Source organism: Drosophila grimshawi, unplaced genomic scaffold, assembly GCF_018153295.1.
Source record: "Drosophila grimshawi isolate 15287-2541.00 unplaced genomic scaffold, ASM1815329v1 contig_311, whole genome shotgun sequence".
Taxonomy (NCBI): Eukaryota; Metazoa; Arthropoda; class Insecta; order Diptera; family Drosophilidae; genus Drosophila; species Drosophila grimshawi.
The window spans coordinates 12529568-12672414 of NW_025063098.1; the positions used below are offsets into that span (position 1 = coordinate 12529568).

General features: G+C 39.7%; 13 protein-coding genes across 18 annotated transcripts; 8 read left to right on the plus strand and 5 right to left on the minus strand.

Moving 5' to 3' along the window:
* The first annotated feature begins 7962 nt into the window (after positions 1–7962).
* On the plus strand, positions 7963–11944 carry LOC6564023 (serine proteinase stubble). The gene is made up of 8 exons (XM_032737232.1): positions 7963–8514; positions 8896–9074; positions 9135–9463; positions 10119–10500; positions 10614–10803; positions 11234–11531; positions 11599–11748; positions 11810–11944. The coding sequence occupies exons 1-8, from the start codon at positions 7976–7978 to the stop codon at positions 11942–11944; spliced, it is 2202 nt and encodes a 733-aa protein (XP_032593123.1). The 5' UTR covers positions 7963–7975.
* A 1386-nt stretch (positions 11945–13330) lies between these two features.
* Positions 13331–14397, minus strand: LOC6564022 (MICOS complex subunit MIC27). Its single transcript, XM_001989467.2, has 3 exons — positions 14340–14397; positions 14102–14276; positions 13331–14044 (listed from the first exon to the last, which is right to left on the minus strand). Exons 2-3 carry the CDS (start codon positions 14230–14232, stop codon positions 13498–13500), a joined length of 678 nt encoding a protein of 225 aa, XP_001989503.1. The 5' UTR covers positions 14233–14276; positions 14340–14397; the 3' UTR covers positions 13331–13497.
* Positions 14398–14906: 509 nt separating this feature from the next.
* Positions 14907–17822, plus strand: LOC6563443 (growth hormone-regulated TBC protein 1). Of its 2 annotated transcripts, none has more exons than XM_043215073.1 (6): positions 14907–15032; positions 15141–15376; positions 15441–15663; positions 15824–16455; positions 16512–16624; positions 16686–17822. In XM_043215073.1, exons 3-6 carry the CDS (start codon positions 15635–15637, stop codon positions 16902–16904), a joined length of 993 nt encoding a protein of 330 aa, XP_043071008.1. In that variant the 5' UTR covers positions 14907–15032; positions 15141–15376; positions 15441–15634; the 3' UTR covers positions 16905–17822. The 2 variants fall into 2 exon arrangements, with proteins under 2 accessions (XP_043071008.1, XP_032593355.1); XM_032737464.2 differs by having other exon boundaries at positions 15188–15376; positions 16686–17816.
* Positions 17823–18107: 285 nt separating this feature from the next.
* On the minus strand, positions 18108–19900 carry LOC6563442 (helix-loop-helix protein 13). Of its 2 annotated transcripts, none has more exons than XM_032737405.1 (4): positions 19834–19900; positions 19471–19655; positions 18785–19049; positions 18108–18660 (listed from the first exon to the last, which is right to left on the minus strand). In XM_032737405.1, exons 1-4 carry the CDS (start codon positions 19878–19880, stop codon positions 18321–18323), a joined length of 837 nt encoding a protein of 278 aa, XP_032593296.1. In that variant the 5' UTR covers positions 19881–19900; the 3' UTR covers positions 18108–18320. The 2 variants fall into 2 exon arrangements, with proteins under 2 accessions (XP_032593296.1, XP_043070968.1); XM_043215033.1 differs by having other exon boundaries at positions 18770–19049.
* Positions 19901–24792: 4892 nt separating this feature from the next.
* Positions 24793–43235, plus strand: LOC6563441 (organic cation transporter protein). Of its 3 annotated transcripts, none has more exons than XM_032737399.2 (8): positions 28325–28509; positions 29131–29593; positions 38356–38750; positions 38840–39107; positions 39794–40061; positions 40403–40691; positions 41844–42170; positions 42242–43235. In XM_032737399.2, exons 3-8 carry the CDS (start codon positions 38370–38372, stop codon positions 42386–42388), a joined length of 1680 nt encoding a protein of 559 aa, XP_032593290.1. In that variant the 5' UTR covers positions 28325–28509; positions 29131–29593; positions 38356–38369; the 3' UTR covers positions 42389–43235. The 3 variants fall into 3 exon arrangements, with proteins under 3 accessions (XP_001989500.2, XP_032593290.1, XP_032593289.1); XM_032737398.2 differs by having other exon boundaries at positions 28325–28505; XM_001989464.2 differs by lacking the exons at positions 28325–28509; positions 29131–29593 and adding an exon at positions 24793–25287.
* A 1253-nt stretch (positions 43236–44488) lies between these two features.
* Positions 44489–54330, plus strand: LOC6563440 (organic cation transporter protein). 2 transcript variants are annotated; one of them, XM_032737530.2, is made up of 7 exons: positions 44489–45049; positions 47247–47451; positions 50882–51281; positions 51658–51925; positions 53343–53908; positions 53980–54125; positions 54190–54330. In XM_032737530.2, the coding sequence occupies exons 1-7, from the start codon at positions 44700–44702 to the stop codon at positions 54280–54282; spliced, it is 2028 nt and encodes a 675-aa protein (XP_032593421.1). In that variant the 5' UTR covers positions 44489–44699; the 3' UTR covers positions 54283–54330. The 2 variants fall into 2 exon arrangements, with proteins under 2 accessions (XP_032593421.1, XP_001989499.1); XM_001989463.3 differs by lacking the exon at positions 47247–47451 and having other exon boundaries at positions 44493–45056.
* A 977-nt stretch (positions 54331–55307) lies between these two features.
* Positions 55308–60811, plus strand: LOC6563439. The gene is made up of 3 exons (XM_001989462.3): positions 55308–55490; positions 59488–60338; positions 60586–60811. The coding sequence occupies exons 1-3, from the start codon at positions 55470–55472 to the stop codon at positions 60809–60811; spliced, it is 1098 nt and encodes a 365-aa protein (XP_001989498.1). The 5' UTR covers positions 55308–55469.
* Positions 60812–60865: 54 nt separating this feature from the next.
* Positions 60866–61601, minus strand: LOC6563438 (histone deacetylase complex subunit SAP18). Its single transcript, XM_001989461.2, has 2 exons — positions 61444–61601; positions 60866–61371 (listed from the first exon to the last, which is right to left on the minus strand). Exons 1-2 carry the CDS (start codon positions 61507–61509, stop codon positions 60988–60990), a joined length of 450 nt encoding a protein of 149 aa, XP_001989497.1. The 5' UTR covers positions 61510–61601; the 3' UTR covers positions 60866–60987.
* A 395-nt stretch (positions 61602–61996) lies between these two features.
* On the plus strand, positions 61997–74738 carry LOC6563437 (protein sarah). The gene is made up of 2 exons (XM_001989460.2): positions 61997–62262; positions 72924–74738. The coding sequence occupies exon 2, from the start codon at positions 72931–72933 to the stop codon at positions 73783–73785; it is 855 nt and encodes a 284-aa protein (XP_001989496.1). The 5' UTR covers positions 61997–62262; positions 72924–72930; the 3' UTR covers positions 73786–74738.
* Positions 74739–75418: 680 nt separating this feature from the next.
* Positions 75419–81638, minus strand: LOC6563160 (organic cation transporter protein). The gene is made up of 3 exons (XM_001989459.3): positions 81281–81638; positions 76661–77295; positions 75419–76604 (listed from the first exon to the last, which is right to left on the minus strand). The coding sequence occupies exons 1-3, from the start codon at positions 81321–81323 to the stop codon at positions 75612–75614; spliced, it is 1671 nt and encodes a 556-aa protein (XP_001989495.1). The 5' UTR covers positions 81324–81638; the 3' UTR covers positions 75419–75611.
* A 618-nt stretch (positions 81639–82256) lies between these two features.
* Positions 82257–83067, plus strand: LOC6563159. The gene is made up of 3 exons (XM_001989458.3): positions 82257–82430; positions 82486–82785; positions 82837–83067. The coding sequence occupies exons 1-3, from the start codon at positions 82272–82274 to the stop codon at positions 83065–83067; spliced, it is 690 nt and encodes a 229-aa protein (XP_001989494.1). The 5' UTR covers positions 82257–82271.
* LOC6563158 (single-stranded DNA-binding protein, mitochondrial) lies at positions 83039–83891 on the minus strand. The gene is made up of 4 exons (XM_001989457.2): positions 83808–83891; positions 83650–83737; positions 83465–83573; positions 83039–83397 (listed from the first exon to the last, which is right to left on the minus strand). The coding sequence occupies exons 1-4, from the start codon at positions 83829–83831 to the stop codon at positions 83178–83180; spliced, it is 441 nt and encodes a 146-aa protein (XP_001989493.1). The 5' UTR covers positions 83832–83891; the 3' UTR covers positions 83039–83177.
* Positions 83892–122949: 39058 nt separating this feature from the next.
* Positions 122950–141750, plus strand: LOC6563156 (AF4/FMR2 family member lilli). The gene is made up of 3 exons (XM_032737136.2): positions 122950–123073; positions 138175–138978; positions 139015–141750. The coding sequence occupies exons 1-3, from the start codon at positions 123062–123064 to the stop codon at positions 140950–140952; spliced, it is 2754 nt and encodes a 917-aa protein (XP_032593027.1). The 5' UTR covers positions 122950–123061; the 3' UTR covers positions 140953–141750.
* Positions 141751–142847: the final 1097 nt, after the last annotated feature.

A 142847-nucleotide genomic window follows, 5' to 3' on the forward strand; every position in this document is an offset into this window, starting at 1 on the left:
ATAATTAACGAAAATTGTGGAGAGTGGCACAGAAGAGTGCGAGTGCGTGTAAACAATGTCAGTGACCAAAATGGCAGCCAGAGAAAATCAAATTTAATAAGCTAAAACAACAGGCCTTTGTTCTTTTCAACAAGTGAAAACCAGATTGTATTAAAGCAGCTAAAAGGTCTTCATAGACATTCAACTGTAATTCTGTGCAACGATCCAATTACAGACATTTATGGCTGGCAGTTCTACACTTAATTGAGAGTCTAGTAAGTACAAATAAAATTTGCATTTTTTCTTATTCATATCAAAGAACTAAGTAAGATATTAATGCATTTTATAAAACTATGATTGCAACTGTTATTAGGAGTTTATTGTGAAAATGGCAGTTATATCGTTATATTATGTGGGTACAAGTTGAAGTGAAGAAAACAATTTTTTAATTAAATTAGCATCGAATTAAAAAAAAAAAAAAAAACTTATTTATAACCGAGACGAAAATCAACAAAAAGTTGACAGAGTTTGAATTCGAATTCATTGTCAATAATTTGTATAACATAATTTTGTAAGGCATTCTTCTAGTTATGCAAAGCATAAATCTTAATAAGCTGATTATAAAAATTAATGTATCTGAAAAGCAATAAATACTTCATAATTTCTTAGGATTACACCATAATTTCTTTAGATTGCTTGAATTTAAGCGCTTGCAATGCTAAGCGTAATTTATTGTATAAATATAATTTTATTACTGGCTGCGTATACGCAATGTGGTATTCTAATTCGCAAATAACTTTGTATAAGCGTACGACGACCGAATCAATGTTTTGCAATAAAATTGTTTATAAACTATTACACATACATCAGCATAAGCGTACGTGCAACCCGAGAGCAAAACTTACACATGTAGTATGTGCATATATGTGTGCAGCGATTATCTGGGTATTACGGTAATAAAACCTGAAGCCATCTGCGGCGTTGTGTCAGTGCCATTTACCAGATGCATGTAGGCTGCCTTCTGTCACTCAATGTTTGTGTGTGTCTCTCCCGCCCTGTCTCTCTCTCTCTCTCTCTCGCTCTTTGTCTGTCTGTCTGTCGTTTTATTAGCGAAAGTCATCGAGCAGAATAATTGTTGCAATGTGGCTCCCGCAACTCAGCCCCTTCCCATTACGATTACCGTTCTCCCCCACGACGATTGCAATCAAGGCGCGCGCTCGTAAAACACAATTCCAATTCACTTGCGCGTAAAACGAAATGTTTTAGTCTTATTCAGACAGTAAATGAGCGCATGTGTAAGTGTGTGCGCATGTGTGTACGTGTGTGTGTGTGCGTTGTTTACTTTTGGCGAATCTTATTGCAGCTCAGCCAACAACTGTGACCATCTTTGGCTTATTATATAATTTCTGAACCCATTATTCCATTTACCAAAATTTGTTTGCCATACCCTTAACTGCAAATTTTTTTAAATTCGTCAACATTTTCGTTAAGAAAATTATGAAATTACTCAAGTCGATGCGAAAGACCTTGGATATAACTATGCACTGTTATATCATGAAAGTGTTGGTGTGTTTTCGTTAGGAACAGGTGTGAGCAACTAAGAATGAGTGTGTACCGAAAGCCCAACTGAATTAATATGCAAAATAATGTAAATAGCTGCGGGGCAGCCTTTTTTGCTATATTCATTAGAATTTTTGAAAGTAATAAAACTAATAAGATGCATAGCCAGTGATAGTTCTGAAAAGTAGATAAACAATAGGGTGCTGTTACATTTTGGTAACTTTTTATGACCTATGCGTGTTGAGAAATAACCTTTAAGAAAGGGACGTAACACTTTTTGTAAGCTGAACAAAATATGCAATACCAAAATCTTCATATATAATATTATAAATGAAAATAAAAAGTAAATGAACCAAAATACTCTGTTATATATAAAAGATTAATAATGGGTTCAGCGTAACATAATATTTAATTGAATATCAACTAAAGTCTAAAAACAAGGTTTCGGTGTGTGATATAAATCCAAGATATAAATCCAGGCTGTAATATATAAGTTGTATTGAAATTCATGTGTTTGCAGGTCAGTCGCATAATAACACAAAAGCAATTTAAGGAGTGTGCAGCTCTGAGAATTATAAGCAAGTACATTAATAACAACTTTCTTCTATTTTTGTTGTTTTGTTTTGTTGTTGCTGTGTCATCTTTAAGGCCAGGCCATTGACATACAATGACATCACATTTGTACTCGCAGTCGGCCGTATAACTACAAACTATAATTAATATGACCGCACAGAAAAGCTACGATTACCTGTTTTCTTAAATGAATGAATGAATGAATACTCGTATATCCACAAACGATTTTTTAACTGTCTCTATGTTATTATCAATGGCAAACATTTAGCAGCAAGCTAATAATTATTTGCATTAATTTGCCGGCTTGTTTATTATGACGGCTTCGACTCGATGTGACATAGTCCAAATACCCATTTACAGTATAATCGTTTAATCGTTTCGAATGCATTTAACTGAAATGTTTTTACTCCCATGCCATAGAGCCCATAAAAAATCAGTTGCTGGTCAAGTTTGGCAGAAGGTTCGTAGAGTGTTTTGGATGTGGCTCTCTTAGCTCTGGGCCCCATCCAATTGACGGACTAACTGACTGAAATGAGACAAGTGAATGCTGATTGACCCACTAAAATTGGAACTGGGTAATGGGTAACCGAATGCTTGGAGCGTGCTTGAGATTCAAGCTTGGAGCTGTGAGCACCACAGCAAGCAACGTGCATTTCATGCAAATTAACAACAATACCCTCACCCAGGTCGAACTGTTCATTACAAGCATTTAAAGACGTTTATTTTGAAGATTTTCACTTTCAATCTGTCAAATTGTCACACTCACGAATGGAGCTAGAGACTCATTGTTCGATTTTTTTTTGGAGCATTCAATAATGAAAAGTGATTGCCGCACGATTTTTATTTTACTTAGCGCACAGCTTTTTAACTGCCAAGTGGCCGGCATGTCAGATCTGAGCAACGGTTACGATGACGATGGAGACATTTGCTGGGATCCGTTTATATTGTTTTTTTTCTGTTTTTTTTTTCTTTTTATTCGTTTTGTGAATGATTTGGTCGCACGTGTTGGCCGTTTCCGCAGTTAAAGATCATGATTGATTTTAAACTCGATTTATATTTTCCCATTGAAATGAGGCCCTTTCATTTGGGGGACTTTAATATTCACTTCATTGAAAGAGATGCGACCGTTATGATATTGAAAATGAAGTTACTTATTTAGAATACATCGCCATGAATATATAGCTCTGATAGGCCAATCAAGCTGGGACCGCTGCATGCCCAAGAACAAGCAAACAACGAAACAACCGGACAGGCAGACAACTAAATCCATATTAATTATATTGCCTTCGGTTTGAGGGCAAAATGAAATTATAAGAAGCCGCAGAACTCGACCTTAAAACCAGCAGCGTCATGCTGCTCTGCACAGTGCATAGAAAAAAGCAAATATTTGGACAATGGGAACAAGGCAAAAGGTTCCGCCGGGGTCGCTCTAAATGAGGAAAAACGCTGAAAACCATACATAAACAAACAGACAGACAAACAAAAGAAGAACTAGCCACAACAACAATAACAACAAACAGCAAATAGATATAGCAACTCCCTGGGTCTTGCTCTGGGCTTTGCCCATTTGGGTATGATGTCTGAGAGTGGTGCAGTCAAAAGTTCAAGTGCAGCGATGCCGTCAGCTTGCATAGCACGGGCCCGGCCATTAGTCGAGGCAGGTTAATAAACCAGAGACACTCACTCGCCAGACAAGTGATTTATGTTTGTGGCCCAAACTATGACACCTAACAGCTAGAAAACGTGTTGCTTTTATTTTGGTTCGCCCTTCAAGTCGAAAGTGCATGCAAAGCGATATCCAGCGCTGAGGCATCGTTTGACTCTGTTCCCTTATGGGCTCACATTGCGTATGTGTGATCCCCGTTGATGTTGACGCATATAATTGATAATATGCCGCCTTAAAACACACAGGCGCCAGTTGATGACTGAACAGTGATAGTCACAACAAAATGGACACGTTTGAAAATAGGAAAAATAGGTTAGGATTCGGAAGAGAGATTTAATAGGATAAGTGACTAATTTAATTTTTAAAGCATCAATAAATTTTAATGTTTTTCATCTGTTTACAATATTTTTCGGCAATAATAAATTGTATCCCCATAATCAGACAAACTTTTTTAATATACCTTCATCCATAAAAATACAAAATACTGATTATATTTGCATCAAACTTAGTTGACGTGTTATTAAAATCATATCGGTTATATTGAACACACAAAAATTCTTATTTTATAAAATGAATTCATATTAATTGTTAAGTGTTCAGGCAGATATAGTCTATCTTTTATTTATTTACAACCCGAATGAAATCAGCCGACATCAACAAATGCAAATTACAAAACATAAAATCTTTTAATTTAAAAGCATGAGCATCGTTTACATTCAAATGTATTCATATAAGAAATTATTTAAATACAAACTTACTGAATTTTGTCGCAAACAATAATATTGAATTTTATAATAAATTGCGAGTTAGTCATTTTTTTGTATAGACATATATTTTAATTTTCGGATGCATTACGGTTGGCATTGACAACAATACAGTAATAATGTAATATTTATAATAGTATTTTAGTCTTGACTTCGTTAGTTTGAATTTTTAGTAAGATAATATATCTAGTTTAAATTGCCAATATTTATTGAACTATCATCACTACAGCTTCCTAGAAATATCGGTATTGATTAATGGGTACAATGACTTCTATTGCTCACTGTTCTGGTCAGTTGTGGTCGTCTTCTGGCCTATAGCAATGTGTTTTTCACATGGAGAAGCCGCTCAAAAATTGTGTTTACGTTACGCGCTGTGATTATAACGAGAGAGTGGCTCTAAAGATGCCGATGCCGACGTCGACTTGTAGATGGACATGTGCTATCTAACGTATGCGATAGAAGCCCCAACATCACTTGAGGCCAATCTGTGTTTTTTTTTTCCTTTTATACTGCAGTTGTTGCTGTTCTTGTTGACGTAGTGGTTGTGTGATCCAGTTGTTTATCTTTTTCATTAGCCTGGGCGGCCTGTCATCTGTACCGTCGCCTGTCGATCGTCTGTCGTTTGACAAAACGCCTACCGGGCAGAAGAGACCGTCAGGTTGGCAGCCCACCATTTACCAAACGGGCTGTGACTTTTCCACACTTTACCATGCACATCAGACCCAATCGAACCTGTAACTGCAACTGAAACTGCAGCCGGCAGTTGGCAGCCTTCGCCTTAGCCTTAGCCTTAGCCTTTGGAGTTAAGTGACTGACGCAAATTGCGCAATTCTTATTACAATTACTTTGCAACTAGCTGAGGCTGTTGCCTGATGCTGCAACTGCAGCATAGTCTGTGATCCATACGCAGTATATACTTCAATCGGTGCTCTTTTCCGCGTTCACAAGTTTACCTCTTGGTGCATTTTTCTAATACTTTGTTAAAAAAAAAAAAAAAACAATTTTTATTGAAATTATTTGGCCTTTGGCTGTACTTGCACCAGGGTTGGGGTCTGGAACTGTCGGATCGTTTGTCAGTCTGTGGCTACCAGTCTTTTTTTTTGTTGGATTCTCTAAAAGATAGTCATTAGCACAAAAGATTGCTTTTGCCACGGCTGCTGCTTCTGCTTCTCAGTCCGCTTAAACGGGGTAATTACCTTTCGGGTCTGTCTTATATAAAAAAAAAACAGAAAAAACACATGATACCAAAAAACAACCAAAACAATAGCAACCAAACTGATCGTTTTGTCGAGGAAATGAAAACGTAACAAAATTAATTTGCAACGGTTCAGGCGCTCAATGGCTCATAACTGGCGTGTGGCAGGCAAACCCCAGTTCCCATTGTCGAGCGACAGACCGACAGACATTGGTCTTCATTTCGAAGTGAAATAAAGTTATTAGAGTGAAATTTGGTTTTGCTATTTTGCGGTTAAATTTGTAATCCATTGAGCAGTTGTAATGGCATCAGGAAGCCATTGACAGCCAATCGCTAAATAGATTCGAAGAGAGATGAAATACTGAAATTAAAGTCATTCGTTCTGAATTTCAATTTCAATCTTCAGTTGTTTCCATCTGTTTACAGATGACGTGCATAAAAATTATGGTTTCACCTTATAGATCTATAATTTTCATCAACTTAAATGCCAGGCATAAAGTTGATGGGAACCGACCGATAAACGAGTATTCAGACATATTTGCGATAAGCGTTGCCATCAATTCAGACACTTCCACTGTGAAAATAGTTCACAATAATTGTTAATAATCACACATATTTCAACACCAATGTTTTCGATATAAGCTATTGTAATAAGCTGCAATTTTAATTAATTTAAACAAGATTATTATCATTATGGCGCAAATCACAATTTTTTATAATTTTTATTAGCTGCATGTGTACAAATATACATATTTTCTTATATTATCGGAATTTTATTCAATATTCAATGTTAATATGTAAACTAGTTCGGTTCCTTCAAACGAATTCTTCATTATACATCATAGATCATTCTTTAAAGACTTGTCCCAGTAAATAAAGTATTGAGAGATCATCCATTCAAGTTTTTTTTTTTCTTTTCGGTAACGGCTTTTTTATATTTGTTTTTGTTACTTTCCAAGGGGCAAGATGATCTATTGTAGACAATAACAAGGTAATATAAATAACTTTTGTCATTTAGTTTATTGACGTATTTAAAAAACGTTATGTGTATACATAAATCAAATCCATCGAGTTAAGTCTAATTTGCAGTATTTTCAATGCATTCCTCTGCGATCAATTTTACCACAATATTCTGTCTACAAAGATTTGTAATTGAGTGCGTCGCTTTCTTTAGATTAGTATTGGTGGGTTTGCGCGGCCAATGGCCGAGGGCCAAGAGCATGCATTACTGGTCATATAGAAGTATGTACCTATAGTTATCTAATAATTATACCTCTGCAAGATTCCACTCAACATACTCGAGTAAAAAAACTAACAATAAATTTTTTGCTTTTTCTCTACTCTACTCCAGACATGTGCCCGGCACGTTACCGATGAAGCAAGCAACTTTAATCAGACTCAGACACAGGTAAGTTGTCAACCGGGGGGCTGGGTGGGATGGTAAACAACGTATGATGTTACCAGCTCGGGCTATAGTATGAGTGTGGGTGGCTTGTGGTGTTTGGTGCATCAGGCGAAACGCAAACATCTAATTTGATGGCGTGTGCTCTATGCGGTGGAATTGAGTAAACTTTAATTAAATTTCAAAATGATTCCGCTTTGATGAGCTCTTGGCCCATCTTGGGATGCAAGTCTCTGACGTCTGACTACGGGTGCTTTGTCTTGCCACATGTGATTATTAATTGTAGCATGTGTCGTCGTCGTCTAGCTGTAAAACATATTCGTGCGATCACAATAAATTTTTTCTATCACTATTTTTTTTTTTTTCGCGTTGCGCCAAAACAAAAACTGATTATGAGGCAAAAGTGAAAAGTTGTAATTAAACCAGTCACTGGCTGGCTGCAGTACAGCGAAAAAAAACTATATGTATACTATATATATATATATATATAAATAAAAACTTCAACTACAACTGTAACTGCAACGACAACAGCAACCACATCTGGTAATCATAAAGAGTAGAAATCGTCGAGGCGACGTGCCCGTTTTTTAGTTGTAGTTGTGGTTGTTGCTGTTGCTGTTGTTTGGAGTGCCCAACATGCGACAAGTGCACCTAATTAGTAGGGAGCATAAGGCAAAGGGGATCTGGGATGATTTTGGGGGTATGGTCGGCTACTGCCACATGTCCAGCTCTCATGCAGTTCCGGCAGCTTACATGTCTAATGCTAAATTGCCATGTGTTTTTTTTTTAATTTTTGTGTGTCTGTTTTTTTTTTTTGCAGATCCACAGCATCGAAGATGTGGCCCAAACAGCGTTGGCTAGTCAACAGAGCAACTGCAGCGATATCGGCGAGGAGCAGCAGACACCAAATAGTAGAAGTATTAGTAGGCTTAATCTTAGTCAATTGCCTTGCCTCAGCGACAGCGGCGCTTATCACACCACCGGACAGTAGCAGCAGCAACAGTTTTGACTACGAGTCCACAAATGATGATGAGGGCAGAACGTCCCAGTTGCCTAGTTTCTATCGCAGTCCACATCGCCTTGATGGCTACTATACGCCAGTGGATCTGCAGCGCAGCCACAACTTTAAGATAAGCCCAAAACCGTGTTCCTTTGGACGCATCGAGGGCACCTGCATGTTCGTCTGGGAGTGTATCAAGTCCGAGGGGCAGCACGTGGGTATGTGCGTTGACTCGTTCATGTTTGGCTCGTGCTGTGCTCACAACTACACCGAAAATATTGTGTTGCCACACACAGCCTTCTCCTATACGCGACCCACCAAGCCCCTCTCACTGAGGCCGCGACCACCGCCGCAGCCGCACAAGCCGCTAATCAGGTGAGTAAACAAACAAAGGCGGCTCAAATGCGTTTTCATTTGAAGCTTAAATACATTACGCTGCTGAGTTTTCCAAATTAATTTCTCTACAAACATAAAATTTTAATGTTTACACTATGACCAAAACATATACACGACGAGAAAGCTTAAAGTAAATTAAATTACATCGAAGTATTGCCACAACAGTTACAGAATTTTCAAAATATAAACTAGAACACTAATGAATTAGAGAAATATGACATATGAGATTAAAGCGAATTGAAAACGATTGTTTAATTTATAGAGATATGATAGGAAAGGTATTCAAACGCTGCCAAATGATTTCCACAATTAGTCATCTATATATTCCTAATAAACACTACGTTCCTTTTCTATATTTAGTGGTATGACAACAATAGAGCGTCCGCATGGCGCTGGAACATTGGTAATTCGTCCTTCCGGGCCGGTGCATCAGGGCACATTGTCCAGGCCGCATCCGAAACCGACGTTATTGCCTGATTTGCAGAGTGCGTCTAGCCAGGCTACAGCCAGTTCAAGTGAGTATAGAATGGCGCCTTATTGCATTGTTGTGAAGGACTTATGGACTCACAACGAATAACAAACAACAATTACACCAACAGATAGTATTTGGCATACATCAACGCAACAGCAGTCGCTGTCGCAGTCGCAGTCGCTGCATCAGCAGCTACACTGGCACATGACCACCGAGCCAAGCTTTATTACCAAGCCGCGACCCACCGGCTGGACCAAGCCCGGCATCATCAATTTACCATCGCCCATGCGTCCCTCCAAGCCGCCAAGGCCCACAAAGAAGCCGATTGTCTACGAGCGGCCACCGCTAACGCCGCTGCCGACGACGTCGTCGTCAACGCCAACCACAATGATGCTGTCGGCGCAGACGAGACCGAAGCCTAAGCCCAAACCCAAACCCACACCGACCAGACCTCAGGTATGTAAATACGCGACTCCCATCACAGTTGCCAGTGCTTGCCACAATTCTTCATTCTGTGCCGGTCTCTCTGTCTCTCTCTCTCTCTCTCTCTCATTCGATCCGAGTGTGTCTGTGTGATGCATTGATGTCGAAAGCGAAACAAACAAGCGACGAGGTCATTTACTCCTCGATCAACTCATGCTCACTGATGCTCCGATGCTCTGACTGCGGCCAGAGCCTTGGGGGACATTTTATTGTTTCCACAAAGCCAGAGCCAAAGCTGATGTAAGATTTGTCTTGTTGCCCCTGGCGGCAACGATGCTGACGAACTCAATAAGTTCATTTGTGAGGTGTGTGGTTATGTGCCTTGTTAGATGGGGTAAATGTATCAAAAGAATGTCCAATAATTTGTATAAGCATATTGCATTTTAGCAAGCTAAGCATGCATGCAATCTATGCCATATTTTTTCAAATCCATATTTAGTTCTTTGAAGTTTATTTGTGTTTTTATCTTGGTCAGGGTACTTCAACGTCGACTTGCGTAATATACAATTGTTTTCACCTCCTTCGAGACTTCGCAATGGAATGAAAAATTGATTCTTTGCATGTGAAATATTTTAAGCTCCTTGGGTAACTATTAGCATAATGTTTACCACTTTTGGCTTCCCTGCAGCTGTCGCCGGCCACATCATTAGCCACGTCGTCCTCATCAGCATCCACAATAACCACAACAACGACAAAGGGTACAACAACAACAACAACAACTACGAGGAAACCCACAAGGCCCTATCAGCGACCCACCACAGCAGCAGCAGGAACGACGACAACAACATCAACAACTACAACAGGAGGAACAACAGCAGCCGCATCAACTACTAGACCGCGTCCGAGTCCAAGCAGCGATCGTCCAATGGCGCAGCAGCCCACACGCCATCCCATAATACAACAGCCGGCCACGATGGGCATTGAATCCAATGAGATAACGGACTCCTCCACACATGATGCCGGCACAGCGATGCTGGGCCATGTGAAGACCATTTCGGCTGCACGCAGCGGTAAGTATTAAGCACAGCCACGCCCACTGCATTTGACACAATCCAATTTGTTGTGTGTACATACATATACATATATACTTCTATATCTACATACATACATTATGTATATGCAGAGTGTGGAGTGCCGATGCTGACGCGTCCAGAGACGCGCATTGTGGGCGGCAAGAGCGCAGCCTTCGGTCGTTGGCCCTGGCAGGTGTCTGTGCGACGCACCTCGTTCTTTGGCTTCTCCAGTACCCATCGCTGCGGTGGCGCTTTGATCAACGAGAACTGGATAGCAACGGCGGGGCACTGTGTAGACGAGTAAGTACACTAAAAAAAAAAAAAAAAAATTAAAATAAAATATATACACTTAGTAAAAAATCCGAAGTCAAATAGTTCTTAAGTGGTGTGATAATTTCAAATGTTCTCAAATCCAGTGTAAAATATGACATACAACTGCAATTTAACTAAAAAATCAATTCAAATTCCTAGCCTTTGATCTACCACATAGCTGCTCCAGTTTGAGTTAAGTGAAGGAAAAACTTTTTGATTTCAATTTATTGTCAGCTAAGGAAAAAGTCGGTGTATTTCGAGAACAACTTCTAACTTTAGCTGAATCATTTTCTTTAGCGATTTTATTTTCTGTGTATGACTGCAGCCGTATCTAGAAAACACAACTGACTGCAATTTCCGCTGCAACTACTACACACGCTCACTGTCTCTACCACTCTCTCTCTCTCTCTCTTTGCAGTCTGCTCATCTCACAGATACGCATACGCGTGGGCGAATACGATTTCTCGCATGTGCAGGAGCAGCTGCCTTACATTGAGCGCGGCGTGGCCAAGAAGGTGGTACATCCCAAATACAATTTCTTCACGTACGAGTATGATTTGGCGCTGGTGAAGCTGGAGCAACCGCTCGAATTTGCGCCGCATGTCAGTCCCATTTGTCTGCCCGAAACGGAGAGCCTACTGATTGGCATGAATGCCACCGTCACCGGCTGGGGTCGTCTCAGTGAGGGCGGTACGCTGCCGTCGGTGCTGCAGGAGGTAAGTGCATGCGACTGGTCTCAATTTTGCCAGTCCCGCTCACATTTGCATTTGCATTTTATCACAGGTGTCGGTGCCTATTGTGAGTAATGACAATTGCAAGTCCATGTTTCTGCGCGCCGGTCGCCAGGAATTCATACCAGACATTTTTCTATGCGCTGGCTATGAAACGGGTGGCCAGGACTCGTGTCAAGGTGACTCCGGTGGGCCCTTGCAGGTAAGCTAGCCATATATACATCAAGATTTATGCTTTGCTTGAGCGCTGATTTCATTTGCAGGCCAAATCACAGGATGGTCGCTTCTTTCTGGCTGGGATCATTTCCTGGGGCATTGGTTGTGCCGAGGCCAATTTGCCTGGCGTCTGCACTCGCATCTCGAAATTTGTGCCCTGGATACTGGAGCATGTGAGATGATGATGATCAGCATGGTCATGATCAACTATGCTCAACTCTTGTTATTGTTTTAATTTATTACTTGTATCTTTAAGTTTGTGTGATTTTAATTTAAACGAATCTTAAGCTTAGTTAGCTTCAATTTAACAATTTGCATTGACCGAACTTGTGCGTATCTTTTGCCCTCCCGAACTCTTAGTCAAGCCCACTAAGTTAGTCTAGCGAAATTTGTTTGTAGGCTGATCTTAAGTTGTCTAACATAATTTGAATCGTACTTAATGAGATAATGGCATCGATATCTGTATATAGCCGTAACAAAAATATACAAAAAGTCATTTTCATTGTGCAGTTGTTGGTATTTTAGTCTAGGAATATTTAACAATTAAATAAATCTATGTAATTTATAACAAAAAATCGCATACAAACATCATTATGTTGTATCTTGCCCAAAGAACAAGTTTATTTATAAAGATGAGCTCAAATAAATCGATTGAAAATATTGTAAAAGTGATAACAAAGAACTTTGAATTAACAAAGATGTTTCTTTTTATATTAAAAAAAGTTTTAGGTATGTAAAAATTTAACCGCAAAATTTTATTTTCCCCAAACCAAGTTGAAAACTCAGCGGAAATGAATACAGAGCTGTCCACAAATTTGTATCGTAATTTTTAGTTGCTATAAAACGATTCTTTGCTTTAAAGGTTTTGGAGAGAAGATATTACTAAATGTTAAATATAAAATATTTGTATCATTTTTTTTTTAATTTTTGAAATAAAACTCCAACTTCCGGCAATTACAATTCTCAAAAAAAAAATTATAAACACCACTGTGATTATTTCTTAAATTTGCTTTAAGGCTACAAGAAATCAGTACAATTAAATAGATAGAATATAAAAGAAAAACTTACTATTTGATTCCCATCGCTTTAAAGCTGGTTTACTTTACACTATAGTAATTGAAAGCTGTCTAGACTGTCTCTCAATTGATGCTCATTATTGATCGATGTACCCTCGCAGCGACAATTACATTGATACATATACAGCACACCGCAATTATGCATTATCATTATTACAATCTTCAATACAAACGCTTCAATTTGATTCGCAGTTGTCTTCAACTCCCGTGAGTCAAGTGCGTAAATGATGTACACAACAATTGCAGTTAACGGCAACGTCAATTTCAATTCATTCATTAACTTTTCAGTCAGCACCGATGTATAGCTTGAGGGCAATGGAATGATTGGCACAATCGATAGGTACGTAAAAATCACATGTTGGCTGTTCTGTGATTTTCACTTTTCAGAAGTGACTTTTGATACCAGTTGAATAATTCGTGAATAACGAACAAAATTATAAAGTTAAAGCGAAATTGGTGCAAGAATCTGGTCGGAAAAATATTATAAATTGGTTTTCACTTTTGATAAGCAACATGATTTTATTGCAGGCAGCACAAACATGCAAACATAATAGTTATACAGAGAACTGTAATAATGATCGCAAATATATATACTATCATGTATACATTCCTATAGACAAAAACGGACCTCAATTCGTTCGCTTGCAAGTGCATATCACTTATTTTTCCTTCTTCTTGGGTAGGAGCGCTTCCTTTGCCTCATCGAACAGATCTAAGGCCAGAAATTGTAATTCCTTCAGCGTTGTGGGAAACTTCTGAATTGGCTCGATTGGCACCTCCTCGCCGGGCTTTACGCCTTTGATGAAGTTGTATGCAACGGCAAAGATTTTACGTCCCTCGTACAGCACAATGCGCACATTGTCCTCCGCTTGGTGTGGATAACAGAGGGATGCAACGGTGCCAGCACCAATGGTCGTGTACAAGATCTTCTTGAAAAAACCGCCACGTGCCGCGAATATGAATCCAGCAAGACCACCCACCACAATGGCGCCACTGCGATGTATAGAATTCTGCGGCTCATTGAGGAAATCGATGGAACGCTGCGTATGCTCCCTTGCTGTATTATAATAATCGCTCACAATCGCAGTCCTATCCCCCACTACTTTGTATCCATTCTGAATCTCAGTGCGCACGGTGCGCACGCCTTCCTCTACCGATTTATGAAGCGACGACTCCCTTCTTGTGTGTTCCTGGACCCTTTGGGGACTGCAAATGGCGATGAAGTTTGAATTATACAATTTAGATTATACTCTATACACTTACGCTGGCGTCCGCAAGGAACCGTAAATCGGTAAGTCGCTAGGCTTGCAAACCATAGAGTCGTTCGTTTGTGGCTTTACTGTGGCCGCGCCAACAGCGACGGCTGCAGTCAGCATCGATGCTTTTCGCAGCATTTCTTTTATTTGTAGTTAGCCTAAGGTTGAGCTTATAAAAGAGACTGCAAATTGAACGAATAAGCTGACCGGAATTTTTAGTTTGATCGAAATGTAACTTTTATTACCTCAGTTTGTTTGATACATTGCATAATGTGTCAACGAGACGGTACGACTGCTTGATCACACACACAGCTGATTGACATTTGAGCCCATCTGGCAACGCTGCGGCAATAAAATGTATTTAAAGTTAGTAACTAGCTGATTTAGTTTATTTCAAATTAGCAAGGGAGAAAATCTTTAAAGTTTTAAAACAGTACACAGCTCGTTAAATAAAATAAATGTACGGAAAAGTAATGATTTTTATATTCGATTTCTTAATGCATCTGCGATACGGTTCGACAAAGATGTGTACAGTTTGAATTACGATGGCAACGCTATAGCTCGCACTTTCTTTTAAAATCAACTACCAAGTCGCACCATGAAACTATGTTAATAAACATAATAAATCTAATTTTGCACCGAAGTTTATCAAAGCAACCGTTTGATTAAAAAGAATGTGTATAACGGCTGCTCATGTACAATTCAATTACGCGCACAGTTAAAGCAGTGTTTAACAGCAAATGTTAATATATTACTTTACATCGCTGTTATTATTGGGGTTACCATAGGCGGGTGAAAGAAGAAGACACTGTTGTGCTGTTAGTTGAGTCTCGCGACTCGCGAGAAAAGCAAAGTTGAATAATAATGAAATAATAAAATCCTACTTTGCTTTTAAAATGAAACAAAAGCTTTGAACGTACTTAATGTGATGGCAGCAGGTCAGTGGCAACACCTATAAGCGATAATTTTGTTGTTTTAATCTTTAGTACACCTACAATTTGTATAACATAACATTAACATTTGTGTTTGCTTCAAATATAAAATAGTGCAAAGATAAAAATAGTAATAAATAAACCAATTGAATGTATCCAAGGAACGCAATAACAAGAAACCCTGTAGCCGCAGCGCATTCAAAGTGAAAGTCGAAGCGAAGTGATTATAATTTCACAACACCTGACACCCACTGCTGTTATCAGTGCCCGAAGCGCGCTAAAAACGCCTACAACAATAGCAGAGTGCTTAGCGCACGTAATAGCAAATTCTCAAGGACACACGAAGTAAAGTAGGTGACTTAGGCATTTATAAATAAATGAAGTCAAACTAACTAACAGTATTTATTAATGCAGTTAAACGCAACAGCGGCAGCAGCAACAGACAGCGGAAGCGGTGAACGTGCGCACAATTCTAAGAAGCAATTAATGGGGGCCATGAACCAAAAATAACAACTGAGCAACAGCAACAACTTCAACTGACTTACGGATCAAAAAGCCGTCAAACATTTACAAGTTTAACTGAGCAATAATACTAGTCATAATTTCATATGGATGCGATAGCAGGCTCTAAATTTAGGTAAGAGGTTAAAAGCGATGCCCCATAATATGACCCTGAGTTGTAAAGTAATTTTTAACTTATTAATTTTATATATATTTTTTTGTCATTGTTGATAATGATTTAATTATGAATTTGTTTTATAACTAATTAATAATTTAATGTCTTCACTGTCGTATAGCGATGTGGACGAGTATGGCTTCAAGCGGGGCGATAAGTTCGACTACAAGGCCTATGGAAAGTTCATGGATAGTTACTTAAAAACACTGACGCGGCGACGCATCAAATGGGACGCTTTATTGAAACAGAATCCAGATCTCAGCCTGCTCAGTCCGACGCTAAAGCGATATATTCGCAAGGGTATACCGGGGCCATATCGAACCAATGTTTGGATGGCAATTACTGGAGCCGATGTGCAAATGAAAAAACAGCCCAATCTATATAGTAGTTTATTAAATATTCAGCATTTTAATAAGGAAATAAGCGATTCCATATCAATCGATCTACCTCGTACTTTTCCCGACAATATCAACTTCGATTTAGAAAAGGAGCGTCTCTTCAACATACTTTGCGCCTATGCACACCATAATCGTGAGATTGGCTACTGCCAGGGTCTTAATTATATAGCCGGACTACTGCTCATTGTCACCAAAGATGAGGAGAAGTCCTTTTGGCTGCTTAAGTATATAGTTGAGCAAATTACACCACAATATCATTCACATAATATGGCCAATCTTTTGCGTGATTTGGCTGTATTTAGAGAGCTGGTGATTAGGCGTATACCGGAAGTAAATCGGCATCTGGAAGACTTGGGTGAGTTTTGGACACTCTATTATATGGAACCATATAAATACTATTTTTAATTACAGGCTTGCCCTATGCGGTGATAGCCAGTAAGTGGTTCATCTGCATATTCGCAGAGGTTCTCCCCGTGGAAACTGTCCTACGAATATGGGATTGTGTCTTCGCCGAGGGCTATAAGGTAAGTTAACTTACAGTATAAATGGTCTTTGACTAATGTTTACCAACTGCTTTTTTTTTAGATTATATTTCGTGCAGCTTTGGCCTTGTTTACGACACACAAAAGTGCAATATTGAACTGCAATGAGATCGCGACTCTGGCAAATCTGTTTCGCGAACTTATGATAAAGGATAGCATAGTCACCAACTGCCATAGCTTTATAGAATCTATGTTTGCTTTGCGTTTGAAACGCAACGAAATTGAGAGCTTGCGGAAAGTATCCGTACTAAATGGAAACTAAGCAACCAATCAAAGACAGGCCAATGGAAACAAAGACCCACATAGTATCAAACCAGAACAAAAACAAAAGGAAGCAATCGTAAAATTCAATTATTAGAGATGTAGCTTAAATGTGTCCAAAGCTTAGTAGATACTTGTATGTAACATTTTGTGTATTTGTTGTATAGCCTCATTGTAGTCAATGTATTTTGAGTATTATTCGAAACAAAACTAAATATGAAATACCAAAGTCAAATTCCAATTCGATAAACAAACATATTTAACGACATACACACATATGTTCAATTGGGTGTATTTATTAGTAGTAGACGTAGTTGTTGCCAAAAAAGAAGATTCAAAACTAACAAATCTAAAATATGTTTTCCGCCTATACGCTACATACACAAAAATGATGTTGATAATGTATGTTTGTAAATGTATTCATTCATGCGTATTTTGCGTTTTATTTAATTCTCTTGTTGATCAAAGAAGTATTTATTTTTTTTATATGTATACACTTTATATGTCGCTACGTGCGTAGTACATTTCTAGATTATACATGTAATATGTATTTTATAAATGGCGCTTAAATTGTTATATAGTTGGAAATGCCTAACTGCTAGTTGCTCGCTATGTACAAACAAGAAACAAACGAAAGAAGAAACCAACACAGAACTCACTATAACTGTTTACTATATAGATATGTATTTATAGTTTGTCGTAGAAATACTCACTGTCTACACTGATACTATACGTATATCTTGACATATAATTTAAGGAATTGATTTGTTAACAAATGTATACACAGTGTATGTCTGCCATTTAGGCAAAACAACGAACTAGCAAACAAACACAAACTAAAAATGCTTCAAAGTGTCGTCGTTTGTTTAGTGCAACTAAAATGCTTTTTAAATAAATATTATTGCTCTTTGTTAGAAAATGAGATTGTCTTTCTTATAAAAATTTATTTTATTAAGATATAGATACATGGTTGATTAGCATACATACTGGGAAGACATTTATTGGTTATTTTGTATTTTAACTGCGATTAACAGTCCAGCTGAATATGGGTAACATAGCATACTTTTTGGAGTTTCATAAATGGACCTAATTTAGTACGCACAATCAGACTTGTGGTACTTGTGGGGCATATATGGAATAGTTGAAATGATTCGATTTTCTTTACCTGTTTTTTTACCAACTGGTTTAAAATTTTCCATTTAAATTTGTTTTCTCTTGTGCCATGTCTATAGCATACCTTGTAATTTAACATCGATTTCAAAGAATATTAATCAATATTTATAGTGGTTTTTTCGTTCGTAGCTTCTAATTTGATTACCACTTGGAATATTTGGAATATTCATTGTTAAACGATTGCAATTATAAACACTGATTTAGTCTATGTATCCAATCGCAGACAAATTTGTATATAATGCGCTTATGGCATGCCACAATGTGCACCACACATTGGCTCCGAGGACAATGCCAGCGATGTGAGCAAAGTTCGACGCCCGGGATGCACTCCCAGATTCTCCCAATTGATCCAGGAGAGGCGAGCCGTTAGATCGCTCGTATTCCAATTAGCCCGATCCGCTTTGATCTCACCACGCAGGCACTTCTCCACATATGTGAGCGGGTCGTATTCCGTTAGCAACACCTCCCGTAATAGTGATATATAGGCAATGGCCAGGCGCAGGGTATCAATCTTGCTCAGACGCTTCTCATATGGAAATGTGGGCACATGAACCCGCAGCTCATCGAATGCGGAATTGATACTACTGCAGAGCGCAAAAGAAAGAGAAGAGACATAGAAATGCTCATTAGTAGGCTGACCCACAGAGTGCAGGGTTTAACTAAGTGTGAAATGGAAAAGACCATTTAGTGTACCCAGTAGGTGCGGACCTCTGGATGCGTTTCCTTTCTCGCACGTTTGCCTGTTGTCTTTGGATCTTGTAGCTGGAAGCAGCAGCTGCACCATAGTTAGCATTCGATGGTCCCGCTCCCGTGCTAGAACCTAATGATCCACCTGCACCTACACCGCCTCCACCTCCAGCACCGCCACCCCCACTGCTGCTAGCTGTTGGACTATTGCACATCATGGGCGTGGCACTATTGGAATTGAGCCCCACCAGTGTGTTGGTATTAGTGGAGGAGTCCAGCAGGTTTTCTGAAAATATTATAAAGTTATGTAACTGCTACTTAGGATATGTATTTATTTACACTTTTTTTTTTATTCTGTTCACTCATTTAATTTCTTCACTTGGCTCTAATTTAAAAACTTGGTATGAATAATTTTTAGCCGCAGGCAATGCATACTTTTGAGTCGGATATATCTAAGGGCATTCGAACTATTCAAATGTATCGAAAGTTGTATTCAAAAGCTGTATTTTTCTCCGAGATCTTGTAAACATTGTATATCATACAACTTTCTTAGAAACAATGAATTATTAATTGAGCTATATTAATCAACCTATCCTGACTAATAAACTATTGGTTGAGATTGGGTTGCTATATTCTAAATTTACTATATGTCCACAAGCTACTTTTTTTGCGCATCGAATATATCTTTCCTTTCTCTGCAAACTTACCGTTTCCGTGTTGTAAGTAATGCTGTTGAATGTGCCGCAAATTGTTGGAGCTCAGACGCAGACCAGAACCGCCAGACGAAATGCCTCCAGCTGCACCGCCGACGCCACTCTGATGTTGACCCGCATAGATGCAGGAGGGCAGTTCATTAATTAGATCGTCGTCAAAGTTATGATAGGGTAAATGGCTGTTAAGAAAATGTAAAATTTAAAGTAACAAATAAAACTTGCCGTCGGAAAGTATTTTTGGATTTTATTTGGGAAAACTCATTTAAGTTTCTTATTTAAGCTTTTTCTTTGAAGTAACAATCTTATATTTTTATGTATTTAATATCTATTTCTCTATTTTCACTATTTTTGTCTCACCTTATGGGTGGGGAGGAGGACGAATCTGGTAATTGATTGCGCGACATTTTATTTTCTTATATTTTGCAAACTTCTTTGCTTTTATACTTTTGAGTATATTTAATAGACGCGCTTGCGATGTCCAATAAGTTAAAATGTGTAATGAGCTCATCTCCTGGGAATTCTGTGCCTTTTATAGCAGAGTCAGATCCAATTGGAATTGCCACAACTCTGCCAGGGTCTGCAATGTGTTTGGTATCATCAACCCCTAAACGTCCTTGCAACTATTCGCCCGGATTCTGTGGGCGGAGCTTGTCAAGTACTACAGGGTGATTTCGTGCAAAGCGACTTCACGGCGTAAGCTGTGAGAAATTTATAGGGCATATCTCTTCAAGGAGACCAATTTTTATTGGAAGTTAATTTACATAGTTAGTCTGACATATTAAAATTATTATTTTGATCTGGGTATGTCTTATTATATATATATATATATATATATATATATATATATATATATATATATATATGTGATATATATTCCTAATTTTTAAATCTGTATTTTACTCACTTTGAAACATTTTTAAAATAGTTATATTACTTGGTTTGAACAAAAAAAAAAAAATAACACGAAATGTTCCTTAATCACATTGGACATTTTGATTTATTATAAAGGAAAAGTATATTAAAAAGGAATCATTTATAACAGTGTAAGTTGAAAGTCATGTAAATTTTGTTCTAATCATTGTATAAAAATAAAACATAAACCACATTCATAATAGTTTCATATAAATTCTATATAAACAACACAACCTAAGACATTACGCGAGTTAATTAAAGCTAGATTTAAGAAATATATATACTATATAGGTAGTAATTAAGATAATATTTATTGCACTAATTCGTGTGATAAATTATTACTTACAGAATTGGAATTAAAAAAATGAAACTAAAAAGCTGATAATTGAATCTTATATTTTATTTATTTATGTTAAATCATATAAACATTTATTTCCATAAATGCATATTTCTGATACATTTTTTTTAAATTGATTGAGTATAAATCTTTAAAATGTAATTAATCGAAATTTATAACATTATTATTATTATGTTAAAACTCTTCTCAATGCATGTAAAGTGTGCTTTGTAGTCTCTATAACTGATTACGTTGCCAAGCTTATATTGTTTGCTTCACCTGTTTTTGACATTTTGCCATTATACTTCGCACAGCAGGCAGCAGCCATGTTTGTGCGCCTGTCAGCTTTCTGTACGTACGCACAGAATAAGGGGGCCGCTGAGAGAGAATCACTCTCTGCATATCTCTCTCGAACTTTACCCACATGGAATCCAGCTTAGTTTAGTGGCATATGCGTCACAAGGTTCTCAACAAGTAACATGGACTGTTAGTAATGTGAGATCAACATAGTGGCGGCAGAGCTGATCGTGATCCAACCTGTTGACATTCTGGGCACGAGACACGAGAGGGTTCATCGAAGCTGTGAGATTCCCACGAGACCTCAAATTGAGCGCAAAACTGCAAAACAATTAGACCACTGCCGATAGCGGACAGTAAAGATTCACGGCTCATTAAACAAATGCTACACTATCTGCATAGAGTGTCAGTCCTACGTATACATTGCTGTTGTGTATATCTGTAGCTGAAAGGGAACCACTTGAAACCGCAAAATTGTCAACGCCAGACAAACAGGGCAATTGTTGAAATTGAATTATGTTTATTTGATGTTTTGGTTTACGCACAAATTAGCTACGTCAGAGTTCTCGCCCCGCCCAGCGGCAGGCGACCAGGTCGTGTGCTCGCTGTAACCCCGAGGCGCGAAAAACCAGCGCCGGCAAAAGTCGAACAGTGCCAGACAATATGCTAGGGCGGACGCGGATGCGCAAACCTTTTCATTACCAGTCAAATTGGTCGTCGCACGCGCCGGCGCACACTCCGCGGCACAAAGCTGATGACAGTAATCAGTTTTGATGCAGGGTAAGTGCCCCGGCGCCTATATCCTGAATATATGTGTACGAATACGAGCCCAAAGCTGACATCCTTAAGTGAAATCTTGTTACAAACCAATGTAAACACGATTGTTAATTTAACTTTTGCAATCGCTGCAGCCACCCCCGATGACTGGTAGTTTACTATACTAGCTGTTGTTGTTGTTGTTGTTGGTAGTGCTATTGTTGTTGTTGGTAGAATGCGGCGGATATGTCATTGGACCACAATTAAATTATCGCATTTCAAACGAGTGCACCCGAGAGCAAGGCGATAATCTCCAATCCACACTTCTTTCCACTTGGACTTGACCGACTGTGGGAACAAACGGAAATAAATAATATACACTCATTTGATTTGCATATTATCGTACTTGTCGGCTTTAAGCCTGCCAAACATAATAATTGGGCTTATACATTTATTTTGAAATGGGTTACATTTTTTTTTTCAATTTGAGAACAATAATTTCACATCTATTCAGGTACTCAGCTTGTAATATTTTTAAAGCTAATGTCTTCTACTTGATATTATGGAAACCATTTATAATTATTTTATTTCTTCATTTTATTCATAAAATTATTAATTATGAAATGATATTTTCGATATTAATAATAATTTTGTCGATATGTTCTTATCTACTTAATTCAGTCTTTGTATAGGGTGTTGGGTGTACGTATGACTATTCAGTGTTGTTGTTCATAATATTAAAAATAATAAATAATTAGATAGGGGAAAATATAATAATATAGCTCCACCAAAGTCTAATTGTGCCTAGCAAATGAAAAGTTAGGTGTTGTAATGGGAATCAAATAAAAAAAATACATGAAAATGTTATTAATCGTAAGTTCGGAAGCTAAATTCAAACAAAACATAAAATATATTTAAAGTATTAGAGTATATTTAAATTTTGAAGATGTGCAAATAAAATGCATAAATGCATAATGCCACAATCGATTGAGCCTCGAACATTAAACAGCAACTGCAACTTTAATCGTAGACTTACGACTATTTTATAAAAAACTAAATGAAGTTTTCTTATATAATATAAAATCTGCCAATAAGTCAAGAATAACAAAGTAAGGTATTTTAAACCTTTCGCTCAATATAGTAGAGCACTCAGCTCAAATTCCCATGATAAAAATATAATTTTTATCTCTAATCCAAGCGCTGTCCCATCATTTAAAAAAAAATTACTTCAAGGGTTGGCAAACAACAACAACAACAACAGAATCAACAAAACAGATTGATAGTGTCAAGGAGTATTCAACTGGAGCAGCACCCATCAAACACACTCACACACCACCGTTGTGCTAACCCAGTCTCTGGTTGCCTGAACCAGGAACTTGGGTCTGGAACATATCGATTAGCGTTTTGCATCCACATCAGAAATGCAGAGAGCAAATTTTTCTGTGAATTTCTGCGCTGACACACGACCAGCAAGCAGCGGGCATTTTTGACGCAGGATAATCCCACCCCAGCCCTATTCCGCAGTCGCACCCCCAACCCTCGACCACAATTCGTTGAGGCTGTTTGAGCTGTTTAAAGCAATTGTCTGCGAAATTGTTTGTTTATTTTGATGTTGTTTAATGCGTGCTAAATCTCTGCCATATTATGCGGTTACGGTTGAGAAATATCCTGGGAAAAGTAAACAGCTTCAGTGCCTCCGGAGCGTGGTGAATTCAAGTTAGGATATTTTGAAAGCTTTTTGAGTGCTTTTTGGTTCGAAACCCATCTTGGTGGTGTTTTTGGGCTATGCACTTGCGAAAAAGATTTTGTTGGCATAACTTTGCAAAACTGTTGGGTTGAATTCGTCTTGATTCGTCGCAATCTAATCTTGTGGATATTAATAAAGCGAAGACGAAGTAAACAAATCATTTTATAAGCATTTATTTACTGAACAAAATGTATTGTATCGATTGATGCAAAAGTACTCATGTTTGAAGTATATATGATTAATCTGACTTGCTTGAAGCAGTAGCATCCTTACTTTTATATCTCAATATCTTCGTATTTCGTATGAAATTATAAAGTCTCCAAAAGAATCGTTCTACAAGCTGAAATAGCATATTATATGAGTATCTATATTAGTAAGACTTAATTATTGGTTGGATCGCTTCTCACATCATTTTAGTTCGCAGTGCCTAAGACATATTAACAGATATTTTGTGTAAACTTAGCAACTACTTACTAAATATGTTCAAATATGGTATGCCATCATTATTATTTGTTTAACTAAAAACTTCGGGGTTATTTCAGTTCAACACGATGTCTGGCTATATTATTCAGCTGTCAATTAAATTCATACTCGAGTTTTACGTTTGTGTTTTGCTTTTATTTTTTTTGCTAAACAAATGAGAATACTTTAAATACATTCAATGAACGTGTAAATACATTTTAATGGGCCAATCCCACAACAGCACCCATCCCATTCGCATTCCCATTCCGTATTCCATTGCCACAGCTCTTGACGTTGCCCACTCTCAATTATAAAAGCAGACCAAAACAAACACGACAAAAACCGGCAGCAGCAGCAGCAGCACTGCGAATTTATCATTTTGGTCATTTTATTTTATTTTATTTTTTTTTTGGGGGGTTACTCAATTCAGTTTGTTGCCGTAGTCGCAGTCGCCGAGACAGTGCGACTCAATGGCCAGAGACGGTACTGAACAAAACTGTGAAGTGAAGTGAAGTGAACAGAAGTGAAGCGACTTTAAGGCTGGCCAGAGCAGTGCTTAGTCAGTTAGTTGGCCGCTGTCCGTTGCACAGTTCGCACGTTGCGCATAAAAACTAAAAACGGCAAGCAAATAAAAATCAAAAACAATATAGAAACCGTAACTGTAACACTAAAAAGTATATATATATATATATATATATACATATATAAATATATATATAGCAGTATAGCAGTAAGCAACCAACGCCCCAATCGATTCACATTTGCAAAAGTTGATGAAAAGCAAATCCCGCAATCCTAAAACGGAACAAATGCCAGCACGTTTGCCCAATTTGGAATATTTAGTGCTGGTAATTGAAACGTGATATTTGTGGAGCAAGTGTGCAGTTCTAACTACACTAAACAGTGTGTCGCGTATATAGAAATTATAATTGTAGGGCTACTAACTAACGATTGCTACTGCTACTGTCGTACTCGTTGTCATATTAAATCGCATGGTCAAGTGGTATGGCGAATGCCGGTGATAAGCGTGCCCGCTGATAAGAAGGGGGCGCCAAGTCGTAAATAAAAATAAAGCGAAATCAAAGCTCAAATTTGCCAATTTGCGCCTCATAATAATTAGTTAATGTCCATGCATGCTTATAATTTCTACACAAAGTACAAGAACAGAACAAAAAATAAAGCTCGTACAAAATGCCAAAACATCAAAGCGCTGCTGGCTTAAACCACGACATCCCAACTGGCATGGAACTCGAACTGGAGCTGGAGCTGCCGTTGCTGTCATCCAAGGAGCAGGCAAAAAGTGAGTAACAGACACGCGCCACTACTTGGCTATTAAACCAGTTAAGTTGGTCAACCAAAACAAACTGGCGCACACTCAAATACAAACATATCAATGGTTATATATACAGGCGCAGGTCTTGCCCATAAATCAGTGACATTTGCACATTGCAAGTGGAGCCCGCTTGTGAAGCTAAACGAACTGTGCTCCGGAGCTGGCACGATTTCTGTTCTAATCAAATGCGAATACGAAATATTTGTCTTAAACTTATGATAATTGCTAAGCGTCCAGAAATCTAATTAGAATACGTATATATATATGGTATCGCAGATATGGAAATTGCTACAGAAACAGCTCTTTAGAGTATCTTAATCAACGGCGCCGTCTCCCGCTGCGTTTCTGTATTCATTGATAAAAACAACAACGTTTAGTTATTTATTTAAGTGTTGGCAAGTGAGAAATAAACAAAATGCAAATTTAACTTTGATTTTGAACAAAAACAACAGCAATATCAAAGCTTATTCAATAAGCTTACAAATGCGCGCCAAAACGATAAGCGTTTATCACATGCGATTTTTTGTATCATGCGAGAATCTTAACAAATTTAATAAATACGACGAAATCAATGTGAATATTCACAAGTGCATAGTTTTTCTAACTTTTGCGCATTATTGTCTATTTGTACTTTGAACCTGTGAAGCAATATTGAAGCAATTTATTTTTTATTAGTCATACGACAAACTGAACTATTTTTTGCATTTATTGACATATTATAAGCATCCGTAATTATTTAAATTGGGGGAACAGTTCCTTGACTAATTTCTATGTAAAGATAATCGTTCTGGGGAAAGCCAAAGATTGCAGGCTTTGTTGTTTGACATAAAGAACCTGCTGTTTTATTTGGATTATTAATTAGTATGTTGTTTAATTTGTTTACCAACTTTATATACCAGCATTTGCAAACATTTGAAATAAGCAAAACTGACTCTTTGCCTTAGGTGATGTTTCACACAATTAGCGTCAATAAAGCAGCTAAACAACCTTTCGTAATTATTTTTTGTTTGCATACATACACAGTTGCATATTAAATAAAAGATCTTCGTACAATGTTTTTCTTTCTTTATTCAAAGCAAATATTGGCTTAAGAGTGGCAACCACAATCTTGCAATTAAGAGGCAACCATGAGTCGAGTGCATTGTCTACGCTCAAAATAATGCAGTCCATAAAATATTTGTTTATATATTTGTTTATTTATATTCATTATTAAAGAGATCACATTATTATTTTAAAAAATATATATATATGTAAATATATAGCATTAAAAGTCTAGAGATAAACATTAATCGAATTGACACCTGATACGTTGGACATTAAAAATTGGACTGTTATTCAACTCAGCATAATGAAATTCAAATTATTTAATCAAACATTACATATATTACATCTGTATTCTCGCTTTTGTCAACAATATCAATACTACAATGAAAATAATAACAAACAACCAGCCGCAAGCGTAAATTGTCATTAATCATCTCGACACGTCATCATCATAATCATCACCCACCCGAAAAAAGCAACAAAACCTCACAACAAGCAACAATACGCAAATGTCAACAAATTGTCAGCATTTTGTTGATGTGATCGTCGACCAACGATCGGCACTAGCCACGTGCCACGTCTAATAGACTGGCAAATAGAGTGTGATGTTAGTTATAGCCATTGTCATTAATATTATAAATATTAGCAGCAAACTGCAGCTAGATGCGATTGTGATGAGACCATTACTCATATTTGTGTATTGATATATTCTTTTCGCTTTAAATTTGAAATATAAGCAAGTGTGGATTTGCGTGATTGACAAGTCGAAAACTGAGTACCCTTTCATGAGCTTAAATGCTTAAGTTTTAAAATATATCAAAGGCTTGTTAAGTAAATTAGTACTTCTGGATTTGGTGAAACTCAGTTAAACGTATTTATTTTTACTTTGTTTAATTTACTTTCTTATTTTATAAAATGATACTCGTCGTAAAACATTGATATAGTAAAAAAACAAATCTATTTAATATTTAAAATTTGAACTATTTTTAATTAATATGACATAAGTAAATTCAAGACAAGTTTTAGCTTAATATGCTTGGTGAAGTTCTCGCATTGTTGTCTACAAATAGTGTATAGGAAAATCGCTGAGTAAAACGATGCCGGCGATTAAGTAACAACAGCAACAGTTTTTCGCGCCAAGCGAGGCTAGTTAAGAAAGTGTAAGCAAAGAGAAAACCAGCAAAGAGAGCGCGCGCTGCTGGTGCAGTAACAGCAGCAGCTGATAGAACATCGCCGTCGACGCTGACTGCGAAAGAATGGTCTTAGCGCAGCATGAGCAGGCCCACAGCAGCCCCAACAGCAATTGGCGCTTTCGCCATCGACGACGTCAACGTTGGCATCAGCGCTGCTGGCGCTGCACAGTAGGCTAGAATTCAAATTTCCTAGAATTTCCAAATGTACATTTTGAAATGACAAATATATATGGGCTTTTATAATTTTAAAATATTTATACTTGACAAATATATTTAATCTCCAATGAGAATTGAGAGAGACAAATTTTTTAGATCAATGTCCTGTCATATTTCCATTCTTTGCAGATGTATGCGTACTTAATATTTTTATTTTTGCCTCAATGAGTATACATTAATAAAGTTTTGAAGAAAATGTCCGAAACTGACAGATTTAAAGAGAATGTTCGAAATTAAAAACAGAGATTTTCTAAAAGCATTTGAACATCTCTTTCAATCAATTTGAGGAATTATATTTAAAAGATATACAAGATACAAATTGCTGACTTGCAGGCTAAAATAAATATAGTTAAGACTACTGCATATGTAAATAATTTAAATGTATTAATGAAATTTTTGGCGTGAAAACTAAATTGGATTTCTGCTGAGAGAATTAGATAACTGACCACAGTACTTTAGCGTTGCGTGCAGGAGCAAAAGTTATAAAAGTTCTTCGCAATTCGCACGAGCGCTCAGTTGCTCTCGGTGATTCGTTGTGGTTGTGTGAAATTTTGCCGCAGCAGCATCAGCAGCAACAACAGCAGCAACAACAACAACGAGAAGAACAATAGCATCGGACAGAGACGACATTGTCGCCAACGCCATCGCAATCGCAATCGCCATAGAAAATCATAAGAAGCAACAGCAGGAAGAGTTTTTCGTGTGAGCAGCCAAAGACAAAGCGTTTTGTGGGTGCGTGAGTGCGCATAGTATAAAATTAAATAAATAAATTAAACAGCAGCAACAATAAATGCGAGCGTCAACAACATTGTTATGCATATATATATTTATACAAATATGTGCCAATATAGAAATGCTTATACTTATAGTTTTTGTTGTACTATGTTTATAAGTATAAGTATGAATACTGAAGGCAGCCCGACAATGTTTGGACAACTATGACGATATGTTCAGTTAAATAGAGCATATTAGACAGGGCGGACAGCCCACATGGTAGCAATAACAACAACAAAAATAACATCAGCAGATATTTATTTCATACTTTTGGATTTTGCTTTTTTTCAAGAGCCATCGTTTTTTCTAAACACATTTCATTCCTCATTAACTCTATTATAAGCAAAAAAAATTATTATATTTATATTAAGTTGGGTTTTGTTGTTGTTGTTGTTATTGTTGTTATTGCACGTTGCCCCGCTCGCATTTGTTTTCCAAATTGGAAATTGCTGTCAGTTGAGCAAAGCGCGCGCGAAAAAGTTCGTTCGTCACACCACCCGGTGTATATTCAACAAATGCCAAATACATTCTCTCGTGCCCGCTCTGGAATATTTATTAACAAAACCGCAATTATAAATTACAGCTGCAGTTACAAGTGCATTGCGACAGCAAAACCAAATTCAAAAAAATATTCCAAAAGAAACGATTTTGTCTCTCTCGCAACGCGTCGTATGCGTAATATTATAAACTAGAATAAGACTCGTTGAATTCGTCAGAAGCCCATTAAATAACCATAACAACAAAAACAATTGAAGAGAGTCGGTTTTATGTGTCAGTTTCCGTTTGGTGCGATTTTAAAAATTGATCAAAAACGCAACGAGCAGTGAAACGCGTCAACGCGAATAGGGGACTTCCGCGTCAAGACATAAAAACATCAGCAACAGGACGCGCGTTAAGGAAATCAGACAGTCAGTTAGCAGGCAGGCAACAGCTTTCATAGAGTGCCAATTGTGCAGCAGAACGAGTTTCAGGATTTGAACACGTCTAGGAGCAGCAGCAGCAGCAACAGAAAAAGTAACAACAGCAACTCGTACTGTGTCCATAAGGTAAGCTCATTACGGATACTGGCAACCTCGCCATGTTGACAACAGCAGTAGCAGCAGCAGCAGTAGCAACAGCATCCACATCTTTAGAGCTGCTCCTGATGCTTGCATGGCCCGCGGATGTGCCGTCAGCGGTGTTTGCTTTGCTTTTGTTTATTTATTTGCCAGTTTTCATGTCTGTATGTCTTTCTATTTTATTTTGTCTCTGTTTGTGCGCAAATAGCAACAACAACAATGACAACAACAACAGGAACAACAATAAGGATAATAACGACAGCAAGCAACAACAATGAGTTTATCTTGACAGATTGCTGAGCAGCTGCCTCAACTTTCTATCCACACACACAAATACCTCAAATCTAGATATATGTTTATATGTAGTAAATATATTTGTTCGCGATTCTCAAAACTCATCGTTAGCCCATAAATGTGCTGTTATACGACCCATAGAACTAATTTGATTTCTTGTCAGTACGAATACATGTTCTATATCAGAGCATATCAAAATATACAAAGTTATCTTACGATCAAACTTATCTAGAAATTGAGTAGAAGATGATGTGACGAACAATTTGGTGTCCATTTTTCTTTTTTATGATCGTTGTGGTTATTGCCATTTTAATTGGTAGGGAATATTTTGGTAAGATAAGTTAATTGCAAGTTGAAGGTATTTATAGAAATCCTCTTCCGCGATTGCGTAAAAGGAATAATAAAGCTGATAATAGAATCTTAAAAATCTTAGAATAGGTTAACAATATTCATAAAAAATATAGCGGGGGTCTTGTATTGTGATTTGAGAAAACAGCGATTAATGAAAGTATAAAGCACTCAGCGTGCCATATAAATTTAGCAGCAATAAATCTGTCTGTCATCAAATGTTAAAGGCCTACATGCCACAAGAGCACGGCTAAGGCCCCTATCCATGCATCCAATTGGAATTGGAATCGGAACCTTAACACTGCATGCAAAAACAAAAATAAAAGATAAGTCGAAAAATAGAAAGAATAGTGATTCAAACAGGGACACAAACATTGCTGGCAATCACCTGGCGCCGGTTGCCGCCGCCTCCAGTTATCCAGTCATCGATGTTGGGTTATGCTAATGGCGGAAGCTCTGCCTCCACAACGACTGATTGGAAGCGCATAAAAGTAGCAAATCAGTGCGCACTTTGAAATTGAAATTGTAATCAAAGGCGCTCTCAATGTGGTATGTCAGAATGTGGCGTGGGGCATTTCTGTGTGTTTGTGTGTAGTAGGATTATCGCTGCTTAGCTGGCTAAATTTGAAATTGCCAAACGATTTGCTATTCGATTAAGAAGACAACAGCTGCAAGGGCAGTTCCCAACATGGAAGCATTAACAACAAGAGCAACACACAAACAGACATATAAATCGAAATAGAAATAGATTTGCAAATTCATGTTCACAATAATGGACGTTTATACATATATTAAAAAAAAAAATCGCGCACAGCGAAAATAAGGATACTCATGGATGCTCATGGCACTGATGACCTACATTTTGGTAGCCCAGCTCCACACAAAAAGAAAGATGTATAAATTTTAGCCAGGCACAGGGGAACGGGCGTATCTCGGTTAGTTTGTTTACAACAAATGCGAAAATCATGAAGCGACCGACAGGCAGCCAGGCAGCCAGGCAGGCAGGCACCCAGGCAACCCAGCAGACAGCAACTGGACACCAGTCGACGGAAGGAAGTTTGTAAGGACCCTTCAATGTTGCAGGACAATGGCAGAGAGCTAGTGCGGGCTGCGGACAAGCCGGGTCTGCCAATATTGCAATGTACTATTCTCAGATACTTTTTTCCATTTTGCTGCTATTGTAGAATATTTAATTTTTGCAAAATAAAAGATGTACAGGTTTCAGGCAGGTGAATTTTCACAAAAGCAACATTTGCATAATATATCAACACATTTTACAGTTTACTACCAAAAGGTAACACACACACAATACACGCCCACCTCATTAATTCTGAGAATATGTAAATCATTGTAAATGCCAAACAATTGATTTGATTTCATTTGATTTTCGAGTGTGTGTGTGGGTGTGTGAGTGTGCTTCCTTCTTTTCAATCATTTGGCATAAATATTTCGTACTCCTTTTATGAGCGTTGTTGACAACATTGTCAAACTGATTTCAATTTGTGCTCATCAAATGTGTGCTGGGCTAAACGATTCGATTCTTACGAGCTTATGTCCTCCTTTGAATTTTAGGACCATAAAAAAAGCCACATTAGGATATAAGAGTTGCAAATGTGGGACAAGAAATTGGTTATTTGCCTCACATTTTGCTTGCTATATACACTTTAGGTATTATAATATTGAATACAAAGGCAGAAGGCAAATATCAAAAAGAACATATTTATTTGCAATAGAACCATTGGCCAAGTAAAAGTGAAAAATGAACAACAAGTGTACAATATCATTTTAAAGTAGATCAGTAGCAAACATATTTAGTTTCTAAACAGTTATAGTACTTTGAATTGTATTTTTATTTTATTTATTTAGACAATTTAATTATTTATATATTATATTTTTCCGCTCTAAAATAGTTTACATAATCCATTTTTAACCATTTTTACAATTTTTAAATATTTTTAGATCTTTATTTATTGCCAATAAAGTTTACACATTTGGTGAATTCGAAATGGATGCTGAAAAATTCAAACACAAGAAATTCCTTCAATATTCTAATGATTTACGAAATCGTTTAAACTCAAACATATATTTTGTATATTTCGCCAGCTTTGAAGTTATTATTATTAGAATAGCTCGGAATGTACAAATTTGAATTGTGTTGAACATAAATCTGTTGGTAAATTCACATAAAAACTCTTTTGAAAAATCTGTGTGTACATTTTCATAAAGAATCCGAAATTACTTGCACATATTTTGCAGTGTATAAATCGCCCCACAGGGCGTAAGATTTACTGAACGATTAGTCGCAATAGTTTGCAATAAATCTCTAGCAAATTATAACTAACCGAAATAACATTATTTCGACGATTTGGCGGGCATATTTGTTTGCTTTCACTGTGTGTTTCAATTTTTCGCTGTTTCTGCTCGGTTTATTTATGCGTTCAAAGGCTAAAATCAATATCGTTAATTGCAAGGCGTGAAAAGTTCAATGCAGCACGTACATCGGGCAGTCAAAAAGTTTAATGGCTTTTGATGCCCATAAAACGACTCACAAATAACGTAAATTGGGGAAAAATTCAAAATCAATTTACGGTATTTGCCCCTAATGATGTGGCTGACGAGCAAGATCCGTAGACGTGACAATAAAACGCACTAGTTAGGCTATGCCGTCCGAACAACATGCTCATGCCATATTCAAATGTCGAAATATTACTCATAGGCAGAAAAAATGGTTTTCTTATCCGAGCAGTCCCATCTCGACGTGGGGATATTGTTGCAATTAGACTGACAAGTGATGAGTTCCCTCGACGACAGATCGGCCGGTGCCAGTGATGGACTGTCATCCGGATAAATGTCGGCATCTTAGTCGCTCTGTGGAACAACGGAAGCTGTCGACGCTTAAGAGCTAACTAAACTACTAACTATATGAGTGTGTGTAAAGATTACGATTACTATTACCCACTTGGCAGTTTTCTACAATTCAAATACGAGCACACAGCCAGCTGATGTCGATGCAGAGGCTTTCGCTGTGGCAACGGTAGAGGCAGCGGTTGGGGAAGGGGCAGAAGCAGGAGCAGACGTTGAATGCATTATAAACAAATCCTATAAATGTGCAAATTGCCTGGCAACGTCATTGGGCGTCCTCCCCTCTCCATCATCATCATCATCATCATCATCATCATCATCATCATCATCAACCCCGTCATCAGTATCATCAGCACCGTCATCCTCATCATTATCATCAACATCTCATAGACATAGGATGAAAGTGAATGCACTTTTATATGCATGGCTGCTAATTACAGCGACAGCTTGTCTATCTCTCAGTCGACTGCAGTACGCCCTCTCCGCCTCCTTCTCCTTATCCACCGACGCAATTGTAGCCATGTCTCCCCACAGCTAAACGATTTCTTTTGTATGTAATTATTTAGCACATTTATGTTCTTCCTTTCTTTTTTTTATATCATATTATTTTCGTCACTATTGGCTTTAGCAATATAAATACACGATAGCAGCTAATTGCCGTTATTTGGGGAAAAGCTTGCATCTTGGCATTTTAATTGTCAATTGCAATTAAGTGCAGATTGTACACCAGGGTTAATGTCTTTACAATGATTATTTGCTGAAAAATTGTACAATTGTCTTTAAGAGTAATATCTTCTTAACTGAAAGCGAACTCAAACTGTAGAATATGTCGTTATATATTCATAGAAGAGTTATGGTAACTTCGTGTTCAGCTATGCTCGTCGAAAATAATAATCAACATAAATATTGAGGGAAAAAAAAAACAATTTTTCTTATAAATTTCACTCATAATAGAATATATAAATACATCCTCTAAACGAATAAGCAAATTGTACAGCTCAAAGAGAGTTTACATAAATATATAGTATTTGTAAAACCTGGCCAATTGACACTAGATAAGGAATTAATTTATATTTCTGTGCATAATGATGATGTACTAGCATATTTATTTCTGTGCATAATGACGATGTACTAGCATATATAAATTTATTACTTACGCGCAAAGATAATTAATTATTAATCTCATTGTGGCTCATTGTGAAACTTTCTCAGCACCCAGTTAATTTACGAACGGCTTGTCAGCTTTCAATTAATTATACATATATGAATAAACCTAGACGCTGATACTGGTGTCGGCGCCGTTGTTAAAGGGGCCTGGACTTGGGCTTTGAGTGCTGGCATTGACTTTTCAATTGAAACAAATCATTATTTGAGCATCGTGTATATCTTTTTCAATTAAGCGAGCGACGAGCAGCGTCGAGCACAGGCAGTTGAAGCGTGTCAAAAGATCGCGCCAAACGCATCCGTATCGGATATCGTAATACAGACCACCAAGTGAACTTGACTTTGAGGGGTATGGGAATGTAAATACATATGCATTTGCATAAAATTTTATGATCGAAATATTCATAGATTAACTTGACTATGTGATAGTAATTAGCAATTTGCATGGACCGTTGCAACTTAATTTGCATAGTGTGCGAATTAATGTACGATGTGAGATGTGGGAATGAAACCGGGTGTTTGTAAACAAAAATACATGCGCTCTTTAAGGCAACCCACTCGCAGTGGGGTAGCATAAACCAGATCACACAATTAATGCCATCTACGTCAGTCCGCCAACACTGAGCATTAAATCACAAAGCAAATTTACGGCTAGTAAATATCTTGGCAGCTGGTTTAATAAATTAAAAATGTAAAGAGTCTAGATCGCTTAATATCTCATTTGAACAAAAAATTAGAGTAAACTAAATAAATTCTGAATAAGTTTACCCCTTAAGTGTATATTCTAATTTTATTGCGAAGTATTATTTAACGGTTTTTATACTTGGTTAGTCATTAATCATATTCTTTAAACGTTTGCTTGTATATTTAATATGCAAAATGGAAAATGTTTTCATTTAACATTGCACAAAATTTGTGACAAAATAATGCTTTAGATGAGATTAAATTTATTATCCATATACTTTAGAAGTAATTCAATTAATATAGGTGTTGCTTGAATTTGTGTCACCCTGAAGATTTCGCTTGCTTGACATTTTTTTTAAATGCTTAAATTATGAGGAAAATTACATCGATTTAATAAGGATCAATTCTCTTTTTCACACATCTAACTAGTCCTTTTGTCTGTAAATGTTAATTAAATGTTGGAACTCCGTAGATATTTATTCTTTATTTAAAAAGTTTCATAAGAAATCTTTTAGTTTTATTTCACACCACTCCGAAGCCTTCAATCTGTAATTTTCAAACCTTTTAAGCAACTGTATTTCAGCAAAAGTATTATACTGTAGACCATTAAAGACATATATGGGTTTTTTCATAAAATAATGATTTTATTTTAATTAAAATAGTAATTATTAAGAGCAACCTGAAAATTGTATTACTCATATACGTATTTGGACTTGATAGTAATGTGGATGTTGAGCTGTTAGAATTTATTGGAATGCTTGGTCAATCATTCAGTTAGTTGGACAACAGCTGCGAAATGCAATTAGCGTTATTTTCAGCGTACCGTATGATTGCGCATACGTGCTGTGTGCCCGCCTTGCGCAAATGAGTTGAAGGTAAAATTGTAACGGCGACGACGTAGTTTATAGCATTGAGATTGAGTCGCCGACACACACACATACAGTGACTCCTCTATCCCCCATGACGACCCGTTACACTGCAGTAGTACCACCTACCCCTAGACAGGCTGTTGCGTGCGACGACCTTCAGGCAACGGCTGCCAGTGGGCGCTAACTGCGATGTCAACGGCAATGCCAACAAAAAACTTTTACTGCAGCAAGTCGTTGTTGCAGTGTTGTTTGTGTTTCTTCCCTGTGCAACTTCGCTGACCGAAAAGGCAACTACAGACATCCGTTCTACGTTTTATATGTGTGTGAGTGTGTGCTCTGATACGTTGATGCCGCGCATATTTTGCATCTGCAACGCATGGCGTCTATGAAATTGATAATTAATTATCCTGACAGCCAGCGTGCCACTTCACAGCACGCCTTGTCCCTTGGCTTTGGCTGGTGTCCCCACGCAGGCACCTCTTCGTCGTCCCACCAGCCGTGTCCCTCAATTGTGGATTTTCGCGGATACGCTTCGCTTATTGTGTTTACAAGTGCGTGAAAATGTGCGCTTAACTTAACGCTTATCACGTGTGGCGTACGGCATGCGGCATGTGGCGTGTGGCGTGTGGTGTGAATTTTACTGCGGCCAAGCGGACACTGCAGTGCCACACTGGCCACACATGCAAAACCAGAGAGAATGAAAGACAAACGCCTGCACACAAGCTGCGTATGCAGAATGCTAATTTAAGCCGAGTTGAATGCAGCAGAAAAAGTAATGTGCATTTGTGCATGAATTATATGCGCTGTAATATTTCCAGAATCATTTTATGATGATGTCCTCTTCTTGTTTTTCTGCTACTATTATAATCTTTAGTATGCAGCCATGATAAATAACACATGCATAGTAATTTATGCCTTTTTGGATTCTGTGCTTTATACCAGTTGATGGAGTTTCCATGTATTTTAATATTTAAATTCAAAAGGGATTTTTAGTCGCAATTTAAGTGATGTAATATTAACAGTTTTATTCTGATTCTTATTCTTAGTAGTTACAAAAATCGCATGAAAACATAACAGAAATCACATACTAGCAAGTTGTATTATAGAGATAAAGATTATTTATGCAATTTTTGTACACAACGTATTCAGTTCTAATTGCATTTGTAAAACGTACCTTTGAGATTTACATTAAATAAGATAAACATTCAATATAATATTGATGAGTATGGATAAGCGTGCATGATTGGTATATTTTCCCACAAGCCCACATAAATACTTAATGATATTGATGAAATCCAGAATTAATTCCATTTGCCATGCACTAAAGTGTTTAATTATAAGAAAGGCACAAAGTGAAAGTTGCCAAAGGATTAACCGTTTAATGCAGTCAAGAGAAGGCAGCTCAATGAGATTTAAGTTAAAGTTTTTTTGCTCTTCGTATAACGAGGGAATGGCATTACTTACTTGTTGGCATTGATATTGTTACCTATAGCTTTAGTCCATATAGTCAGTCACTGGCTGAGCTGGCAAATCCCGAACAAAGCCAATGTGCTACAAAAGCGCCGCTGGCCGCATTGCAGGGAAGGCAACTAACAGAGAAAAAAAGTTGGACTAGCCAACTGAGAAAAGGGACCCGAACATGACGACCAGTCAGTCAGCTAGTCAGCCAGCCAGTCAGCCCCACAGCCCCACTGCCCCACCCAACGCAATCACATTAAATCTTAGCTATTATTCTTGTTCTTTTACTTTGTATTTGTGTGCACACAACTTTTGCTGCTAGCCTCGGATCGGTCTCTGGCCAGCTGTAGTTAATCGCCCACGATGTGATTGAATTCCATCGAACGCAGGTTGTTAGCTCTAAGAGACAGAGAGGGGGAAAGGGAGTCCCGATTCGCGTAATAAATGAAATAGAGTCGCCTTCGCTGCTTGACTTGGCTGCATTTCGGGTTTCGCCAGCTCGTTTGCCTGTTTCTGAGAGGCTGACTTGGTTTATGGCCAGAACTGGTCACAGAGCTCCTATCCGATGGTCACTGGCCACTTAACTAATTGCGTCTTTGTGTGTGCCTGACACGCGCCATAAAATTAATTTGGATGCTCTTTGCTATTGAGTATAATGGCATTCGCATAAGGCTTGACAAACCCTCATGGAAATGAAAAAGTTATGATTCTTAATAGTATTTCAGAGATTTTGGTTAAGGTAAAATTAAAAGTAGTAGGAGATTAATTAACTAGATGGTAATATACCATAAAGTTTATTTAATTAAATTTGAAATTATTTTGTTCCAGTTCTATGCACTTTTAAAATATTGTATTTTTATAAGGCTTTCGGATATTTTAAAGCATTTTGTATTAAGCAGAAATTTTTTAAGCAGAAACTAAAAACTAATTAAGAAAATAAATGATGCTTTAGCAAATATATCTTGTTATTTGAAATTGTTCTTATCAGACATTTGACTATTTCTTTCTTTAAGGCCATATGAAATGCGACTCAAATAAAATTGTGGTTTTGTTTTTTTGCCATCTTTGCAGTTCCTTTGTGTGCCATGCACGACACAGCCGGCAAACCGTCCCCCATAACAACACCCACACAGTCACCCATGGCGGCGGAGGTGGATCCTGGAGCCGGGACAGCGGACGATGAGGATGAAACCGATGTGATTGGTGATCTGATGGGTCACTATGGCAAATGGCAGCTGGTGATGACTGTGCTGCTGTCGCTATTCCAGGTGCCCAACACATTTCACATATCCTCATCCGTATACCAGGCGGCCAACAAGGACTTCTGGTGCCAGAGGCCGCCGCACCTTCAAGAAATGCCCGTCGATGTGTGGCGCAATCTAAGCGGCTCCCACGATAATTGTCATGCTCGGTCGGGCATCGATTGGAGTCGGCTGAGCAACGACACGTTACCAGCCCAGTTGCAGGTAAGCAGCGAGCTGTTTTTGTGCATATGAAATCCTATTCAAATCCGTAGCAAGTCAAGGGTAATTAACTCTCTTATCGTGTGTTGCAGCAACAAGCAGCAGCAGCTGCGGCAGCTTCAGGCGACGACGGGAAGCTGATTGCCTGCAACCGCTGGGAGTACGAGACGAACGACAATGTCGGCAACACTTGGACCTCACAGTGGGATCTAGTGTGTGACAAAGAGCATTTAAAGAACGTTGCCGAGATGTTCTTTTTACTGGGTGTCGCAACAGGTGGAATTATTTCTGGCTACCTTTCTGACAAGTTTGGCCGCAAAACCATGCTCTTCATATCGGCCATTCTGCAGACCATATTCGGTAAAATACGGCTCAGCCCCTTTGACCTCAAATACATATTTTTATCATCTCAATCGTCACCACATAGTTATTATGCTGCAGTGACCTTTACTGTCAGCTTTCTTTATACACACACACGGAAGTGGCATTGGCCAATGCCGCCAGTGTCCCCTTGTGACTTTGAACTTGGCATTGGCAACGGGGTCAACATTGAGTGGGTAATGCATTAGTGGATGGTGCAGCTACTACTCCTGCTACACTTGCCTGCCTTGTTGTCCTTGTTGATTAAATCACGTTCAATGTAATTGGAATTTGCATGCAAAAGGACAATACTAATCAGGGATTGGTGGGGTGCAACGCAGATAAGTGAAAATGTGCAGCTTCTCAATGGGTTGTGTGTATTTCTGCGGCAGGGGAACAAATTGCTGAGGAAGATAATTAGAAATTCTTAAATTGTATACAGTAACCTGTTGCTTAAAATAATCAGAGTATTGTTTAGTTAACTGTTTAGATAAATACAAAATTAAAATAATAACATGCTTAGGCATTAATTAAATAAATAAAAAACCGATTTTAGCAGAGCATTATTCTCAAATTAAATAAAAAATTATACCTATAATATTGAAGAAAAAAAATAATAGCATTAATTATTATCGTTAGTTTAAATATTAATTTAAACTCGTTTATACTTATAACTTTTTATACAGGTCTCTGGCTATATTTCTGCAGTTCTTTTGAGCTATATTTAACGCTGCGTGCCCTTTTGGGACTCGTCTCTGTCTCAGTGACATACTCTGGTCTTATATTAGCCATAGAGTATGTGGATGGCAAGTGGCGCACCATAGCCGGCATGTACAATCTGTTCCCACTGCCAATCTCGTATATGATCATCTCTGGCCTGGCCTATTTGACGCAAGACTACCAACGTCTACAGCTCTGCATTGGAATTCCAGGCATTTTCCTGTGTTTTCTCTGGTAAGGCCATTTAACTTCATAATTTTTTAGCTGGATCAAAAGGCACTCGTAAAGGTAAACAAAACTTAGACGCTCGCCGTGGCGCGTGAAAAGTGTAAATTGCTAATAAAATGATGTGCTTACGTTTATATGTATACATATGTATATGCATCTGTATCTGTGCAGCATAGATCATTGAGTCTGCTGAGCAATAAATGACAAATAAATAACAGAAAGCGCGTGGGTGTCCCAATACTAAACAGAAGACGCCTCCGACCAGACGAGGAGGTGTCTAATTTATGACTGTGTGAGACTCTGAAACTGAAACTATGACTGAAACTGTGTCTGGTTCTCGTTGGCAGGTTTGTGGTGCCGGAATCGCCGCGCTGGCTGTTGGTCAAGGGTCGCGTTGAAGAAGTGAGACGCATCATTGAGGCGGCGGCCGTTTTCAATGGACGCCAACTGCCTCCGGATTATCAGCTAACGCCGCCAACGCAGGAGAGCTCCCAGGACGTCACATATTTGTTTCGGTCCAGCTACTTGCGGCGCATCTCTATCTGTTTTCTGTGCATTTGGTTCACCATGAATCTGGTCTACTATGGCATTATCTTGAATATGAGCTCGTTCGGTGGCAATGTCTACTTGAATTCGGTAAGTTGACAATTTACATTAAGGTTAAGTGCGTATTTACGAGTTGGTGGCGCCGCCAATTTGATTTGATTCGAACACATTATGAAAATCCCCTACATTCCGGAAATTTCATCTGTAATTTACTTAACTTGTATCCATCAAGCACCCAGAATGCAGTCTTGAGTGACAAGTTTAACATTTAACAAGTGCTAAGTGCCCAGTCGAGATTTGTTCGCTAATTGAATCTGTCAATCTGTCTACTGTTTTTGTGTGTGTGTGTATGTCATCTGAACGTACCATGTCCGAGGCGGACGTCGAAAGACGGTCGAAAAGGACAAGCAAATGTGTTTGCTTTCGAATTATGATGTAGCTTACAAGTGTGCTCCGAATAAATACTGCTGCTGTTTCTCCGTTCCTCCTCTAAATAAATTCACAGAATCATTTCCGATATTTGGCAAATGGCCAATCGCAAATGCTACAAGAAAAAACCATTTAAAAAAAAACTAAAACAATTCTGTTTAGCAGTCTGTTGTTTGGTAATTATTATTATTTTGAATAGTCTGCGAAATATAAAAAAATTAGAATGTTCAAAATTATGAGGTGCTGAACGAATTCAAGAATAAAGTTATATGTAATATTTATTAATAATTATGATTAAGTGGAATTTTGATGGGTATAACTGCAAGATATTGTGATTTATATGAAAGACTTTTATTTGATTTACTGTAGATAAAAATTATAAAATTATCTTAGGAAACGATTCTGAATAAAGTGAATTTAATGGAAAAGTTAGACATCTTTGCTATTTGTAGCTGGGACTGTTAAATTACTAAACTGTTAATTCTATAACTATAATTATTTAAAGTAAATGTTTTTGCGTTTTTTTTTTCCTTTCAACTTTATAGTAAATTCTATAGCTTCTGAAATTAATTATAATGGAATTGATTCCCTTGCTAAGATTTTCCGCAAAACAGCTAAATGCGCATCACTGCTAACAAAAATTGGACAAAGCGTCTTTTTTAAAATTTATTGCATAATTTATTTTGACATGGCATGGCGCACCTTTGATGCCGCGATGATTTAATGTGGCCCGCCGACATCTGAGTACAAGTGTTTCTCAAGTGATGTGCATGTTTGTTTGTTATTGTTTTTTTGGATTTGGTTCCCTTGCAGGCGCTAGCTGGCCTAGTCGAAATACCTGCCATTGCGGTGGCCATGTACATTATCACCAAGGTGGGCAAGAAGTGGCTCTTCTGCGCCACTTTGATCTGTGCCGGCGTCGCCTGCTGTTGTGCTGCGATCACTGAGGGGCACGACGATATGCTCTGGCTGAAGATCACGTTCCTGATGATGGGCAAGTTTACGATTAGCGCTGGTAACACCATCATGCCCGTTTACACTGCGGAACTGTATCCAACGGCCATACGCAATGTGGGTGTGGGTGCCTGCAATGTGGCTGCCGGATTGGCGCTTATATTAACGCCCTACTTGTCGCTTTTGGTATGGGAATGAGTGTGGCACTACAATTAACCATAAATTCATTCGCAATTTTATGCATATCGTTTTCGCAGAACAAAATCGAAGGCCACCTGTTGATGACGCTGCTAACCGCCTGGAGCATCTTTGGCGGTTTTGTTGTGCTCTTTTTGCCGGAGACGGCGGTGCGGAAAAATGTATCAACCGCCGCTAGTCGCCCGAATGCTGTAAAGCAGGTTTAATGAATTGGAGTGATGCAACCATAATATGACGCTCGCCAAAAGCTCCTCCTGCCCCTCCCCAAATACCCTTGACACTTAGCAAATATTTTGGCTGGTCCAAAGTATATAAATGAGCACATTGGCTACCAGAAAACTAATTACAAACTACCAATACCAACAATAATAATCGACGCCCAGCTCCGATTTTACATATCCACCGCCGCAGCCACCGCCACCTTCTTTTAACCAGGAATTCAAGTGAAAAGCGCAATTTATCGAATGTCCATCAAATGCCATAATACGAAAAGTCAGGCAGGACCTTATTTGCGTAGCAAGTAGTAAGTATTTAATATACGTGCAACAAATAAATAAATCGTATTCTTAAAGTAACAATGGCTTATAGCTTATAATAAAGTAAGAACAACAAGGTACATATTGTAAACGAAGTCACAATTCAGAGTAGGGAACATTTCTTCGGTGTCATCGAAGATGAAGATTTCTCACAAATAAGCTGCTAAAAAGAAAGAAAATTACTAACATTTTCTCCAATTAAAAACAAAATGTTCCGCAATTGATTATTTCTAGCTTACTCTCTTTCTAAACCAATAAAATATTCCAAAAATCGGTAGATAATATTATTGAATTGATTTTAAAACTTGACTTACCAAAAGCAATTTTTGTGAGATGTTCGTAATAACTAGAAATTAATGTCTAAAAAAATATGTATGTAATAGTATTGCTAAATTATTAACACTGTCAACAATTCAGTGAACATACAAAAAATATAATAAAATAAAATACTACATAAAATACTTGTCGATACGTCTTGTCAATATGTCAACGTATACAGAATCTAGTTGTTGTTGTGCTCGTGTATTATTAAATGTTTTATAAAACTAATTCAAATTAAAATAATTATTAAATTGAAATTAAAAATGTAATCTGGTAAATGTAGTCAATTAATCATAAAAATAACAAAAAACAAAAACAGAAACTAAATGTCGGTCAATTATGCATACATACAATGCACTATATATATTTATATAGAAAGCAGCCAACGTTTGTTGTTTTGACTCATCTCGCATTGAAAGTTGCTTATGTTATTTGATCGTAATTACGCTTGCTAACGAAAAGTCCTCAAAATAATTTTCAAATTCCCCACAATAATGCATTTAAAGAAATGAATGTATGTACATGATTGTAGTTCAAAATAACAAATCAATAGAGTAGTAACAATTTTAGTTTACATGATCCATTTGTTGCGTTCACATGATCAAGGAACGTGGAAACAGGCAAAACAAGTCACAAAAATGTTTAGACTTATAAAATTGTTGTTTTATTAAACCGTCAACATGCTTGTTGTACTTACATATATATATACAATAAAGTAATATATATATATATATATATATATATTACTGTTCTTAATTGTAAGCTCTTATTTGTTTATGATTTGATGTTCATTGTACTTATATTTATGTTGTCCAGATTTTATTCTCATTAAATGCGAACACTGCTTATTTAAATGATTCAAATGCAATTTGTAAATGTAAGAAAAATATAAAAAGAAATGCACATGTATGTAAAGAACAAAATTATAGAACGATATATGTACTAGAATATGCAGACATACAATTTTATCTACATATTACGAAGAGAAAAATGAATTTTTATTGTTATATGATAAAATGAAATTGTCAATTTATGTTAATATATTGATAGAATCGCAAGAATGTATGTAAACACTTAGATATTCCACATGGTGATGCACACCAAATCTAAATCGTGTTTTAAAACTTTTGTTAACTGCTCAATGTGCAACTGGATCTTAGGAAAATAATGTTAATAATGGCTTACATACATATATATGAAATTGTTGTAAATCAAAATTACCAAAGCAACGTAAATCAATTAGTGTCAAAACAAATATACTTATAATAAATAAATATGTGGAAACTAATATCGCAAGCATTTTTGACTCTACTGTGTGGAATGTAGACACCGCAATCTTGCAGCGAAAGCTTCGCAACCTACGACAACTTTCAATTCGTTGACTCAGGCGAAGTTTTGCGATTAGGTTGTGTTTTTACAGCTGGCAATGCTGCTGCATAGAGCTTTGAGCTTTTTTGCCATTTATAATAGCTTCGTTGAACTTTTAACGGATTTAGATCGTCGCCAAAAGCGAAGCAAACAATCAACGTCGCGACTTCAAGCAATACAATCGATCAACAAAGCATAAACAAAAAAAAACAGAAAAACTGAACTGAACTGAACTGAAATTTGTATTGAGTGATTCGTTTGTTTGTGTTATTGCCAGTTCCTTGATATCGACATGAGTGGCGTGCTGCGACGCGGCTCCCTGAATTTCGATTGCGTTGGTAGTGCACGGGGCAGCCTTGATTCAAACCTTTATGGCGGTTACCGAGAAACAAAGCCAGCACCAGGCACACCGGAATTAAGTGTAATTACAATGGACTTTCGTCGCCACTCGGATGACTTGAAGAAGGTCGGTCTCACGGCTGTGCCGCCACCAATGCCGCAGCCCGTCAAGGATCTTAGCCAAGACGCTGATAGCGATGTGCTATCTAGTTTTCTGGGGCACTATCGTAAATGGAGCTTCATGTGGACATTTCTGTTGTGCTTGTTCCAGATACCCACCACATTTCATTTGTTTATGTTTGTGTTTCAGGTGAGATTAGCTTTATGAATTGGCAAATATTTACACAGTTGATTGCGTCGCAATTTCAAAGCCAAATTTTCTGTTATTTTGTGTTGTGTTATATTTGTTGCGTTTTGTGAAGTGAAACAGATCGAGGGCAATTTTGGCTTGCAACCATTTAATAACTGCTTGATTGATTTGCTGTGGATGATGAAAAGTGAAAGTTATGATTATGTAGACCAATTGCAAGAGAAGTCTATTTGTTTTCTTGTTTCCATTAAGTAATGCATACACAAATTATTTCAATGCTCAATAGATTTGTGCAACATTGCTAATAGTATAATTAAAAGTAAAGCACAAGCACTCAATTAAATAATATTTGCATGTTAAAGTGGGGCGTCGTGATATAATTTTAGGCAAATTGCTATATAAAATATCCACATATCGTTGTTTAGAATATGTTGATATATTTTTATATACTCATTCAATTTTAGCTAATTTGAAGTAATCAGATGGCACTAATTCTAAAATAAAACACTAAACTACTTAGAGATTGTTGAATACTCTAGATTATTCAGAATGTAAATGTAACTTAATTGCGTTATAATCAATTAAAAAGCGCAACTTGTACGTCACTGGGCAATAGGTAATCGGTAAAAAAAATACAATGCGATAAGATGAAAGCCATGGGGATTTTAACTTGTGTATGTATGTGCCAGCACTTGACAATGATGTTTTTGTTGTTCAGCCAATAATTCGGCGAATCCAAAAAGTGTTAATGAGAGTGTGCGAGTATTAATCATCATGTTATATCTCTAATTTGCCAATATTTAAGGCCATAAGGCATTAACGGTGTCGCGTGTAGTTTGAGACTCACTCGTGGGCAACCTTCGATCGATTTGCATCGGCATCATATTCCATACGCACCTAATGGGCCTTTAAAAATTGCGAACTGCAATCATTTGTCACTGCGTTTATCTGTCAGATACTTGGATACTTTTGCGTGCTAGTCAATTGCAATTGCTGACTACTTCAATTGTTATGTTCAGTGTATGGTAATCACGATAATCATCTAGCGTGCTAATGTGCAATTGGTAAGGTAACCAATAAAAAAAGGCAAGAAAACATAAAACAAGCCGCAAAATACCTTGACACAATCGGTTTTTCTTATGTGACTTAGAAATTACTGAAGAGAATTGCAACATCAATAAACCAAGATCTTAAGATATATTTAAGTACAGCTATTTACGATTTTGAAATTGTAATTCAATTGATCGTTGTTTTAAGAGTTGCAATTTTACTGACTCATGACTGTTAAGTTTGGCGTAAGAACAGACTAATTACAATTCCTATAATTTGCCGGGAAGCTAAACTTACTATCATTAATACATCGAAAAACAAACAAAAAAAGAAAAATGAAACATTTTTTCGGAACGAAAGTGTGTTTCAGAAGTCCGCATCAAATTTTGAAAGATGCAGAATATTAATTTTAATACCGATACAGAATTTGTTTATTCTTAATAGTGCCCGTAACCATGCTTTTCGTTTAAAAGATTATTTGAAGTTTTCAGCGAATTTCATAAGATTTGAGAGTCGGGTCGGATGTAATAAGCGCTTTAACAGTTTAACCTAATGCTAACCGAACGTATTTTGCCTAAGCAATTTTGGATTTAGAAATATCTATTAAAAAAGTTTTTTAAAGTTAAATGCACTTGACTGAAAAGTCAAACACTCTCTTTCTCTCTGTAAAAAAGAGTTAAGATTATCAGATCAATGACTTGTGAGCTTAACTAAATTCCACTCCCAGGTGGCTTAATTTATGCGTAACTTCGACAGATCGGTTAAACACAGCTTACTTGGTCGTCATACCAGCTTGTTGAACTTTATTTCAAATGCCCCTTCTGAAATTTTATATGCCGGCGCACCTGTGCATCTGTGACTTCCCAACAGTTGTCAACACCTGCCAGTCTAACGCAGTCTCAGTTGTAAGAGTAAAGTGCGCGCTTAAGGTCCGTTATGTGGCCGAAACTCTCAGCAATTCCACATGTAAAGCATAAAATACGCAACAATTTAGACTTTGCATATGATTACGAATTTGTGTTCGTTCATTAACTGAAATACATATTTTCGCAAACATTCTAAATCAGTTGATTTGCATCTCAAGTCGCAATCGGTTGACTATTTGTTGCGAACCAATCCAAAACGTGCGTATTCCGTCAGAATGTCAACGCCTGAAACGAGTGTGGGCGAAGTATCGCCGATGCTGCTAGAAATGCCCATCAGCCACGAGCAGTTGGAGTTACTTCAAATGAAGACGTTGCAAAAGCTATTCGGTTCCTTCAGTCGCTGGCAGTGCATGTGGTGTGCGTTGCTATCAATCTTTCAGGCCATTTGTACCTTCCACATATTCGTCTATGTGTTTCAGGTGAGTGGTCATTGCACAAGACCTTAGACGAGTCAGGTTAGATACCAACAAGTCGCAAGCGTTGAATATGATTCCCCTGAACAAACCCCAACAACTTACACCTCAATTGCACCGCTTCGATCTACATTAAAAAATATGAATTGGTTGTATTTATTGTGTTCTTGCAAAGTGTAATTTGATAAGTGTAATTGAGAAGCAAATGAAATCATATCTAAAAAGAAAAAAATATATGTAAATAAAACACTTTTACGCCACTTTCAAAATCATTTTATTAATAGCCACTTTCAACTCAACGTTAGTTCAGTGACTTAAATCACGTTTAAAATAGCCCAAAGCGCATTTTTAATAGTTATATTATTTAAATTTGTTATTCATCTTTAAATGATAAACACGTTTGCTGAACCCGAATTTATTTACATTTTGATTCCAGTCAGACCAGCTAACAATGCGCATATGAACGTGAAATATTTGCAGGGTTGTCAGATACGATTTAAATATATTTTTTCCACTTATCCAGCTCAGCAGAATTTGCTATATTCAAGACATCATAAATTTCTATGGACTGCAAGAGTTTTCAATTAACTTCCACTCCCACTGATCTATATCAGGTGGCAATTGGAGACTGAGTCAACCAAGGTTTACTTCGATTGGTTACTCTGGGGCCTCGGGCCAATTGCGACCGCCAAAACGTCGACATATATTAATTAACAATAATAATAAAATCAGTAAGCATTTCTGGGCCAGGCGGTCCGCCAACTGGGCACACTGGTTGCAGTTCAGCTGTACAATTTGTACTTGTACTTTTATTAATATCCACTATAAGCTATATCATTGACCCTGCACAATATTAATGTTAGCAATAATAATAGGTTCTGGACAATACGAAAGCAACAGGTTTAGAATGTTATAGCATGTACAAGTCGAAACTTACATTTACGGTTTCATCATGTGGGTTCAACTCCAAAAATAATGCTCAGCGCGTTAGGATTCAGCATTAAGACCTATTTCCATCTCGTATCACTTAAAATTTGTCAAACAAATGGAAACAATATGTTATATAACAATATGAATAAAAGTTTATTTCCACTTTCTGAACTGGGATTTGATAGCAAATATTATTAATATTTTATATAAGTAGAGAGCCGTTTGGCAACTGCATTCGTATACTTTATAAATTCTCCGACGCCACGACTTTATGTAAGCAAATTGCATTGTCCTATAAGATTTCAAGTTAAATATAATGCTAATTGGAAGAATATTTATCAATTATTCTTAACGAAATGTTGAAACAGTTGATTAAACTTAACAAGTGACCAGTGTGCCCGATGTCGTCATAAGAATAAATTGCAATCAGGTGTAAAAAAAAAAATACAAATATAAAAAAAGTATGCACTTGCAGACAACAATCGACTCGAACTCGTGCAAACGTATCTCCAATGCAATTTATCAAAAGTGAGCAACTGTCGTGGTGTGGTGAGGGATTGGGTGGGTCTATGGTGTTGTATGTAGCAGGCTGGTGGTGATCATGTGGCTTAGCCCACGCTATAAAATTCCACTGTTGGTTCTCTATGCAAATGCCTGAAACGTGACAAACAAGTGCCACAGCACTAAAAACCACTAGTCAAATGGACATGGACAGACATTTTATGTCATGAGTGCATGCCACAGAAAGATAACAGCAAAAATAACAAAGGCAGCCGTGTTATATGTCCACATGTCGTTAATCAAGGAAAATGCCTGGTCGACATTTTTGAAGAACGTTAACTTTTACTTGTTCTCTCAATTTAGCAACTAATTCACTTTCCATTTGTCTGGCTGCTGATGTAGTAATTGTTTTTATGCGAACTTCAACTTGAACTTGAAACCATTTCCTCACTCAAAAAAAAAAAAAAAAACAGAAATAATAGCAACGTTTAATGAAGGCACGTGCGAAACGGAGCCAAATTAACCTGTTGAGGCCTGAGCAGCTGTATAACGTATACGCCCCATGTACCGTTGCCCGCGTTTAAGCACTTCTAGCACTTGAGGCCGGTGAATAACCTCTCTCTCTCTCCGCTAGACCATGTTGTCGATGGCTGCTCGTAAATAGCTCCTAGCATCAATCAGCCAACCTGATGCAATACCAACTAAACAGGTCGCCATGCAGCCAGCAGACATCACTTTCAGACAGTCAAAAGTTATACAATTTCCTGTTTTTTTTTTACTGTTCAATATTCATTCTCAAGTCATTGGCCTGCATTTTACTATTTTATATGCTTGTAGTCGAAAGGTATATATTGTTTGCCATTGACCAAACGCAAGACGGCAGACGTAAAGCAATAAAAAAAAAACACACTCACAAGTACATGCAATGATAATTAATCAGTTTTCAATTACCATCGTAAACGGTAGTTGCTATTAGCTAATTACATTGCCTATCATGAATTTATCGACATGAGTGCATAAAAAACACACAAAAATAGGCAAACTTTGAACACTTTATATTAGACAATTAAAGGCTGTTAATGTTGAAGTTTTTTCGTTTTTAATAGTCATGTTTACATTTAAATTATTTTAGAAAACTTTTGAACTAATTTCAAATGTAAGGCACTCAAATATATGTGAGCAGAAACTATAATGTTACAATTATAGCCATCGAAAGTTGAGTCTACCTATTGTAATAATAATAAATATAATGTCTGTCTAAATGTTTTTAAATGTGCTTCGACCACACTGCTACAAAGCTCTACAACAATATAATTACTTGTTACTCTTGGAAAAATTACTGGAGCTTAAAATTAGTGGTTATAGCTTTGAAATTATTGCCACTTTACGGCATCGCTTTTCCTTTTTTCTAATTGTAGTACAGTATTTATATTATACACATATAGTATAGAATAACTGCGTTTTCAATCAAACAAAAATCACATAAAAAATTAAGTAAATAATGAGCATTTCAAACTGACTCACACAAGCAATTTTTATTCTTGATTGTATATAAAAAGTGACATTTAAACTATTCTATATCAAGGACTAATATGGGAAATAGAATTGCCCATACGCATTCATTCATATCAAATTAATTTAAATCATAAAAAATTTAATTGGTTAAAATGACACTTCCGATAAATTTGTTCAAATTATTCTATTATTTTGTTTTGCCAAACTTTCAAAATGACAATTTAGTTAAGTGCTATTCAGGTTTTTTCAGTCAAACTGAATTAATTTATGTTTTGATTGAATTATTTGATGATGATCCCATAAAAAGAATAATATGTGCACACCTTAAAATTAAATTAAATATTTATTAAGTTGCAAAAAGCTTATAGATTTTGGGTAATTAATTTTATTCACCTTTTTATTTATTATTAGCAAAATAAACTATCAAAATTCTGTTAATATATTTAATAGACAAATTTCGATAATTGATTGTTGTGATTTTATATTGCAGACAGCTCCAAAGGAATATTGGTGTGCCAGACCAACAAATCTGCAGGAACTTGACATCGCGGAATGGCGTAATCTCAGTCAGAGCTCAAATGGCTGTCAACTGCTGGATATAGACTATAGTCAGCTGATCTTGGAGAACGGAAATGTGATGAATTGGCCCAGCAATGCCAGCGATATGGGCTATACACAGTGCACACAATTCGAGTTCTCCGATATTGACGGTGAAGCCAAGTCGCTGGTGCAGGAATTCGGACTTATTTGTGCGAATAACATTACCAACGTTGTGGAAATGTGTTTTCTGATGGGTGCCGCGGCGGGTGCGGTTCTTTCTGGCTGGATCTCGGATCGCTTTGGGCGCCGACACACATTGATGGCCTTTGTGAGCATACAGACCGTTTTCGGTAAGTCCAATAAATAGTTGATGTGGCAATCATTGCGCAAATTGCATGTCCAACAGTAGCCATGACAATTTCAACCACGTTTATTTTCTAATTGTCATTTATATGAAACTTTTGCCCATCAGGCGACCTCTGACTTGTGGGTGGGTGTCTGTCTGTGTCTGTCTGTGTCTGTGTGGAAAGGGCTTTACACATTTGTGTTTGTCGGCTGCACAGATTTTAATTGACCTTACACTGTTATTTACGTGAGTGGCCTTGCACCTGGCATTCCCATCTGGCCCTCTCTCTTCTTATATCGAATTCTGTCTCACCTGCTCGCACTCTTTATCTCTTTCTCTCTCTCTCTCTCTTACTCTTATTCTCTCGCGCTGTGGCACAGGTGGAATTTTGGCCTTCTCAACATCGGTGGCCATGTTCATGTCGCTACGTGTTATAATTGGATTCGCATCAATGACCGTGACTGTTGTTAGCTTCGTGTTGGTCGTCGAGCTGGTATCCGGCAAATGGCGCACCATAATCGGCATATTAAACATTTTGCCCGTTGCCATCTCCTATGTCCTGTCATCTGGCATTGCCTATCTCATCCGAGACTGGCGAGTCCTGCAGCTGGTCATATCCTGGCCCTGGTTGGCCATGTTGTCTATCTGGTAAGTAACAATACTGTTTACTTTTTTCAAAATTCGTATGAATAAATTATAAATTAAAACTTGTCAAACTGCTGCACAATAACAAATAAATACTAATTACTTTTAGCTATAAATAGGTTTACTTGCTAAGAGAAAAACCCGATCTATCGTTTCGATCATTAAAAAGATGATTTAACGCAAATCTGCTTAGTTTAAAATAATTAAATATTATTTAGTAATACCTAATGTTTTATCTCATCTCAAATACTTTATCGTATATACATATCTTGATTTGAAAATATTGCAAGAAATTGAATATAACTTTCTAAGGAAAATACATACTTGTGCTTACTGAGATACAATTTTCAGTTTTATTGTATGCATATTTTAAGAAATTATTAATTGCTTATTAACCGAATCTGATTGGTTTTGATTAAATGGAATAGGTTTTTGTTTTTTAATTTTATTGGTAAATACCCAATATTGTTTTCCCAACCTCACCAAATTATCAGCGCATTCTGCGTGTGAACTCTCTTTCAAATTACTATCTTTAATAAGCAGATACTGAACAAATTAAAAATGTAGCAACAAATCGAATAGATAACCAAAAATATACCAAGATGGCACTAACGAGAGTTCCCAACTAAAATATACCCTTTCGAGTTAATCTTCAGACTTGTAGTTGTTTCATTCTTACAATTGTTCAACTTTTATTATAACTTTTTCTTAATTTAATGTGGGAAAAATAGAATGAGATAAAATGCGTTTAGCCCTATTTTATTTAAATCTCAAATTTTGACTTAAAATTACAAATTCTTAAATTCTAATTCCACTAATAGCGTTAAGTTTAATAAAGAATTTACAAATTTAGCATATTAAAGTTTTGACATCTGCTTAATCATACACAAAAGTATTGAAATTACTCGCATATTAAAGGTAATTAAACTTAATGCATGAAACTTTTGTCTTCACACTCACCAAGTGCACGTAGATTTGTTTAGTCGTAATTTATATTTGTTGTATTTGATTGCTTTTGAATTACGTAAGAGTGTGCAACTTGAAGTCGCATTCAGTCCGTTGAGCTAAAAGAAAAATAAAAAGTTTTAATAACCGTTTCATTGTTAAGTTAACGCTCGCCTTTTACATCAAAGTGGAAACGAAATGTGTAACGAATTCCTAACAACCACTGACCAACGATTGACAGCATTTTGTTGCGTGGAATCAATTAGATTTCAAACGGACAAAGCAACGTTCCACGCATTCCTTAGTATTTGTCCCAGATGCACAGAACCCTTCAGATTAGCCGCATTGTGTGTGGTTCGGAATCGCTCTTGAAATCATTGAATTGAAAATGAAAAATACCAAAGTGTCAGTGGTCAGGCAATAAATACAAAGGCATGACATTGATTTTGTTTTCTATTTTTCACTATTCCAACAGGTACTGGCTGCCGGAGTCACCACGCTGGCTGCTGGCACAAGGTCGCCTCGAGGAGTTGAGTCATCTGATCGAGAGAGCTGCCAAGGTGAATGGCACCACTCTGCCCAGCAACTATCAAAAAACACTGGAAGCTGCTGTGCCCATGGCTGCCCAGCATAAAGAGCAATCTCAGACCGATGGCGTTACTGCCGCAACTGACGATGCAAAATCTCAAATGGATTCACATGATTTGGATCTTCACGTGAATCCATTATTTGTTGTCTTTAGCAGCAAATACTGGCGCACCACAGTCCTCACTCTGGTCATTTGGCTAACACTCATCATCATTTATTTCGGACTGACGTTGCATTTGAGCAATTTGGGTGGCAATATTTATGTGAACAGCGCTGTAGCCGGCAGCATTGAAGCGATATCTATACTTGTAAGCATTTTCGTTGTGCTCAAAGCGGGCATAAGACGCAGTCTTCTGGGCTACATGCTGCTGCCGGGTCTCTGCTGTTTGGCCACCAACTTGGTGCCCCAAGGCGACAACAACCAGACAGGCGTCATTGCTCTGGCCATTATTGGTAGGTGTCAACACAAATCTAAAATATATATGTGTGTATGCAGTTTGTCATGTTATCAATTCCCTTTCCAGCCAAATGCCTGATTGGCGCCAACAATGCCATTATACCCACCTACACGGCCATGCAGTATCCAACAATTGTGCGTAATTTTGGCGTCGGCATGGGAAATCTGGCATCGGGAATTGCGCTCATTCTGGTCCCCTCCTTGTGGCAACTAGTAATTTATCGAGTCTCACCTACTCTTTTATATCTAAATCAAGTTTTTTCTTTTTTAATTTTAGGAACACTATGATGCCTTGCTGCCTCTTAATATTATGGGAGCTTGTGGCTTGATTGGCGCCGCTGCTATAGCTATGATGAGAGACATTGAATAGATTATCTCTTTGTATACATTTAATTAATATATATTCCTATCTGTGATATATTGGAAATATTGGTCAAAGGGCCTTCACAAACTCATTTTTCTCAGCCTCTGCTTGGTATTCTTTCTTTTGCTTACATAATTTGGATTAAATATACATTGTTACAGACTTTTAGCTATATATATATTGAGTATTTTATCATCTCTAATGCGTGTCTTCTATAATTTAAAGTTTATATTAGGTATTCACGAATTTTAGTAGAATGGCTAACAGAATACCAACAAAATATCAGAAAAGAAACATTAAAGTTATTTAACATAACGTTTAGCTAAAAAAACGAAATCTGAAATATTTTATTGTACTCATTGAGCCATGCAGGGACATTGTGGTACTGATACTCTGATAACAAATAGAATATCTTGAAGTTGAAATTTCTTTAATCCTTGCATGTTATAAGACACAACTGAGCTCAGCTACAGTATTAAATAGATCAGCTGTTATGCATGTTATAAAAAAAACTTTAGCAAGCTGCTTAATTAGTTGTACTTTAGTAGTCCTGATGTGAATGATAATAAAAAAAGTTCTTTTCTCTAGTTAGCCAATACTTTGCTTCACGCATCGCGCATACGCCCTGTTAGGCTTCAAAGCTCGACTTGTGCTTTGTACGAATTTCGTATACACATACATATTTATGAACATTGTTTTCAGCTAGTTCAACAACCAACTCCTAAAGCTCCACTTACAGCGTTGCCACCTGACTGTATTTTGACTGCGAAATCGCGGTAAAAGTAATTTAAAAATTGAATCACGTTCCCGGAGCTCACACAATTCTCAGCACAGACAATATCCGAAATCAGTTGAAAATTTGCAAAAATCATTGCGTTCACTTTCATTTCGAGATGCGTTAACAGCGTAAATGGCTTACACGTTCATATGGCAGCCACAACACGCCTCACATAAATTTCCAGGTGTGTGTTGTGCTTTAGAGCAAGAAAGCTGCTGCGTGGCTATAAAACCGACTGCGAAGCTTGGGCGCCAAGCATTTCAACGTTTAACAGCTGGCAAAAAGTAACCAACCCACGGCGGTCTCAACAAATTACAACACTTTTCTGTACTCGAAGTTTTGGGTGTAGACATTAATCCAGAAATTGAAGATTTGCGGAAGTAGTACACAATCGATTAAGGCTACAATCTGCAATATGAAACTGCAACTAATTGCGGTAAGTTTTAAAAGGATCAACCATAAAAATAAAGTGAAAAACATAAGCGTTTATATAAATTACAATATCAATTTACAAAGGCCTCTCATAAGTGCGCATATTAAATGCAATTGATCGGTTCATATGCGTATGAGAGTTGCCAAGGTCGTTTGGTTTGAAGCTTAAGATCTCGATCTCTCTGAACAGCAATTGAGACATTTGTGTTGTGTATTTGCATTAAATAGAAAGTCTGTGTGTGTACTTTTAGCTCAATGCGATGCAATAAGCAATTAAATATTTCCAATTGACATTTCGTTACCGATCGCATAAGGCCAAACAACACAAATCGCTGATATCATAAATATGCGATTTAATGATTAACAATTGTGTGTATACCAAAGAATTTCAATTGAAAAATTGGTTAACCAAGCCCCCGGGTCACAAAATTTAACAAGCATTTTTTTCGGCTTAGCCTCCGCCCCTTTAAATCTGGGCACTGTGCCAACAATTGTTGTAGCCAGTCACTATTGTTGAACATAAGTAATCTGTGTTAATCTGTGAAATTTAAGCTACTCAGCTTGCAAAAAAGAGTACACTACTTATTATGAAGTCACTTTGATGGAATAATCATAAAATTTGTATATTTTGTTAAAATTGTGATCGAGCAAAAAAAAAAGACATTCCTCGACAATCTATATCTTATTTGAATAGATTAATGGCTTTGTGAATGAAGTAGTTCAAGAAAAGAAAAAAAGAATACAATTTTAATAGTAATTAAATTTTCGACACCGATAGTTGCAAAGCAGTCACAACTATTTTAAAATATTTGTACAATAGCCAATTATGATCTTATTCAATTTTTAAATTAGGTGTTTAGAAAAACTTAAATGTATAGCTAACACAAAAAAAGTGAAGTCCACATCCTACATTAATTCATAAATTATAAATAAAAAAAAAAAACTTTTAGAAACCTAAAAGCCCCATCAAAACCGTTTCTAATGGGATTTTAATGTTATTGATTGATTGGCTGACTTGTGAGGTTTGTCCAAAGTATAGCCTTTAGCCTAATGAGTTTCCATATAGAGAAAAAATTAATAATAATTGTTAAATCAGAGCAAGACGAGAGTTGGCAAATTATTGAGCATTTTAAGCTCTGTTGTGTATGAACAAACTGAGAATTGGTCACGGCAGGTTGTTGTGCTTGGCTTATGTGTCTCAAGGTCGCTGTCGCTTTTTGGCCCGGCTTACTTACTTACTTGCACTAACTACTGACCAAGTTACTTGGGACTCGAGAAACGCAACAAGCTGCACCGTCATATACGCATACATCCATACATCTAGTAAATGCAAATTCTCAACACACTCAACACACACTTATAAAGTAGTTGCCGTTGCAGTTGCAGATGCAGTTACACCAACACATCTGTTTAGGGGATTACAGATACGCTGCTCCATAACGCAATTGGGCGTAGTATGTTGGAGTATTACGTAATGCTCGAGTACACTATACATACATACACATAAGTATACACATGCATAAGTAAAGCGATACATACTTAGGCTCTGAAAGTGCACTGACAACTATTTCCAGTCAGTCGATCCAAAAGAGAAATACGATCGGGAGCGAGTTGTAGATTTTTTGCTGTTTGCAAGGTAAGGTTTTCAGATTTCGTTCCCTTTCGGTCAGTAACCTGTCAATTTTAACTCAAGGGCAAGGGTCCTTAGCCAAGTTATTGTTACTAATGAGATATCAGCACATCAGCATAATCATCCTCAATTCGGTCGCAGTCATCGCACTTTATTCGGATCGCAGACTACGCCTACATTAAAGACTGCTCGCTGGATTAGGGCTTGGCCTGGCATAACTTGAATAATTGTCTGTTTTGTTTTCGGTTTCCTTGAACCATGTCTTCGAGGTGCAGTCATAAAAACTAATTAAATCAAATCAAGTTCCCCAAGCACCCAAATACTTGCTCGCATTGCTGCAAATGTTTGCCAAAGCGTGCAAGCCCGGTTTTCAATCTCTTTTATTTTCGATCATTTTTTAACGGCTAGCCAAATAGTAGTTCACTTGACCAGGTAGTTGGGCAGGCAGCCAATTTGCAGCTGAATGGAATGCTTGGCTTGAATGCCCACAACACAAAAAACTACGAGGAACACCGGCCAAGTCAGCAATGAAAACCATACTAAAAAACTATATATATAAACTTTTTTTATTTATGCAGTGAATGCATAATACACATTTGCATAAGCGTAAGTCACAGTGAGCATAGAAATTTATGGATTAGCAATATGTATATGTATATGAGAATAATGCATTTAAACTAATGGCCTGAATATTTCTAAAATTATATGCCCCCAAGCATAAATTAGAATAATGATTTTTTGAACTAAATATTGATAGGTTCATTAAAATAAGTGTTTAAATCTCTTAAGTTGTCCAACTAGCCGAGTTCTTAGACCAAAGGAAAATGAAGATCATAGTTCAAGTCCCAAGACGGGAGGAGGCTGTAAGGTCCTAATTGATTCGGTAATGATTGGGAAAAACAATATCTACCCCTTGCACAAAAGAAAAAGAAAAATAATATTTACAAAATAATAATAATGATCAATATTAGAGAACATTACAGACATAGTAAAATTGTATGTCCACCAAAACTCAAATATCAAATATTTATAAATTGCTAGATTTAAAAACACATTTTTTGAACCCCTTCTGTATTTTTTTAATGGTCCACATTTCAGACAACAAGATAAACCTGTTTGGAGAACCAGTTAGAAACATAATCAAAGTCAATGCTTCTATGTTAAACTACATATAGTGGTGAAGAATTAAGAACTTACAGATTTACTATTGGTTTTGTATATTGGAAGGAACCCCAATTAAATAGATTAAAAATTGTCTTCAAGTGTAGAATAATTGTTGTATAATATATGTGTGGGTACAAAATTAATCGACTATGCGATGCTGAATACAAATTTCCAATCTCTCGATTTATTGTATATTTTTGTCTTTGCGTTGACACATAGTTAAAAAATGTGGCGTTAAGAAATGTCTGTAGCAAATGGTTTTAAAAGCAATCGCGTTGCAGTTGCCACTCTATAAACCGGAGGTGCCATAGCCTAGGTCACTGATCTCAATCGCAATTAAATTGGCACCTAATTAAAAAACACTCCAGCTTAATTCATAATTAGAGTGGAAAGTACTCGGGAATGTACAACTCGCTCATTGGCTCGGCCGCCATTTGTCCTAGACACTGACTTCATTTTTGTGAACCGGAAACTTGGCATGCTTGAGCTCAAACTGTTTCCACATGCCACGGAAAAATTCGCATAACTAACTCAATGGGGTTTTTCTTTTTCGATTGTGCCAGTTTAGGCGGCTGCCGCAAACTGCTGAGGCATGCAAATTACGCAATTCAGCCAGAGACGGCGATAAAAACAAAAACAACATGAACAATTTTCAAAAGCCGATTTTTAGTTTGTTTTTGTTGTTGTTGGTGGTGCTGGGGTCTTTTGGTGGCTGCCTGTTATGATCGATCGCCAGCAAGGCGGGCGAGTAATTTCTGCGATTTGCTTTATGTTCCACATTTATTGCTGTTGCACTTACTTACTTTTGTTTTTGTTGTTGTCGTTGTTGTTGCCGCTACAGCGTTACAATTACAAATTTGTTGTTGTAATACTTAAGCGAGGTATAAATTTAAACCAGTTTACTTATGAGGGGACAACAGCTTAAGAAGTACTCCACCAAAAAGCACTCAGGCAATTCATCGACTTTATTTATATTTGGTTTGGCAACACTTTGTGGAACGCATATGGAAGGCAAATTCAAATAAAATACAGCCGTTAGTAATCAAACACATGTTGCTAATTAGACATTTGTCCAAATCAGTCAAACAAAAAATATACAGTGGTACACGTGCTATAAAAATAGCAGTACACACTTGGCCAAGCAAGCGCAACTGTTGCAAAATGGCGACTGCTCTAATACCTAATTTCTAACTTGCTCAATTCGCAGCTGTTGTGCAGCGTCGTCGTCTTGGCACAGGCCCAAAACTATCCGCCACGGCTGAACATTCCGGGCGCATTGCCATCACCGACACAGATCCCACACCGGCAACAGCAGGTGCTTCGCGTGCGTCGTCCTTTAGCGCCGCAGCGTCAGCAGCACACAATCTTGCCAGCGGTCACGCAACGCATTGCGCTCGAGGAGCGACCCGTCACCGAACCCGCTGAGGATGAGCAGCCAGATGTGTTTCTGCCCAATCTGCTGCGTGAACAACAACTGGCGCAGGCACAGCAGTCACAGTTTCAGCAGGCAGCTGCTGCCTTCCTAAATGGTCAGCAGCAAATTGAACAGGCTACGCCGATCCAACATCTACTTCAGCATGAGGACAGTCAGCCGACAGCAATATTGCCAGCGCCGCCACGTTTCGCCGAGCGTCCTGCACCTGCCACGCCAATCAACCGGCCGGCCTTCAATGACTTTGGCATCGGACGATTCGAAACCTCTCAGCGCTTTGGTGTGGAGCGACCAGCTCCTACCGTGGCAGCGGTGGCACCACTACAGCCACAACGCACCGCCGTCATACGCAACCGTCCCTCGGCTGTAGTGCGTCCAGAGCCCCCAGCACCGCTGCCAGTGTCGCGACCCAGGCCCAAGCCCATCCAGCCGCGACCCATCATCGATCAGAATCAGCTCAACGATGAACACCATTCACAGCAGCAGCAGCAGCGTCGGCAACGACCCGTTGCGCAGACCATTCGCAAGTGGCGTGATGAGAACGAGGATGGCAGCATCACCTGGGGCTATGAGAACGATGATGGCTCTTTCAAGGAAGAGATAATTGGCATCGACTGCGTAACTAAGTGAGTGTGCACATTGTTATATATATACTATTAACGAAAATCCGCCAGAAATGGCACTTCCGAATTCGAAAAACAAACATCACTTAAAAGCTTTTCTTTTCTTAATGTATAATTAACTTACAATTTCCCCAAATATCTTCTTAGTCAAAAAGGACTGTAAAAAAAGCAACTTCCTAATTCTTAAAATTATCAAGCTTACATTTATGTATAGAGATGAATTGATTATTTCAACGCTACTTCTCTTTAGGGGAACCTATGGCTACATTGATCCCGATGGCAACAAACGGGAGTACAACTATGAGACGGGTATCAGGTGCGATCCCAACGCCCGCAACAATGAGGATGAGCTACAGGAGAATGGCTTCGTCAACTACGAGGAGAATCGCGCTGTATTACCGAATGGCGTGGAGATTGACATGACGCAACTGGGGAAGAAGAAGTCCAAACGTCCAAGCAGTATCTACAGAAATTAATACCACTCACACACACACACCCAAAACTCTAGTTATTTTTTAAGTCGCGTCGCATTATTTCGTACTAATCTGTAATTATGTCTGTACTTTATTATTATCTTGAGTGTGTGAAGATGAAAGTGAATGAATATATATGAATAGCCAGTAAATTCGCATTGAATTCTCGTTTATGACGCTTAGTACGGACGTTGGCGTCTCGTGGGCGGCATCCGATTTGGTGGCGTTATTGATATATCCAGAAAGTCACCAATACTAAACTTGGCCTGCGCGAGCGTCTTGTTGTCATCGATGCCCTTCTGGCCTGTACAGGTAACACCGATTTCGCGCATTTGAAAGTGATTGTTGCGATAATTGGGGAACACAATTGCAAAGTCAAAGTAAGTGCCCTTCTTGCGCGTATCCGGATTCACGTCGCGCACCAGCGACGTCAGCTCGTGCAATGTAGCATCTTGCCAGGTGTATATCTGTAGCTCATTCGTTGGCACATTTCCGTACATGTATTCCGACACCGAATGGTGACGACCCGTGGAACAAAACACACGAAGTAGCAGCGGACATGTCTGCAAGAAGAAGAGGAAAATTAGTTTAAATTGCTGCCGGCAGCCATATGCCGTATGCCGGCTGAAACAAACCTTCTCGCGATCGATTTGCTTGACCAGCGTCTTTTCTTCAACAATCATTGACTCAACGTTAGCCATGTTGTTGTCTGAATATGTGCTTTTAATTGATTTTTTGTTAAATTCTTAAACTGAAAACAAACACGGCATCAACACACCACCGCATAACAACAACTAGAGATGGACAAAATGTAGCTGTGACTTTACCAGTGACAGACCATGATGAGTACCACAAGTTACATATCGAAATATAAATATAAATTCACGTGTATTTCAAAAGTGACAACATAAATTTAAGAAACATAATTGCTTGATAACGGGATTATTATAGCTGTTCGTCACTGTTTTACATAGTCTACGTTATATTTGTGAGTCTCACAATTTGTTGTTCCCTCATCTCTATTAGATGCTACAACGTGAAGTTGGCTGCGCTGCGTCAGCTGTGCCTAAATGCAATACTGCCTGGCTATGAAAAGTATTTTTTTGAGGTGATACCACATTTTTACCACGAAATCAGTATTTTTACAGTAATTACTGCAGGCCACACAGCATTTGACAAAAATAATGGTAAAGCGAAATTTGTGGTGAACGGTCGTGTCGCGTCGCGACTGTCTGAAGTCTGAGAATACTAAAGGATATTCCTTCTGCAGCACAAATGCCAAACGACAATAACATTGGCAAAGTTCACAAATTACAATAGCGGTCAGCGCAGTATTCTATTGCAATAATTGCCTGGTCTACGTGCCGTGCTTCAATTGTGCCGTGCCCCAGCAGAAAACCAACAACAACATTTTGCCGTCGTCGGCGTAAATTATCTGAAATTGTCTGTAAACGGTAAGTAAATGGATTTTTAGAACTAAACATGCTGATTAAGATTTTGTTGACAGTCCAATCAAAAGTGGCTTGGCTTATATAATGCATTTGCTGCAGCCCATTGCCATGATAGTTTTTTTTATGTATGTATAAATATACATATACATATACATGTACATATACATATACATATACAGATAAATATACAGAAGTGTGTTTGTGAGTTGCTTTAGGCTTTGTCGGTCGCATTTTTTATTGTTTGCAGCCACTCGATATTTGCTCAGGTTTTGTTTATAATCATTCGAGTAAATTGCAAATTGTATTTATTACGTTTGCATTTGCAGTACACGCATAAAATTTGCACTACTACGTAATATTGCCAATCAACAACGCAATCCATTTATAAGCAACAAAAAGTAGCACATTTCGCAGGGCATTCGAGATTTGTCAAGACGCCTGTGATAAATTGCGCCTTTTTATACAGAAGTTACAGCCAACTACACCACACTCCATGTCACGTATTTTATGCTGCGCCTTTATTCTTATCTCCTGGGGATATTCTGTTGCTTTGATTGCCACATGTAGTAAAGTGAATTTATACATAAACGTATTGCGATTTCTTTTTCAAGTGTATTAGATCTTCGGTGTGCAAAGTTTTGCATTCCAGGTCTGCAGCTTCTATTGCGTTGCTGCTATGTGCGTGGGTGCGCATACGTTCCGAATACCCTACATTCAATTTGTGATTTAAAAAGGTGTAATATTCTACACCCCAAGCTTGCTCAATAAGGTCGTCAAACAGGAGTGGAAAGTTGAGCAAGTATTTAACTTAACACCAAAATAATTGCAATCAAATAAAAATAAAAAAATAGTTATTGAAAAGTTAAATGTATTGCTAAAGTGTATTAAGAACTCTAATTAAAACCTTAATTGCCGCTTGATTGAGTATTTAATGCAGTATAATAAGTAATATGTGAAATCTGTTTTAAAATAACTAGAAGTTTGTGCAAGAGCTACTTGAAATGTATAAGATCAAAATAAACATGTACAAATACATACAATTTTCGTGATACAAATTTAACAGCTGCGCTGCTGTTTTAAATGCTCTACAACGTTTTACCGAAAATCGTTAACAACTAACTACACAAAGCACGTACTCAATATGATTTACAATGCATTCGATGTTAATACAACCTCAATAAATCTCACTTAACAATAACTATGCATATATAGTAAATTTCGTATAACAAATTGTTGCAGGGTATTTAACAATCAGTTCGTAAATAATTCCGCTCGTGTTTTTGGTTGTTTGTAGTGTATTCGTATAGAATGTGTGTACATAAGTATTATTGAATTTCCTGCATATGTTGTCGTTGGTGTCTGGCCATCAGCTGGCGTGTCCGTCTCGAAGGAAGGGGTTCCTTCAGCCATGAACGTGACTGGCAGCCTGGATACCCCAAACACCTACATTTTCAGTTGCTTTTGTCGCCTTTATTTGTTGCTGCCTGAATTTTAAATGTGCTACGTCCTTGTGTGAAGATGTGTTCTTGTTTTTGTTCGTTGTTGGTCTGCTGCTGTTGTTGGTTGTTGCTGTTGCTATTTGAAAATTTTAATTGCTTTGGGCAACGCGTTGCGCCCTTTGCCAACACAGTTTTTGAAGTAGAACCAATTCCCTTAGACACACGAATCGAAAAATGGAATATAGCTGAGACAGAACCCGAAGGCATAGAAGCCAAAAGCAATAAATTCACAAATGCAAATAAAATATTTTGATATAGATTTTGCTGTTGCTGCCTCTCTCTGTCTCTCTCTCTGTCTCTCACTCTCTGTCTCTCACTCTCTCTCTCTCTGTCTCTCTCTGTCTCTCTCTCTCTCTCTCTCTCTCTCTCTCTCTCTCTCTCTCTCTCACTCTCTGTCTCTCACTCTCTCTCTCTCTGTCTCTCTCTGTCTCTCTCTCTCTCTCTCTCTCTCTCTCTCTCTCTCTCTCTCTCTCTCTCTCTCTCTCTCTCTCTCTCTCTGTCTCTCTCTCTCTCTCTCTCTGTCTCTCTCTGTCTCTCTCTCTCTCTCTGTCTCTCTCTCTCTCTGTCTCTCTCTCTCTCTCTCTCTCTCTCTCTCGCTCGTTCTCCAGTCCATGTGTGGGTGTTTTCATCCTTGCCACCATAAACACAAAATGGCAGCACATCTGAATGAGCTCGACCTTGATCTCCATGGCGACCTCTGTCTGGGCACAGTGGAGTGCCACTTGAAATTCTTTGAATGTCGCAAATTTGTCTAACTGGTTAATCGTTTAATCATTTGCATTTTACTTTATTTTTATTTAATATATTCAAACCATTATTAAAATAAAACACGAATCTGTATACTTAGCATAAGTTTAAAAATAATCAGTAATAAGATGTTTGAAATTATGATTTTCCTACATAAAACATGTATATATACACTTATATAAGACGTATATATGGACACATATAAAAAAAATCAATAAAAATATGGTTAATTTGTGAAAAACATTGATTCATTTTTGCGAACTAAATTTATACTGTGAAATTGATAAGCTCATCATATAAAATTGTGTAGTCTTTACGACATTTTCGCTCTTCACTCATTTTCTGCTTAATCATTTGCTCAATTTCTGTCCGCCACAATAATCGAAACTGTTGATGATTCTGATGTTGTTGTTAACAGGAAACACAAAGATAAAACATCTGTCATCAGACATCGTTTTTCGTCTATCACAGACATTAAACAATGTGGGGCAAATCGAATGAGCAATCCACGATTTTGGTATTTTGATTGAGGTGACCAACGGGCGTGTGTCGATTTGTGTTTTTCCAAATATAAATACATACATATATCTGTATGTATATCGGACGTAGCATTTGCTCAGTTTACGTCGTTGCTGACGCAAAAATGTGAAGAGACTTTAAAATAAATTCAACTCAACGTTTTTATTATTATATCAGTTGCTTTTTGTCCATTTATACGCGTCTTATGCTATTTATACACTGCAACCATTTAAAATAGAAAAGGTATAATGAAGTTGTGCTTAAGTATGTAACGGGTAGAAGGAAGTATGTCTGTATAAACTATTAACCATGTCCATCGATACAAATCAATTTTCGATAGTAAAACTGACACACTTGTAATTAGGTAGCCATCCAATCCATAAATAGAATATACCCATGCATATTACTGACCAACTGAAAAAAGTTTATTAAGTTAGGATAAGAAACACAAATATCAGATAACCAAAACATATTTTCATATTAAACAAACTACTATCAGCAATCTGACTATGGTGTAGGAATGCATTTGTGGTTTTATGCTCATGTTGATTATACAAAACCAAATTTAACGTGAAATTTGTCAATAAAACTGGAAATTGTATTTATAAGTATTACTATATTTAATAGTCCTCTCGACTGGAGTACTCTAACTTATTTTATTTTGCATTTGCTTTGGTTCTAGTACAATTTGTATTTTATTCAAGTAAAATATGTAAGGAATGAAAGTGGAACTTGGATTTATTACTAAATCCAAGCAAAAGAAAATGTTTAAAATTTCAAGGTTTGTGTTATTTGGGGCAAACGGGTAATCTAAATCCGTTCACCGAAATTGGTTAGTAATATGTGCTTAATATTACTAAGAAAATGATATGGACTATCTCGATAGTTTCTATATCATGTAGAATCTAAAAATGTATACGTTTATTTTTGTTTAAAGGTACTTATGTCGTACTCTTATTTAGAAACAATGTCCATCACATGATATTCGTATTAATAATGTTAAATACTTATTAATTTAATTTGATTAATTAAACTAATTAATTAAGCACACCTAAACATTATATATTTAGAGAATCAGCACATGTGTGACATCAAAAATTCAATTAGTATTTTGTATGTGATTTGATGTCCTCATTGCAAAAATCTCCAGACTTACAGTTACAGAGTATCTTACAGTCCAACTCTATCGACTGGCGAGTTCTTTAATTATGCCTGCGCTTGGCAATTGACGAATTCAATACAAACTGGCTCTTTCGTCAATCGGCTGGTCTTGAGAGGAGGGCTGTCTGACGGTTGGTGCAATTGAACAGACGTCACAGCTAGTGAGCACAATGGAGAATCAGTGTGCTGATTGGCGTTGTCGACGCCTGGACTTAGAAAATGCCTAGTCTAGTTGGGGCATAAGTAGTACCAACAATATAACAATACATGTGGAACTGTGTGTACGTCTCAATTAACGATAATAACAACTGTTAATTGTTATCAGTTATAGTAGTAGTAGTTGCTAAACTGGGAACAACTTGTCGCTGACGGCTGCAGCCGGGTTCATTTAATGCGTCAACGCAAGGCTGTCAATGATAAGCGCCGGACAATGACGACGGCCATGGCAATGATTGAGATTTACGATTTAAGCCGAACACAATGTGTTTTTTAACAACTGTATTCGAACGGAACCTTGTGCTAATCCATCTTACGACTCACGTTCTGCTCGATTTTTGGTAACACATGTCTCATTTCGGTTACCATTTGCATAAAGTTGATGAAACTATTTTTGCGTCAAGTCTGTGACATGCCACAGTTGTTACTGACAGCCAGCAACAAAGGAGCCTGTCTGCTAAAATGTGTCAAAAGAGCTCCAAGGTTGTTCGATAACCATCGAAACTTACTTATAACTAGTGAGAGCTCTCTCTGTGCCACTGTCCTCACCCCACCCCCTCTCAACTGCACGACATTCAATTGCGCCAAAATGGCATTGGGCATTGTGTCTGATAAAATGCAATTTAAAAACAAGCGTCTCATTTTATATAGAAAAGTTGATTAGTGCGGCACAAAAGCTGTTGAATATTTAACATACATTTCTCTATAAATAGTAATTTTAATTATACAATTCATCGTAGCAGATGACAGAAAGAAATGTTCCTGAACTTAACTACCAATCCCATTTTGTACATTACGCTTTTAGCTTGGCTCTTCTGGGAATATGCATTTACTGCAAATGCTTACAAATAGACAAAAATTCTGCGAATTATTTTCCATTAAAAGCAATTTGTTAAATATCCCTTCTGACTGGGTTTCATGCAAATGCTAATAAATTAGGCGTAGATAGTAGATTGTAACAAGTCTTTTTCTCAAATAATTAACATAAAATATTTTCACACTACAGCTATAAATATATATAAATTTCCAGGAAAAAAGCCTACCCGTCTACTATATTTTAATGCAGCATATTTAGATTGAAACTTTTATGATGAGCTTACATAAATGCAAAAATACAGCATTAATTATTTTTAAATGCATTTATTAATACTGACATGGTAATTCCACCGACATCTATTTAAAAATAAAACTTCCCCCAAAAATGGTTGATTTTCCCATTGAAATAATTGTAATTATAGTTTGTAATAATTAATGTAGAGTTATTTGAATACTCGGATACATACATACAATAAGTAAGTAGTCTGTCAGCTGCTTATCGGCGTGAAAACGATATTTATTAACAGCTCATGCCTGAAAGTGTCGGGTAATTACAAAACCTGCCATTGTCATGACGTCGGAAGGCATTGAGCCAACAGAAATTGAAGCTGCGACGCTGCCGAGGCATCATAGTTGTTTAGCAGCAGCAGCAGCAACAGCAACAAGAGCAGCAAAACACAGTCAGCCTGTCAATGGCAAAGGTCAAAATGCCTCAACAATTTAACCAAAGGCGATGCTGTAACAGACATTCACACACAGACACACACAAACACTCTCAATTTGCTCGTATGCGGGCAACCCATGCATATACGTAGGTGTGTATGTTATATTGGGCAAGTATATTTAGGTGTGTTATGTGTGCTTCTGTCACTGGCTAATGCCTGGACCGCAAAGGGCGACGGGCGGATCCTCTATTGATGATGCGGGAAGCAACTGTCAAATGGATAACGGGATTACGTTTAATGAGCCAGCCAAATAAGAATTAAAGTAAAAACAAACACATATATAAATTAAATGCGCAGAACAACAATAACAGCTTCGCGCCGCATTTGCTAATCAAGCGGAATTCTCAAATAGGCGGCACCACTGATAGCAATCGCATGGCCAATCTGTGACATTTGTTGCGTGCGACATGCCCACTCTAACCACACTCCACACGTTGCCAATCCCACATCCAGAAGCAATATTGTACATACATGTTCAATAAATATTGCGCATACGCCCCTCGTGCGCACTGCCTATATATATATATAAATAAATACACAATAAATAATACAACGTGCACCTTTGTGAACAATTACCCAAACACAGGTTGCCATCACATGCAAGAAGCTGGCGCACTGGTTGCATGCGTCACAGGATGCTCAATTATATTTAGAACGTTATGTATAGCTTGGCCAACATTTAGGTGGGTGATTTTAAACCCAGAGATAGAAATAGCTCAAATAGTGGGCGTTGCGCATTGAATTTAAAGCTGAATAAATTGTCATATCTCACGTAAACAATTTTAAGACGCACAATTTAAGTCGGTAGCACGTGCAGAACTGGTGCTTAGTTTATAGTCTTCATATATGTATAGAATACATATACTTAAGTAAGGATGAAAAAAGTAATAATAAATACGGCTACCCCAGTTGATAGGTGAATTCAAGGAGTATTTTCTAATAGAGAAAATTATGATAGATGCCGAACATGTTTTAAGGGAATGAGAGGTAAACACAGAGAAAATGGATGGTTATAATAAGTAATGTAAAATCAAATAAAAACTTTTGTTTATAATATATTGGTAATTGTAAAAGAGAATTCAATATGTAGAAAAAACAAGTTCATAAATTTCAGTTGCGAGGAGGAGATCTATAAATTTAAACATGACCAGTTTTGCTTCTTGGTCCTGGTACAGGTGCTACTTTTAAAATAAATTATTTGCTTTTACAGCTATGGAAAAAAACATATACGAGAATAATTTGATATTTGAAGTTTTTAAACATGAGACAGACACACATACATATGTAAATGTATACCTTGTAGCCGCCTTATGTCCAACGCAAATGGAAACAAACTTTGACCTTTTGTCTGTCAGGTAAAGTTAGCCAGCAGCTATCTGAACATTCACAGTGTGTGGGCTTGTGTGTGGCATAAATGTGCTGACAATGCTTCATATGGGAGGCACGAGTGGTATATACTTGATATCTCCAATGTGACTGACAGATGCAACCACAATAGCAGATACACATGGGGGGTTGCATTAGCCGCGGCATGAAACTCAATGGATGATGCCAGCTGGCTGATGTGAGTGCAACTTTTAATTAAATGTTGAGCAGCGCATTCTACAATTGCAAAAACAAAATGCCACATATCTACAGTAATTTTGTCGCAAAATCAAATTAGATTTTTGTATGCATTGGCATTGAAACACGTTGTGTTTGATTTTTGTCATGAGCAAATTGTACAGCGAAAGGGATGGGAATTGACTGAGAATTGAGGTCAAAGTGTAGAGTTTTGCAGTTGCAGTTGCACTCTGGCAGATTAACGGTTGCCAGACACGCGTTGCAGCCATTTAACACTGAAATCCAATTAAATTAGTTCACAGACTTCTTTCTACTTCTATGGCTTTGACTACGAAAGAACTTCTTTGAAAATAAGTTTCATATTTGGAATTCAAGTAGCTGCCTGTACTTATGTTACCTGTTAGAATTTACAACTAAAGAATACTTTCTTTGGTAAAGACAGTGACTTTTCTTCTTTTTCTTATTATTTTTTCCGTTTGGAAATTATTTTTCTTTGTGTGGCAATCACATTTTTCGCATTAAATTGTGGAGCCCAAGTTCGTTGCAAGATTTGCTTTGCTGTACGCCCACTTTTCACTGTGGGGGGCTTGGGGCTTCTTATAATGTGCCTGGGACCCACTTGATATAATGATGACAGCAATTATGAATGAGTGAAGGTCGCAGGATAACGGCAGTCAGGCAATTCATCATCATGTTGAGCCGCACTGGACGTTGCTTTGTCTGCATATGTTTATGTATAAGTATGTAAATTGTACTTGCATATTTTTTAAAGCAGGCTTCCTCCTTCATTTTGCTTTTATGGCGTTTTTCTTTGCAGTACATTGCCATTAGCTTGGCATGCAAACAAATGATGACGTCATGCAGGAGCCAAACAATTTGCATGCAAGCCGGTCGTTTACTAAGCCCTCCCATATTTTCCTGTGCGTTGATTACTTGCAATTTTTGTGTTTTTGCTGTTGTTTTTTTTCCTCTATTGCCCAAGCTCTCCTTTAGTGTTGGAGCGTATTCCTAGCAACCCATTGACTGAAAAGCCTCCTGCAACAGTGAACCAAACAAAATGCATACGTCATGCGACCCGAGAGCTTAACTTTTGCACGAGTAGCAACTTTGTGTGAATGTTTGTGTATGTGTATGGATTTGCAAGGAAATCAATCATCCAGAAATAGATCAACTCGTCGCCATCACTATCGCCGCTGTCCTCGTCCTCGTGGACACGTTCAAGTCTGCTGTGTTGTTGCCGTCATTTTGGGTCCCACATTTGAATTTGGCCATTGTTCGTGTTGTACTTCCTATCGGTCTCGTACTTTGCATCTGCTCGCTATACGCTAAGCTAACAAAAAGTGGAAACTAAAAAACAAGCACAGCTTTTCACAACGGGCGGTCGGCGTGTCCTGCCCGGCAGCAAGGATATTAGTCCGTTGAGTGCCCACCGGCGAGCACAAAAAAATATACTTGGGTCCTACGACACGCTTTAAATCTGCTCTTGACAATTGGCCTTGGCATTAGTACGTGCAATGTGTCAATTTTGTGTAATAGTCCCTATTGATAGCTTATCGACCACTTTCGTAATTGCATTTAAATTTAATGAAAATCAAATCACAGTTGTGCCCGACGCAAAGCATTTTTACTGAGTCTATCTATTGAAACTGACTGAAAATCAAATTACAACAGTAAAAAAACTCCCATACATATTGTCAATATTTGTTAATCACAAATATGAATTTGGAAAATTTTAATATTGTTGTTTTGAATAAATTAAACCGCATTGAAGCCTCACAGTTGATCAATAAATGAGCATAAACCGAATCTTTCGCAAGCGTTCCAAATCAATTTATCATCACATGCCTAAACTAAGAAAATAAGTTTATTGATGATTATTCATTAAAAAAAAACAAGTAAGAGTGCTGAACCCAGCTGTTTGATATATTCTTGTATTATTGCCAAATTTCGCTTGAAGAATTTTTTGCGTGGAATTGCTCTCATTTCTTATGGCATGCAAGGCTTTGAAGAGTAAAACAAAACTGAGGCACCACACACAGGCCCGAGCTGAAATCACCGGCTTGCGAGATACGTTTGCATAGATACACATACGTATGTATACTCAATCAATTTTCGACTAAAAATTGTTTGTGTTTTTTACCTTGATAAAATTTATGCAGCTTATCAAAAATGTACGCAAATTCCATTATCTTCCTATTGTACGAATAGTTAAGGAAACTTTACTTTTATAGCAAAAGTAATTGATAGATACCCCGTTTAGCAATAGACTACGCTTATATATAATATATATATATATATATTATATTAAGAATAAATTATTCCAAATATAATCAACACAATGCATATTCGCAGAACTGTTTGCTCAGTGGTGCTCAGCAACTATAAAAATAGTTGGCCTAAAAGGGAAGAAAGTATTTTTATAGCATACAATTGAGCGCTAATCTAAAACTATATTTACCTCAAAATAGTAATCATCACAATAAAACTAGCTAAAAGTTTTGGCCTCGTGTTAGCAAATTGAACTCAGTCACAGGTGCTGCCAAAGCGACAACAAAAACAAGAAGAGCAGAGAACGAACGAAGTCAAAGGCGACGACGACGTCATTGTCCTGACGCCAAAGCGATGATTGTCGCACCGGCTTTGCTCATTTTTATTCATTCACAAAAATTCTCCAATATTATTAATCACCCCGTCCAGCCCTTCTCACACTTCCGTAGATGTATATAGCATATTTACGGTATATGTATGTATATATAGGGAAGCAAAACAATAAAATCAAGAGCAGTTGTGAATCAACAGTGCGTCACAAAAGCTGAACACAAACCCAGTGGCGTCGGACTCTATTGATTGCCTTCACGTGCCGATACTTAAGTTAACTTCAGTGTATGTCTCATTCCTTCCTCTCGCTCTCTTTCTCTCCCTTGGTGTTCTCTTCTCTAAACTGAACTTCCGCCCGTATTACAATGGGTTCAGACACGTCTGTAGTTTTTCTGTTTTGCCGCACTCGTAAATATTTTGGGGCGGCAATTGAAATTCCTTTCGTAAGTAATCGTCCTGTTACGTCAAAGCAAAGCATCTAGGTTTTGTTCAATGTAAATTTTGTGGTAAACAATTGAGCAAATGCTGTTGTTAACGCGATTGCTTAAAGGATCTAATTATTGAGAAGCACGTAAATGTCAAATGTCTTTAAAGTTCTGCAAATTACTCAGTCATTAAATGGGATTTTTAGATTTAAGAGGAGTTTTTTTTTTTAACTGCACATAAAATATTTGTTTTTAAATAAGCAAAGACTTCTATGATGGGTCGTCACTCATAGAACGTTGGATTTTAAATTAAAAGATATTCGATACAAAAAGGATGAATACATTTTGTTTCTTAGTTTTTTAAATTTTTGAACTGTCCACTCTTGCTCTTACAGCCCAGCCATGTCGGACGCAGCCAAGTCGAATAACAATGCCGGCAGCTCGGCGAGCGTGGATAAGGATGACGGCGATGGTACACCGATGACGACGACAACAATACCGCGCAGCAATCACAACAACAACAACAGCAGCAAGTTGAAATCAACGCAGAACAGCAGCGGCAACGGCAGCATAGACAAACTATCACCGGATCAGGATATTTATATAAATGCTGCTGATGGTCTTCCCAATAAGCATCCGACTCTGCCACCCGAGTGCGATGTAGATAACGATACGGAGCCAGAAGTGGATGCCGACTCATTTGATGATCTACCCACATCGATTATTGTGACCAACATACACTCGGAGGTGTTTGCCAATCCCGAGCTAAAGCACGCCATGGAGGAGCTGTTCCGCACATTCAGCGAGTCGGCCACCTTCCAGTGGCTGCGCAGTTTTCGCCGGTTGCGGGTCAACTATGACAACGCCATTGCGGCGGCCAATGCGCGCATTAAGCTGCACCAGTATGAGTTTAACAAGAAGACGGTGATCACGTGCTACTTTGCACAGCCGGTGACACCCGTTAACAACAAAAATCTTCAGCCACCGGCGCCGGTTAAACAGTTCCTTATCTCTCCACCCGCTTCGCCGCCCGCCGGCTGGGAGCCGCGGGAGGAGGCTGAGCCGCTGGTCAATCACGATCTGCTTGCCGCTTTGGCCAGCCTAACGCCCGGAGAATCGCACGAGTTGCATCCGCAAAGCGAGGATCAGCCAGCCATCATTGTGCACACGGCCATGGTGCCCGAGGGAAGTGGCCTAGGTTCTGCAGTACAGCCCAAAGCACCCATTGTACAAACCAAATGCCCGGAGCGCGCATAAGCGCCAAGGCTTTGAGCTTAAAACTGAATTGTTGGCGGCATATGGAAGAGACAGCACCAGCGGCCCAGGCCCAGAACTGAATATCTCTCATTGACAGAGAAAGCTCAGAAATGGCAATCTGGTGGTGGAGAGTATTTTTTGTAAATAATTTCTTAAAAAACCAAAATTCAATTGTGATTAATTTACACGTAGTTATGTTTTGTATTTAGTACTTGTACTCTCTCGCTTGGAGCGTTTTATGATTCGGTTTCTAATTTCCGTCTCAATTTCATTTGCCTCATGTGTAGCCGTTGAGCAATTACTAATATAGAAGATTTGCTTATATTATCGTGCGCCAAGTGGAGCTGCTAATTGTAATTCAGTCTAGATGTGTTTGTCATTTGCATACGAAGTCTCTATCCCTCTTGGTGTCTGTTTGTATTCGTATCGATGTCAGAAATTGTACTCGTTACTTGTGGCCATCCACACAATATCTAAATGTACCTTCGTTGCTATAATGAACATAAATTCTATACGATTGTAAGTAGCTGCAGAAATAAACTACGAATTCCCAAATACCAACAACAAATCAGATATGAATATGTATATATATATATATATTCATTAATATCTGTGTATATGTAAATGTTGACTTAATTGTAAGACAGAGCGCACTCGGATAGCTGTATCTGATATTGAAATACGTATATATATGTTTAAATTTTAGTTATAATTTTAACAAGTAAAAGATAACGAAATTATATTGAAATTTAAAATGAATGTTCTCAAATGTACCAAAAACAAAAACCAATTCAAACAAAAATTCTTCTGTTGTCCTTTAATTGAGATCTAACAGTTATCCGCCAATCATTTTGCATGTCTGTTTAAAATTTGTGTAGCAATTTGTAACAATTACTGGGTACTTGTGGTAAAAACATTCAAGGTTGAAATATAAATATGGCGACCTTTTCAGAGAACACTTGTATTTTTAAGAAACAATTGCAATTATAAACTTCCTATTTGAGTCAGAATGGGAAATTGAATACGCATCAATTTCAATATATAGTTGACACCAAATTAAACATGGTTACATACATATAACATATTTCTCATGCCACGTAATGGGAACGTTTTTGGTTGTAAGGACGGCTGTCGAGAATGGGTAAATTCCGTAAGAGTAAAGATACTGGCAACATTTGAGTTGACCTTATAGATTTTTCGTGGTCCCAACATTTTCTACATTTTACTCCCTTTCGTCTGCCTACACCCACTTCTATACACATTTTAAGTTTTTAACTGGAGATTGTTTCTGTGACGGCTGAAAGCATAAAATATTTCAAAGGGCTCTCGAAAAACTTGAGTTGCTTGATATTTAAGTAAATTCTTTATGAAATTTTAATCAAGCTCGTGTTTGGTATGATTTTGATGTTTAAAAGTTGTATAGCATACTTTTACGCTGCTGATTTTCTTTGGTTAGGGTACTAGCTAAGATCATATTTTGCTCAAAATCTAATCGAATAGCGAAAATAACAACTTTAATGCAGATTTCAGACACAGTTTTCTGTGAAAGAACTGGCAGCGCTCCTGAGCAACACGCTTAAGTCTAACACCGTGTTTGTTTAGATTTTTAATCCAAAAAAAAAAACATAAAACGTAAATTATAAAACAAGAGTGAGAACTGCGAACTCAACGCATCATCGAATTAGATATATCCGAGTCTCGCAGCGAGTGTCTCAATTTATTAACAGGATGAAACTTATCTAAAGGCGCTGCAAAAGCAGCTATGTGTGGGTGTGTATAGCTTATGAGAATGCTTAACTGAAAGGGAAACAAAACTTTGGCATTTTCTATTTGCTTTCAATGTTTTTCAGCGGTACCATTTGCTCGGGATCGTCGGGATAAATACTATCCTGTCGCTGTTTGCGACCAGCACATTGACTGAACCAGGTATCGCCCTTGCCAAAGTTCTCGCCATCCTCAATGGACTCTGGCATCGGCTGGTTCATTGTTTCCGGTAAGAACATAACCCAAAAGCCCGAGACAAGGGCAACTATACCAAAGAGCACGGCCGGAATCTTTGGATCAAACGAATCACCGAGCAGTGTTATCAACGGCGTCAAAGCGCCAGAGAGACGTGCAGACATGGCTCCCAATCCCATAGCAGAGTTTCGCACCACGGTGGGAAACAGTTCCGCCGAGTAGTTATATATGACGGCAAAGGATCCAGCGATGAGCAGTTTGCCCACCATCACAACGCTGGTGGACACTGTACTGCCCTGTGCTATAAATGCGGCCACAATGCAACAGAGGCCGCCGCCCAGCATCAGAGTGGATGTAATGGAGCGCCTTCCCAGGCGATCCAAGACAAACACCACGAACACATAGCTGGGGAACTCCACCAGTCCCATGAGGAACAGTATGAGGTATGGATTGCCATAGAGCTTACCGGTGCTCAGGGACAGGCCATAGTAAACAATTGAGTTAGCGAACCAGCACAGACAAACATTCAACGTCTTCATGCGCAAATTGGGCGTGCGGAAGAGGTCACTCAGGCCCGCACTGGACTTCTCCTCAACAGCTGCCTGATGCTTGGCCTTCTGAACAAAGTAATCCTTGTCAACGGCAATGCCAGATCCATTGATGCGTAGCCCCTTGGCCACAATGTCCACAGCCTCCGCAGCGCGTCCCTGCATCCAAAGCCAACGCGGTGACTCATCCAACAGCCACCAGTGGCCAATAAACAGCAAGCCGTGTAGACCATATACCACCTGCAACAGCTGACGGTCCTTGATGATGGCACCCCATCCTGCGACTAGCATTATGCCACCAGCAAATACTGCCTGCAAATCGAATGAGGATTAATGAAATTCTCAAAAGAAAGTCAACTTATTTTCACCTGGAAGGTAACGCCGCAAACCGTGCGCTTGCTGGGACCGACCAGCTCCATGGTCAGCACAAAACCGCATATATAGGCGCCGGCAGAGCCAACAATGCCGAGCACGAACCGCGTTGCCATAACCGAGAAGTATTCTGGTATGAAGGCGACACCAACACCGACTATCAGCTGCAGGAGCGCCGACCAGCAAAAGACTGCCTTGCGGCCCACCTTATCCGCCAAACCGCCCAACGTCACAGCTCCCGTAAAGGTGCCCAGCATGAACACAGTCTGAATTATGGCGCCCATCCAACGACGATTGCAGACAAAGTTCCAGTCGATGGTGCGGGATGTCTTGTAATATGTTGTATCGTACACATAATTCTCACAGGGAATGATGACAGTCTGATTTCCTGCGCTCAAATCGAACATATGACACGAGTCCAGCTCGCCTGTAGCCTTTAATGGAATGGCATCCACGATGGCAGTGGAGTTCCATGGCAATTGTGAGAGGGTGCTATTATCCAGGCCAGGAATAAAGCACCGATGCTCCGGAACAGCAGCCACAGTTACCAGAGACAGCATATGCATTCCCGCCGTCAGTGCCGAGAGCACTTGCAAAAAGAATTGGGCAAATTGATATTTGCCAAATTCACCTAAATGAAACAAACGAAGCGATTTATAATTAAATGTTGATTTATTTAGATACAGCAATATACAATACCATTCGGGTGTATGTTTCATAGATTATAGATTTCAGACAGATACAGCAGCTAAATTTACTCAACATTTCCAAATTTATTTGAATTTTTTGTTCAATTGTTATGATCTATGGCAAGATTTCAAATCACATGTTCCGCTTCTTTGATTTTATAAAGTTAGCCAGTTTTCATACATTCTAAATCTGAATGAAATTCATTCACTTCGATAATAAATAATCATTTTAAGAGATTAAAAAATTAACATATTTATCAGTATTTGAGAAATCGTGAAATTTCAATATCTTGTAATTTAAGATTAGCCTGATAAAATATCATGGAACTTCGCTTATGGTAATTGAAATAATTACGTTGACAACTTTAACTACAAAAACTACCTACGTATTCAAAACATTTTAATTGAATTCAGACATAAGACATTGCTTAATAGTTATCCAAATCGATGGAGCTATATAAGTTGCCAAACTGGGTTTTCTGATTCTCATTGATGGGCGATTCATTCAACGGCGTCGAACGAATTGTCGTCACATTGCAATTCAATCAAGTGGAATTTATTCCATTCGATTTCAATTAAAAAGCATACAAGTGTGCGATATACTATTTACCAACAGTATGTGTATATATACTTTTATATTTTTATTTGGTTTTTGCTCGTATTCTCTATTCTGCTATGTACTATTGACGTCGTGGAGAGTTTTTATATTTTTGCATTGACTGTGCTGTGATCTCGCTGCTCGGGGGCAGGCACTGTGTAAATTTCTTCGGACATAGCCTAGATATTTGACACATGAGCGGTCCAAGGTTTTCTCGGCAATTGCAATTGATTTGTTGTACAAACTATAACTGTAACAATATTGATTTATACAACTCGCTTAATGGACAAGCAGTCGTCGCTAGTCAGAAAAGCAATAACACGGCCAGCATTCGCATACGAGATGACATACATCGTCTAAGAATTTTATAAAATTACTTCGCTGATCACAAAGTAAGCGTGAATTTATGTCACTGATCTCTCACAGCCGTTTTTAATTAAACCAATTCGACATTGCGATAGTCTTTAATTAAATTCAATTACACCTCATATACATAATCGCAATGACAAGTGACCCATCGATAAGTGACACTAATGAAACAGAAACTACAGGCACTAAATCAACTGGCGGTCCAATAGCAAATCATAACGGATTATCAGAATTCCAACTATTGCCATAGCCGAGTCAAAATAAATATGTACACACGTAGTACGTGAGTTTATGACTTGTTTGTGTGACTTACTGTGCAAAATTATTAGCCAGTTTACTACCAAATAACGTAATAAAGCATCTTATATGCAAGTAATCAAACATGACATACAACGTGTGTTTTTGAAGCCTTCTGATTGTAAAGTACCCTTTATAGCTCGGCAAATTGTTTATTAAATGGATAAAGTGGGCTATTTAATAACTCAGCCTCACCAACAATGTCAACAGATATTATACAACTTAAGGGCTTAAAAAAAAATCATCAGTCATTAGAGCTAGCAGAGTCGCAAAAATCACTAGAGCACTATCGCGATTTAAGGTGAGTTTACTATTAAAAAAAGTTTCCTAAGCGATTTGTAATATTTTCGAAAAATCAATTGAAACGTCTTTCAAGCGATATACATAATTATTGCAAAATTTGTTTCCCAAAAGTATATGCCCTATTCACATATACACTGTATACTGTATTTATTTATTCACATTGGTTGTGGCTTTTTGGCATTGGTTTAACATTGGCTTTTGCAATCGATGTGTGTTATACAGTTTGGAATTACACACATTGCTACTTGTTACAAAACTCTAAGCCACAAACTGAACAAAGCCGAATGTAGAACGAGTTAGTAGAACAAGTGCTGTTGTCATGGCTGCGGTGGGCGGATATGTGGCCTTTGTTTGATGATGGATTTTTAGCTTTCATATATTCATCAGCTTGTAAATTACACTCGTAAATACACGATTATTAAATAAACTTATCTACTGGAACATAACAATTAAAACAATGCAGGTGCAATATTTCCGGATGTATTTTGTTCTAGGATCAGTAGCTATATATATATATAGTTTACTACGACGTAGACGACGATATATTTCTTTTAAGAAACCATATTCAAAACTACTTTATTTAAGTTCTATTACGTTTTATGAGTTAATACGGATATGAACGGAGTATGTTTTGAATAATTGTAATGTATGTTTACTTATTACTGCAAAACTTAGACTGCTCAATTGTAAATGAATATATGGTCATTACAAAAGACTTTTTAAGGGCAATCGAATCAACAAATCATAAAATTGACATAGAACAAATCTATTGAAGTTACGTTTTTGTAGAAATTTTGCCCAAAACTTAACAAATGAAAATGTAAATGAAAAAAGTTTCAAAAGAAGTTTAATGACTTCATATTCGAAAGGCACTAAATGTGTCTGCTGTTCGAAGAAAGCTATAGCTCTTTATGAGCTCAGCGTTCTAATTTACAGGCATAAAACTAAGGTCGTACGCGGTGGGGCAACTGCCATCTGACCCACTCCCTTTCCCAACATCTCAACTAGTTTGGATACAAATTTATGAAATTCGGCCACGCTTCACGAAAAGCTTAGTACGCCCTTTCATATGACATGTTCTTATCAGCATGTTAGTGAAACTTTAAGAGAAATTGTTGTAGGTCAAATTTATGTATACAGTCAGTCTTGTGGCATTGAAAGAACAACTAGAAAACCTCATAAGTCACGATACGAAAGAATATTAAAAACAGTACCTTGACTAACAGACACGCTGGAAGCACACATCAGCAAAAAATAAAAATAAACAAATAAATATCAAAAAGTTAGGAATAAAGTCGTGGCAAAACCAGTTTTTTCATATGTACACTGCGAGTGGAGTATATTAGTATGTGTATGTATACCTATAAATGTTGTTACTCTTAAGATAACACTGCAAATGCGGTCATTAATCTCTTACCGGTTGCAGTTCAAACATTTTGTGGGTTTATATTATATGACACAAACTTGTTTTCTTATGCATACGCATGTGGGCATTAACTTTTCAATTCATAAGATGTGATTCAAAAAGTTTTCACAAACGCCGATAAGTTCAGTAATATACAAATAAAAACTGATTGACGGTAAATATAAAACTGATATTTATAGCAATGAGCTTTCAAACTTATAAAGTCTGTTTATTGAATGTCAATATATTCTAGCTGTTAGCTCTATTAAATAGAGCGATTGTTAACGATTAGACCTTGAATAGTAGTTGTGGAATATCTGTAATTCATTTGCATGATTTTACATAACTGCTTAACACACAAAGAATTGTTTTATAGCTCTCAAGCGTCTCGCTTTAGTTATGAGTGTAAATTACTTGGTTACACCGCAATCCCATGCGATAGATAAGTCATTCACGTGTTTTGTCTATTTGGCCAAAAGATTTAGTAAATCAAACGGGAGCTCACAATTCGCATTCGTGCTAATTGTATGAAGCCACGTACCTGTCGGTCTGTCATGCATGTCTGACAATTAACCCAACCTTGATGTTTATTAAATTAGAAAAAGTCGCAATTAGAATTGTATTAGCACAGCGCTTTCGAATGCTTTGGCGGCAAAACTTGACAAACAGGCGTTGCAATTAAAAAAAATATATTGCGTAGCTAAGGGCTAAGTAAAAAATAGATATACGCATAAGACTGATAAGCAACGTAAAAATAATTAAAACTGACAGCCGGGTTAGCGAACTAAACTGAATTATTTATGCTTTGATAATAACTTGGATAAATGCCACAGTTGCTGTGTGCGTGATCGACGCAAGCGTGGCTGATAAGCGCCATTGATAAGGAAAGGCACACTTGGAAACGGTCAGCAAATCTATAATCTATAATCTTTATTTACTGCATACAAACACTTACCCAATTTCCCCATGAGGTCCTCTAAAACATAATCCACAGCCATTTTTTGTTCGATGACTTTATGCGGTGAGTAACAAATCGAGACTATTTCTATGGAATATTTCTTTCTTTTTTATTTAATTTTTATTATAACTTCAAATGATAACAATTCGCATTTTCCAAAAGCCTGTACTACGTGCTATATAAATTTTGTGTATTATTATTGCAAAAGATGTGTCTGGGTTATCAGTGTCAGAGGGACAACTAACTAAAAACTTGGATTGGCGCGCAAAGCCGTCAAACTAGCGCTGGAGGTGGATTGGCAAGCGCCGCCGAACTGGCAAAAAGCTGAATGCTAACTGAATGGGCTTTTTGCTTCGACTCATGACTGAATAACACTCACATATAGCAGTAGTATGAAAACAAACCTCCACTCGCTCAAAACAGCGATAACGAACCGCTTTGCGCTCCCGCTGCCATGCGGGAAGAGCTTCGCGATTGAGAGTGGATCGCAGCGTTTGAGTATTTGCTGAATGTATTTTTGGTCTGTTGGGCTACGGCACTGTGACATAATTTTATTTCGATAAGCGTAAACATTAGAATCAATAAAAGAGTATATAAATCAGCAACAGTATGTGTATTTTTGTAAAATGTGGATCATAAGATTAAATTGTGTACAGTGTGGCAAAGGTAATTCAATCCATGTCCGGCTAAAATTGACGAGCAAATCGTACAAATACAAAGCAAATATATAATAATCTTTTGAAATAAGTTTGCGCTCTTATGCTAATTTGAATTATTATGCTACGATCTCATGTTTTACTACTGCCTAACTTTCTATTCCAATCTTAGTAAACTACTTGAAAACAGATTATTATAGAATTAGTTCCATACCAAATCTCAGCATGCTGCTCTACATACATACATATGTGTTATAAACGTAATTTTTTTAATAAATAGTTCAATAGCCTTTCAATATAGGTTTTTTTACTTAACAAATTTTACTTTAAAAATGTCTTCGCCATCAATATCGGACAAAATGTCCTTTACATGTTTGGACTTGCTTTTGAACATTTTAATAGAAGATACTAAAGAGTTTCAAAAGGAATTTGACACCAAAATGAGCTTTATACGCGAACAGGAAAACTACTGCTCAAAGAATATGGAAGAAGTGAGACTTTGGACTAAATTATACGAATATATGCTTGAACTATAACCACCTGCAGCTTATTTCGATTCAAGACTTTGTAGAATCGATGAAGAAATGTCTTTTCCAAACTGAGCTTGAATTGGGGGAATTCGAATCCTCTTTGCTCCAAGCAGAACAATACATTTCGCTACTTGAGGCACAATCCAACAACTTTTCGCAGAACTCACAATTCGCTAATCTTATTACTAGCAACTATCGGGACCTTTTGGTGCTACTTCTATCGGCAGATCGTTCTGCCGCACAGTGCAACAATCTAAGGAAAGAGATCGATCTGTACAACAATTTGGTCTCCAAACATTTCGCAGCACCTAAATTGGTAAGAAATTGCAAGGCAAGTTTACCCAATAAAATGAGTTTATCTTCACAGATTATCACTATTATGGACTATCATGTAAAGGCGCTTAAGTCAATGGATGAACAATTAAATCAATTACAATGCATGGCCGATAATGTGGCCAGTAATTATGATCAAATAACTAAACAACTCAAGATAAGCAGCCTGAGCACTAAGTGCACATGCGATATGGCTAAAGTAGTTAATGGCAAATTCAAAATTTCTGACTGTTTACAGCATAATTTTAATGTATTTAAAAAATAACCAATTATAAAATGAATATGATACATATGTATGTAAATGCAAATCAAGTTCAACTTTGTTCTTAATAATGTACAGATAAGAATGATGTTTGGTTTGTATTATGATGTAGGTTAGTGAGAGTCGCGGAAAAAGAGCACATCATCGGCAATGATACTGGTGCTCGTCTTCTGATTGCCCTGCTGATCGGTGATCTCTCCATATGTAATCTTGCCCTGAACCATGGTGCGTTGCCCTTTCTTCAGGTACTCCATCACTGTGTCGCGCAAATTGGGCTTGAAGACCACCACGCGATGCCAGTCGGTACGTTGAGCCCAATCACCGTTTTCATATCTGTACGCACAATAAGCAAGAATGTAACGAATATCCTATTTCAACTATATTATTGATTTCAACTCACTTGTAATTTGTGTGTGTGGCCACCGAGAATGTTACAACCGGATGCTCCAGGGAGCCGCGCAACTGCGGATCGGCACCCACACGCCCCAAAACTGTCACAGTGTTAACAGCTACATTTCAGATTGATAAATGACAAATTATTATAATAAACTAGATATGCAAGTAGCTAACTTATTTAACACGCACTTTTTTCAATTTTGGCGGGTGCGCCTCCCGTTGTACTGGCAGCACCGCGTGCCGGTAAATTCCAAAGTGCATTCAATGCAGGCTTAAGCTAACAATACATGAAATTATTTCATTAATATATACATAATTTGTTGGGGCTATTGAAATGTTAAACTTACAATACGTTTACTTTGTTGCATCATTTTCTTGGCGTGTTTTATGTAGCGGCAATGCGATTTTAATTCTGCAAACAGCTGTTTTGACTCTGATGCAGCCAACTTAATTCGATTTTCTATTGCTTGTGGCGCGCTCTGTTGTACATTTTATAGGGTTTCGAATATTCGATAATTTATTGACGATATTTATTCACTTGCGGTCATGTTTTTTTAAAAAAGAAAACTAATAAGGCAAATAAATTGTGATTTCCAATATATTGTGAATACTTTAGTATTTGCAAACAAAATTCCACAACCACAGTAATGTGCTTAGCAATAACCTGATCATTTCACGGGAAGTGGTGAATAAATACTGCGGCTGATGAGAACGCGCTCTGTTGAATTGGAGCGTGCTCTGTCGGCAGTTTTTGGAACCTAGCTTAACAAAAGCTACTTACTACGAAACTTGTTTGCTACATAGGTTTTATTTAGTACAATTAACAGACGGCGGCGGCGCTTATGTGATTGAAATTAATATTTTCCGTCTTTTCGCATTAAAAAATTTCTGTAAAATGCAAAACAATTCAAAAACAGTATTTCAATTACATAAGTATATAAATAAACAAGAAGAATCCAATTATTGAAGTTATCTTAAAGGGTTAAAATTCTATGATAATAACAATAATTCCAAAAATAAGAATTTTAGTTCTAAAGACCATTAGAAACTCTGCTAGCTAGAATTTTTGATTGACCAGATTATTCAATGAATTTATTAAATACCGCACTCCTCAAATATACTCATAATGCCCAAAATGGTTACCTTTTTTCGGACTTCTATCATAAAAAAAAACAGATTTAAAGAAAGCTAAAACAATTACAACAATGCTGTACAATCAATTTAAATTTTCAATTAAAAACTGCATACCGGCGAGTAAAGACGAACTCAAATCGGAACAGGATGTACGATCGACGATTGTTTTCGTTTATTGCCGAAGCTGAATCTACGAGCGGCCATTACGCGACTCCATTTTGTGTCTCTCTTGTCAATTGACAAGATGTCAAGGCCTCGCACTGATTTCTTAGCAGCCAAAGACCGATAGGCGTTGCGCTCAGCTGAGATGAAACTGAAACAAAACGGAAGAGTAAACTCACTACCTTTATATATATATATATATATATATATATATATATATATATATATATATATATATATGTGCTTCGATTGTGATACTGCAACAACACCATCAGCACCAGTCCGCTTTGAAGCACAAGAACAATAACAACAGCAAATCTCTCTACAACACTACGATTTTGCATTCAAATTCTGGCGATGACGACAGACATCCGACAACGACGGACGGGCGACAATGGTGTTGTTGTTGTCGATATTGGTCGGGTGTTGGTGCATGGCTGGTGCCCAAAGAATATGGAGTCTTGAAGCTATTTCAATGGTGCGTCACAACAGCTATTCTATAGGGTACTACTACAGTTATAGATAATTTGTCATTAACAAGCAGCTCACAATGCATGTTCAATTCAAAAATTAGAAGAATTATTGATATTCAATTCAATTACAATTTACTTTACTCTTTTTGTTTTTTATATTTCATATTTCCAAAACATAATTGCTGATTTGAAGATTTCAATTTTAAATCATTTATAGTTGTCCCAATAATAGATTTCTACAACATACTTTAAAAATTCTTTAATAAAAAATAGGTACACACATACATATGTTTCTATATCTCTTAGATATTGAGACTTATGAGCAGTAGTAAATTGGTTCCTCGTTTCTTACGATTATGTACATTATCGATTTTGATTATATTTAGTTAAAAAGACCCATATATACCAACTGGAGATATTATATAATTTTGCTTTATCCATTTCTTCCTATACACATTTAGTAGCGTATACTTATCCCCAGTGTAGCCCCAATCTATGGCATTATTCATGCTGTCGTTTTTGAGTGCTGTCGTCGTCGTCGGTCGGTCGGTCGCTTCGACTCGCCCTGCCTCGTCTCGTGTCGTCTCACCATTTGCCGTCGTTTGCTGGCGTTGTTTCCAGCGCGCGTGTAGCTAAGCATTTGTATTTGTCTGTATGTGTGTGTGTGTGCTTATGTATCTGTGTGGGTTGCGTATCTGTATCTGCTATGGCAGTGGCTATGGCAGTGGCTATGGCAGTGGCTATGGCTCCGGCTGTTCGCTGTTGCGATACTAACGAACGAACGTCCCAAATGTCGACGTTGCTGCTGCTCTTTGTATATTTTTGGTTTGTATGGCAAACGGGGAGAGGAGGGAGCAAGCTGGTTGTTGGCTGCTGAAGTGGTTGCTGCTGGCTGAGCTTCTCGAGGACGTTCGTCGTTCGTTCGTTCGTTCGATTCGTTTCGTTCATTTCGTATCGTTTCGTTGCGTTTCGCTTGTTGGTTGTTGTTGGTTCGTTTGTGCGTTTGCGTGCCAAACCAACAGCAAAAGCAACGAAAACTCATATTCATTTTATAGTGAAACTCAACTCAACGCAGCTTAAGCTTAATGTATGGCAGCAGCAGCAACAGCAGCAGCAGCATTCCGCCAACTGGCAACTTGAATGTTGTTGCTGTTACTGCTTGGTTGGTTTGTTGGTTGCTTGGCTGCTTCGAATGCTTCGCCTTCGCCTGCGCGAAGGTTTTTGAAAAACGCGCGCAGCTGTTATTGCGATTGGGTAACGTTAGCCAAAGGAACCCATCTAAACTATAGCAATATTTCTTGGCTAGCCCAGCCAGTTAACATTTAAGAACTTAACTTTTGACAAAAGCGTGAAAAGGCCCTTGACAATCAATACATAAAAGGAACCCTTAAATACCATATACCCTTAGTTCGTAAACTGAAAATGGCATCAAAAATCAAAGAGACTTTTGCTTGCATCTGACTCTGAAGCTGACTGCGCACATTTTACTGAATTTAACAGAGGAACAGAAACAGAAACTGAAACTCAACCAAACGAATGTTCGCATTAAAGTTTATTTCGAAACCAACTCACTGGCGGCAACAGCAGCAGCAGCAAAAAAAAAGACCCAACAGCAACGCAAATGAAAAACGCCAACGAACAACGAACGAGCCAACGAGCGCACAGAAAGCAGCACACAGCAACAGCAGCAACAACAACAAAGAAAACAGAAAGAAAAAAAAACAAGTAAAATTACGACAAGCAAAGAGGCAGCAGCAGCAGCAGCAGAAGCGACGGCAGAGGCAAAGGCAGCGGCAGCAGCAACGTTGAAAGAAAACAAGAAACTTCGCCGCAGCAGCAACGAATGTGGGGAGCAAAGCGACTGAATTTTAGTGAGAGTGGGAGCATTGGCAGGGGGAGGAGAGAGGAAAGCAGCCGCACAAAGTGTGTGACTGTTTGAGTGTCTGTATGTGTGTGTAGCTGTGTGTGTATCTGTGTGTGTGTGTGTGTAAGTGTTTGTGCGGTGGGGCGAAGGTGAAGCATGCGATGGCGTTGGCTGGTAGTATAACGTCAGGCAAGACGACGACGACGACGACAACGACAACGATGAAAAAACCCAGCAACGAACGAACACCAGTGCCAGCAAAAATTTATAATAAAAGCAGCAACAACAACGACAACGACAGCAGCAAACGTTGAAGGCAACAACGATGGTGATGCTTGCAACTGCGACCAGCACCAGCACCAGCACCATAGCAAGCTATGCCAACCAGCCATTCAACTATCCAACAAGCAAGCAACTGGCCCTAGCTAAGGCTCTCAAGCTGATGCTAAAGCTGCCATCAAAAGAAAAGCATCAAAGCTCATCTGTATACCCTTTAGATAGCCTTGGAGAAGATATTTCAGCAAGCATGCATTCAACAAAGACCTTTAGACCAAGAACATTGTAGATTTCATTACAAAATTGATGAAAATATTTATTCAATAATAATAAACATTTAGATAAAAATCAAAGTCTGAATAATCTTGCAATGTTAAAATTATTATCAGTATTTATAATGTATTTCTCGAACAACATATTTCGTTGAAGTTTACTATGGAGAAGTCCGAAAATTTTTAAATCGATCAAATCAAAAATACTAATATATTATAATTGAATAACATCAACCACTTAAATATTTGTAAATTATATATACATTATATTCGAGAAAGATTTAATTAATTAGGTTTGAAAGAAGTTCATCTTATGCATCAATACCGATCATTCAATTGTGTCCTATTTCAGTTTATAATTAGTATGTACCCCAAGCAAGGGTATACAAAATGAAAGAGCGAACGTCGTCAGAGTCAGAGTCAGAGTCATCGTATTCGTTTTCAGAGTCGTCGTCGTTGTCGTCGTCGTCGCCGTCGTCGCCGGCGTCGTCACTGCGTACTCTGAGTACACACAGAGAACAGAGTACCGACAGTGACCGAACATTAAAGTTGAAGTAAAGTTGGAATTTGTGCCTTGGCCCCCGCTCCGCCTAGCCTCCCATGCCCTCCTTTTGTAATCAGAATAAACGAATATTCGTATAAGCGATGCACAGTGGTGCAAAAGACAACCGACGTGGGGATTTACAGAATACGATTATTGGACTTTAATGACCGGACCTTTCCATTAGTTGTTTCTCATTTTCTAAGCTTCAATTGTACTCGAAATCTAGTATTGTGTAAAGATCTTATGGTAACTTCTACTATACTATGTGAATACAGCAATGTTGACTTAATTAAGCTTACAGAATATTTATATTAACACTATACTTCTATCAATAATTTTCTATTTTCTATATTAAATATCTGAAAGCATCTGGTTCATTTCCAACAGCACAAGTACACTTAGATGAAGGTCATAATAATTATCTTGTACCTATATACCTAACCAGTTCATAGCACTGGTTACTTCGTTCGTAACTCAGACTCATCCATATAGTAGATTAGAATCGCGACTTTGACTCAGACTTTCCTAGTGACTGAATGGTTTAGTTAATTCATCTTTCGAGAATTGCTGAATGATGTTTAATAGTGTTAGTATTTTATGATATTATGAGGAGCTATCCCTAATCCTAATCACTTAGTTCCACTGTTCTCTCCAATCATTCAACCTTACCAAGCAGCAGGGCAAAACACAAATGTCAAGACGAACGAGCGAACCGAACAAACGCAACTCTGTCGACAACGACGACGATGATGATGATGATGACGATGAAAACGCCAAGGAGTGGGCGGCATCCCAAGTGCTGCAGTGCTAGTGCCGGTTTGCCAACCAGGAGTTGAGTGCGAGACCTAAAATATTCCCTCCAGCCACCCCTCCCCCTTGAACAGCCCCACACTTAAATTCAGTACGATAAAGGGAATGCCACACCACTGTGACAATACATTTGCTAGAGCTGGCCCCCAAATGTCAGAGCTACGTAGCCTGGATAGTCGTCCTCGGTCGACGTCGCACATGGTCACATACCACAGAACTGAGCGCACTGTGCTGGAGCCCTGAGTCAGAACCTGCAACTCAACAACGGGCAACAACAACAACAGCAACAGCAACAGGCATAATAGTAATAACAACAGCAACTTGAACAACAACAACGATGTCGATTGTCGGTCCGCTCTTATTCCTTCGATTTTGTGCCGCGACGCGGCTGCTTCATGTGCTTTGGTGCCGACCCAACATTGGCACCAGCACCATCCAGCACTCTGGGTTCTGGCTCTGGCTCTGGCTTTGACTCTAGCTCTTAGTTCGTTGTTTCAATTTTGTTGCCTTTGACTTGCTTCGTTCCCATTTGCAGCGTCAGTTTCTGAAATTCTGGGCTTGGGGCTTTGGCTCTGACATCGGCTCAAGCTCCAACTGTATGGCTGCGGCTGGTGCCGTCTGCTGCTGGCTGGTTTGTTGGTTCTGGTTCTCAAGCGAGCACATGGCCAACGACGACGAAGACAACAGCAACGTTGACGTCGACGACGACCAGTTGCCATTTGCGCAACGCAACCAAGAAAAAAAAACCCCAACAGCAACATCGATTGATGTGTGTGTACAGAAATAGTAGCCTCAGACTTGGTCGGGCACATGACTAAATGAGTGGGTGGTACGGGAATAACTAACATATTTAGGCTAACAATATATATATATATATATATAGAGCAGCTCTACTAAATGTCATATATAACACACAGTGAACTTGCCAGTTGGTTTTAGAACAGATATGAGATGATCAGGTGGAATAGTGATATTTTTAATTAATTAATGATTGTACAGATAATTTTAAATGTAATTTCATACACAGAAAGACATTGATTATTTTTCAAACAAAGGTATACGTGTAAAAGGGCTACCTGGTACCAACTTTTAATGTTTATAACGATTCCATCTTGTATTTGGTCAAACTTGTTCTTTTCTCAAGAAACAATAAGTTCCAATATTCCTCAATTGGATCTTATGTTTGTAAGATATGATTTGTTACAGAGGAATCTTAGTAACTTCCGGCAAAATTACTGATTTGTTTAATATGCTTTTTTAAGCCCTTATTTTAAAATGATTAGAAATGGAAACTTTTATTGTTGTTCAAACCCATTTAGCCCCAATGCAATCAGACCAATTTTTGAGTATAATATTCCCACAGCTTTGGACAACGTCCCGGTCTACGTGCGTCCCACTTAAGAGTGCGTTTAAATGGGGCCCCGCGATTTCGGTTGAAACAATGCCAAGTCAACGGCGCACAACTGTTGGGACCTTCCCATTGGTTTCAGCTTCAGCTTTAGTCACTGTGTGTCATCAAAACAAACAACAGCGGCGCACAAAGCGCTTTCGAGCACTGGCGAGTGAGAAACAACTGATAAAACCTGAAAACAGAATGCGTCATGCGCCCCCAAAAAATATAAAAACCGAACTTATGGCGAATGTGCGAATATTTTTGCATTTTGTTTCTTTTATTTCTTTACTGGGGTATGCGAATAAGAGCGTAGGCAAAAAGTTATCGATTGTGATTAGCGCAAGGCTGGCTGCTCAGTTTTAGAACTTCGATGGCTCTTCGCCACATCGCAAGGATATACATCGGTTGCAGTGAGAGTCCTCTTTTAGATGTGTCCCGCATCCATTGAGGACATACCAACCCATTCTTGACGAGAGCTAGCAATGCGCCGCAGAGTTAGCAGCTGGGGACGATTTCAAGCCATTGGCGCCTGCAGCCATGTTTGGCAATTCGGCGCACTCTGAGACAGGCACACAGACTAACTACACACATGTTCATGTCTCCACAAGCAAAAACCTCATTCATTTAGTTTTCGCCGAGCGACACTAACAATAGTTTGTATCAGATGGGTGGGCGGTATCTTTACCGGCTGTCCTAGCTGTTAGGCAGCCTCAACTCATGGCCCCTTGCATAAAAAAAATCTAAAGGAAAGCTACAAACGCATAAAGGGTGCTGCAGCTAACGGGGAGCTGTTCACTAGTTGGTTCACGCAATGGAACACCCTCTAAAACGGCACACATTTCAGACCGTGCTCGCCTGTCAGTCGCTCGGTCGGTTCGTCGGTCGGTCGCTCACTTTGCTATTCAACGAGCCCAACGTGCAGCAGAACGCGGACCGACAAGGACGATGAGCGCGAGAGGGGTTACATTCGTTCGAGGGTGAATGCCGCACTCTCGCCGCACTCCGCTTCATCCCGTTTGCCTGTCAGCCATCAACCACCCAAAACAGCTACCCACCATCCCACCACCCACTCACTAGTCCGTTCCCGTTCCCGTTGCCGTACTCGTCCTCATCCTCGCCGTTGTCGTTTGTTTGTCACAATAGGGCAAAAGTTTCACTGTAACCGTTATGCGACCCACAGACACCACCGTCCCAGCTCACAGTATAACCCAAATGTCTGCCATCCCAGCCAAGCCAGTTGCCACCCAACCACCCAGCCACCCACCACACGATCTGCCAGCCAGCAACGTTGTCGGCATCGGCATAACGAACACCAACACAGCAGCAAACAAACCGCAAAGTTTGAAGTAGCAGACGCACAAATACACTTTATGCAATTAAAAGCTGAATTATAGAAAACCGACCTTCCTTCATATGTATAAATATTATATTTAAATATAAATATTTTCGATGGACATGTAATGAAAAGTTGAATTGGTCATGAAACCACCTTAAATATTAGCTTTACCTTTTCAGGATAGTTCAACTATATCATTGCCAACAAAGAAGTAGTATCGAGTATTATTATTCAATTACTTAATATACTATTTCATTGAATATTTCATTGTATATAATATATAATTAAATAAATTGTTTAACTTTCTATAACCTTGTATATATAACTATTATTATTATCAATAAACATTTTCATTTTATTATTTTTAGCGTAAAATGGAACAAACGTGAAGATAATTCGTCTAAGGCTGTTTTACTTATTTCATGGCTATAGGGTATAAAAACTTGCTCTGAAATACGATGGACTATACATACAGCTATAGTAAACACACACACACACACACACACACACACACACACACACACATACACATACCTAGCATTAAGCTTTCATGCATCTATTGGTGTGTGTGTATGTACGAAACTTTTATTGTCAGCACAAACAGACACACGTACACACACACAAACACACACACACACAGACACACAAACATACATACTGTATGTTGCCTCCATGCTCGAGCGAAGGATAAAATGCTGCAAATTCACGGCAACAACAACAACAATGGCAGCAGCAGCAGCAGCAGCGGCAACAACAACGTACATCGGCAACGGGGCACACGATACGTATACGTATCCATCAGATGGAAAAGGCATCGAGCAGCATGCTGAAATAATGAAGCAGCAAGGACTCGACTCGATTCGATTCGAGGCAGCCAGGATTGCTGGCAGTCGACTTGGCTTTGGCTTGGCTGCCTTGGCTTGGCTTGGCCTGGCTTGGTCTGGTCTCTGGGCCAGAATGAAAACGAAAATGGAAAATGTATTTTGCTTCATATGAATGGTAAGGGACGGGTGGCGGGGAAGAGAAGCTGTTTTTGGGGCTGAAAGGAGCATCTCCGACAAGGATATTGCGCACGAGGACAGGATGGCTGCCTGGCTGACTCGTGTTGGTGTTGATGATGATTACAGAGATGCGCAGATAGAAGCTGAAGTCAGGCAGGCAGCTCGAGCTATCCAAACAGGCGAATGCGAATTGAGCAAAAAGCGTTTGCTTGCTTCGTTCCTTTCGTTGTTGGAAATGCCAAGTTGTTGTTATTGTTGTTGTTATTATTGTTTTTGTTGCTATTGTTATTGTTGTTGTTGCTTTAAGTCTAACACGCCAAGAATGTACAACGTTGTTCTTGTTGTTTTTGTCGTTGACGTTGCTGTTGTAATGTGCTTCTCCTACCAAGCACCGCCTGCTTGCCTTGTTTTTCTACAAACAGAAGCAGAGGAGCAGCAGTAGCAAAGGCAGCAGCAGCTCCTAGTCAAGTCTCTCTGTGTGCGAGTAGCTGAAAGGTCTGCTTGAGCCTTGCTTGGCTTGTGGATGTGGGTTGGCTAGAGTATTAGGGTTGGGGTTCTTTTTTTTGGGAAGGGGAGGTGGTAAGCCGAATTGCGGGCTAGCACAGAACCAAAGAAAAACGAAAATATATTCCACTACGAAATGTATATTAAATTTCTCGCATTTAAGCCTTGAGTTGTGTGTTTTGAAATTAGAAATCGACTGGCATTGCCAAAGTCAAAGGATTCTTGCCAGCTCACCATCTCAGTGTGCTTTCACAATTAAAGATGTTTCGATATTAATGATTGAGTGCATTCAAATTGTCTTGGGCTGAAAGTTGTGGGCCGGCTAATCTTTCAATTGTTAATAAAAGTTTTCATGCATGTTTTGTAATCTTCGAAGTGCAATTAGAACTAATCCTTTATATTCTAAACTCGACTGTTATTGTAATATTTATACAAAAGATAAGACCTACTTTATTTAATGTAATATGCTTGCTTAAGTTTACTTTAATAATAATTTTGAAATACATTTGTATCAACATTTATATATATTTTTAATAATTGTGATTAAGAACAACATCTATTTTTTTTAACATATGTTGTAACACAAACGGGATCTGTAGAGTTAATGCAGAATACTTAATACTTAACAGTTTAATTTGATCACGAATAAATCTTAATGAATGTTTACCCAAAAACGTAGAAAGTATTTATACTTCAATATTCAAAATACATGTTCATCAATGTGCAGGCAACACTCGCCTCCTAGAGTGCATTGCTGTAGCTTTGTAGTTTATATAGTTAAAAACAATACACTTTTAAAATATCGCCTCGTATAATACACTACACCATTCAACCCCTAAACTGGGACTCGAACCTACAACACCAATTCATCACTTGGATAACTCTTTAACCGACGACGGCAACCAGTGGTATTTTATTTGCACTGTTTAAACTATACAAAAAGTCGATAAGTTCAAAAGCTAAGCAAATAATTATATTTAATATTGTTGCGATTTGACGAGAGTTACTAAAATTTCTCTGAGTGCTTGCAATTTATCTTGATTACTCACTTTCGCTAGACCATTTTTCCAGTTCGAGTAATGTAATCGCCAAACTTTTCAGATAAACCCCTTCTCGCACTGCAGTCCTATCTACCTCCCCACTCCACATGTTCGTTATCAATGCAGAGCGGAAACGTAACTTGACCCACTAATTGGTTTTGCATTGCCCACAAAACGGCGACTTGACCTGCTGAAAGTTTCAGGCGAGACCAGGTGATGGGATGAAACCTCATAAGGCCGGCAGGCAGGCAGGCACCCCACCCCCCTCCACGATGGCCATTTCCCGCTGTGTAAGGTCAGCTCGGGAAACCGCTGGCAGTGTGTGAAATTTTGGTGAGTGAGCCTCAGTGCCCGCTTTGAGGATGTGCAAAATGGAGATGAGTGTGGAGCAGCATGTCGGCGTCTGGCTCAACGAGTGCGTATGTGTATGGGTGACCCAAATACAAACACATACACACACATACAAACACACACACACATGGGGGCACGTACATTGAATGGGTCTGTTCATTCAGACAAACCAAAACACTTGGCTGCAAATTTCGCCAGCCACATGTCAAAGTGCGTAGAAGAGTTATGCAAATGTGTGAAGTGCAGCAGGAGCCAAAAGCAGTAGCTGGCAAAAGGATTGGTGTCGTTGTTGTTGTTACTGTTGCTGTTGCTGTTGCTATTTCAGTTGCTGCTATTGTTGTCTGGAGTGTCGCGTCTGGTAACGGCAACTGCAGCAACATAATGCAACACTGACTGGCACCGACGGTGAGGAGTGGGCGGTAACGCTTAATAATCGCCTGGGCAACAACTGGGCAGCAGGGCGTGAATCCTTCAGGACGTCATGTCGACGTTGCCGCGAAGCGAAAGTTTTTCTCTTACAGCAATTTTGATTTTTATGTGTGTGAGTGTGTGTATGGTTTTTATGCTGCTCGCCGTGAAAAGTGAAAAACTTTGCAACCCCTTCAACTGCGGCATCGCTGCCAGCGTCGGCGTTGAAGTCGCTGCCAGCGTCGGCGTTAGCGTCCTCGTCGTCGTTGGCATCGACATCGTATTTTCAATTTATGGTTTTGTATGCACAGCGCCAAGAGACGTGGCACACACATGAAGCCCGCAGCCGGAGCAGGAGCCGGAGCCGAAGCCGTAGACAGAGCCCAATGCCAATGCACCCCGTTGTGTTTAGAGAGAGGGGGGCGGCGGCGTGGTATTCAGCAGCTGCACGGGTGGTTGGCGTGGGAGGGTTGTAAAGGCTTTGCCTTGACTGACTGACTACCAGCCAGCCAGCCTGCCTGCCTGAGAGTCTGGCTGCTGCTGCTACTGCTGCTGCTGCTGCTGCTGTGTCGTCTGTTGCTTCGTGCGTTTGCTTTTAATACATTTTTACCAGCTGCTAAACTGAAATTTCTATAACTGGGCACACAGTTGAATATGCCACAACTAGACACACACCCTCAGACCCCAAAACTGTGTGTAGCTGTGTGAATTCGCATCGCATGTGAATTATGACAGACGTTGTTGTTGGCGCAGCAACCGCGAGTGCTGACGCTTACGCAGACGCTGACGTTGACGTTAACGTTAACGTCGCCGTCGCAGTCAACGTTTGTTTTGCATTTTTCATGCTGCCTGCGAAGGCAGCAGACAAGCGGCGACCTTGAACAATTTATTGTTGTTGCTTTTGTTGTTGCCTGCTTTTTATTTATTTATGGTATTTTGTTGGTGCTGCTGCTTGTGGACCCTTGTAATGTATGCATGCCAGGCAAGAGAACAGGCAGTCAGGAGCCGGCAACCTGCCATTCAAAGTCATCAGCAACATAAAGCATCCCACCAAAAAGCAGTCAGTCAACCATCCACCAATACACCAATCCATCTATCATTAGTCAATGCTGTTGCTGTTGCTGCTGCTGCTGCTGCTGCCGTCGTCGTTGTTGTCATCCTCAGTCAGCAGCGAAAGTGTTACGTTCAATGCTCCCATCGCAACATTGGCGCTTTCCCAAAACAGTCGCCGTCTGTTAACAAGTGGTTCGCTCCCCCCTCCCGCTGCCTCCTTTTAGCCCATAGCCCAACCCTATTACCTTTGCCTTGCGGTTAATCTGTTTACACACTACAATAGCGAAAGAAAAAAAGAAGCAATGATAAAAGGGAAGCAAGCCGAAAGAGCAAAAAAAAAAAAACAACTCACAGCTGTTTTTGGGGAACTGTCGTTTTTATTGCTGAGGCTCGCGTTTTGTGGCTGTTCTTTTAATTAGGCGTGAAAAACTCTCAATGAATTTTGCCGTTGCCTCAAGTGACTGTTGTAGGTGTATTTGTGAATGTATGCGTGAATGGAGTTATGAGTGGACACGCTAATGACTGAGAGAAGGAGCGGATCGGAGGGTAGCGGAGTGAAGGTCAGTAAGATAGCGACTTGAAGCATAGCTGACAACTTCATAACCGGGTAACTTGTTGACTGAAGCGAATGTTGTTTCGAGAGCGAATCTTAAATTGGCCTGTCAACAGTTATCAGCAATTGTGACGTGTAGCGGTGTCCTTCATTACATTCGCCATGCATTGGATCCGACAACGTCCAGAATGATGCATCATTAAATTTGTAGCTCCTTGAAATATCGTCGACTTATCGAAAATTAGTATTTTGAAAACTTTGTGCGATACGTTATCAATAAATTGCTTCAAATTACTTTGAATTATTCTATTTGTCAATACTGAAATTATAAATATTTGAAATGAATCAAATCTTTCTAGAGTACATTTTGGGATATTGACAAAGTTTCGAAAGTTGCTTATTGCTTATGGCAGGTAAAAACATGAAACGCATTCAATATCAATTTCAATAAAAGCCATTTATTGTAAAACTTCAGAAACATAATTTACGTGGACATTTTCATTCATATAAAATCGAAGGAAATCTGAAATACATTTTTAAACACAAGACAATTATCGCTTAAAAAAAAAATCGAGTTTGAACTAAAAATTTGTATTTGCTCAAAATGTTGTAGTAATTATTAACATCGCCAACAGACAACATGCAATTCTGATTAACAGCATAATTAATAGTCCAAGATAAACACAGATCGAGGTGTATCCGTAAATGAGATAATTGGGCATATGTCCATATATTTGAAGATGTTACATAAATGCCAATAAGATTCTGCTAAGAATCATAATTATCTAATTCATAGCCTGCGTTTAAATACCTTGTTGTGAAATGGCAATGTCTTGGGATATGTTGAATATAATAGAATAAAAATAACACATATTTTTAATAAGTATTCCTCACTTTTTCGAACGATATCCGTAATTTATATTAAAATACCTTGCATACCAATTTAAAAAACTATAAATTAATATTTAATATGCTCGTTAACTATTAAAAATATTGGCACATGTAATATTTGCCTACATATTATTTTCCCATTTTCAAGTTAATATTAATAAAGTAGCAATTCTTCTCCAACTTAATCAGCTAATAAATATGTTAAAGTTATGTGAAATAATTAGCTGGCATGTGCAAACATCCTCTTAAATTACATAATTAAAAAAAAATTGTAACGACGTTGCATTAAAATCATTGGCAGTTGTAGAATTCATCATTCTCTGTAGCATTACTACCATTTCAAAAGTTATGAGTATAATCCCCAGAATCTGCTTTCAGTTTGGGACCCAGGCAGCAAACTGGCGTCCAAATTCTCCTTGCGCACAATATTTTATATACATGTACACGTGTATGTACATGTGCATGTTTATTACTATATCTGTGTAGCTGTATGCTACAGCAGTATCTGTATCTGTATCTGTATCTGTATTTGCATTTACGTCAACACACGTTAGTGCTGACCATCGTAGTACTACGCTACGTATACGTAACATGCAACTATTTAGTTTCATCGAGAGTCGCCACAACGACTGCTGTCCCCCATGGCTTCACCTTCCGTCCCCCTTTGCCCCTTTCGATGCAACTTCTACTCTATGCTACCCTCACTGCCAACACCATCCTGCCACACTTGCCCCTTTTTACTGGTGACCATTGGGTAAACTATACAACACATGGCATTCTACTTAGTTGGCGCCGAACTGAGTTCAAAGCACAGACGACGACGCTGCTGCTGATGGAGTTGATTTTCGTCATACTCTCCCCTCACCCCCACCTCACTCTTTCTGTCCAACAGTCCGGCAATCAGTGCTGACCAGAGCTTTGACACTGGCTATATACTGCAATAAGCGGGCCGCCAGCTGAATATGGTATCTGGACTCAGGATTCCTGATTTTCTAGGTGCTTCTCCAACAGGGTCGCCGCTAGGGCTAGCATTTGTAAAGTAATATTATTGGAGTGCCTTGTTGCGTAGTCGTTGCCACGGCAACATGTGTAGAAGCCCTGCACTGGCAAAAAAAATGTTAATGTGCTAAATTTGGAGACACTCTCACATCCTCTTGTATATCTGAAATGAAATCTGCAAACTCACACTCGTAAATTTTAAGTGTTTCATACGATTTTATTTGTAATGAACATATTTAATCGCCTACTTGAAGCAATTTGCTTTAGCACATATAATAATGTTGTATGAATTACTAAATATTTAGAATTCAGAACATTTTCGAAATCTTCATCTTCAATTACAAATAAAAAATATGTTTAACAATCTCACTTAAATAATGCTTCTTTTATTATATCATTCATTATTATTTCATTATTCCTGTTTTAATTTATTATTAACTAAAATTTAATATCTTCTGAATAGCTTAGAGCCACAGAGCTGAAAAATCGAAATTCAAACCTTGAATTGATCACTACAGATAAGAAACTCTATTAGAATACGAGTAAGACTATATGTACCAATTACGTCAGATTATTATTTATTACTATTTAATTATTATTTTTATTACTTAATTTTTTGAATGTAAAACATAAAAATCGAATTTTAACTACATATTAATTCATTCAATTTACTTGCAATTTATATCTCAAACAGAAATATATTATACAAATTATAACTATGCATCAATTCAAACCCACGATATAAGTTCAAGCGTTTTTTAGTACAATCGAAGCTTAAAATCAAAAGAATTATATCCAGTCTTTCCTTTTGCCTTCCACATGAAGTCTATTTGCTCTCCGATCGATCGTAGTGTTGTAAAGCATTCCAGTTTTTGAAATTTAAGTTCACAAACTAAAATAGAATACCATATTTAGAACCCAACCCTAAGCTCTTTATTTTGCACATATTCCCTGTCATTTTCCAACACTATTCGTATACTTATTATGTAGCATGGGTAACAATGGCTCTACCTTTACCCCCAATCCGTGTTCCTGTCCCGTCCCCGGTCCCCCGTCTCCCAGCACACTGACAGTTCAATTGTGGCGCCGTTGACGTCGCCGGGCGCACACACAGCACAACAGGCCGCACACACACAATGGCACACACACACAACCATTTAAACTAGACGAACGAACGAGACGAGACGAGAAATTTATGCGGCTCCAACTCAACCCAAAAACGCCCGTCCGCACGGCATATACTGAACCGAACCCAATCCAACCCAACCCAAAGCCAAAATCCAAACCCAAGCCCAAACCAAGCCGGAGCCAAAAGCAATGTGAACTAAAACCATCCAGGCCCAGAGCCACTGCCAGTGCTATAGAGCTATAGAGCATCATGCCGTTGCTCATGCTCATGCAACCACCCAAAATAACACCCAGTCGTACTGGCAGGGCACATGGCCCATCGTACACCCCATTGCCATTTCATTATTTGTATGGACCGATGTTGCCGAACCGTCGAAACAGCAAACGAAGCGTCGCAACGACACAGCGCCAAAGCGACTATCGGGCTGTCAGACAGTTGCCTCCGCTCAACGTACTTTGGGTGGGTTTTTGTGCTGTAGCTGCTGTGTGTATGTTGTGTGTATGTGTATATATATATATATATATATATATATATATATATATATACGTATATACACTGTGTTTGTGTGTTTGGCTGATGTCGTAGTCAGATAGATTAAATCGATGGAAATGTAGGACTGTATACACATACACATACACACACACATACACATATAACGCATACACACACACACACACACTAAAGATACACACTGCCAGTCATCTAACGAACGAATGCGCCTTGTTGTTGCTGCTGCTGCTGTTGTTGCTGCGGCAAAATACAACAACAGCCAGCCAACGCATCAAAGCAGCAGCAGCAGCAACAGCAATAGCACCAGAGGCTCTACAATCAAGAGGGTGACTAAGTTTAATTACTTTTTACTATTTAAGTATACAAATTTATATTAAAATATAAATATATAAATATATAATATATATTCTATACTAAAGATAATATACTAATATATGTAATTATCTGATAACATAAAAGCAACCCGAACAGATTACATATTATTTTTTACAATTTTATTTTCATAATGATAAAGTGATATTCATTTTACTACTTTAAAATTTACAGCTCGAAGATATTTCAAACTAACTATTGAACAGCAAAAGTTATACATGCATTCTGTAATATTTATTAGATCGGTATATTTCCCATTATAAATACATATAATTTTTCAATTAAAATCAAATTTACTAAGACTGCTTAAAGAAATAAATTCTTTTAAATTAATTGGAAATATTCAATATTTATCTAGTATATATTTTGGTAAAAGCAAATAGTATATAAATTTGATCGAAAAGAGTTCTCATTTTATATGGTGTTAAAAGTTATTCGTCGGCATTCCCTAGACAGAAATAACATCGTCAGAAATTGTGGATTGGATTGTGGCCCCTTTAATTAATGCTACGCCTCTGCCTTACCGCATTTTCAGCTTTGTTTGCTTTCATATGCTTACTTATAGATGTATGTGTTTGTGTGTGGTAAGTGTGTGTTTATGTGTCTTTGTGTGTGTGTGTGTGTGTGTGTGTGTATGTGTATGTTTATATAAATGCGCATGTACTTGAGTATATCATATAATGCATATACAGTGAAAGCTCTCACTAATGACATGTCTGATAGTTCATATGAAATCCCTAATACGGACAGAGGATCATACCTGGATTCGAGTCCTCCAGCTGGGCTTGAGTTGCGAATATTAAGAGTGATAATGCTAAGGCGTGCACATCCTTGGGATGTTCACTGTGTGTGTGTGGGGGTTGATAAGCCTCAATGTCGAAATTATCAAAGCGCATACCCAAAGCGGCTAAGAGAACTAAGAGTGATTGAAAACTATAGGGTATGAGAAACGCATAGAATGCCTGCGGCAGAGTAATATATCAATAATTGGTAAACAATTCGGCCTATAGGAGAGAGTTGGCCCAGTAAAAACAAAAAAGAATACCAATATAAATAACAACAATACAAGTATACAAGTATTATATTAATATGTTGGAATCAACTTGAATTCTTTGATTCTTTGAGTGATTGAATCATTTAAATAGATTTGTAATAAAGAATAAAATGAATGCAATATTTTTAAGGATGGAATTATACATATTCAAAATTTAAGTTCTCAGCTTAATTTATTTATACATATATTGGACTGAATCTATCACGTTTCAATAAACCATCATAATAAATGATGCTAATATGACTTTATCTATATAAAGTTTAATCAATTCATTATACAAATTTAAGTTTTTGTTTATAAAAATGTTCCATCGCCGAATGATAAGTGAAAGATTTATATTGAAAACACTCAACCCATATCTAGTCAAGCATTTAATTCACCTAATCCTACTTGTGTTTCAAGTCATTAATTCTAAGCCTAGACAACAAGAAGCAGGTGTCATTCTCAACAACGAGAATCCCCAAGCGTATCAACTGACAATTCCCTACTTGAAACCAGTTCAAAGTTCCCGCCCAAAAAAGTACGAAGTATTGTACATTTGAACTATTTGCGAAACGGCGGCTTAGCCTCTCTTTAGAGCATTTGAACAGAGACTGAAATAGAGGCAGAGAGCAGACCACAGACTCCGGCTTCGACCTTTCGTAGACAAAGCAGAGTCCAAACTGGCAACAACAACGACCACGATGATGACGGCAACGCTTCTTATGCTGCTGCTGCTACCGTTGCTGTTGCTGGTGCCGCTGTTTCTCGTTAATGTTGCTGATACCGTTGTTGCTGTTGCTATTGCTATTGCTGTTGCTGCTGGTGATGCTGATGCTGCTACTCTCGGTTCACTGCGGCGATGTTGTAAAAGTTTTGCGCACAAATCAGCAACGAACACACACACACACACACACACACACACATGTATGTGAAAGGATACGCAAAGTGTACGAAATAAAAATACGACAGAAGCAGCAGCAGCATCAGCAACAGCAGCAGCAGCAACAACAGAGCAACAGCAACAACAAATGGCATTTTCAGTGCTCGAAGGCGAACAATGAATGCCACAGCAGCAACGCCAGAGAGCCAACATCGTTAGGGCTTAAACCAGCAGCTACCAAAGTCCGCCCCTACCCTGCCCTCTCGCCCTTCTAGCCATAGCCATAGCCACAGCACCAGCACCAGCCCCAGCCCCTGCCCCCAACTTGTCTACTCATTGGGGTACCAAACATTGACGCTGCGCTGCGTCGCACATTTTCAATGCGCTCGCCTCGAAACGGTGGAAAATGCGCGTCCGTTGTTAGTCGGAAAACGTCGTCATCCGTCGACGGTTGTTTGGCTGGCTTGGACCAGGTCTGGCCCCGGCCTGCTAGCTACAACTCTGCCTTGGCTTGGCGTTCGTTATGCGCTAACTGCAAATAACACAGCAGCAGCAGCAGCAGCAATAACAACAGCAACAGCAGCAGCAGCAACAACAACAACAACCACAATAGCAACAGCAATTCTCCATTTATATTAAAGCGAACGAGGCAAATTGCATGAATGTGCTCGGCAAGTGCTTCGGCTAAAGTACGAGCTCCACTTTTTTTTGGGGAATGGGGGACGTGGAGCGTGGAGCGTGTGCAAAACAAAGAGCCACCCAGTTACCAGCAACAACAATAACAACAACAACAGCAGCAGAAACAGCAATAGCAATCTCCCTCTCTGTCTATGTATGTGGCTACTCGCACACAGAGGCACACACACGCACACACTACTGTATGTATATCTATGAGTGTATGTATATATAAATATATATGTAGAGATGTGTGTATGTGTATGTGTGTGTGTGTGTGTGTGTGTGTTAGTGCGTGTGTGTGTATATGTCTCTGTGCAATGCCATCACGTCAGCCAAGCAACCAAGCAAGCAAAGCAATCAGCAGTCAGTCGGGTCAGGGAATGGGGAATTGCTGTTGTTGTGCATGAGTTTATATACATATATTTATATACGTACATATATACGTGTCTGTGTATGTGTGTGTGTGTGTGTGTGTGTGTGTGCTGCTGCTGCTAAGCCGCTGCCAGCCAGCAGCCACAAGGGCCCCCATAACCACCGCCATCAACCACCCACTTTTATCAGTCAGCAAAAGGTCGTTCGGCTATGTGGCTGACTCTGCTGCTCTGTTGCTCTGTTGCAGCATTATACGATGATTTGCATGATGATAATCATAGTCGAGGATTGTGAATGATGATAATAACGACGCTGATGACGATGAGGATGAAGCACCTGACTAGCGACTTGTCTGCAGTCAAGATCAGTTGGCGCAGCTATGAATGCTCATGTGAAATGATCATTTTAAGATAATACGAGCACTATCTAATAAAAGCACGTAAACGACTAGTTTTCGGATTTTACTAATCGAAATAAATTTCATGATATATATGCATATGTACTACTGATAGGCATAAATGAAAACTCAGAATCTCCATCCCTATGAATACGTATTTATCCTTTACGCTCCAATTCTTTAGACTATGAAACGTATTTATGGAATATTTGCTATTTTTATTATACTAGTTTATCTACAACGCAATCTACAAAAATAGACCAAAAATGCTCTGATCGCTCAGCTCTAGTTGACTAATGCAATATCGACAAAAATTGTTCGTAATAATTCAGAAATGAATTTTGCTATTTAGGGCAGGTATACTCGTATAGTTGGTAAATGTAGTTAAACTATTTAGATAAAATGATCTGAGTGAGTCTTGCGATCGCCTACAACTGCCAGCGATTGATTGGCGCTTCGATTTTAAGGTTTGAAAGTCATCGCTAAATATCGATAACTTTAGAATTGATGTCAAGTGTGCGGTATCGATTAAAACCGTTACGCAGCAGCAATCACAATTATCAACTTCATGAAACGAGCAAACGACAAAACTTTGCTTCCCTTCTTTGTTTGTCATGCACTAAAATAGTTAAACTGTCAATGCTGAAAGGCTGGGCAGAAAATGGGGTTGGTCCTATCGGCTCAGCGCCCCACAATATTGTAGGAGCCATGTGGTCGTAGTTTGAGATTGAGTTCGGGTTTGGGTTTGAGTTTGAGTTTAGTAGCTACGTTGCCGCACGCACGTCTGCCAGGCTGCTGGTGTGGCCCGCCTGGCAGCTTTCCACGGCGCAACTGAAAATGCGAATCGGAAAACTCACTGGCGGCAATAGCAGCAGCAGCAACAACAACAATAACAACAAGAACAGCAACGGCAACGGCAACCAAAGTGCGCATGTGACAGGGTTGCCGACGAGTTTGAGGCTCGTTCGCACACTCGGCTCGGCACGAGGGCAACACTGGTTGACTAGCTGGTTGACTGGTTGCTTGGTTGCTTGGTTGGTCGGTTGGTCGGTTGGCTGACTGCTTGCCGTTTGTTGGCCTGGTCCAAAGCCATTCAGTACGAACTCTGCACTTCGCACAACAAGACAACACAGCGACACTGACAACGACGACGACGCCAACGGCGCGCGGCCAGCGACAAAAAAATACGTAAATTTATGATAAAGCGCCAAAGCAAAGCAAAGCTATTTACCATCTACAAAAAGAAAAATTCTAGTGCAAAACAGACACTCCATCATATTAAAAGTTAGTTGCAATAGTTGATAGTTAGTAAGTGCATCCAACATGTGGAGCTGTTGCAACCAATTGCAGCAGCAGAGGCCGCACTGAAACGCCTGCTGCACCTGCTCTCTCTGCTATCAATATAACAACCACTCAACCAACAAACACAAAAAGGCGCCAAAAAATCAAAAATAAATATTTATAATCAAGGCATTAAGGCATTTCCCTCGACTACCTGCAATGAAAACAATGAAAATGTGGACCGAACCCAACAGCGTGAGTAACCCGATCCTTAGTCAATGATCTTAAATACGTGCATATATGTTCCTAGTAATCCATAGTGTAGTACTACCTTAGTTGCTTTGTTCCACTGCTGCTGCTGCTGCTGCCGATGATGATGTTGCTGCAGCGATAGTTTGGTTCTTTTGTTTTGATTATTGAGCTTCAGCAGCGTTTATGCTTTGTCTGCGCTTCTTCTTTAGCGTGTGTTTACCGGTCGAGGCAATTGAAAAGCCATTTGGGGAATGGCTTGTTAGCGAAGGGTGGGTGGGAAGTGAGGGGGTTTGGCTTTGCAGGCACGCATCACGTAGCTACAGCGAGCAAGACACGCATACCATGCGTTGCCGTCACCATCGCCGTCGCCGTCGCCGTCGCAGTCCGCGTCGACATCACTATCATGCTGCTCATTCCACCATTCGCCATTCACCATCGCCATCACCGTCACCATCACCATTCACCCATTCTTCATTCCCATGTCGCGAGGCACAATCGAAGCAAATGTAAACAAAAGCCAACGGCAAATATATATAAAAATGTTTTCTTCTTTCAACTTGTTTTTGCTGCTGTTCTTCTCAGCAATTAAATGAAAGTTTTTCGATGAGGTGCTGCGACCGTGGAATGCACAAGGGCTGCTGCTGCGGGGCGAGGTAACTAATGGGGGTGGCACCACATTGCAGAAGCCGGCGAGCAAAACAAAAACTGCAAAAATGTCATACGTCGTGCATTGTAATGTGTGTGGGTGGCACGTCACCGAGAGGCAGCCAGTTGGCTTTGTTATTCGGGTCGGGGTCAGGGGGTGTTCTAGGCTATGACTGTGCACATCTATGTACAATATTTACATATGTATGTGCATGCATTTTCGTATGCATTCGTTACCACAAACAGTGGCATTTGAATGCTGTCGCTGTTATTGCTACAAAAACGATTAAATTTAACTTTTGCATACTCTTCATGTGACTCTGAAATGGTTGCACTACATACAGATAAACATATTCATTTGCACACATTTTATATATATTTTTTATAAACATTAATTTATTGACTACGCGATTTCTATGCAAGATAACTATCTCATATGTTATCATATGTCATCTTGCTACACCTCGTTTGGCATTCCTGCATGGCTTACTTCCTTGACAATGCTTATATCTAGGGATGTCTTCCATCCTTAATCCAATTTGACCCTGTAGTAGTCAGATTTAAGTACAATAACTGTGTTCTTCTCAAATGCAACACTCCCTTGCCAACAAATTTCGATATTAGCCTATTAAAATGCTGTCAATCTTATATTTCACATTCTTATTTTCAGTTATGATGTTCGTTATGATCTAATTATTTCATGTACATATTTTTTAATCGCTGTTTGAATTGATTTATTAAATTAAAAAACAGATTGCTACCGCAAATTTATATATGGATGATGTTTTAATAATGATTTATAACTGACTTCAGTCAATTAAAAATCGAGCTGAGTCTAGTCAAGAAATATTCATTTAGATCAAATTGAAGTTTGTATGAACTGTAGTCATGCTCTATATGACCTTAGCTGATGTAATTTGGTCCGATTTGTAGCTAATCTACATATCGATAAAAAAAAGGTTGACATTTATGATAATTCGTCTAATAGAACTCTTGCGTTGACATGCCCTTATCATGTTCAGTAAAAAAAAACACTAAATATACACAGAAGTATGTGTGTGTGTGTGTGTGTGTGTGTAATGTAGAGACAAACATATGCCAAAAGTTGAATGAACTTCAACATGAACAAAGCGGTAAAAGTTGATTAGGAAGTTGACTTGGCTGATTTCTAAAGTGGTCATAAACAAAGATGCCACTTGTCCTTGACACACTGACAGGCAACCACAACAAAAGTGCATACATACATACGTATGTAAGTATGTATGTATGTACATATATTGTAGCAAGCATGACTTGCGCTTGGGCTATTGAACAGCGGCTGCGACTGCGACGGCGACGGCGACAGCGACAGCGAAGGCAACTGCGGGAGACGACGCGTCGTCATTTCTCACACCCCACTGGAGATGGAGCACATTTTCATTATCGGTGCCGACTGTGCCGACAGTGCTGGGTCGCTCATGCAAATGCCTCCCGATTTTGCATAGCTTAGGTCAGTTTCCGTGCCATAAAAAAAAACCAGCAAAACAGCTGCAGCAGCGCAGCCAGTGCCGGCAGCGAAAAGAACCCTTTTTTTACGCACATAAAAAATATATATGTATATTTATATTTGTATGTATGTGCGTACATACATATTAACGCATTTAACGGTTTTATGTGTATTTACCATTAGGCTTTCAATGGGCAATAATAATGGGGGCTGCTCTTTGCGGCTGGCCATAATTTATTGGCCACTTGTTTCTAAGCAGCGACAGGCCGTAGCAACCTGCCGCAACAGCAGCAGCAACACACGCACACACACATACCTATAGAAACATATGTGTGTATGTATGTACATAGTAGTACAATGAATGAGCCAAGTGAGCAAGCGGCGAGCGTGGAGTGAGTGATGCGGAGAGTGAGTGAGGACTGAATGGCACTCGCTAATAAGCATCAAGAGCAGACACAAAAGGGCAAAAGCAAAAGGCAACAACAACAACAACAACAGCAACGGCAAAGGCAACAGCTGAGACTAGAGAGAGGCCGGTCAGGCAGCACGTGCTAAACACATTTAACGACAACTACAACAACAACACGGACAACAACAAGAAGAGCAATAACGATAGCGGTGCAGGCGATGGTTGTTGTGTCGGCAGGGGCAGCGGCGGCGGCGGGGGGCACAAAAACGATTAAATTAAAAACCAAAACAAACTAAAGAAACGAGCTGCGACGTCACCGTCGTCGCTGGCGTCGACAGCGACGCTGGCAGTGCCACGCGAGACGATGACAACAACAAGGAGAAATACTCGCACAACATGTTGAGTACACCAAAAAAAATAACAGCAAGAGAAGCAACAACAACAACAACGACAACAATAAATGCGCATAATAAACGTCAATTTAAAATGCTAAAAGCTCAGCAGTAGCAGCGACGTCGACAGCGAGCAGCGCAGCCAGCGACGACGCAGCCGGCGACAATAATAAAAAAAGGCGAATCGCCAAAAGTTAAGAAGAAAATACAACACACATACAGAAGCGCGCACACACACACACACAGTGGGAGACATGACGACGGCAGCGACCAAAGTGAGCAATAAAAAAATAACCCTTTTTCCGGTTTTTTGTTTTGCTTTGCTGTTTCTAATCAAGAGAAAATACATAAAAAGCAAAAATGCCATTGCGGCGGCGGCGACGGCGGCGACAGCAAAACTGACTGAATGACTCTGAATGACTTTGTTGTCAGGCCGCTGCGACGCCCGCTAATTCCTTTGGCATTTGCCACACATTCATATGTGTATCTGTGTGTAAAGCACATATTGCATGCTGACTGACTGAGGATTCCCCCGATCATTGTCAGCCCTATCCGCCTTATCATTTTGTCTGCTTTTGACCTGCTGTGAACGAATAGATAGAATATGAAACATAAATGATAAAAGTAATATTTTGGACTGATACTCGGATACCAATTCGGAATTCGGATAATTAGCTGATTGTGACAGAGAATTGTAAAGGGTATTTCCATGCTGTAAAAAGCCCAGTGCCAATTAAAATTATAATTAACCTTTTACATCGTTTCATTTCCGCAAATTTTCCACTTTTATTTGCGAAGTTTTGCTAAACCATTGGTTCTAACTACTAACTGCCCCAATAAGACAAGATTGCCATATAATATTCGGTTTCACTTACGATTACGATAATCAGTCAGAACAATCTGTTTCATAAATAGAGATATGTTAATGGTAATTGCAAGTTGAAAATTATTTATTTATTTACTACGTCTAGTAGTAAATATTTTAGATCAGCTGTTCTGAGCAATCATAGACTGGGTATCCCCAATCGACCCACGCCGATTGCTTGGAACTCACAGCCATAGTAAATAAATTGCGCTGATAGATTAACAACAACAACTGCGGCCATAGCCAATACTACAACAATCAGCGGCGAAACTAAATACCAAGAGTAATGAAAACAATAAAAAATCATCTCAGTCATTTACATAGCGATCAAAACAAAAAAAAAAACACAATAACAATAATATAACCACACACAGCTGGGCCCCCGTTTCGTGACCGGGTCGCCGACGTCGATGGGGACGGCGACTGCGACTGCGACGGTGACGGCGACGGCGACGGAGGCGTCGATACCGATGCCGGTATCATAAATAATTTCGATTTGACTTATATTATTAGCTAAATAAATAAATATGAATGGAAAAAAAAGGCAAACAAACAACGAGAGGCCGAGGCATGAATGAATCAAAGACAAGCCGGCGCCAGAGACGCCGACGCGGACGCAAACATTGACGCTGCAGTCGACGCCGGCAAAACCATTCAAATTGTCAAACGAGACCGAACTGACGACGTACATACATACATACTCACATTTGTACGGTACATACGTAATTTTGTTTCTCTATTAAATGACAATCAAACGGCGCCCAAGCAAGAAAACAGAGACAGACACAGACAGATAGGAAATGATTGAGTTGAGGAAAAATGCGATCAAAAAGAATCACTTATACACAACTCATATGTCTGTATGTATGTGTGTGTGTGTGTCTGTGTGTGTGTGTGTGTGTGTGTGTGTGTGTGTACATATGTGTGTTAGTGGACCTCTTCAAAGCAATGGGTCACATGAGCATGTGTTGCTTCATCATTTAAATGATGTACAATTTGAAATCGACGTAGACTTGAAGACTTTTCTAATTTTAACATTTTAACAGCATTTGTGCATATTCTACTGCAAATTTAAACATATATATATATATATAGAACTAATTTTGTAATGGATTAGTTATGTTTTATATGCACATAAATTAAGAAATTACTTAATTATTCCTTCACAGAAATCTGATGGTATTTCTGTGTGTTGGTTTCATCGGAATGGTGACTCTGTTAATGCTAACGAAGTATTTTCACTTCAAAAATCTTCTTCGAAAAGTCTATTTCCAATAGGGACGCACACCATAGCTGATCACGACGTGTTCGAATCTAGCCCAGAAATTATGACCCTTGGTTATCGTTACGTGCACAGCTTGCAGTGTTGCAAATATAAACTCATTTGGTAGCCTGGTTCGCTTGGTGAATGCGCGACGCTTAACAGCTGATTTTTATTGTTATTGTTGTTGTTGCTGCTGTTGTGCTCGTGCATGATGCCCCTGCAAGGAGCTAACTGTTAACATGCGGCATCGCTGCAACTGCAACTCGTTTCCAGACCCACGCCTCCTTCCTTACCATTTACCATTTACCATTCATATACTTTGGCGCACGAACTCGCGTATCAAAACAAAAAAGGCAACGCTGGCGCCGACGTCGCCGTCGCCGTTCTGAGCACAATTAATAAATTATAGGCGGCGCTGACGACGGCGTTGGCAGACATTGTCCAAAAGGCAAAGCAAATCAGCAAGCAGCAAGCAGCCACCCAACATAGCGTCACGTGTAGTACAAGAGAGAGAGACTGAGAGTGAACAAGGGAGAGCAAGTGGAATGGAATGGAATGGCACGGGCCGGGGGAGGGAGCAGGAGGAGGAGGAGGAGGAGAGGGAGAGGGAGGGGGACCAAAAGTATGGTAGTGATGGCGGCACGCGAAACCAGTGATCAAAACAAAAACCGAAAAACGAATTTATCATTACAATTACAACAAGGCAAAGGCAATAAAATTAATCAGCAATTCAAAAACTGCAAGTGGCTGTCGGGCCGCTGTTGCTGTTGTTGTTGCTGTTGCTGTGGTTGGTTTAATAACCCGAAATAATCGCTGCCAGTGTTCAGAGGAGCAATGCGTCAGCAATGTGCCAGACAGAGATGCATATACGCGTAGAGAGGGCGAGAAGTAGATCAGAGACAGACATCGTTGTTGACGTCGCTGTCGTCATCATTAAAGCAACATAAAAAGTAATAAATAAATATGAGTGTAAGCATGTTTTGTATGTTCGTGTGCGTATGTGTGTGTGTGACTGTGTGTGTGTGTGTGTTTGTGTGTGTACGTATGGATGTGTGTGAGAACGAACGACCTTCAACTTCCTACCCCTGCTGAGCTATGACGATGACGATGGCTACCTGTCTGTCTGTCTGCCTATCGGCGTCAACGCTGATGTCGCCGTCGCCGTCGTCGTCGCCGCCAGCATCGCTGCCGGTTGACATTGATAGCTTCAACTGTAAACTTATACAAAAGCTATAAAAGAGGTCTTGCCAAAGTGAGCGAGCGCGAGTGGGAGAGCAGCATGTGCAAGTGCAGAGCAATCAGCATAAATTAAAGTCAAATGCAACATGTGACTCTGTCTGTGTGTCTGAGATTTTTCGGCTTATGCTGCGCGACGTCGCCGTCTGCGTCGCTGGCCTGCTAAATATTTTGCATATGCAAATGGAAACCCACTGCTCACACACACTGTACAGAGTACACACACACAGACACACAGAGACACACACACACATTTTTGGATTGGGAATGCACCTTGCACGACGGCGTCGACGACAACGACAACGTCGCGAATTCGAACTTGTTTGAAGTCTTTTTGTGTCCAAAGAGAGCGCGCACTCGTGAGTGAGTTCGCCGCAACAACAGCAGCAAAAGAAACAGCAACGGCAACAACAACAGCAACAACAAAAGTCGACAGCATGTTGCATGCAATAAGTAGAAAACAAACAACAACGAACAGCAGGAGGCTGCCAGCAGCATCCACATCTCGTTGCAAGCATCTGCGGCAGCGCCGTAAACAAATTAAACTAATAAGCGCAAAAGGAACAACGAACGTAATCATAAAGTGTACTGCAAGAAACAGCAAATGCAGCAGCGACGCCGTCTGCAGCATCGAAGGCAGCAGAGGCAGCGACGCGTTGCGCGTTGCGTCGCTGTCGCTTGTTGGCTGGCACAGCTTGGACTGTCGAAATCCATTATAACCTCAATCGGCAATCGCATTTCTTCCTTCGAGTGGAGCGCAACATAATACGCTGTGCACACGGACATAAACCACGACGAGAGAGAGAGCAACAGAAGGCCGCCAGAGTGGGTGGACACATACCCATATACATACATGTATATGTATATGTATGTGTGTGTGTGTGCCACAGTGTAAGTAAGTGCAACAAAGGAACGAAATTGGGAGCTGCACTGGCAACTGTAAAATCATCAAAACTACTCACAGCAACAACAACTCAAAGTCCAGTAAAGTTGTTACTGGTTACCAGCTTTAGCTTTTGGCCATCTCTCATCCGACTGGGGCATGCGGGGTGGCAGTCAATCAGAATGGGAATAGCACAGAATTAGAAATTAAAACAGAGGGACAATAGCAGAGGACTACTAATGAGGATCAGGCAGCTGTAAGTCAGGCTTAAAGTTAGTATGCTTTTAATAGCGTAAAGTAGATTATATGCAAAGGGCCAAGAGAAAGAGATTAAGATTCATATACAAACTTTAACTAAATAACTCAAATTTAATATGGTTCCCAAGCCAATCTAGTCCCTTATTCTTAGAATGCATGTAGAATAAATAATTAAGAATAAAAATTGTTGCAAAAGAATTAATAATTAATGGCTAAAAGAGAACTTATTTCATAAAGCTTCTGTTAACGCTGCGAATATTCATACTCACATGGTATTTGTAAACCTTGAAACCCTTTAGAAGCTCTGATATGAAATATAGGAAATGACATCGGATGAGATGCAACCTGTTTTAGGCTTAAAAGAATTTACAACAATAAGAGATTCTCCCATAAGAGCTTACAGAGAGCTTATTGCCGATATCATCCCTTAATTAAGGGAATTACAACAGCTGTAGCCATTGAATTTGGGATGATGATGCAACCCTATCGTACTTTCCTTCAAATCCTTGATTGTGATAACGGTGAACAATTGCAATCGCTCAGAAATAATCTAAAAATACATAAAAATACACACTCACCCATTAATATTTATAATAACTTCTGATTTAACACATTTTTACAATATTACTCAAAGATTGTAGTTTATTATAATTTATATTAATCGATTTGTATTTATTATGATTTGTATATGTACCAGAAAAATATTGCAAAAATACATTTAAGCTCCGCTAAAAACAGAAGATATTGAAAAATAGTATAATAGAAAATAATAACCTAAATCCTATTGAATTTAATCATTTTTTTCGAAGGTTAAAAGATACATTTCTATTGGCTTTCCCAAGCTGTCCTTTTCTATGCAAAATCATTGTAAAAGACCAATCGGAACAATAAATATACAGCTGCACCTGATTGCATTTGCCAGTGATCTGCAATAATTCCAACTGGAAATGTTATGGCTCTGGCTATAGGCAAACAGGCGCGAGCGATCATTTCAACAGAGTCTCACAATTCCCAAATAGCACGGCAAAAATAGCCAGCCGCATACACATTTGTTGTTTGTTGTTTTGTTGTTTTGCTGTTTTGATGATTTTTACTCAATAGCGTCGAGCGCTGTGTCGAGTCATCCATCAGAGGGGCTGAAACGACAACAACAGACACCGTTACCGCCGACACCGCCCCCGACGTTGATGCCGATGCCGATGGCGTCGCCGACATCTCCAAAAATAATGCCAGATACAAAGCAACAGCAACAGCAACAGCAACGGCAACGGCAACGGCAAAGGCAAAGGCAGCGACCAGAGCGACTGCAAAGCATTAACAGCACAAGGCCAACAGCTGGTCGCTCTGGTATCTGGTCTCTGGTTTTTTTTTTTTTTTGTTATTGGTTTCTTAAAGTTGAGTCTCGGGTCGTCCGCGTCTGTTGTTGGTTGGCGTTCCACATTCATCTGCGCCGAAACCTGCAGCATTTTTAGTGATATTTTCGAGTAACTAGCACACAACAGCAGCCGAACATGTTCAAAGTTTCTCGGATGCGACGACGAGCAACAACATCAATACACACATCTAACACACATACACACACACACACACATACACTAGCAAAATATAATACGAAAATGCTGCCAAATGCTTGGCTTGCTTGCCACCCCCGCAGCAGAGACCCATTACCCGAACCGGCACTCAACCAGCAGCAGCAGCAGCATCGTCGTCGTCGTCGTCGTTCACCAATTTCATTTCAACATGTTTCCAACAGCCTGAGCCAATAGCTAGCAGATCTCGCATCCAGAGTTACTGCTGCTGCTGCTGAACATCCATTCAAACGAAAAAGTATCTTAAATTTTTGTTTGCTGCTGCCGCGTTGCCCTCACTCCTCGCTCCTCGTCCCTTGGCTCGAGCAGCACCCCCGCAACCGTTGCAAGCCCTCGTTGTGCGCTCTGCTCCGTACTTTATAGTCTTACTTTGTTGGTTTTCTACCCACAAGTCTTTCTCTTTTTCGTTGTCGTAGCAGCAAAAAACCGAGGGAAAAAAAGAATTTTTTTATAGGTATTATTTCGTTCCCACATACGCGCCGAGGCAAGCGTCAGTCAGTCAGGCAAGCGATGGCAAGGCATGAGGCATGAGGCAAAAGCGGAGGCAGAGGCAAAGGCAGAGGCAGACGCAGAAGTAGAAGCAGAGGCCGTGACAGCGTCAGCGCATGTACAGACATACAAGTATAAAACTCGATAGTACGCCAACAAAACGGGGTTGTCAGGTGCTCGGGAAGAAACATGGCTTTGACTATTAGCTCAGATACATGTAGAACATGAGTTACAAAAAGATATAGTGCCTTAAGCTATTCAGAATATAATAATCATTTTATATTCTAATGAAAGTGTTGTTAAACATATGAAAGTGAATAGTGACGACAGCTTTGAGTTCTCAAACGAAAAGAAAACAAAACTAACTAAAAAACATTAGCATATGCATAAGTTACCAGTTCTAATAGAATCAAAAAGTATTCCACTAGATGGGCTCATATACATGAACAACAATAAGGCCAAAATTATAAAATATCATGAAATTTTTGGTCCTTAAAGCATTGCTCGTCAATTTAAAAATAAAGAATTAATTGAAATTCAAAATTGTAATCTATTCTCAAACAATTCGTCAATGCATAACATATTTTCTAACTATAAAACATTTTGGATAAACATATAAGTAGGAAATAATCTACACCCACAATGCGAGTTCAATGCCGATGGCATTTGGGTTGCTTGACAACCCTGCGCACTTGTATTGATGTAGTTGTTGTTGTTGTTGCTGCTGCTGCTGATGTTATGCCGCCTGTCTGCCAGCCAGCCTGCCTGCCTGTCCCTGGCCCCTGCACCGAAATCTCCCTAACGTTGGGAAACCGCCTGACAGCGCACACGATGCGCCGCACAAATATCGTATCGCATTTACTCGGCACTCGTACCAGAGCCAGAGCCACAGCCACAGCCAGCAACGTAGCTATATATTTTTGTAGGTTATGTGTATATAACAGAGGCAGCAGTGTGAGTCAAAAAGCGTTGCGATTGTGGGAGAGGCAGCCGAGCGAACGAGCGAACGAACGAACAAACGAACGTCGGTCCGACGATACGAGCTATGTCTCTCTGTATACGTGCTTGCCTGTCTGTGCTTGCGTATATACGTATGAATGTATATATATATGCATAAATGTGTGTGTGCTGCGAGGGTATGAAGTCTGTGTACATACAGTGGAAACTATTTGGCAGCGCTGCTGCATGTTATATCAGCATTTTGTGTACACGGAGGTGGCTCTGGGCGAGTGATGACTGTATCTCACTGTACATAAAATGTTAAAACTCTGATTATGACGATGACGTTGAACAAGAGACGAGGCAGAGGGCACAGAGCAGAGCCATTGGCAGCAACGACTGCGGCAGAGCGGAGCCAGAGCCATAGCCAGAGCCCGAGCCGGAGCGCAACACACAAAAAAAGTTTCAAATGGAAATTTTGAATTAATGAACGAAACGAAACGAAATGAACTAAACTGGTTTCATTTGTGCGGTGCTGCGCTGAGCTCAGCTCTGAGTTGTTTTTACCCTCCCCTGCCCACTGTCGATTGATGTTGTTGTTGTTGCTGCGTTGCTGTTGTTATTGCTGCTTTGCTGTTTTGCTGTTGTGCCGCTTTCTTGCGTTGCTCAGTTAAAAATATTTTCGCCCCGAACGAAAGAGGCTAATTAAGCCAAAGGAATTTCTCTGCAATTTTGTGCCGCGCCACACACAACAGAAAATGAGCTTTGAAAACTTGCTGTCGTCTTTGGCACAGCTGAGCGCAGCTTTTGCTGGTCGAAGTAGGAAGTGAATGCTGTGCCATAGGCAGAGACAGTGGCAGCGACAGAGAGCGACAGGCATTTTGTTTTAGCAGCGGCGATGTTGGCGACGCAGTTAGAACATGTTGGCTGGCTGATCGGTTTTCTGTTTGATTGCCTCGCCGATGCCATCGCCGTCGCCGCAAATACTTACGTTTTTCGCCGTACATTTGATTTTGCTTTGTTTTGATTTCGGTTTTCAAGGCAATCAGGTGTAATATATTTTTTCATTTTGCTCCGCGATGATCGCTGTGTGCTTGCCGCTTTGTTCCGATTGGGCGCCTTTTATCTTTGTTTAACTGGCGAAGTCTACGAGTATCTCTGTTATTGTTGCTGCTTGTTGTTTTGCTCGCGTAAAGCAATCTAGCAAAGCGGAAATGAACGGAATGGCATCTCAGGCGATCGATTGAGATTGAGATTGAGATCGAGTGGTTCGCTGTCGAACAAGTGCAGAAACGCTTGGAACGTGTTCTCTATGGGTTCGATTGCCGCTCAAGCTGCGCCAATGTTTGTTTCTGCGCCTCTGCGCCTCAGCGCTGTGAATACCGCAACTGCTTCCTGTTTGAATGAATGAATGCTCCTCTTATCAGTATGCTTCTCTTCGCACAGGCGTTCAGGTCGGAACTGCTTTGGCAGGTTGATGCGAACTCTGTTCGATTGCAATGCGCGAATAGCGTGAACAACTATTGTAAATAATACTGTAGAAATCTCTTAATTATTGTTATATTTATTCACTAAACATATGATAAACCTTAAATAGTTCTTGCCCTTTATTGAATTGATTTTCGACTATTGCAAACTGAAGTTGTACTTGTTTATGCCGAATCATTTGTGATTTGTGTTAAAAGCACGTTTTGCCTTATCAATCATGTGGCTATCATTAATTTCATAGAACTAATCGTGTAGTTTAGATTGACGAATTTTTGCCAGCATTTCTGATAGGGGGACCCACTTTCCTAATCAGTATTATTTTAATATATAATATGTGTCTTATAGAAATAGTGTGCCATTTTATATTGTTTGTTTTTCAGCACTCGCTGATAAGGACAATTTCAAATTGAATGCTTAAAAAAGAAATCCTAGAATAATAATAATTATTTTAATAATTAAGCCTTGACTATCATGCATTGATTTAATTACCTAATTACTTAATAATTACTATACTTTGCTTGGGTCATTGAAATAATCTGAAACTAGAAATTCTGATGATGAAAAGTAAAACTTAAACTCAGTTTCAAATATATACGCCAAAATAATTCTTAGACATCTAGTATATCCTATTCGAATTATGTGAGTCCAGTGTTGTGCTAAGACTTTATTATATATTAGGATCTGGCTTCAACCTACTAAATAAGAACTTTATTCTAAATACTAAAAAAATGAAATCAATCAAACTAATTACGCCTGGACTTCAACTATTTGTAAAGTTTTCTTAATTTTGTAGTTGCACGTGAATTGAATGCTTTCAATTGAATGCTGGATAACATTATTGTTTCTAGTCTTTCACTGGTTGGTTGTAAAAAGAGGCAGCTAAATAACAAACAACCCCATTCAATGGATTTGTAGTTGCACCAAGTCGGAATCGTGATGTGCACAAAAAAATAATATGCAGGATGGTTCCTGGTTGGAGGCTATTGCTTGTGGCGCTGTTGCTGCCACCTGTTTTGCAACACGATCGAGCTTTTTATGCTCAACTCCTATTGTTGTTGTTGTTGTTGTTGAAAACCCGTCTAAATCTAAAAACGAAGCAACATGTGTGTGCGTTTGAGAGTGCCGGCAAAGCGGCCAGCACCACTCAATGAGGACAGATGTGGGCAAATCGTAACTGGCAATGGGGAGCAAGGTGTCGGTACGTGCCACAAGACGGGCGACTCGTTGGGGGTTGCCTCCACCGCCTCCAGGTGGGTGCGAATGCTAGCAAAGCAAAAATATTTGCACGACGCAACTCACACACACAGTCACACACACATGTAGACTGAGCGCGTGTGGGCGGTTGCGCAACGCAGCTGCTGCCGTCAACAACAGCAGCGCCGACATCGCTTGCATTGAACTCGGAAGTAAACGCAATAGAGAATAATGCGCGAGTATAGACCAAACCAGTTAGCAACATGCAACATCATAACATATTCAAATCGCCAGCGTCAACGTCAACGTCAGCTTCAGCGTCGACAGCGGCAGAGCGCAGCATCTAGCGTCGCGACGCCAACGACAAAAAATGTTCGAGCAACGCTGCTTTTACTCTCACGTCAAAAGTTTTGCTGCTCAACGACGCCGTCACGAATTAAACTAAACAACAACTCGACATGGCCAAAAAAAAGAAAAACAACACAAAAAATTGACGAACACACGGCAAGGAGCAGACCTGAAGGCCCGACTGGCAAATACCTTGCTTCACAGTTACCAAACATCCCAAATCCCGAATTGCATAGGTTCTCTATTTTCGAGTGTTTCGCAACATAGGTTGAATGATATGTAAAGGACTGCGTATTGAAGAGCTGATCTCTAACTTGAAGTTTAGATTGAGAAACATCAACAGGCGCCAAAACTGCTGAATTTTTATTAGTACTTATATTAAAAATTAAAAAAACATAAAGGTATCTCAAGTACCTAGACAGACAATTATATATCTTATGTATTTAAAGAACATGTTATGTCAATTTCACCCTGATTTGGATAGGATTATTTCTTTCCCTTCCCTTTCAACATAATATGTATAATTATAGGCAATTGAGATATATTTAAATATCTCTATAGTCTTTGGTATGATGTGCATATTATTGTATGATATGATTTTTGTCAAATCATCCAAGTTTGTACATAATTTAACACTAGTATTTTATGTATGCTCCAAATTTGCTTTATCGTCGTAATGAATGTATGTTCCTCACATCGAGATATATACTTCTTCAGTTAGATAGTTATTTTTTAGGATTTCATACAACAATTTGAATTCATTCTTGCAGTCGATATTCCTACTCTTTGTTAAGCCTAAGGTGACCATGCACTTGTGCCACAGTGTGTGGCAAACTGAAGAACCCCGTTCGCTTGTGGCTTGCCAAAAAGTAATGACATCATGTGAATCAGCGGGCCGCAGCGGCGCACGCATCGATGCCGCAGATACAACGGCAATAAAAACAAGAGCGACAAAATACAAATGCCGAGAAATTGGTTCAGGTTCAGGCGACACCCCGTTTGGAGTCCGCATCGCCAGTCGTCGTTTGTCCACAGCCTGCAAAAGAAGTCGATGGCGATGGCGTTGACGAAGTCAGGCTGGAAGAGGATGGAGTCGATGGCTGGCATCGCAGCTAGCGCCAAGCGCTGACCTTCAATCAAAATTCGGCGAGCAAATTAGAATTGGCGCGCGATTTGCTTTCCGATTGGGCAAATGCAGTTTTTTGGGGCCAAAAGATAAACTGGCCAAACAAAAAAAGAAAAAAAATATAATAAAATATGTATCGCAGCTCGCAGAGCTCATGCAGCAAAGCAGTAAAGCGAACGGCAAAAATGTTTCAAGGCGAAATTCGCACAGCGACAGCGTCGCTGCTGCTGCTGCTGCGGCTGTTGCTGTTGCTGCTGCGTCATGGTAACAACAATAACAACAGCAACAACATTCGCCTGCCAGCCAGCCAGCCAGTCAGTCAGTCAGTTCGTCGCATAAAATAGCACAGAGCGCACACGAAGCGGACGACGAGCTAAAAACAACAACCAAAAACTACCTGGCACGGCTACAGCAACGAAACCTAACCAGTACAGTGGTAAAAGATCACTCGAAAAATGAAAGACAACAAGATATTTGCCATTTGCACACGCTCAACAAACCAGGCTGAGTTCACAGCTCACACTGCCAGTCCAACATGAGCTCGATTCAACTTTTTGAAAAATTACGAGCTACAAAAAATAATATTGACTTTATTATTTGATTACAAATAAGAACAATAGAGCTAAATGTATAAAGATTTGCACAATCTACAGATTCCTCCCCACAATACTGAAAATGCTGCATTGCAAATGAAAATATAGCACATATTCAATAGATAAAATATTTATATGAAATAAATGCTTGAAGAATAACAAGCATCGCATTCTCGGTAATGCAACGAAAAGAAGAGTCAGTTCCACTGTGCGACGTTGACGACGACGTGCCCAAATGCCCAAGCACTCGCAGATACAGATACAAATGCAGCGAAACTGAGATACAGCTACAACACGCTGAAATAAACAAAAATGTTGAACAAAGCAGCGACGGCAACGGCAACGACGGTTCAGCAGCAACATCAGCCGCCCAACAGCCGCAGTCGAGTTCAGTTTTAGTTTTCGCAGCGACGGCAACGGCAACAGTGGCGGCAGTTTTTAGTTTTGCTTCTGCTTCCACTTTACGTTGCCTTCGCACATACCACAGCGAAACTCACACAAATCCAACACACACACATCCATGCGTCAGTCTCTGTTCTCTGTGTGTGTGTGTTTCTGTGTGCGCTGTGGAAATGTACCTTTATATAAACGACGACCCAGCACAACACTACACGAAACCCCAACTGACAAGACTGCCAACACACAAACACAATATACATGCTTATATACACACATATTAATATATGTATATACGTATATAAATATATATATATATGTATATGTTGTGTGTGTGCGTGTGTAGACAGTTACTCAGCGCTGTGTCAGAGTTGCCATATTGTTCTGCATTATCATAGCATAGGAATCGAGACTACATAGATAATATAGGACTATCATACTATTGAGAAATATTTCTTTAGTCAAATAAGGGGTAATTAGACCTTAAGCTAGTCTTATATAGCTCACATAAAATATAGATATTCAAGATATATAGAGTTATAGATTTACTAGAGGAAAAAATTATATTTATAACATATCAAAAATTCTTAATCAATATATAATGAATCTAATAAGTTATTGAAATCTACAATATTAACATTCAAGAATGTATTTACCACAGGTATCTTAATTAGGGATATAAAATACCCAATTCTGTTTTTAAAGTTATCGCATATGAGATTTTGAATTTCTCGATAAACATATGGTTGTTCAGATAGAAAGTCAGCAAAATCAGCTAAAAACTGAGACGTATCGAATGCATTTCAGTTGTTTTGCTCGCTAGTTATACAATCCATTCGAGAGACTTTCAAATATTGCCTCTCGAGCGGCACACCGGATCTGGCAACGCTGGCAGCATTTAAATAACAGCCGCTTGCTGATGCCACTGCCACTCCTACGACCGGCAGCCGGGGCCGTTTGCGTTTGCACAACGTTCGCTGTGATATTGCTTTTGCTATGAGCTTACTGCTGTCGCTGCTCTTGCTGGCTGTCTTTATTTCACTGAAATCTTCATGCTGGCAATGCTGTCGATTTCGCATACAGCTGGCAATGCCAACAGCCCAAAGTGTTGTCGTCGCTACCCTCCCCGTTCTCTGACGACCGACAAACTCGTTCAATTTCAATGCTTTTTACATAAGTGCGCGTCGTTCGCTTGCCTTGGTGCGAGCAGAGCGACCGTTGTGCTCTCTCAGTCGTGCGCTCTGCCGTTTCGTGCTGTTGTATGAGTGTACACACTGTACAGGGGTGCATTTACTAAATGTAGCAGCTACGCTCGCCTGTTTGTGTGTGTGTTGTGTGAGTGTGTGCGACTGTTTGTGTGTGAGTTTCGTTGCTGGCTTTGCCTGCGTTCGCTGCCTGCTGCCTGCTTCTTGAGCGCTGACCAGTTTATTTGTGATTTTAGCATGGCAGACTGAGGTACACGTCGCTCTCGCAATCGTGTCGAACGCAAACCGATACGAAAAAAATTCGACGTAAATTTCTGACCCCGTACTTGCAGCAGCGCGCGTAATTCAAAGTTATCACAACAACTAACAAATATTCAATTCAAGTAACATTCAAAAGTGTGTGTAGTAAAAATTGATTCAATCAGTTAAATTGGCAACAAAAGTATTTACACAAAATATATAAATTACAGTTTACAGTTTAAAAGTGAAGCCAAGAGAACAAATATATTAAGAATTCGTTCTAAGTAGTAGTGTCCAAAAATGTCATTGTCATCTGTTCATTGTGATGTGGTGAGCCAAGTGGCTGGCTCTAGCCAACTCCTGCTGGCTGCACTGTGAGGACATTAACCAGTGACTGAGATTAAATCAAAGAAATACGCAAAAAAAAGAAGAAAAGAAAAACTGGCAAACAACAACACTAACTTAGTTTCAGGTGTTAGTTGTTGCAACAAAAAATTTAGTTATTTTATTGCCACGGCCATTGGCTATTTTGGTAAATTGGATAAACGCAGTGAACGCGCATCTCTGGAAACGGCCCGGCCGAAAATGTGCACAGAGGTGAGTGTCCATAGATCACATATCATGCCACAAACTATGCTGGCTTACCACCTAATAAACCAGAACGTATTCGTATCATATGACTGCCATTTGGGCTAACAGGCATATTTCAATTGCACTGCCAATTGGACCAGCAATTTGGCGGGCTGAATAAATCACTGTGCTCAAGCTGAAAACTACCTGCCTTAGAAAATGCACACACTTCTGAGTTTCATTTTACTGAACAATAGATCCATAACAATTATATATATATACATTTCATTTCAAAAATATATTTGTTTCGATAACTGAAAGTGAATATTATTCAGATTAGTTTTGGTATTCAGAGTATATTAAAACTATGCAATTGCTACAAGGGTTATGTAATAAGGATTATATATTTATAAATTACTTAGAAATGACAGCAAAATTAAACAACTAAACATATCCAGCTTGAAATATGCCTACCACTTATAAACTATAGTTACATATTGGGTCTTTCTCTCAGACTAAATCGTATTCATATTAGGTCAACCAACAACAAGGACTAACTTTGTGACTTAGGCCCAGCTTCAAGGCGCCAAGCGCAACGACAGCTTTTTAGCCAAATAGTTAGCCAAACAATTACGTTCGAGTCAAGTCATTAAAGAAATGCAGCGTCGTTCCATGGGTTTATCAGCGCAACATGAACTTGTCTCAAGTTCAGTCTATGAACAGTTGTTGCTGATAACAGATTGTGTTCCCAGGTTGGCCCAACTAAACTAAACTAAACAAATCGCAGCTGACGCTTCCATTCATAAGCATATTTTTTGGTGAATCATTCAAGTGGGTCGCCCCCCTTGGGTAGCTTTCATATTTTGTAGTTGTAGCTCTATTTGTATGTGTGTGGCTGTGTGTGTGTAAGTTGTGTTGTTGCACCTTTTACTTAGAAATGCGCGTAAAACTGACTGAAAGCTTCAACATGTGGTTTCAATATGGAATACGCTGTGCCGCCCGCCTACACTTATTGGCATTGGTCTGTGCCTCTGCCTGTGCGTGGGTGGATGGGGGTTGATTTTTGTTCGCTTTGGGTTTGCATTGGATCTATGTCTCTATGAGTATCTGTGTATTTGTGTGTGGCTGGCATGACGAGACACACACACTCAGATACACTTGTGCTGCATACATGTCTGTGCTTGTGTGCAACTTGGCTTTCGTTGCATGCAGGATAATAGCAGGCACAGCGCTTATCATAACAACAGCAACAGCAGCGCAACCAATTGTGCCTTCGTCATGTAAACAATGCAAAAGTTGCACGTGCTGGCGCTGCCATCATGCAGCGCCATCTATTGGCACACATTTACTTAAGCGCAATATGCTAAATAGCTGCTGCCGCAGCCGCAGCCGCTGTCTCTGTCTCCGTCGCTGCTGCCGGCTAAGCTGGCGTCGCCGTTTCTGTCTCCATTGTCTAATGCAACAATTGTTTGGACGCTGGCGTCGCAGCCGCAGCAGCGACGCAGACAGCTGACTTTGGGGCCGTTTAATTAATTACAAACATACTCGACGGCACTCGACACACAGCACTCGAAAAAACAACACAAAACACAAAGCGCAAAAAAGAAGAATTGAAATAAAAAGTAAATAAATAAATGAAAAAGAATAATAGCAACAAACTTTTCGTGGACGTCTCAACATCGTCGTCGTCGACGTCGCGGCATTTTCTCTTTCGTTAGCGTCTAAAGTCGCGTGTTGTAAAACGCCAGCGTCGACATCAGATTTGTATTAATTTCTTGGCTCTTCTTGGCGCTGACAGCAGCAAAATCGTTTCATAGAATTTTGTACTTGCCACTACAAAAAAGGTATTATGTGCTAGCCAAGTGGATTGCAATGCATACCTGAATTTAAATTGGCATGTTTAGTTTTATAAAAACATTTGCAAATGTACCTAAACCTATGAATGCATTTTGAGTATCTTATCTTTTAGTTACAGTAGTTCTGCAAGTTGACACTTTTTGCAGTTCAAAACTATTTCATTCACTTGTCTATCATTAGATTTCCTTGCAATACATTTGTTCCACTATAGCTATATATCTCTGTTAATTTAACAAATCCAACTGAATAGTTTTCGAAACCTGCACTTTCAATAGTTGTGCTGAAGAAATTGCTTTGATTACTTTTGTGGCTTCATAATCATTGCACACTTTAACCTAATAGCGCATTTTGCAGATATTATTTTTGAATACTTGCAGCACTTGTTAGTACGCTGAAGGGCATTTCGGAGTCGGACTCAACTTTTATATAAATACAGCACAAATGTGTTATCATTATTTTGCTTGCTCTCCTTTTTAATTGTTCTTTATAGCTGTGGCGTATGAGTGTGTGTGTGTCCCCTGTGTGTGCGTGTGTGTGTGTTGTTGTTGTTATGGTTTTTTAGGGTGGTGCAAATTCCGGCACGAGACTTAATTCACTTAATTGAGCAAGCAGCGACGACAAAGACGGCGACTGTGGCAGCGACAGCGGCAGCGGCGCTGGCTGCTGCGCTGATAGCATCGACGTCGCAGTCGCAATTGCTGCGGCACAAATAGTTTGAAATTGGCGCCGGTCCGGCACGGCCCCAGACCCGGACCCGGCTCCGGAATTGGCCTCGGCTCTGGCTTTGGCTCTGGCTGTTGTTGTTGTTATTATTATTGCTGTTGTTATTGGCCATTTGATTTCACTTTCTCAGATACATTAACACAAGTGCGCTGCATGCGCACGCCTTTTGAGTAATTGGTAGAAGAGGCACAGCACCACAGCTCCATTGCCCGGAAGTAAGAACCGAACGTGGGGGCTTGTTTGGGTTTGTTGGGGTGCAGGGCTGGGCTGTGGGGCAGGCAGCCTCCTGTGCCATTTTCTTTGCTCTTCGATTTTATGAATGAAAACGCGAAGGCGAAACGCGACTTGGTCGGTCGGTTTTGCTGTGGTTTACTTGCTGGGCTTGCATTGCTTTATTTGCATGCATGTGGCAGGCAGTCAGGACGCACACACACACACACACATACGTACGAGGATACACGTACACTGGTACATGTCTGCTGCCATAAAAATGCCTTTGGGGGCCCGACTTACGACGCGTCGTCGACGTCGCCGTCGTCATCGTCGTTGTCATTGTCCTCTCTTTGCATGTGTGCTGCTTGTGTTTTGTACGTGTGTGTGTGTGTGTGTGCGAGTTCCATTAATGGCATTATTATCCTTTCCGACCCATTTGGGCTGGCGGCTGGCTGCTGGCTTTTTAATTTTTGTCCCGCTTCTTAAACTTGTTGCTTGGCGGTCAAGTGCACCACTGAAAGCGAAAAGCACCTCTCAATGATAAAGTTTAAATAATAATAAAATAAAAAAAAAGCAGCACAGACACTTAAGGGTTGTTTTCCCCTCCGCTTCTGGCTGCTTGGTTCTTCTGTTCTTCACTTAACTCGCGCCAAACGTAAAAGTGTTCTTCCTGCTGCTGCCTGCCACAGCCTTGACGCAAAAATGTAAACAAAATGCCGCATGGCCATTTGGGAAACTGACACAAACACATGCACGCACACACACAAACACACATATTTATATATGTATGTGTGTACAGGTAGCCATCACTAGGTGAGAAAAAGACGAGTTAACTATGTTAGGAGAGGGGAAAAGGGGTGGTGCGGAGCGCCAACTTGTCGCGCATGAGTAATCGACTAAAGTCACGACTTTAGTTTAAAGTTACTTGCAAGAGTTGTTAGTGGACTAAGACTTAACTTTTAAGTGGTGCTTGCGGAGAGATCGCCTCTGAATAATAATAATAATTGGCCAAAGTTCTATGCTCTAAGTATCAACCAAATATCCACCTTCTTAATATGTAAATATTTGCTATTTGATAGAGCTATTAATCGTGTTTGCCAATCTACAACTTAACAATCGCCCCAGTATCAGTATTATCACATTTTTAAATGTTATCGATTTTAGTTTAATTATTCAAAAATAATTAGCATGACTTTAACTACTACTGATAGTCTTATCAACGCTCTCATTTGCTACACAAAGTTCAAAAACCTTTTCAATTGTTAAGCTTTACTCTTACTCTCTTAAAGATTTGTTATTTCCCGATTAGCAAATCATATATGCAGAATAATTTGAAAGGGTAAAATCTTATTCAGCATAATTCACTGGCTATAATACATATATATAATATAAGCTTATTACATTTTAACAAGAACTGTGTTTTTTTGCGTTAATTATCTTAACATCAAGTTGCTTTCTCATTGCACTTCTCCAGATACTTAGCGTCCTTGCGTATTGTTCGATGAATTGCTCGATGAATTAGTCAAGCCATTCAAAACAAGAAAACCCCCCGATGACAAATTGACAATTGCAAGACATTGACCATCGACTTTGCTACTGCGAGACTCAGTTGACCGATTGGCTGCTTGGTTGGTTGGTTGGGGCTGTTGCTGTTGCTTAACAGATTTACTCGAAACTCGAAACGTGCCACATGCTTATATGGGGGATTGACTATACGATGCGGCCGACACAGTCAATGTTGTATGTTTTGCGGCTAATGTATGCCCAAAGCGTGCAACAACATCAAGCAGCAAACGCAACAACAACAACAAACAGCTGTAGTTGCCTGACAGTGTGTTGCACAAAATCTTATCAATGAATGCGCATCACTTGCACTTGTTTGCACTAGCTAACTAACAAGAGGAGGGGGCAACTGGAGGCATGGGGGATGCACCGGCTACATAAATGGTGCGGCATTTGTTGATGATGGCAGCACGATGACGTGACGCGCAATTCACTCACACAGTCACAGATACAGATACAGATACAGAGCAGCTATTGCGAATGCAGAGCTAAACAGATACAGATACATTTATGGGTTTAGCTAGGCAGAGCGAGCGATGCACACACGCACACAATTAACATTATTAAATCGCTTGCCGCAAATTTGTGGTTGCGTCACCTACTTAGCAAGAACTGCCACTCGGACACTTGTACTGCGCTAAAGGATAACCCAACAGCAACAACAGCAACAGCAATAATAAAGTGAACCGTTTCGCTGCGAATATTTCCATTAAGCTAAATTAAAGTTATCGTGCGGCGGCAGCGCAGTAACACCCAAGACTGACAGAGTTTCTCTCAACCCCCCGCCCTCTTGAAGCTGTCCAAGCTCTTCCATTTTCATTTCTCACCCGCTTGACAATCAACGAGAACGTCTCTCGCTCTCTGCCCACGTACAACGTGCAATTCGAAAAGTGGTTTTCATGGCATCATGGCCCAAAACCACCACCCAACACCCCAATCCCCATCCCAAACCGGGCAAAAACCACCCAGCGTCGTAGCCGGAGTCAGAGCCAAAGCCTGAGCCGTAGACCGTACCGTACCATCCTGACTGGATGGTTTGGATGGCAGGATAGCAGGATGGCAGGATGGCAGAATGGCTGGATGGTTGGTGGTAGGCTTTATTATGTCAGCCCAACGTGAGGGCGAGAGCGAGCGCATTTCACCCAATTTCATTATATTTGCCAACGTTTTTAGCTTTTATACGTCATGGCATATTTCACCACACACACTCGCATAGAATCCACCACCACCACCATTGAACCACCCTCCCAGCTCCCTCTCCTCCTCCCAGCAAAGCCTGCCGTTGTAGCTAGGGTGAGCAGAGGGTTTGAGTTCGGGCTTCAGTTCGGGTTTGGGTTCGGGCATAAATGCCGGTTTGACTTGCTCGACGCCAGTGCGCAGGGTCGCTTATGTGGGTGGTTGGGTGGTTGAGTGGGTGGTATAGGTGGTTTTTAGCTACCAGTGCTGCCAACCCATTATATTATAAGGAATATAATATTATAATAATGTCAGGCATAAAGAACGAGAGCGAGTGATGCAGAGAACAGGCAGGATATGTCAAGCAGGAGGCAGAAGGAGCCATGGCAAACCCGTGGGCGTTGGAGCTCTTTCGACTAACACTCACACGCACACACACACACACAAAGTGAGTGTATGTGTATGTACGTGTTGTATGTGCGAAATAAGGTTATATTATAAACAGTTCGGAGTGTTGGGGCTGTCTATCTCTGTCTCAGTCTCTCCTTCGCACTCGCACTTGCTGTGTTTGCTTGTCTTTTTGTGTATGTGTGTGCGAGTGTGTGTGTGTGTGTGTGTGTGCGAGTGTGTGTGTGTGTGTGGGCGGCTTATGGTATAGCGGGAGTCAACGTAGTCATAGTCATGGCTGGGCGCGCTCTTAGTGGGCGGTTATGGTTAAAGCAACAGCAACGGATACGCTCAGCATTGATGTTGCTGTTGTTGCTGCTGCTGCTGCTGCTGCTGCTGTGCTTTACTTTATTGAATGTGGAGAGAAAAACTTGGCTCTCGGTCTGTGTTGTCGCATAGTACCGTTAAAGCAATGGCCAGCGTAAGGTTGTTGATGACACGGCGCTTAAAGGGGAAGAAGGATTGGAAAGCTATGACAAAGTTTTGAACCTTGGCGCGAAGGATCGATGTGAATTTTGTTGCTTTGAAGTTGAGAGTAGTGGCAACCCTGGAACTTTTGAATGGGTTGCATAATAATATAAACTATCTTGCAGATATGACTGATCATACACGTTTGCTTGGAACTTTTATATAGAAATTAAAACTTATATTGATAAATCGCTACACATTCGTCACAAGAAACCTTCAATGCTCTTCCCCAGAATTGAATACAGATAATTTTTCATATATATATGTATATAAAACAATCAGAATTAAAATAAATCGCTTTGACTCGAGTATATGCGAACAGCTATTGTCGTGTGACATTTATGTAGTTAGATTTCGAGATTCAAAAATACATCAATTTACGCGCGCTGCTCCTCAATAATAATCCACCACAAGACGCAACCTTTGGCAAATCGGCAAGCATGCGAGGCCAGTAGATATACGCTCATACATATACATATGCTTACATACACACATGTATTTACATGCATGATTACGAGTGACAGTGCGAATGCTCGAGCTCACCACGATGCGAGGAGCGCAACATTCACAGTACAACAGCAAAGCACCCTCCAATAAAAGTCTGACCAACCGTTTTTGCCATTCTAAGCGAAATGCACTAGAAAACGCCGTTTGCTACTACTGCTTCTTCTTCTTCCTTTTGCGCTTTAAAGTGTTTTCGAAACCCAAAAGCAGCAACAACAGCAACGGCCGCAACAGCGACAATTTGAAACAAAAATCGGAACGCAACACTGCCAAGTCAGTCGCAGTGGCCGTTGCTGTTGTTGCCGCCATCATTTATTTTTCGTCGTCGTTGTCGTTGTTGTTGCCTCTTTTTCTGCTACGTACTACAAAATTAAACTCGAGTCTCGGAACGAACGTTCGTTCGCTCGTTTGAACGGGCAACGTTGCGATATTACGTCCCTCGCTATCAACAGCAACAACAACAGCAGCAGCAGCGACAGCATTATATATACACACACATATATATACGCATATATATGCATGTATATATGTATATATATACACAAACATACACAGGCATCAGCAGCAGCGTTGTGTTGTTGTTCCATCATCATTATTTACCAGCAGCAGCGTCGCTGTCGCTGTCGCTGCTTTGTTGTTTTTACCCTCACTCACCAGCGCATACACATACAAACACATACACACACTCACTCTTCTTCTGCTACTCAGCAGTTCGTCTCTCCCTTCGCAACGACCCACACTTTATTTTTAACTGTGCGACTGTACTCGCTCGTTCGCTCTCGCTGTATGGCTGCGTGTGCGAGTGTGTGTGTGTGTATTTGTGTGTATTTTTATATGGCATTCTCTCATTCCACACTGACGCCGAGTCAGCATTGCACGGCCCGGCTGCGATGTGGAAATTGTGTGTGGAGCGAAGTTGCTGCCTTTGTGTTGTTGCTGCCTGACTGGCCGGGCCTGGCATACACACATACACACACGCAACACCACAGCACACACATACATGCAAATATAAATACATATATACAGACATTTTTTCCATAGTATTTTGATGTTGTTGTAGTTTTGTGTTTACCAAGCGGGCCGCCGTGCGGCGCGGCGCGGCTTGGTGAACGTACGCCTTGATAGCTTTGACTGTTGTGTTGTTGTTTGTGGCACTGGCACGGCCGCGTTTCATAGCCGCTGTGCAATTTGCGCAGTGTACGAAAATGACGATGACGATTGTTAACGGCAATTGTCGTTTTTTTTTTTTTTTAGCTTTTGCTGTTGCTCTTCAGTGCGCTGTGTTGTGTTGTATTTTTTTCGGCCAGCCCTGGTTTGTAAGCAACGATTAGCGCACTTGCCGCTACCCGATGTTGATTCGCCTTTGTCTTATCAGCTGCTCGTGATAAGCGACAACGGCAACAGAAACAACAACAGCCGTTACCTTTTCACGCTCACACAAATTTGCATGCTGATGTATTGATACTGTGATCACTGCGCTCAGCTATCAGGCAGTCATTCAGTTGGTGGTGAAACCTGTCGGCGAGTCCTCTCCTCAGGGCTCCGACACAGTTAGTTTTGGCTGAGCAGTGACGTAAGGGTGTTATTGTTGTTGTTGCTGTTGTTGTTCTTGATAGTTGGGGCTGTCAGATAAGAAGTTGTCGATCGCATAGGATAGAGATAGAACTTGAAGGTTGTCGGTTGAAACTTTCAAATGGGGAAATACAAATGTATTTTTTGCATGTGAGGCAAATAAAAATAAGATATTGAACGGAGAAAATTAGTTGACATAGTTACAAACTTTGCAGATTCCAGATTATATGCATTAATAATAATAATATAATATAATGGTTACGTTGTATTTTAGCATGAATTTTATATAATATTTATATATAATAATATTAGAGTACAGGTGTTCTCATATGCTCATGTTCTTGTATCCCGTAGTAACAGTAGATCTCTAATCCACCTTCTACCTAAATCATTCATATCGACACATATTTCCCAAGCAATTTCAATCGACTTCTTATTAGCTGCCCTTTTGCTACTACTGCAGGTTAATTTTAAATACATTTTGATGTCCCATTCCTTCGAACTTCAGCGATCTTTATTTCTAACTCTCAGAAAAATGTCAGTTAGTTGCAGTTTTGATCGATCGCTCGCTCGCACAGGGAGCGCAGGTAGCGCATTCCCGGTTGGGAATGAAAATCTCAAACCGTGAACCCTAGAACCCATAGCGTACCTAATGCGCTGTATCCTTTGTGAGGATTAGTTCGCTCGACCTTAGGTAGATGCGACCGTTGCAAGGCTTAGGCGATAGCTGACAGGATTTTCGAGTGCTCAGCTCATTTTTCAAGAATTGTTTGCATGTCCTTGCTTCGCACTCGGTCAAACAGCTGATTCCGATTTCAATTTCCGGCGCACGCTCTTTTGTTTATTGCATATGCAAAAAAGGCGAAGATGTAAATAAAGGAGCAACGTTGGCGTTGTCGGTTCATTGACCAAAAGTCATGACTGGGGCGCCATTCTTAAACAGCAGCCGGCAGAGCGTGTGGGCCACATTGGCCACAGCTGACAGTCAAGCGTACAAGCATGTGTATTTCTGTACAGACAGGGTAAGGCATGCCCCTTCAGACCGCAACTCGTTACCCATAATACTCCCCATCCGTCAGCTGAGCCTTGCAAATTTTCAATGTCACCAATTGCGCGACGCCAACTTCTCTGCCGTCGTCGCTGCTTATAAATCTTCGACACGGCAAAGCACGAAAAAAAAACAACACACACACACACGTAGAAATACCGAAAAAAGCAAAACCACCAAAGCGGCCGCATTGAAAATTGCTCTAAATTCGCCAAAAACAGCTGATTTCGCTTTTGTACGACGCTTCCTGCAGCGCCCCAATCGACATCGACAGCAGCGACAACGGCAACGACAGCGTCGGCAGCGACTCCGCCATCGAGCATCCACATCGGACTCTCTCAGTCGTGTGGCTGGCGCACTTCGTGCGGCAACATGAAATGGCCGACGCAAAATATGCGCATACAACAAACTAACCAAAAGACCCCATCCCACACAACCCCCTGAGCCCAAAACGTATTAACCTTGCAACACAGCCTCGTCGTCATCATCCTTAACATCGTCATCATCATCATCATGATGATGACTTCTGCGACTGTTTTCGTATTTAGGCTAGTTTCATATGAAAACTACAAAATACAAAAAAAAAACGGGAAAAAACAAACCCTTTGCTTTCCCACAACGTCATGTGCCGCTATAAGCAAATAACTGCGTACCCAGCACTCGCTGTCCCCCTCTCTTTCTCTCTCTATGTCTTTCTCTCACTCTGTCTCTCTTTCTTATTGTTTGTTGTGGGTGTACAACCAAGTTTTCACCCAGAGCTGATGCCAACAACCAGCATGGGAAACATCAGCAATAGCAACAAACACAACAACATCAGCAGCAACAGCAACAACAACTACAACAACAACAACAAGTCGCAATCGTCGCACATATCAGCGCCGTCATCTTTTAACGCTACGCCCTCGCCCAAAGAAGAGACCCCATCCACGATGTCGAAGAGACCAATCTCTGGCTGGGACTCGGCTCGTCTACAGAGACCGTGTCTTCAATTCAATTCATTTTTATTATGATGAGCAGCCGCTATTCGCCATCACCAGTTGCCAGTTGCCAGTTCCAAGTTGAACTCCGGTCTCGGTCTCGAAAGCGCGAAGCTGGTTTTTTTTTATATTATATTGCTGCTGCTGCTTCTTCTTTTACTGCTTCATCTTCTTCTTCTTGATCATCATCATCATCATCTTCCTCTTGTGTTCATCATCTTTCAGTGCGTTCGTTTTTATGTTTATAAAGTTTCTTCTTCCTCTTTCTGCCTTGTGTATTTAAATTGCTTGTGAGATCGGCGGCTTATTGCCAGACTCGAGACTCGAGACGCGAGACGCGAGACTCTAAGCCAAAGTTAAAGCCAGCGACCGAGCCGAAGTCGCTTAAGAGCTGGCCCGTAGTTTGGCTTTGTCGAAAGCTGAAACTTGGGTTTTTTTATTCAGCCGTTGCCGTTGCCGTTGCTGTTGCTGTATTTATTGTTGTTGTTGCGTTTCGTTTCGATTCGTATTCGCTGCTATCGCACGTTGTTTCAACTGAAGAATTCAAAGTGGCCACAAAAAACACAAAAACACAGCGCGTCGGGCCAGCGCCAGAGACAGAGTTTGAGCCAGGCCCAGACCCCTGAACAGGCAGTCGAGGCGGGCAGTCGAGCCAGCCAGCGACCGACTTTATTGCTGAAGTCGACTTTTGAGCAGCGCCAAGCGAGGCCGACACAGTGGAGCCAAACTAACGTTGGTTGGTTGTAGTTAAAAGTCGTCTTGTAACTGACAATACTTTACGCAGTTAGTCTTAAAATACATTTTTTTAGGAAACGTGGGATAATAAAAAAGTAGTCATTGTCTTAATACAAATTATTAGCTGTTATATATTTTATTCTTCACAACACCAAATACTTTTTGGTATATTGCTAATATAAATAAGTGTAAATAAATATATAATAATATCTTTGGACTTTATCTACAATTTTTACATTGACAAGAAGTCTCTAAATATACTTCAAGCTAGACTTTTTCAATATAACTTTAAATAAAAGAAAACATTATAAATTGACGGCTTTTGTACCACTGTGCATAAGAGCGGACGTTGCGACGTTTCAACTGTGTTGGCCTGGCTCTGAGACTGTGGGGCTCTCGGCTTGGCTTTGGCTTTCGGGCAAACATTTCGTGTTGTTGCTGTCGCTGCTGTTGTTGTTGTTGTGGTTATTGTTGACGATGACTGGCTCTCAGGTTGGTTGGCTGGTTGGCTGGTTGGACGGTCGTTCGTTCGGTCTGTCGGTCGTTCATTTCGTTCGCTTGTACGGTCGTCGCTTGGTTGGCTCATAACCTGAAACTTGAATATTGTGGAATTTGAAGGTAGCGACGGACAACACAGCGACAGCGACAACGACGACGACGACGATGTTGTTATTGCTGCAGCAGCAGTAACAACTGCAGCGCTGCGTGCGAGCTTTCGAGTCTCAGCCTCAGCCGTCAATTTGGAGCCAGTTGCCGTCGCCAACGTCGCCAGAGCCAGAGCTGAAACGAGTTGCTGGCGAAGCGTAAAGTAAAAAAGTAAAAAAAAAAATAAAAAAAAAAGCAGCGAACGCTTGCCGAGGCTGCCTGACTGCCTGACTGCCGGACTGGCTTTTGTGTGTGCTCCGTGGTTGTTGTTGTTGTTGCTTTAGCGCTGGCTTGAAACTGGCTGACGGGCCGACTGAGTGACTAGGTGACTGATGCTGGTGTGGCAATAAAATTCAACTGCCAACAGTCGCAGTTGCAATATCAGTGAACGCAGCTCAAATCATGTTGCTGCTCTCCTAGCAGCTCTAAAGATGACTTTCGGCCGTGTTTGATTGTTGGCCAGCTTTGTTATTGTTGTTGCCTATAATGATAGCAACACTCTTTTATTTTTTTTACAACTCACACCAAAGCAAAACGCAACAGCAGCAACAGCAGCAACAACAATTTCTCCGCCTGTTGTTGTAACAATTTTTTAACGCAAATTAGTGTAGAAAGTTATTTTGTGTGTTTTGTTTTCTGGGGTTTTTGATTTCCGTTTGCAAGCTTTGCAGTTGTGGAGCTTTTAATGTGGGAGCAGGCAGCTTTTGTAAATTCCCCTTGAGCACAGCACAGCACGGCGTATGCGCAATGCGCTTTTTAAAAGCATTCCACATACGCCGTGTGCGCCAGCGCCAGTCGCAAACAATAAGCAATGTGCAATGAGCAATAAGCGATGAGCGATGAATTCAAACGATGCCGATAAGCAACTGCAATGTGACACACACACACAGACAACAGCTCACAAGAGACGAGGAACGAACAGCGATCACGAACGATGACAAATATTATGAGGAAATTTGTGTGCGATCAGCTCAAAACATTTGGGTTTACTTCAAGATGAGCGAGCCAGTTTGACGCAAGATGTTCGACACTGTTAGTCATGAGCGTCGAGTCTAGAGTCTAGACTGCCAGCCAGCCCCTATGCCATAAAGTGACCGAAATACAGCTGCAGACAACGAGGGATGAAATGCGACGACGACGACGATGCGATGCGATGACGCTGAGAAGCAGCTAAACAGCAAAAGACCGAAGACCGAACCGAACGAACAACGAAACCGGGGCGGGTAGACAAACGTGGCAGGCAAACAAGCAAGCAGGGGCTGGAAAAAAGGGCAAGGAAAATGTGAAACACATGCGACTGCGACTGCGACTGGGACGATGTCGACCTCGATGACGATAACAAAAAAAAAAAAACAACAAAAAAAGAGCTGCAAACGAAAATGAAACGAAACAAAACTCACCCCGATGCGCTTCGTTGTTGCTGCTGCTGCTGCTGCTGCGACTCATGGCTCATGGCTCACGACTGTGGCTCGTATTCCCCCTCTGAATGCAGAAATATGCGAGCATATGGCAACCCTTATAAGTCTGACAAAGGCACGGAGCACACAGTACGCACATCTGTGATGTTCAGAAACTTCATGTTTAGCGGGGCTGGGACAGAGTTGTTGAGTTCTCTGTGTTAATATAATAGAGGGTGGCAACACTGCTCAGCAGTTGCCACAGATATTTCACTTAAAACGAACAGAGCCTCAATTTATGATCAGCATTGCAATGCGGCAGTTTTGATATATTTGAGTGTGAATTGATAAGAAAGAAAGAAATCGATTGTTTTCTATAAAATATGCAAGATTAATGGGGAAATGCTAAGTTATCAATTGCCAATAAATATGAGTATTATATTATTATATTTTTGAGAACTCATTTACTTATAGAAATATTTCCTTAGAGCTACTCAAAACTTGAATAAAATTACCAGATCTTTTTTATGTGCCTCAATCTCTGTTCATATAAAGCTGACTGCAGATCACTATGAGTATTCAAATAAACTTTGATTTGAGATTACACTAAATTTGAAATGAAACGAAATGGAACGCTCTGGCAGTCAGTGTGGCATTGTTCAATGTTGTTTCCATGCCATATATTCCAAAATCATGAAAACGCGTCCCCCAAAAATAGTTTCGAGAATCTCACACAAATGTGCGGAAGTGATGAACGCAATGATGCTAAGACGTTGAAGGCAGCCCGCCCCAGTGCGGCGAGTCCCACGCTCATGCTGAACACTTCTATTACTGCGTCTGTCGTTGCCGCTGCTGCTGCTGCTGCTGCTGCTGCCTCTGACCGTGCACCACCGCTTGCCCCTTGTGTGCCCGCCTGTGTCTGTTTGCGGCTGCTGGCTGCTTTTGGCTCTTGTCCCTGCCTCTGCTTCTGCTTCTGCCTCTGCCTCTGTTTCTGTGTTTTATTTTAAGAAGATTTCGAGCAAGCAACGCTGATGAGCAATGCCAGCCAGTTGGTTGGCGAGGGTGGCTGCCCGACTGACTGCCTGACTGGGCTGCTCTTCGTCGTTGTGTCTCTCCATTTTCATTATGATGCAGCAATGGTGCTGGCGGCGGTGGTGGTGGTGGTGCTGTTGCTGCTGCTGCTGGCTGGGTTTGCTTGTTGGGTGTGGGTTGTTCTTGTTGTTGTCATTCGGCTGCCGCCTGACTTCCATTTTCTTGATAAGTTTTTTTTGTGCCCTTTGTCGTTGTCCTGGCCCCGGCACGTAGACAGGCGCCTGACATTGGCTGGCGATGGCTGGAGGGGGCAACTGGGTGGCTTTGATGGTTTGGGTTTTGGGTGGTTTACTCATTGGCTGCTGCTCCTTTGTGCAGTGCTTCACAATTTATGAGACAAGATTCAAATGCTTGTTATACGCTATGATAAAGCAGCAACGGGGTATGTTGAACTAATAGACTGATAATGTGGTCAGAGTAAGGATTTTGAAATTTATTAGATACTTATAAATATTAATATGAAAATAATTCTAATTAATAACAGTTCAGTTCACTTTTTCTTAACAAAAGTATGAATATGCAAAAATTGATTGTAATTAGAGACACAATATGAAATAGTAGATGTATCTGTAGTTGGAAGAGATGATTGAACTGGAGTAAAATAAGCAGGATGTGACTTAGTCGTTATTCAGCTTAACTCAAAATTTAACTTAACTTTTGCCGCCAATTGCTAATATGAATTTCACTTTTCGTTTTGTGTGCGTTTTGCAGGTAAATTCAGCAATGGGTCTTCAAGCAACAGCCGCTACAAAGCGGAAGCATGAGCTGACCTTCGACAGCAAGGATGCCAACACCACCTACACGGGCAACTGTGCACCGCCGCCGGTTAAGGCCAACAAATGGGCCGTCAACAACAACAACTACCTGGAATCGCTCGAGGAGCAAAAGACGACAATGGAACACCAAACCGAATCCAACAACAACAATGTGGAGATTGTGAAACCAGCGCATAGTATTATTAGCAACGGTGATAAAGTTACTAACAGCAACAGCAACAGCAATAGCAACACTAGCACCACTAGTACCACCACCACTACCAGCAGCAACAACAAGTGCGCCGCTGAGGTGCCACTGCTGCCAACAGCGAGCGCTGCGATACCCGAGGACAGCATTGCCAAGCTAGAGGTGGTTGCGGCAGTGCCATGCGAACCCTGGTCAACGGCTGCAACGCCCGTGGCGCCGGTCAGCAACAGCAGCGAACCGGTGGATTGCATCTCCAAGCTGCAGGCGGTCGCTGTGCCGAGTGATCCCTGGGGCAGCATTGCCACACGCTCCACGCTCGCAACGACGCTGCTCAGTGCGGACGAGCTGGACGACGATGATGATGACTTCGAGGATGATTACGAGGAGGAGGAGAGTATTATACCCACTTACTGTCCCATCCGATATCATCCGTTTGCACAGCAACAGCAGCAACAACAGCAGCAGCAGCAGCAACAGCAGCAGCAGCAGCAGCAGCAGCAGCAGCAGCAGCAACAACAGCAGCAACAACAGCAGCAGCAACATCAGCAACAAGCGGCGGCAGCAGCGGCAGCCGCAGCCGCGCAACAGCAGCGCAGCTATGCGCCCGGCTATGGCAGCCGACCCGCGTACTACTCGGAGCCGTTTCCCCAACAGAATTGCTCCCGCACCGGAAGCCCCCAGCACATGACGCCGCGTGGTTTTGCACCCCCGCAGTGGACAACAAATCCGGGTGCAGCTGCAGGCGCCGTCGTTGCGAGCGCTGCAGGTGGAGCGGCAGCAGCGCCCAGTGCCACACAGCAGCAACAACAGTTCTATGATAATGGTGTTGGCGTTGTCTACGCTCAGCCAGCACCGCAGCAGACCATACGCTGTGCGGAGAATGGCAAATCCTATCTGGATCTCGGCTGTAGCAGTGCCGCCGCCAGCAATGCGGCAACGTCAACGACGGCGCTGCCCGCAGGTAGCAGTGGCAGCGCGGCACCAGCGCCACCGCCATTTGTAGCGATGCCCCTCCACGGTATGCCCCTGAAGCGCTGCTGTGACGGACGCGGCGGCTGGTGCAGCGCCAACAGGAATTGCTACAAGGACACGCGGCTGAAGATACGCAATATGTCCATGTTCAAGCTGTCGCGCTTTCGCCAGGTGTCGGAGCAGTCGCTCTATCGCTCGGTGCTCATCTGCAATACGCTCAAGCGCATCGATCGCGAGATCGAAACGGAGGCCAAGGAGTTGCATCAGGCGGCGCAGCAGCATCATCAACAGGCTGCTGCCGCAGCAGCTGCTGCCGCTGCCCAGGCAGCGCAATATCATCCAGCCTATCAGCAGCAACAGCAACAACAGCAGCAGCAGCAACAGCAGCAGCAGCAGCAATCTCCGCCAGCGCCGATGCATCATTCGCAGCAGCAACAGCAGGATTATGCGCCCGTGTTGAACTGCGCACGTTTGGCCAACATGGAACACTATCAGCAACTGGCGCAAGCACCCAGCTTTCAGCCCCAAGCGCCGCTCGGCTATCATGAGCGTCTCGATGCCCCGCCGCCGCCCTACAGAACGGCAGTTGCGGCTCAAGCGGCAGCCTCTGCTCCCGGTGTCTTTCAGACACAGCCCGCGGCGGCGGCGAGTAGCAATTGTGAGACGGCGGTTGGCACCACTCTGCATCCGTACGATCACTATCCGTTCCGGGATTCGCAGTCCGGCCGTGCAACGCCCTTCCCCGCCACCTGTCAGCCGACAACTGCGGCAACAGCAACAGCAGCAGCGGCTCCAGCGGCAGCAGCAGTTGTAGCTGTTGCATTGCCAACGCCATCCAGCATTGCACCCGTTAGCAACAGCAGTAGCAACAGTAGCAACGTTGCTGTGCCCGCAGCAACAGTTGCTCAGGTGCACAGCAGCAACACCAGCAGCAATACATCCAATGCCAGTTCCACTTCTAGCGTGGTCAGTGCCTGTGAATCGAGTGACTCTGGCTATGCGGATGATGATTCAACGAGGTCCATCAACTGGAGTTCGGTGCTCAGCCTCAGCTCACAGTCGGCGCTGGATCCACTTAACAACAACGATCTGTTCAATATACTTCCCGCAGCTGCCACGCCCACAGCGGTGCCCGTGTGCATAGCGAGCAGCAGCAGCAACAGCGGCGGCGGCGGCAACGGCTCCACGCTGGCCTTTAGCGGTAGCTTTACCACCGTGCAAGCGAGCGCCAGTCAGAGCAACAGCAGCAGCAGCTCCTTCGCCTCGTCGCCATCGTCGACAACCGCAACCTTCACCACGTTGTCCACCATTTCATCGGCGACACATTCGCTGACGTCATCCTATGTGAGCAGCATCAGCTCGAATGTATCTGCTGGAGCGAATACGTGGGAGTATGGTTTCCTGGACATGGAGTTCGGGTTGGGCTCCGAGTTTACCGAACTTGTGCCCAGCTGCAAGCTCAGCACCGATGAACTCTTCAAGAGCGGCCTCAGCGGGCCAGTGGCCAGTGCCAATGAGCTGGAACAGCCCGCCCACATCATGGTCGGCAGTTAGTATCAGTTGTAAGCATTCGATTGCCACGGAGACGGTGGCTGCCGTCGGGATTGAGCATGCGGGTCACGCTCGTCTAGGTGGCGCCTCAACCGGAATCCAAGCAGTATTCAATATGTAAGGAATTATGTGCATACAGAAGTGAAACGATATGAGATATATGAGACAAAAAAAAAAACGCTGTAAACATAATTTCCAATTATGCTCAGGTTGTGAACGTGTATGTTGCCCCCCTCCCATCCCTCCTTGCGATCTTAATGTTCCCAATCCCATACCACAAGCAATCGCCGCCAGGGGCCGCCACACATTAATTGCAATTGTATTGAAAAAATATTGATAAATCTATGAGAAATAATAATATGACAAATTGAAAGAAAAAACTATTAGCAAATTTTTTAAGTGTATATAATGTAAAATGAAAAATCTTAAATCTAATGCAGAACAACTTCTAGCACCTAAGTTTGAAAGTAAAAATAAAATATATATATGATAATTGTATCTATATTAGCGCGTATGACATGTAACTTTAGCTTTGTTAGTTGCAATTGTTGCAGTTTTTCGATTACAACAACACGTTTCAAAACCAACACAAACATACAAAAACAATAACAGCCAACAGAAAGATCAATAATGCAGAAAGAATCCTTAAGAAAAATTTGTATTTGGCTAACAACAACAGCGAAAAGAAAGAAAAAAAACATGTAAAATCGAGAAACGTTTACTATATTATAGCCATAAGTATTATTATTTATATACAACAAAACAAATGGATAAATGAGAGAACAACTTAAAACAAAGTTTTACAAAAAAAATTTTAAAAATTAAAAAAAAAAATTTGAAAAAAAATACAAAACTACAAGCAAATATAAAGAATTTGTTTAAAAAAATTACATGTTTATTTAATGGGTCGTTCTGTGGGCTTTTAGTACTTAAATTACTTACGAACTTTAAACTTTTCAGCAAAAGCTTCTTACAAAGCTTTAACTTCGGTTGTTGTCTCAATAAGTAGGTTGGTTTACATCTCTGCTTATAGCAAAGCTTTAAGTTTGGCTGTTGTCTTAATAAGTTGGTTGGTTGGCAAGTCTGCTACTGATAAAGCTTTGGCTGTTGTCTAAATAAGTTTGTTGGTTTCAATCTGTGCTTACTGCTTAGGCTGTTGTCTTAATAAGTTGGTTGGTTTGAATCCTTGCTGCTAACAAAGCTTTAGCTTTGGCTGTTGTCTTAATAAGTTGGTTGGTTGGAATCTTTGCTGCTAACAAAGTCTTAGTTTTGGATGTTGTCTTAATAAATTGGTTGGTCAGAATCTCTGCTAGTTAGGTTTGAGAGCAATGGGATATTTGTTAGCTATTTTACCGCCATCTATGTTAGAAGTATTCCGAAGAAAGTGCTAAGTTTCACTATTAACAACTGGTTAGGAGTCTGGCTAAGCGAATGATTCGTTAAGATTGCTCAATGGGTTGAATAATTTGGTTTCAATCGAATTAGCATAGAGTTGAACCAAAAACCGATTATTCGCTATAAACATTTCTAGCTGTTATCCGTTTGAGAACAAATCAATGTTTTTAATTGATATGAAACAGAAACAGAAATTATGTTAAGTGTCTTGGTTCTCATTAGATATCAAGAGACTTCCCATTTAACTACTTTAAATCTATTTCTAAAAGTATTTCAGCACCATATTATTAATTTTTAAATTTTAATAACAGAGCGCGTAAATGTTAATTAATATATCTTAAACAGCTGTTTTATATTCTGCTAAACTCAAAACGCACTGTTAAGAAAATGAGTTGGCATTACTAAAAAGCATTTGCACTCGATTGGCAGCTCGATTACCTGTTGAACACCTGTTATTAGTTTGTCTTCTTCTTTGGTCGCGTACGGGTGTGTCGCGGCCGTCG

Bases quoted from the DNA above. Each gene is read 5' to 3' on its own strand.
- LOC6563441 (XM_001989464.2), top strand. From the start codon at position 25,179: ATGCCAAAACATCAAAGCGCTGCTGGCTTAAACCACGACATCCCAACT. The intron at 40,062-40,402 runs GTAAGGCCATTT...TCTCGTTGGCAG, and splicing joins ATTTTCCTGTGTTTTCTCTG to GTTTGTGGTGCCGGAATCGC. The intron at 40,692-41,843 runs GTAAGTTGACAA...GTTCCCTTGCAG, and splicing joins GCAATGTCTACTTGAATTCG to GCGCTAGCTGGCCTAGTCGA.
- LOC6563159 (XM_001989458.3), top strand. From the start codon at position 82,272: ATGTCTTCGCCATCAATATCGGACAAAATGTCCTTTACATGTTTGGAC. The intron at 82,431-82,485 runs GTGAGACTTTGG...AACCACCTGCAG, and splicing joins GCTCAAAGAATATGGAAGAA to CTTATTTCGATTCAAGACTT. The intron at 82,786-82,836 runs GTAAGAAATTGC...TTATCTTCACAG, and splicing joins ATTTCGCAGCACCTAAATTG to ATTATCACTATTATGGACTA.
- LOC6563440 (XM_032737530.2), top strand. From the start codon at position 44,700: ATGAGTGGCGTGCTGCGACGCGGCTCCCTGAATTTCGATTGCGTTGGT. The intron at 51,926-53,342 runs GTAAGTAACAAT...CTATTCCAACAG, and splicing joins TTGGCCATGTTGTCTATCTG to GTACTGGCTGCCGGAGTCAC. The intron at 54,126-54,189 runs GTAATTTATCGA...TTTTAATTTTAG, and splicing joins TCCCCTCCTTGTGGCAACTA to GAACACTATGATGCCTTGCT.
- LOC6564023 (XM_032737232.1), top strand. From the start codon at position 7,976: ATGTGGCCCAAACAGCGTTGGCTAGTCAACAGAGCAACTGCAGCGATA. The intron at 9,464-10,118 runs GTATGTAAATAC...GCTTCCCTGCAG, and splicing joins CCACACCGACCAGACCTCAG to CTGTCGCCGGCCACATCATT. The intron at 10,804-11,233 runs GTAAGTACACTA...CTCTCTTTGCAG, and splicing joins GCGGGGCACTGTGTAGACGA to TCTGCTCATCTCACAGATAC.
- LOC6563443 (XM_043215073.1), top strand. From the start codon at position 15,635: ATGGATGCGATAGCAGGCTCTAAATTTAG. The intron at 15,664-15,823 runs GTAAGAGGTTAA...ACTGTCGTATAG, and splicing joins ATAGCAGGCTCTAAATTTAG to CGATGTGGACGAGTATGGCT. The intron at 16,625-16,685 runs GTAAGTTAACTT...CTTTTTTTTTAG, and splicing joins TCTTCGCCGAGGGCTATAAG to ATTATATTTCGTGCAGCTTT.
- LOC6563158 (XM_001989457.2), bottom strand. From the start codon at position 83,831: ATGATGCAACAAAGTAAACGTATT. The intron at 83,738-83,807 runs GTAAGTTTAACA...ATGTATTGTTAG, and splicing joins TGCAACAAAGTAAACGTATT to CTTAAGCCTGCATTGAATGC. The intron at 83,398-83,464 runs GTGAGTTGAAAT...TTGTGCGTACAG, and splicing joins GCCACACACACAAATTACAA to ATATGAAAACGGTGATTGGG.
- LOC6563439 (XM_001989462.3), top strand. From the start codon at position 55,470: ATGAAACTGCAACTAATTGCG. The intron at 55,491-59,487 runs GTAAGTTTTAAA...CTCAATTCGCAG, and splicing joins TGAAACTGCAACTAATTGCG to CTGTTGTGCAGCGTCGTCGT. The intron at 60,339-60,585 runs GTGAGTGTGCAC...ACTTCTCTTTAG, and splicing joins GGCATCGACTGCGTAACTAA to GGGAACCTATGGCTACATTG.
- LOC6564022 (XM_001989467.2), bottom strand. From the start codon at position 14,232: ATGCTGCGAAAAGCATCGATGCTGACTGCAGCCGTCGCTGTTGGCGCG. The intron at 14,045-14,101 runs GTAAGTGTATAG...CGCCATTTGCAG, and splicing joins GGTTCCTTGCGGACGCCAGC to TCCCCAAAGGGTCCAGGAAC.
- LOC6563437 (XM_001989460.2), top strand. From the start codon at position 72,931: ATGTCGGACGCAGCCAAGTCGAATAACAATGCCGGCAGCTCGGCGAGC.
- LOC6563438 (XM_001989461.2), bottom strand. From the start codon at position 61,509: ATGGCTAACGTTGAGTCAATGATTGTTGAAGAAAAGACGCTGGTCAAG. The intron at 61,372-61,443 runs GTTTGTTTCAGC...TTCTTCTTGCAG, and splicing joins AGCAAATCGATCGCGAGAAG to ACATGTCCGCTGCTACTTCG.
- LOC6563156 (XM_032737136.2), top strand. The intron at 138,979-139,014 runs GCGGCGGCAGCA...GCCGCGCAACAG, and splicing joins AGCAGCAACATCAGCAACAA to CAGCGCAGCTATGCGCCCGG.
- LOC6563442 (XM_043215033.1), bottom strand. From the start codon at position 19,880: ATGTCGCGCAATCAATTACCAGATTCGTCCTCCTCCCCACCCATAAG. The intron at 19,656-19,833 runs GTGAGACAAAAA...TTTTCTTAACAG, and splicing joins TCCTCCTCCCCACCCATAAG to CCATTTACCCTATCATAACT. The intron at 19,050-19,470 runs GTAAGTTTGCAG...TAATATTTTCAG, and splicing joins TTACTTACAACACGGAAACG to AAAACCTGCTGGACTCCTCC.
- LOC6563160 (XM_001989459.3), bottom strand. From the start codon at position 81,323: ATGGCTGTGGATTATGTTTTAGAGGACCTCATGGGGAAATTGG. The intron at 77,296-81,280 runs GTAAGTGTTTGT...TGTTTCATTTAG, and splicing joins GGACCTCATGGGGAAATTGG to GTGAATTTGGCAAATATCAA. The intron at 76,605-76,660 runs GTGAAAATAAGT...TTCGATTTGCAG, and splicing joins TTTGCGGCGTTACCTTCCAG to GCAGTATTTGCTGGTGGCAT.